The sequence below is a fragment of the Tachysurus vachellii genome, chromosome 15 (assembly GCF_030014155.1).
Source record: "Tachysurus vachellii isolate PV-2020 chromosome 15, HZAU_Pvac_v1, whole genome shotgun sequence".
Lineage (NCBI taxonomy): Eukaryota > Metazoa > Chordata > Actinopteri > Siluriformes > Bagridae > Tachysurus > Tachysurus vachellii.
Window position 1 is genome coordinate 17,694,246 of NC_083474.1, and position 144,179 is coordinate 17,838,424.

The window sequence follows — 144,179 nt, forward strand, 5'->3', positions numbered from 1 at the left end:
ATTTTTTTTTTCAAAACAGGAAATATGTTAAATACATTAAAATGCCCACGCACCAACTAAAATACCATCATCACCACCAGAATCACAAAGTCATCAAAATATTATAAATAATAATTCTCACAATGAAGACATGAATCATTAAATCACATGCACTGTATATCATTGTTATATGCTTAAATAATATTACAAGTGCCAATTTAAAGCCTTGATGTCTGCCTACAAATTAAAAAAATACAAATAAATAAATAAATAAATAAATAAATAAATAAATAAATGTTTATTTATAAACATTTATTTATTATTGTAGAAGCAGGAATGTGAGTGAAAAATTGGAGGGCTGGTCTTAATTTTACAGCAAATTCATGTAATTTCTGTGAAAAGATTATGAAAGAAAAGCATTTTAGCAAAACTGGAGTTCATACAAATACATAGTTTTCTAACTACAATTGTCTTAATTAAATTAAGGTTTTTAATTTCAAACAAATTGAGCCCACATCTCAGTCATTTACATATCAGATACAAATCACTTTGTTATAGTGTGCACGTGGGGAATTATATTGGTTTTCTTTTTAAGCATTTTCACTATAAAGACTTTGAAATCCTTTGTGTTCAAGACATATATGATGGGATTTAACATGGGTGGAATAGTCCTTGATAGCGAAGTATTGATTATCCTAGCATTAGGATGGATAGAGAAAGTTACTGCAGCAAGGTATGTGCTCAATATAGGTAAGAAAAATACTCCTACTATCAACAGATGAGAGACACAAGTTTTGAGTGCTTTAAGACGACTCTCCCATGTTGTAATCTTAGTCAAAGCCAACAGGATGCCTATGTATGATAAAACTATAGCAGTCAATGGTGCATAGAGGTATACTACAGTACAAAATTTTGCCATGAAGGAATTTATACTATTGTCATTACATGCAATTGTATAAATTGGCCCATGGTCACAAAAAAAACTCTTTACCTCATTTGATTTACAGAATGAAAGTCGTGTAACCAAAACCACAGTTGTGCCAATTATAATAAAATTAAATAACCATATTGCTGTTAAAGTCACAAACATGAAGGAGTTATTTACAATAGCATGGTATCTCAGAGGTAAGCAAATAGCAATAAAGCGATCATAAGCCAGGGCAACAAGAGTTAAAGACTGTCCACCAGAGAAGAAAAAAGTAAAAAACATATTAGTTAAACAAGCATCATAGGATATGTACTGTGAATCAAAAAGGAAAGTCTTCATAAGGTTAGGAATAAGTGCATTTGTTTCACCAAAATCTGACAGAGCTAAATTAAAGATCCCCATGTATTTAGGAATATGCAAACTTCGATCAACTAATATCATATATAGGACAATTAAGTTTCCACACAGTGAAACAATATAGACAAAAAATAAAAATATATAATAGTATTGGCTTAATGGAAGCCCAGAAAATCCACTAATGAAAAAATATTCTGGACGCACAAATGATGAATTTTGTAATAAACTGAAGTTCAAAGCACTCATGATGATGGAGATTTTGTTCACATCCTCTCTAACCTAAAACTACAGACATAAGAAATTAAGCACCAAAAATAAGCACACAGATTCATCATAGATTAGATTTAAAGTATACTGTGCATATCACTAGATCTGTAGCAATAAAAATGATATAATTAGTCATTAAAATTATTATATTAGAATTGCGCTTTTTTGCTTTACTTTGTACCTTGTTTTAATGTTGTGTGAACTTGTGTACATGCATTATATGTAGAGATGGTGGAACTAAATTTTCACGTGATTTCTCAGACAGTGATGTAAATATGACCCTTATGGTATAATTTCTCTTTTGGGAATCAAAACATGGCAACATACCATACAGTATATGCAAATTTATTTTCTACATTACAGGAATTGCAAACATGTAAGCACTGAAAAAAAAGTGAAAAGATCTTTAATGAAGGATAGGTTACTCAATATATCAAGATAATTATATTACAAACATAAGACTAGTAAGAGTATTTTTGTACATATATGTATCTAATATCATTAGTTAATAAGTAGTAATTATAATTAACAAATAAAATAATAATTAATTATATTATTATTATTATTATTTTTATTATTATTATTATTATTATTATTATTATTATTATTATTATTATTATATACTGCAGTGAGGTGTCAGTAAAGTAAGATCTGCAAAAGTTATAAGATCTGAAGCTTTTACATGAAATCTAACACAAACACTGAAACACTGGAAATCATCTTCATACTAATCAAAATCATTTTCTTCATAATTAAATGCATATGTTAATATCGTAGCTGATTTGCAGAGCTCAAATGATGAGTAAATAGCAAAAAAATAAATAAATAAATAAATAAACTAAGGTAATATTGAAAGCTAATTTGACTCACATCAATGAGGAGAATCAGTGAGGAGGTCTCTGAAAAATGGAAACTGTCTGCATGGAGATGGAAAGCTGCATGAATTTAGGTAGCAGTCATAAAGCTTAGAGCAGACAATGCTAACCTTTTCATGAGAGCAATCTAAGATAAGCTTAGCAACAGCATGTGCAATCACCTCCAGGAGCACTTCAAACGCCACAGAATGTGATAGAAATTTGACTGCTGCTTGCTTCTCATTGTCCACATCGAGCTTCTCAGTGTCAGATGCAGACATTATATACTGATCCAGGTCGGGAGAGAGGTCACAAGGCCAAAGAGGAGGCATTAGAGTCAGCTGAGAGGATGAGAGAAAGGCATTCATTCATTCATCTCATTCTCCATTCGACTTCCGCTAACTCAACCTGCGACCACCAAATCAGAAACCGGCACGCTGCTTTGACAGACGAGTGACCTGAGCCATAGGCCGTTCAATGGCTGCGCTAGTTGCCACGGAGAGGCACCTGTGGCTTAATTTAACCGGCATAAAGGAAAAGGATAAGTCCTTTCTCCTGTACGCCCCGGTGTCGCCCCTGGGTTTGTTCGGCGACGCAGTGAATACTGTCGTCGACAGACACCAGGAGGTGAAACGCCAATCGGTGGCATTCAGGGAGTTTCTCCCTCACCGCTGCGAGCAGCCTGGGCCTTCATCTAGCCACTCCCTGCCCCCTTCTAGTTCGCTTACGGCAGTGAAAAAGGTTAGTGTAGCGGCCCGTGCCCCCCCCGTCTAGGACTAGGGAGGCCGGTCAGCGTACCCGGGCCCAGACCCGTCAGGGGAGAGGGGACCTTAGGTCCATTATTTCAGCCAGGCGAGCTACAAAGGAGTCCTGATGCCCGAGGGCGGGGGCTCCTGGGGGCGTCCTATTCAGGAACACCCCCCCTACTGCCTGCCCGCCGTCTTTGTCGTTTAGGGGGCAGTGGGGCCTGTCTCGGCTCCCCGTTTGTGTACGGATCTTCCTGGGTTAGAGCCTGCCAGTACGCTGTTTCAGGGCACCCGGGAGGTCTGCGCGAGGCTGTCGCCTCTGTCAGGCAGCCTGGCAGCGTGGAAACTTCTGCCAGGGGTGTCGCAGTGGGTCCTGGACACTGTAGAAAGAGGGTACAGGATCCAGTTTTCCTCCCGTCCCCCGGGTTTTCAGGGCATGTTGCCCACGATCGGCTGAACCCAGGAAAATGTGTGCTTGCTCCCTCTCAGAGAACCACCTTTCTGGGGGTAGTTTGGGATTCCACCACGATGCAGGCACATCTGTCTCCCGCTCGGGTGGCCTCCATCTTGGCAGCAGTGAAAGCTATTCGGCTAGGCCGCGGCCTCTCTGTCGCCGAGGCACAGAGGGTGCTCGGCCTCATGTCAGCAGCAGCCAACGTTATCCCTTTGGGTCTGCTTCACATGAGGCCGTTCCAGTTCTGGCTCAGGGGTGCGGGCTTTCATCCTCGCAGACATCCCCTCAGTGTTATACGGGTTACGCGCCCTGGGCTTCGTACCCTTCTTCTCTGGAAAAGTCCCCGGTTCTTGCACTTGGGTCCCATTCTAGGGGCGTGTCACCGTCGCAGGACTCTTTCGACGGACGCCCCGCTCTCGGGCTGGGGCACGGCTTTAGATGGCCGCCCGGCCCAGGGTCTATGGGAGGGCCCCTGTCTCTCGTGGCACATAAATTGCCTGGAGATGAGGGCTGTGTTTCTAGCGTTGAAACACTTTCTCCCACACCTCAAGGGCTGCCATGTCCTGGTGCGGACAGACAGCACCACGGTGGTGTCCTATATCAATCATCAGGGCGGTCTGTGTTCACGCCCCCTGTTCAGGTTGGTGCGGCAGATTCTGCTCTGGGCAGAGACCAGGTTTCTTTCGCTGAGAGTGGTTTTTATCCCAGGGCGTGTAAATCGGGAGGCAGACTTCCTGTCGAGGCAGGTGCTGAGGCCCGGGGAGTGGCGGCTCCACCCCCACGTGGTGGAGCGAATCTGGCAGATTTTCGGCCGGGCGGAAGTGGATTTGTTCGCCTCCGAGGAGTCGACCCACTGTCCCACTGTTTCCAAACAGCGCCTGGTGCACTGGGTAGTGGAGGCCATTACTCAGGCCTATGAGGTGCGCGGTCAGGCCTCACCTCTCGGCATCAGGGCCCACTCCACTAGGGGTATCGCCTCATCCAGTGCCTTGGCAAGGGGTGTCCCCATTGAAGATATTTGTGCTGCGGCAGGATGGTCCTCTCCGCACACCTTTATCAGATTCTATGACCTGGACTTGGACCCCACTCCAGGGTCCCAGGTACTGCGGGGCCTGTAATGTGCTGTTCGCAGTTTGCTCGAGCTCTTTCACGGCCTCTGGCACAGTCATCGACCGGTGCGTAGCGGCATGGGTATTGGCGTTCCCATAGCGTCAGCACTGACGCAGCGTCGAGTTCCCTCGAAAGGGAACTACACCAGGTTACATATGTAACCCGGTTCCCTGAGAAGGGAATGAGACGCTGCGTTGCTGGCCACGCCTCGGCGTCCGTTCGCGCTTCCTTCCGACAAATAGAAGCTGGAGCAGTGTGACGTAGATGCCCTTATATGGACTTACTGGCGAGTTATTACTCCGTCACGTGTCCTTTCCGAGCCATTAAAATGGCGTGTGTGCACACATAGCTTCAGACACAACTTCCTCAAAGAAGTATTCCCATAGCGTCAGCACTGACGCAGCGTCGAGTTCCCTTCTCAGGGAACCGGGTTACATACGTAACCTGGTGTAGATTTATTGTGTGATATACTGTGTGTATATATAGTGATATTATTTTTGATAACTCTGAATTTGGTAATGTGGAATGTCATTTTTCTGCCAAAGGGCCTGGGATAATAGTGAGAATAAATTGGTTAGAGGCACTGTAGGTAAAGAAGGGCTTGTCAAAGCTGTCAACTTGGTTAGAAGTGTACCAGCCAGAAGCCAGTTTTTCTGCCTAATGTTTTACTAAATGTTTTTATTATTGTCACATATACATTACAGCACAGTGAAATTCTTTCTTCACATATCCCAATGTTGGAGGTTGGGGTCAGAGGACAGGGTTAGCCATGATACAACAACCCTGGAGCAGAGAGGGTTAAGGGCCTTCTCAAAGACCCAACAGTGGCAGCATGGTGGTGCAAGGAATTGAAACCCAATCTTCTAAACATCAATACTGAGTGCTAACCACTTAACAACATTTGCCAAGATTTTATGAAGAGATTTTGGGCCTCATTTATCAATCTTTTAGTAAGGTTGTAAAGATTTTGGAAACGCTGTTTTTTTTTTTTTTTTTACTCAATTGCATATACAGGTGGATGCAAATCACTAATACAGTCTATGGGTTCTATGCACAACACATATTTACATCATTTATGTTTTATGTCATAAAGAAAATCCTGTGAACTGTGAAAACAAAACTCCTCTTTTAGACATGAAGAGTTTTGGCAAAAATTTTCTACAAATCCACATAGCTGGAAATACAGTAGTAAACCATCTTGGTAACATTGGCATACTCATATCAACATATTATTTAGGACGGATAATAGGCAGTGTGTATTTTTGTCATTTTAATTCTTTGCTAAAAATAATGCAACCTAGTCATCATTACATTAAAGGAATTAGATATCTCAAAAAATTATTGATGGCTTTTAGAAGGAAAATTCAGAGTTGGAAATATCCTAACTGGTATCAGATATTTGAGCATGCTTACAGATAGCTCCAAACATTTTCCAGACAATTAATGTGCATTGCATTAGGTGCTTCAGCTCAAACAGATGTTAATAAATAGTTGGTACAAAATTACTCAGAAATGAGTAATTCATTAAACACTGAAGACAAATTCTGAGCAAGCTGTTTAAGACCTTTTGCAGCATAATAGAATATTAGGATCAACCATATGTATACAAACATACACATCATGTACTGTACTCTGTTTAAAATAGTATTACTAATAGTTTGAGTTGTACTTTTGCATCTAAGTGAGTTGAGCTAAATCTTATTTTATATTGTATAATGATCATTTATAATGATCACATTTTCACACAACTTCTAAATTCTCCAGGGATTTAAGTTTCATAGAAGTTCTATGAAAGGAAACCACTGTTTTGGCTCTTATGCAACAATTGTATAGGATTATACAATAAGAATGAATGAATGGAAATGTTGAAAGAAGTGGTTTACAGAATTAATTTATACTCATTTAAGGGGATATGATAAATTAGGGTTTTCAGTCTTATCGAAACTTGGTCAGTCTGAGTGCTTACTTACACCTAACAGTTTGTTTCAGGTCTGGCTAGTACTTGTCTAAAGTAAAATAAAATAATAAACAAATACATTTAATTTTTAACATTCATGCTTTTATGTTTTATTTTTAACATTCATGCTTTTATGTTTTTTTTTTTTTTTTTTTGCTAAGCAGCGGTTTTCGTCTTGGAACTCTGCCATGCAGGCCATTTTGCCCAGTCTCTTTCTTAAGGTGGAGTTATGAACACTGGCCTTAACTGTGGCAAGTGAGGCCTGCAGTTCATTGGATGTTATTGCGGGGTCTTTTGTGACATTTTTTGATTCCTTGATTCTGAACAGGTGTGGCAGAAATCAGGCTTTGGTGTGGCTAGAGAAATTCAACTCAGGTGTGATAAATCACAGTTATGTTTTAACAGGGGGAGGCAAACATTTTTTCACACAGGGCCATGTGGGTTTGGATTTTGTTTTCCCTTATTATAAACCTTTTAAAAACTTTCAAAACTGCATGTTGTGTTTACTTGTCTTATCTGTCATGGAAGTTTGAGTTTTGAGAGATTTCTGACACAAGTATGAAGTATCACACTGGTAGGCACGGGCAAGAGTAAAAAGGTTTTATTGTGTTCTGCTGCGCAGCAGGACCCCACACTCCTCGTGTAGCATGAGAGAGGAAGGGCCCCGATCATTGATTACATCAAGATTTTATAGACAGGATTCAAACAAAGAAGACATGTACAAGCAAAACATAATCACTAATTGGCTCAAATGCACAACGCCTGCTCATCTCCTGTCTTACCAAGGTCTGCTAGAAGCTGTTTATGAGCCTACAGTAAGTACTGCCAACTGCTCTCCATTCCCCTCTGTCCTTGTCATAATCTAAGAAAACAACTGCTGGCAATGACTATTTCTAGTCACATTAACTACCAGACATGAGCATAGAAGGACAAGGCCTTACAAACATCTCTAAAGAAAAAATTTCCACCACAGTTCCCTCCTTTTGTTCCTGGGACAATACATAAAATTTTACTGATCAATAACAAAGATCTAAACTCTAAACGATATGTACAAGTATTATTAATCAACCACTTAATCCACAGTATTGTTAATCAATTTCTTAATCAGTATCAATTAATCAGTTACGAATATATTCACGTATGCCTTAAGCTAAGCTTAATCATGTACAATCTCACATCAGCGTACTTCATAAAATACATGACCTTTAGTGGACAGTATGTTGTTTTGTGGGGACAGGACCCTTACATAAGAAATGCAGTTAAAGGCAAAGCATTGATCTAGTTGTAACTTTGTTGCAAGTCACACTCTTTACTGTCTGTATTCACCTTTGTCTGGTTCTGGATCAGAGTCCCTAGGGCTCCTCATCCTAACAGGATTTTAACTTGTCTATGAAGTTAGATCTGTGTGTGTAAGAGACTGGGTGTCATAGTCAGTATGTAATACTGTATAGTCTTCTGCTGTCATAAATGTCTGTCACATTTACCTCTTTCATTTAGTTTACTTATTTCATTCACATTTGTGTTCCCCTATCATTGTTGCTCTTTCAGTGTGTGAGGTGTGTATGTCCTCATCCTGCGGGTTCGGATGAAGCTGCTTTTTCTCTCAGCATCAAGCTGTGATATATCAGGGTTTTCTTCTGACTCATTCACTTTACGCATTGTAGAGGGTCAGTTGGAGCTCACGGGAGAGGTTACTAGCACGTCACCGTGGGCCCTGATGTTCTTTCTTGCTCCTTTTGGCAGCTGTAGTTCGCTGTTTTTTCTCCTGGCTCTGGGATCCGCTTACAATGGCTAACGTGAAACCACGTCACTCTCTCTGCAACCAACAGTTGTGATGATGTTTGTCAATGGGACTGTGATTTGGAAAAGAGGTTGTATGTGCAAAAACTGTTAACATTTTTACATATTAAAATTTTACAGTAGTATAAAATTTATGTTTTATTTATAAGTAATTATAATGAGTAAAAATGCAGTTATTTCTGACAGAAAATTCATAAATATCCATAAAATATTGATTATCTGGTTAAATGTAATAGTTATTTTATATATTTTTTACTTTTGCTTACTATATGATGATTAGTAGTTTTTTGGAAATGCTGGAATTATTCCCCAAAAATTATTTATGACTATTGTTATATGTAAAAATTAGACTACTAAATGGACAATTAATGTTTTCATATTTATGGTAAACAGAAATCCTTTATTCTCTAATTAGGTGCTCAAAAGAAATGTGTGGTATAATTAGATGAACTACTTCAAAGCTTATTGTTTTTTTGTTTGTACACACAGTGACTAATTAATCCCAAATCACCATTTACAACTCTATAAATTAGTTTCTTTAGCTAGGTATAGTGGACTAATTTTAATTGGATTGTAAGGCAGGCTTTTATCATGAACTGCATGTACATAATACATCATTACAGTAAGCATTATATAATTTTGCTTTCCCTAACTTTGTAAATATTGTATGTATGTCATGTACACTACATTTAATTTAATGGATGAATGCAATATTATTCCACGTGTAAAGAAGTAGTTTAAATGAATAGTACAAATGGGACAGATTAAATCTTATAAAGGATTTTATCCAGTGTAAGGGATTCATCAGCAATCCCCCCACCCGAGTTCTGAATGCTCCCGGTTACTCGTTCACTTCCTGTATGATGGACATATGACCAAATGCCTTTATGACTCTTACACGAAGTTGTTAGCTTGCCTACTTTACTCAACTGTAGCACTGATTTTCTTACCATTGTTTCTTTGTAAATAACCCATTGCTCTGTCTCTTATTTTGCCTCTTGGTTGGATTGTGATTCGGGTTTGTTTGTATAGCTGACTGATTTCTATGGCTTTCAGACTGTGATTGTTTTGCTCTCCCTGGACTTAGCCTATTGTTACATTATTTACATTTACATAATTTCCTGTCCTGTGTCACCCAAACGAGGATGGGTTCCCTTCTGAGCCCGGTTCCTCTCAAGGTTTCTTCCTCATAACATCTCAGGGAGTTTATCTTTCCACTGTCAACTCTGGCTTGCTCATACCTGATTTTGGTATCAGGAATTATTACCTGATCACTCTGCTATGCAATTTTACATTTCTGGTAATAATCATGATGAACTGTTTACAGAACCAAAAGTTTCTTGCAGTTTGTAACCTTGCGTAATTGACATTTCTATAAACAATGTTATTAATCACAAATTATTCTGTCTTTGTGATTTCCTGTCTTTAATCACATCAGTTCTGAAGCCCGCTTCTCCCAAATTGAGCATTACCCTGTAAGTACTGCCAGCCATTTTAAACCCTATAATGTATATTTTCAACACTGAGCACTAGGATATTTTAACTTACAGCAAACATTTAAATGGAATTGTACTATTACATTAACTGTTGTTGCATGAAACACTGTATGGAAATTAGATTCTTATTAGGAATTTAAATTATATACATTTGATATCTAATTATTATTATTATTATTATTATTATTATTATTATTATTATTATTATTATTATTATTATTGTTGTTGGTGGTGGTGGTGGTGGTGGTGGTGGTGGTGTATAGGCAGAATTAAATAATAACCACAAGATGGCAGCAAATAGCTCAGAGTAGAAGTTTAACACAAAGCTTAAAAATATGGACAGGTTATTGGTTAGAAAATGTATGAAGAATGGCAAGAATAGATTTCTGGTTCATTTATGATGAGAGCATTTGCATTTGTATTTACCCTGCTTTATATGATTTAAAATGGGGTGGGGGTAAGCTACAGGATGGGAGGGAAAAATAAAATCTGAAAAAAAAAATTTGTTAAATTTTTTTTTTTTATCACTAAACTACTGTCATCAAAATTTATTGTTTTGTATATACATAACTCCTGAATAAAAATTAAAATGTGTTTGGACTGGTTTGTCGATAGTGAGCTTGGAAATACAGGTTTTATTAAGCGAGTCATTGAGTCGTTCATTCAAACGATTCATTCAAACGGCCGATTAATCAAGAATGAGACAGATGTTTCTGAATGGGTCATTGAATCCTGAACTCTGTGACATCGCCTTGAAGATTCTCCTTCCTTTCACGTCAACATATTTGTGTGAGGCAGGATTCTCAAAAATGACTGTAATTAACACGAGATACCACAATCGTGCACAAAAAATGATTTGAGGCTAAGTTTATCAAACATTGAGCCAAGAATTGAGGATCTTTGCAAGGGAAAGCACTCTCAGGTCTCACATTAACATCACCTACCTGCGAGCTTCTGTAAAAAATGCAGATGATATGCCTACTATTAGGCCTAGTAATAATAACAATAATAAAGCAATTATAGCAATAGCCTAGTAATGATAATAGGCCTTCTGATAATAATAATAATAACAACAACAATAAAGCATGTAACCTCATATAATGATATAGCAATTGCCTTGTAATGATGATAGGCCTACTGCTACTCATAATAATGATAATATCTATCTATCTATCTATCTATCTATCTATCTATCTATCTATCTATCTATCTATCTATCTATCTATCTATCTATCTATCTATCTATCTATCTATCTATCTATCTATCTATGCAAGGTGGTGTGGGGGGGCCCAACTGCAATGAACCTGCTTTGGGGGGGGCCCAGCTTGCAAAAGGTTGAGAACCCCTGGGCTAGACTATGGGACCCTTGAGCTATAATCTGGCAGTGCTAATTATATAATATATACTAGCAATTTTAACCAATATTCAAATTTATCCAGCAAAAATAGTAAAATAAGCAAGTAGCATATATAAAACTAAACAGATAAGTATACATGATTAAACTATAATAATAATGCTATTTTCACTTTTCTTTTTTCTGTGCTGATCCTCTGTGGTTAGTTATGACCTCTGTTATGTAAGGAGAAAATGACAAGCTCTGAATTATTCTAGTGTTTTCCCTGAGGGTCATATCAGTGAGTTCTGTAACTGGTTGGAAATGCTAACATTAATAACTACTAAATAGACGATTTAGAGACTCTAATTAGATACTTGGAAGAAAGCTTTGGTATAATTAGTTGAACTGCAAAGCTAATTGTTTCTTTGTTGGTACACACAATTACTAATTATTCCCAATTCACCATTTTACATATTTTTTTTTCCTCTTTATATTTGTGATATTCACTCTGCTATCAGAGTGGAGTCTGGTCCTGGTTTGTAAGTCAAGCCTCTAATATGCATTTAATATAATTGAGCATTATATTGCGAATGAACTCTAAATTTAATTTAGATTTTACTAGCTTTAAAAAATAAATATATTTCATATATTTGTGTAGTTGTTATTTAAACTTACAAAGTATTATTTCCTTTTTCCAGGTGTGACAAAGCTATTCAAATGACTTTAAGCTCTAATTCCACTAATGGAACAGTTACATTTGGTGATGGATTTTATCTCATTGCTTTCAATTCTTTGGGAAATAAGAACTACCTGATGTTGGCACTGGGGATTATATACCTGATCACTCTGCTATGTAATTGTATACTTCTCTCTGTAATCTTGATGAACTCCAGTTTACAGAACCCCAAGTTTCTTGCAGTCTGTAACCTTGCTGTAGTTGACATTTCTATAAACAGTGTTATTATTCCACAAATGGTTCCTGTGTTTGTATTTAATCTTAATCACATCAGTTTTGAAACCTGTTTCTCCCAAATGTTTTTCATGCACTTTTTTGGTGACATGGAATCCTTTTCACTGGCTCTATTGGCTTATGATCGCCTAATTGCTATCTGCTTTCCTTTGCGCTACCCTACTATCAATACTAATTTAAGGATGTTGTTCATTATAACTGGGATTTGGATTTTGGTATTTCTGATTGAACTTTACCCTGTAGTTCTAGCCAGTCGTCTGTCCTATTGTAGGACAACTGTGGTGCAAAGCTGTTGCTGTGAGCATGGCCAAGTATACAAGTTAGCTTGTGGTGATATTTCTTATAACAGAAATCTGGCTACTGCCAAGACGTTAGCTTTTTTGCTTGGCCCTCTTACTTTTATCATTTTGTCATATGTCATAGTGGTCGTGGCAGTGTTACGAATTGCATCTAAAAATCAATGCTGGAAGGCCTTCAACACCTGTCTTACTCACATGGTCCTTGTCCTCATTTATTATATGCCAGTGATTTTGGCTTACATACTAGGGAACTTGCAATTAGTGAAATCACTTGATCAGTTCACAGCAGTCCTTACAGTGTCCACTACACTGCCAGCCATGTTAAACCCTATCATATATAGTCTAAAGACTGAAGAACTGCAAGAAAAGTTACTGAAATTTTTTAAGCCACAAAAAGTGTCACCGCATTTAATGTAAAAGTGTTAATTATTAACAAAGAGTTTTGAAAGCAGATCAATTAAATTACCTGTAATTCTTGTAATAATTACATGTACCTCTGAGATGTAAAACAGGACAACAAAATTACATATTTAGCGTATTGTATTAATTGTTGGTTGAACGTACTTTTGAGTGCAAATTATTATTCTTTTTTTTTTACATTTATTAATATATATTTTAATTGAATATGTGGACTTAATATGAATACAAATAAAATAGCAATAACTCAGTTTATTTCCTATATGTATTTGTCTGAACATTCAACCCTCACAATTGTCCGAGGAACAAAAGCAAAAAGAAAAATGTGTAGCTGTTAAAATTACAGCTGAAATGTTTCTTTTTTTGAGAGTTAAATGACCTTGTTTTTTTAAACTTCAGTGTTTTTTTTGTTTTGTTTTGTTTTTAAACTCATGTTTTTTATAATTATTTTTAGGGAATAACATGCAACAGAGTAACCTACTATTAGAAAATAATAAATAACTGAATGCAAATACATTTTTTTATTAGATTTATGATGTTTTTGATGATTTAGGTGTATAGAATCTATTTCTGTAAATGAATGTACAGTTGTGATGGCAGTTGTTTATTAATTCAGCAACAGATATTTAGCACTCAACAGCTGTACTGTGTATTTAGTTACATCACACCCCCAGAATTCAAGAGAAGCCAGTACAGTATAAGGAGTTAGCATTAACATCTGTTAAAGCACTACAATGAAAGGCATGTACAGTACAACATGATAAAACAACAGCACAGTTACCCCCTACCATGCCTAATTACCAACTTCACTATATCATTTACTTTAACAGGTAAATAAATCGAAATTATGTATATGCACCATACACATTTATATAAGCAATTGTGGGTGTAAAAAAGAAAGCACTAATGATAAATACAAATGATAAAAAGTTTATATTTGTGATGACCTGGAAAAAGGCAATAAATTCTGAGGTGTAAGATCAAAAGTTTCAAATGTCAAATTAATTCATGGATTCACTGAGAACTACGTTTTACAGAAGACACACAGTCTACTAAAATGCCAATCCGAGACTTTAATTTTCAAAAGTCACATTCACCATCAATAGACTTTTACCTACAAAAACCTGTTCATATTTACATCTGCTACATAAATGCACATGAACACTAGACCAACCTGACATTACAAGGCTACATATAGTGTGTTTATCTGGTTTCTCTGATCTTGTTCTCTTCTTGGTTTTTGGATTTTTGATTTGGACTTTTGAGTGTTTTTTACATTGTTTGTACTGTTCTTTGCCTGTTCTTTGAATACAACTTTGCCTTACAATTTAGATCTTTTCCTGTGTTTCAGAAATAAACTCTCACTGCCGTTGTACCTGTTTTTGCCCACTTTGCATGACAACAAAAATCAAGAACCTTTTTTTTCCTGGCTATAAAAATGTACCTTAAGCAAAACATTAAAATATTTGTCAAAAATATGTAGAAATTGTACTCATTTTCAATACCCTAAGCTTTCTGAAAATCACAGTTATTGGATGTTAAAATGCTGTATACAGGGAGGAAAAAAATTTCCTATTAAAAACAAATGAGAGATATTAATTCTTTAAGGCAACCCCTCAGATTTATTCCATGAATATCAAAATCCATCCATACATACAATAAGTAAAGTAAAAAACGATAATTTAAATTGATTTTGTTGTTGTTGCTATTATTTTTAGGTGTATAGTAAAGGCCTCCCTCAAATTAATTTATTTTTATAATTGGCTTTATCTTGAGTAGTAATGGAAAAAGTGGAACTGCCACAAGATGGGCGCAATAGACCAAAAGTAAAATTCTTGCACACTCTCTTGCATACTCTTGTATATGCATTTCCCAAACATAACATGTTTGTTGAACATCCCTTTCCAGATTTAGCCTCTGCTTTGTTGTTATAATCCCCTCCACATTGCTGAGGAGGCTGTCAGGATTTGAAAATTCACTGGGGTCAAGTTCAGGGTACTGTGAAGACACCTCAAGTTCATCCATTCCAACCTACACATCATTGTCATGTTGGATCATCTTGGATCATCTTTCTACACAATTGTACAAATGTGTGGTTCCAACGTTTTGCCTGTAGTTTAAGAAAGGCTCACATGTAGGTGTAAGTGTCAGATGTCCACAAATCTTTGCAATAGTGTACATGCATGTTTATCCTGTACATTAGGATCTATTTAATATAATTAAGCGCACATACAAATTAAGATAACAGATTTAGATTTTTTTTTTCAAAACAGGAAATATATTAAATACATTAAAATGCCCACGCACCAACTAAAATACCATCATCACCACCAGAATCACAAAGTCATCAAAATATTATAAATAATAATTCTCACAATGAAGACATGAATCATTAAATCACATGCACTGTATATCATTGTTATATGCTTAAATAATATTACAAGTGCCAATTTAAAGCATTGATGTCTGCCTACAAATTAAAAAAATATACAAATAAATAAATAAATAAATAAATAAATAAATAAATAAATGTTTATTTATAAACATTTATTTATTATTGTAGAAGCAGGAATGTGAGTGAAAAATTGGAGGGCTAGTCTTAATTTTACAGCAAATTCATGTAATTTCTGTGAAAAGATTATGAAAGAAAAGCATTTTAGCAAAACTGGAGTTCATACAAATACATAGTTTTCTAACTACAATTTTCTTAATTAATTTAAGGTTTTAATTTCAAACAAATTGAGCCCACATCTCAGTCATTTACATATCAGATACAAATCACTTTGTTATAGTGTGCACGTGGGGAATTATATTGGTTTTCTTTTTAAGCATTTTCACTATAAAGACTCTGAAATCCTTTGTGTTCAAGACATATATGATGGGATTTAACATGGGTGGAATAGTCCTTGATAGCGAAGTATTAATTATCCTAGCATTAGGATGGATAGAGAAAGTTACTGCAGCAAGGTATGTGCTTAGTATAGGTAAGAAAAATACTCCTACTATCAACAGATGAGAGACACAAGTTTTGAGTGCTTTAAGACGACTCTCCCATGTTGTAATCTTAGTCAAAGCCAACAGGATGCCTATGTATGATAAAACTATAGCAGTCAATGGTGCATAGAGGTATACTACAGTACAAAATTTTGCCATGAAGGAATTTATACTGTTGTCATTACATGCAATTGTATAAATTGGCCCATGGTCACAAAAAAAACTCTTTACCTCATTTGATTTACAGAATGAAAGTCGTGTAACCAAAACCACAGTTGTACCATTTATAACAAAACTAAATAACCATATTGCTGTTAAAGTCACAAACATGAAGGAGTTATTTACAATAGCATGGTATCTCAGAGGTAAGCAAATAGCAATAAAGCGATCATAAGCCAGGGCAACAAGAGTTAAAGACTGTCCACCAGAGAAGAAAAAAGTAAAAAACATGTTACTTAAACAAGCATCATAGGATATGTACTGTGAATCAAAAAGGAAAGTCTTCATAAGGTTAGGAATAAGTGCATTTGTTTCACCAAAATCTGACAGAGCTAAATTAAAGATCCCCATGTATTTAGGAATATGCAAACTTCGATCAACTAATATCATATATAGGACAATTAAGTTTCCACACAGTGAAACAATATAGACAAAAAATAAAAATATATAATAGTATTGGCTTAATGGAAGCCCAGAAAATCCACTAATGAAAAAATATTCTGGACGCACAAATGATGAATTTTGTAATAAACTGAAGTTCAAAGCACTCATGATGATGGAGATTTTGTTCACATCCTCTCTAACCTAAAACTACAGACATAAGAAATTAAACCAAAAATAAGCACACAGATTGATCATAGATTAGATTTAAAGTATACAGTGCATATCAATAGATCTGTAGCAATAAAAATGATATAATTAGTCATGAAAATTATTATATTAGAATTGCGCTTTTTTGCTTTACTTTGTACCTTGTTTTAATGTTGTGTGAACTTGTGTACATGCATTATATGTAGAAATGGTGGACCTTAATTTTCACGTGATTTCTCAGACAGTGATGTAAATATAACCCTTATGGTATAATTTCTCTTTTGGGAATCAAAACCTGGCAACATACCATATATGCAAATTTATTTTCTACATTACAGGAATTGCAAACATGTAAGCACTGAAAAAACTGATATATTAGCAAGTGAAAAGATATTTAATGAAGGATAGGTTACTCAATATATCAAGATAATTATATTACAAACATAAGACTAGTAAGAGTATTTTTGTACATATATTTATCTAATATCATTAGTTAATAAGTAGTAATTATAATTAACAAACATAATAATAATTTATTATTATTATTATTATTATTATTATTATTATTATTATATACTGCAGTGAGGTGTCAGTAAAGTAAGATCTGCAAAAGTTATAAGATCTGAAGCTTTTACATGAAATCTAACACAAACACTGAAACACTGGAAATCATCTTCATACTAATCAAAATCATTGATGATGAGTAAATAGCAAAAAATAAATAAATAAATAAACTAAGGTAATATTGAAAGCTAATTTGACTCACATCACTGAGGAGAATCAGTGTGGAGGTCTCTGAAAAATGGAAACTGTCTGCATGGAGATGGAAAGCTGCATGAATTTAGGTAGCAGTCATAAAGCTTAGAGCAGACAATACTAACCTTTTCATGAGAGCAATCTAAGATAAGCTTAGCAACAGCATGTGCAATCACCTCCAGGAGCACTTCAAACGCCACAGAATGTGATAGAAATTTGACTGCTACTTGCTTCTCATTGTCCACATCGAGCTTCTCAGTGTCAGATGCAGACATTATATACTGATCCAGGTCGGGAGAGAGGTCACAAGGCCAAAGAGGAGGCATTAGAGTCAGCTGAGAGGATGAGAGAAAGAGATTCATTCATTCATCTCATTCTCCATTCGACTTCTGCTAACTCAACCTGCGACCACCAAGTCAGAAACCGGCACGCTGCTTTGACAGACGAGTGACCTGAGCCATGACGCACATGGAGACGAAAAGTACTGCAATGCAAACTGTATGTATACGTTCCTCTATCAAACAAAAAAGGAGTTGCCCCACGTAATGCAACTGGACCTAAATGCATGCAGTTTCTGAACTGTTTGCTCGCCATCCTTCCTAACACGCTTTGTTTTGTCACCTAACAAAACACGCTTTGTTTATGACCTAACTGAGTAATTTTACAGAGTTTCAGACACAACTTGAAGCATTCCTATAGCATCAGCCATGATGCAGCAGCCAGTTCCTTCAAAAGGGAACATAAATTATGGGATTTAACATGGATGAAAATGGTTGTAAATGAACTGTAAAGACAATAATATAAAAAGAATAAGTAAAAAATAAAAATGTACAAGAACTGCCCAGCATTACTCTTGGTTGTTGATGAAACCCCATGATTTAAGCATAATAGTTTAGTTATTCCACTACTGATTATATTTAAGTTCCCATATAATATAATAAGTAGCCAAATCTTCAACCACATAATTACTGTATGTTCAATAGGCAAGAAGTCCTTGCCTATTGTAAAATGTATACAGAATAAAGAAACTGATTTTAAAGAAACTAAAGAAAACATGATTTTACCATATTTGTCCAAAAGGTGTTCACCCTGATCATGCTTTCTTCTAAGGCTTAGAGCGAACAGTGCCAGTAGTGTAAAATATATAATATTCATTATTATTTTATAACCTGATTTACTATATGTCTATTTTTTCCAACGTAAATTTGTTTTAACCCAGATTACTTTTAAAAGTCCTTCAGTTAATACTAAAAGAACCACTGAGTAAATTAATTTTATGAAAGAGCTGGGAGTGAATTTGATGAGCAAAAGATATATGCAATGACCTGCTGAATGAGAAAAGGAAAATCTTGGTCACCTGAACTGTGGTTGTAAGAATTTACTGACTAAAGAGGGAATAATTAGGTTCATTATACATACAACCACAACTACAAATGATATAATTTAATAATGTTGCAACATTTAAGAAATTGATGTTGATCTTCTGTGATATGTTAACAGTCATAATGTGTCAACAAAGTGCAGAGTTTAAATATTGCAAGCAAATGTGTTGTGACCTACCAGGTATCAAGCAGCATTCTAATATTTTTAATGAAATAAAAGTGCAAATGCTTAGTGAGTTTATAGTTCCCTTTAGAGGGAACTCGACGCTGCGTCAGTGCTGACGCTATGGGAATGCTTCTTTGAGGAAGTTGTGTCTGAAGCTCTGTGTGCACACACGGCATTTTAATGGCTCGGAAAGGACACGTGACGGAGTAATTACTCGCCAGTAAGTCCATATAAGGGCATCTACGTCACACTGCTCCAGCTTTCTTTGTCTTCAGGAAGCGCTCTGTGTATGTGTGTCGTTTGTCACTGTCTGTCAAGTGCAGGGAAAGAAAAAAAATAGGGAAAGCTAGGTGAGGGACATAAATATGTTACAGTCCAAGCACTTTAAGCAATGCATGCATCCGTGCCCCCGCTTTATCACGGGGGACGACTCGCATTCTCTTTGTGTTGTGTGTTTGGGAGAGGAGCATGCGCGGTCGGCTCTCGAGGGAGCCGGCTGCGTGCATTGTGAGGTTTTCCCTCTGCGCACTCTCCGATCCCGCCTGATGTGTTTTCCAAGCAATCAGCTGCGCCTCGTGGTTCGGGTCCTGCTTCCGCCGAGGCGGCGCGGCGGCTCCGATCATGGGGTTCGCAGGTCGAGTTAGCGGAGGTGGAGCAAGAGACGGGTGTTACCCGTGCCCTGCTTTCCACGTCGGGCTCTGAGGAGCTCGATGTGGGCGGGGACGTGCTTTCCCCCTCGGTAAAGCCGAATGAGAGAGAGCAGTCAGTCGCGTTCGAGGAGCTCCTCGAAGTGGTGTCACACGCCGTGGGTAGGCTGAATTTGGATTGGCCTGAAGAGGAAGTTAGTGTCGCCCGCTCTAAGTTAGACGACCGCTTTCTGACTTCAGGCCGCAGGCCATCTGCACGCAGGCGCCTGCCTTTTTTTCCTGACCTCCATGCTGAGGTGTCGAGGTCCTGGAAGAATCCATTTGCAGCGCGTGTTTTTTCTCCGGCCATGTCTGATTATTCAGCCATCATAGGGCTTGAAAGCCATGGCTATGGGGCGATGCCTAGGGTTGAAGAGACGCTCGCGGGCTATCTCTCGCCTGCATCGCCTGCATGGAGGAGACCTTCCCTTCCCTCCAAGCCCTGTAGGACCACCTCAGCCCTTGTAGGTAAGGCTTATACGGCGGCAGGCCAGGCAGGTGCGGCTCTGCACACCATGGCCGTTTTGCAGGCCTACCAGGCTGACCTGCTGGCAGAGCTTGATGGGAGGGAAGAATTGGGACCTCAGGCGATATCTGAGCTCCGCCGGGCCACTGACCTTGCACTCCGTGCCACGAAGCAGATGGCCCGCTCCATAGGCCGTTCAATGGCTGCACTAATTGCCACGGAGAGGCACCTGTGGCTTAATTTAACCGGCATAAAGGAAAAGGATTTCTCCTGGACGCCCCGGTGTCGCCCCTGGGTTTGTTCGGCGACGCAGTGAATACTGTCGTCGACAGACACCAGGAGGTGAAACGCCAATCGGTGGCATTCAGGGAGTTTCTCCCTCGCCGCGGCGAGCAGCCTGGGCCTTCATCTAGCCACTCCCTGCCATCTTCTAGTTCGCTTAGGGCAGTGAAAAAGGTTAGTGTAGCGGCCCGTGCCGCCCCCCCGTCTAGGACTAGGGAGGCCGGTCAGTGTACCCAGGCCCAGACCCGTCAGGGGAGAGGGGACCTTAGGTCCGTTATTTCAGCCAGGCGAGCCACAAAGGAGTCCTGATGCCCGAGGGCGGGGGCTCCTGGGGGCGTCCTATTCAGGAACACCCCCCCCTACTGCCTGCCCCGCCGTCTTTGTCGTTTCGGGGGGCAGTGGGGCCTGTCTCGGCTCCCCGTTTGTGTACGGATCTTCCCGGGTTGGAGCCTGCCAGTACGCTGTTTCAGGGCACCCGGGAGGTCTGCGCGAGGCTGTCGCCTCTGTCAGGCAGCCTGGCAGCGTGGAAACTTCTGCCAGGGGTGTCACAGTGGGTCCTGGACACTGTAGAAAGAGGGTACAGGATCCAGTTTTCCTCCCATCCCCCGGGCTTTCAGGGCATGTTGCCCACGATCGTGGGCGGGCACCAGGCGGTGTTCCTCCAAGGGGAACTCTGCTCGCTTCTGGAGAATGGGGCCATAGAGCATGTTCCCCTCCCAGAGCGGGACTCCGGCTTTTACAGCCGATATTTTGTTGTTCCCAAGAAGGACGGGGGGCTGCGTCCAATTTTGGACCTGTGGGCTCTGAACTGTACTCTGAAGACCTACAAGTTCAAGATGCTCACGCTCAAGGTGATCGTGTCCCAGATCCGAGCACTGGTTTGTGACGATCGACCTCAAAGATGCTTATTTTCACATAAGCATTCTGCCAGAACACAGGAAGTTCCTCAGGTTCGCTTTCGGGGGCGAAGCGTACCAGTATCGTGTCCTTCCTTTTGGTCTAGCCCTTTCACACCGTACGTTTACGAAGTGCATGGATGCTGCCCTGGCACCGTTGCGTCTCCAGGGCATCCGTGTACTGAATTACCTCGACGACTGGCTCATTCTGGCCCAGTTGGAGGCTATGGCAGCCAGTCATCAAGATGCTGTGCTTGCCCACATGAGGTCCTTAGGCCTCAGGCTGAACCCAGGAAAGTGTGTGCTTGCTCCCTCTCAGAGAACCACCTTTCTGGGGATAGTTTGGGATTCCACCACGATGCGGGCACATCTGTCTCCCGCTCGGGTGGCCTCCATCTTGGCAGCAGTGAAAGCTATTCGGCTAGGCCGCTGCCTCTCTGTCGCCGAGGCACAGAGGGTGCTCGGCCTCATGTCAGCAGCAGCCAACGTTATCCCTTTGGGTCTGCTTCACATGAGGCCGTTCCAGTTCTGGCTCAGGGGTGCGGGCTTTCATCCTCGCAGACATCCCCTCAGGGTTATACGGGTTATGCGCCCTGGGCTTCGTACCCTTCTTCTATGGAAAAGACCCCGGTTCTTGGCCTTGGGTCCCATTCTAGGGGCGTGTCACCGTCGCAGGACTCTTTCGACGGACGCCCCGCTCTCGGGCTGGGGCGCGGCTTTAGATGGCCGCTCGGCCGAGGGTCTATGGGAGGGCCCCTGTCTCTCGTGGCACATAAATTGCCTGGAGATGAGGGCTGTGTTCCTAGCATTGAAACACTTTCTACCACACCTCAAGGGCTGCCATGTCCTGGTGCGGACAGACAGCAACATGGTGGTGTCCTATATCAATCATCAGGGCGGTCTGCGTCCACGCCCCCTGTTCAGGTTGGTGCGGCAGATTCTGCTCTGCGCAGAGACCAGGTTTCTTTCACTGAGAGCGGTTTTATCCCAGGGCGTGTAAATCGGGAGGCAGACTTCCTGTCGAGGCAGGTGCTGAGGCCCGGGGAGTGGTGGCTTCACCCCCACGTGGTGGAGTGAATTTTCGGCCAAGTGGAAGTGGATTTGTTCGCCTCCGAGGAGTCGACCCACTGTCCGCTGTGGTTCTCCCTCTCTCATCCGGCCCCGTTGGGCCTGGCATGGACGTGGCCGAGGCTCCGTCTGTACGCCTTTCCCCCGGTAGCTCTGCTCCCGCAAGTCCTAGCCAGAGTGCGCCACGACCAGGTCAACCTTCTCCTAGTTGCCCCTCGTTGGCCCCCTCGAGTATGGTTCACGGACCTAGTCTCCCTCCTGAACGGCACTCCATGGGAGGTTCCCGTCAGGAGGGATCTCCTCTCTCAGGCGCAGGGGGCAATTCTTCACCCCCGCCCCGAGATATGGAAGCTTTGGGTCTGGCCCCTGAGGGGGACCAGCTCCTAGACACAGGCCTCTCAACTGAGGTGACAGAGACTCTGCTGAATGCTAGGGCTCCCTCCACTAGGAGGCTGTATGCTCTGAAGTGGAGGCTTTTTCGCCTCTGGTGTGACGAGCACTCTCAGGATCCAGTTCACTGCCCGGTTGATACAGTGCTGGAGTTCCTGCAGTCTTGCTTTTCTCGGGGCCTGTCCCCGTCTACTCTAAAGGTGTACGCTGCGAACCACGAACCTGTCCTTGGGGCCTCCTTGGGTAGGCACCCTTTAGCTCTAGCCCAGGCCATCTTCTAAACATCAATACTGAGTGCTAACCACTTAACAACATTTGCCAAGATTTTATGAAGAGATTTTGGGCCTCATTTATCAATCTTTTAGTAAGGTTGTAAAGATTTTGGAAACGCTGTTTTTTTTTTTTTTTTTTTTTGCTAAGCAGCGGTTTTCTTCTTGGAACTCTGCCATGCAGGCCATTTTGCCCAGTCTCTTTCTTAAGGTGGAGTTATGAACACTGGCCTTAACTGTGGCAAGTGAGGCCTGCAGTTCTTTGGATGTTATTGCGGGGTCTTTTGTGACATTTTTTGATTCCTTGGTTCTGAACAGGTGTGGCAGCAGGCTTTGTCGATTTGCAGGCTTTGTCGATCGCCCCCACCTGCCTAGAATTTTCCCCCGGCATGTCCAAGGCTATCCTGCACCACATTCCAGGTTATGTCCCTAAGGTGCCCAGGATGGTGGGTTGTTCAATCATCCTGCAGGCCTACCGTCCCCCGCCCCATGAGTCGGCGGAACAGGGGAGGCTGCATTTGCTTTGCCCGATAAGGGCCCTGAGGACTTACGTCCACCGCTCTAGCTCGTGGCATAACTCCTCCGCCCCTTTTGTCTGTTTTCGGGGCAGGAATGGGGTAATCCGGTTTCCAAACAGTGCCTGGTGCACTGGGTGGTGGAGGCCTTACTCAGGCCTACGAGGTGCGCAGTCAGGCCTCACCTCTCGGCATCAGGGCCCACTCCACTAGGGGTATCGCCTCATCCAGTGCCTTGGCCAGGGGTGTCCGCATTGAAGATATTTGTGCTGCGGCAGGATGGTCCTCTCCGCACACCTTTATCAGATTCTATGACCTGGATTGGACCCCACTCCAGGGTCCCAGGTACTGCGGGGCCTGTGATGTGCTGTTCGCAGTTTGCTTGTGCTCTTTCACGGCCTCTGGCACAGTCATCGACCGGTGCGTGGCGGCGTGGGTATTGGCGTTCCCATAGCGTCAGCACTGACGCAGCGTCGAGTTCCCTCGAAAGGGAACTACACCAGGTTACATATGTAACCCGGTTCCCTGAGAAGGGAATGAGACGCTGCGTTGCTGGCCACGCCCCGGCGTCCGTTCGCGCTTCCTTCCGACAAATGGAAGCTGGAGCAGTGTGACGTAGATGCCCTTATATGGACTTACTGGCGAGTAATTACTCCGTCACGTGTCCTTTCCAAGCCATTAAAATGGCGTGTGTGCACACAGAGCTTCAGACACAACTTCCTCAAAGAAGCATTCCCATAGCGTCAGCACTGACGCAGCGTCGAGTTCCCTTCTCAGGGAACCGGGTTACATACGTAACCTGGTGTAGATTTATTGTGTGATATACTGTGTGTATATATAGTGATATTATTTTTGATAACTCTGAATTTGGTAATGTGGAATGTCATTTTTCTGCCAAAGGGCCTGGGATAATAGTGAGAATAAATTGGTTAGAGGCACTGTAGGTAAAGAAGGGCTTGTCAAAGCTGTCAACTTGGTTAGAAGTGTACCAGCCAGAAGCCAGTTTTTCTGCCTAATGTTTTACTAAATATTTTTATTATTGTCACATATACATTACAGCGCAGTGAAATTCTTTCTTCACATATCCCAATGTTGGAGGTTGGGGTCAGAGGACAGGGTTAGCCATGATACAACAACCCTGGATCAGAGAGGGTTAAGGGCCTTCTCAAAGACCCAACAGTGGCAGCATGGTGGTGCAAGGAATTGAAACCCAATCTTCTAAACATCAATACTGAGTGCTAACCACTTAACAACATTTGCCAAGATTTTATGAAGAGATTTTGGGCCTCATTTATCAATCTTTTAGTAAGGTTGTAAAGATTTTGGAAACGCTGTTTTTTTTTGTTTTTTTTTTACAAAATTGCATATACAGGTGGATGCAAATCACTAATACAGTCTATGGGTTCTATGCACAACACATATTTACATCATTTATGTTTTATGTCATAAAGAAAATCCTGTGAACTGTGAAAACAAAACTCCTCTTTTAGACATGAAGAGTTTTGGCAAAAACTTTCTACAAATCCACACAGCTGGAAATACAGTAGTAAACCATCTTGGTAACATTGGCATACTCATATCAACATATTATTTAGGACGGATAATAGGCAGTGTGTATTTTTGTCATTTTAATTCTTTGCTAAAAATAATGCAACCTAGTCATCATTACATTAAAGGAATTAGATATCTCAAAAAGTTATTGATGGCTTTTAGAAGGAAAATTCAGAGTTGGAAATATCCTAACTGGTATCAGATATTTGAGCATGCTTACAGATAGCTCCAAACATTTTCCAGACAATTAATGTGCATTGCATTAGGTGCTTCAGCTCAAACAGATGTTAATAAATAGTTGGTACAAAATTACTCAGAAATGAGTAATTCATTAAACACTGAAGACAAATTCTGAGCAAGCTGTTTAAGACCTTTTGCAGCATAATAGAATATTAGGATCAACCATATGTATACAATCATACACATCATGTACTGTACTCTGTTTAAAATAGTATTACTAGTAGTTTGAGTTGTACTTTTGCATCTAAGTGAGTTGAGCTAAATCTTATTTTATATTGTATAATGATCATTTATAATGATCACATTTTCACACAACTTCTAAATTCTCCAGGGATTTAAGTTTCATAGAAGTTCTATGAAAGGAAACCACTGTTTTGGCTCTTATGGAACAATTGTATAGGATTATACTATAAGAATGAATGAATGGAAATGTTGAAAGAAGTGGTTTACAGGGCCCCGATCATTGATTACATCAAGATTTTATAGACAGGATTCAAACAAAGAAGACATGTAAAAGCAAAACATAATCACTAATTGGCTCAAATGCACAACGCCTGCTCATCTCCTGTCTTACCAAGGTCTGCTAGAAGCTGTTTATGAGCCTACAGTAAGTACTGCCAACTGCTCTCCATTCCCCTCTGTCCTTGTCATAATCTAAGAAAACAACTGCTGGCAATGACTATTTCTAGTCACATTAACTACCAGACATGAGCATAGAAGGACAAGGCCTTACAAACATCTCTAAAGAAAAAATTTCCACCACAGTTCCCTCCTTTTGTTCCTGGGACAATACATAAAATTTTACTGATCAATAACAAAGATCTAAACTCTAAACGATATGTACAAGTATTATTAATCAACCACTTAATCCACAGTATTGTTAATCAATTTCTTAATCAGTATCAATTAATCAGTTACGAATATATTCACGTATGCCTTAAGCTAAGCTTAATCATGTACAATCTCACATCAGCGTACTTCATAAAATACATGACCTTTAGTGGACAGTATGTTGTTTTGTGGGGACAGGACCCTTACATAAGAAATGCAGTTAAAGGCAAAGCATTGATCTAGTTGTAACTTTGTTGCAAGTCACACTCTTTACTGTCTGTATTCACCTTTGTCTGGTTCTGGATCAGAGTCCCTAGGGCTCCTCATCCTAACAGGATTTTAACTTGTCTATGAAGTTAGATCTGTGTGTGTAAGAGACTGGGTGTCATAGTCAGTATGTAATACTGTATAGTCTTCTGCTGTCATAAATGTCTGTCACATTTACCTCTTTCATTTAGTTTACTTATTTCATTCACATTTGTGTTCCCCTATCATTGTTGCTCTTTCAGTGTGTGAGGTGTGTATGTCCTCATCCTGCGGGTTCGGATGGAGCTGCTTTTTCTCTCAGCATCAAGCTGTGATATATCAGGGTTTTCTTCTGACTCATTCACTTTACGCATCGTAGAGGGTCAGTTGGAGCTCACGGGAGAGGTTACTAGCACGTCACCGTGGGCCCTGATGTTCTTTCTTGCTCCTTTTGGCAGCTGTAGTTCGCTGTTTTTTCTCCTGGCTCTGGGATCCGCTTACAATGGCTAACGTGAAACCACGTCACTCTCTCTGCAACCATCAGTTGTGATGATGTTTGTCAATGGGACTGTGATTTGGAAAAGAGGTTGTATGTGCAAAAACTGTTAACATTTTTACATATTAAAATTTTACAGTAGTATAAAATTTATGTTTTAGTTATAAGTAATTATAATGAGTAAAAATGCAGTTATTTCTGACAGAAAATTCATAAATATCCATGAAATATTGATTATCTGGTTAAATGTAATAGTTATTTTATATATTTTTTGCATTTGCTTACTATATGATGATTAGTAGTTTTTTGGAAATGCTGGAATTATTCCCCAAAAAGTATTTATGACTATTGTTATATGTAAAAATTAGACTACTAAATGGACAATGTTTTCATATTTATGGTAAACAGAAATCCTTTATTCTCTAATTAGGTGCTCAAAAGAAATGTGTGGTATAATTAGGTGAACTACTTCAAAGCTTATTGTTTTTTTGTTGTACACACAGTGACTAATTAATCCCAAATCACCATTTACAACTCTATACATTAGTTTCTTTAGCTAGGTATAGTGGACTAATTTTAATTGGATTGTAAGGCAGGCTTTTATCATGAACTGCATGTACATAATACATCATTACAGTTAGCATTATATAATTTTGCTTTCCCTAACTTTGTAAATATTGTATGTATGTCATGTACACTACATTTAATTTAATGGATGAATGCAATATTATTCCACGTGTAAAGAAGTAGTTTAAATGAATAGTAGAAATGGGACAGATTAAATCTTATAAAGGATTTTATCCAGTGTAAGGGATTCATCAGCAATCCCCCCACCCGAGTTCTGAATGCTCCCGGTTACTCGTTCACTTCCTGTATGATGGACATATGACCAAATGCCTTTATGACTCTTACACGAAGTTGTTAGCTTGCCTACTTTACTCAGCTGTAGGACTGATTTTCTTACCATTGTTTCTTTGTAAATAACCCATTGCTCTGTCTCTTATTTTGCCTCTTGGTTGGATTGTGATTCGGGTTTGTTTGTATAGCTGACTGATTTCTATGGCTTTCAGACTGTGATTGTTTTGCTCTCCCTGGACTTAGCCTATTGTTACATTATTTACATTTACATAATTTCCTGTCCTGTGTCACCCAAACGAGGATGGGTTCCCTTCTGAGCCCGGTTCCTCTCAAGGTTTCTTCCTCATAACATCTCAGGGAGTTTATCTTTCCACTGTCAACTCTGGCTTGCTCATACCTGATTTTGGTATCAGGAATTATTACCTGATCACTCTGCTATGCAATTTTACATTTCTGGTAATAATCATGATGAACTGTTTACAGAACCAAAAGTTTCTTGCAGTTTGTAACCTTGCGTAATTGACATTTCTATAAACAATGTTATTAATCACAAATTATTCTGTCTTTGTGATTTCCTGTCTTTAATCACATCAGTTCTGAAGCCTGCTTCTCCCAAATTGAGCATTACCCTGTAAGTACTGCCAGCCATTTTAAACCCTATAATGTATATTTTCAACACTGAGCACTAGGATATTTTAACTTACAGCAAACATTTAAATGGAATTGTACTATTACATTAACTGTTGTTGCATGAAACACTGTATGGAAATTAGATTCTTATTAGGAATTTAAATTATTTACATTTGATATCTAATTATTATTATTATTGTTGTTGTTGTTGTTGTTGTTGTTGGTGGTGGTGGTGGTGGTGTATAGGCAGAATTAAATAACCACAAGATGGCAGCAAATAGCTCAGAGTAGAAGTTTAACACAAAGCTTGAAAATATGGATAGGTTATTGGTTAGAAAATGTATGAAGAATGGCAAGAATAGATTTCTGGTTCATTTATGATGAGAGCATTTGCATTTGTATTTACCCTGCTTTATATGATTTAAAATGGGGTGGGGGTAAGCTACAGGATGGGAGGGAAAAAATAAAATCTGAAAAAAAAAATTTGTTCAATTTTTTTTTTATCACTAAACTACTGTCATCAAAATTTATCGTTTTGTATATACATAACTCCTGAATAAAAATTAAAATGTGTTTGGACTGGTTTGTCGATAGTGAGCTTGGAAATACAGGTTTTATTAAGCGAGTCATTGAGTCGTTCATTCAAACGATTCATTCAAACGGCCGATTCATCAAGAATGAGACAGATGTTTCTGAATGGGTCATTGAATCCTGAACTCTGTGAAATCGCCTTGAAGATTCTCCTTCCTTTCACGTCAACATATTTGTATGAGGCAGGATTCTCAAAAATGACTAATTAACACGAGATACCACAATCGTGCACAAAAAAAATGATTTGAGGCTAAGTTTATCAAACATTGAGCCAAGAATTGAGGATCTTTGCAAGGGAAAGCACTCTCAGGTCTCACATTAACATCACCTACCTGCGAGCTTCTGTAAAAAATGCAGATGATATGCCTACTATTAGGCCTAGTAATAATAACAATAATAAAGCAATTATAGCAATAGCCTAGTAATGATAATAGGCCTTCTGATGATAATAATAATAATAATAATAATAATAATAACAACAACAATAAAGCATGTAACCTCATATAATGATATAGCAATTGCCTTGTAATGATGATAGGCCTACTGCTACTCATAATAATGATAATATCTATCTATCTATCTATCTATCTATCTATCTATCTATCTATCTATCTATCTATCTATCTATCTATCCATCTATCTATCTATCTATCTATGCAAGGTGGTGTGGGGGGCCCCAACTGCAATGAACCTGCTTTGGGGGCAGCTTGCAAAAGGCTGAGAACCCCTGGGCTAGACTATGGGACCCTGGAGCTAGAATCTGGCAGTGCTAATTATATAATATATACTAGCAATTTTAACCAATATTCAAATTTATCCAGCAATAATAGTAAAATAAGCAAGTAGCATATATAAAACTAAACAGATAAGTATACATGATTAAACTATAATAATAATGCTATTTTCACTTTTCTTTTTTCTGTGCTGATCCTCTGTGGTTAGTTATGACCTCTGTTGTGTAAGGAGAAAATGACAAGCTCTGAATTATTCTAGTGTTTTCCCTGAGGGTCATATCCGTGAGTTCTGTAACTGGTTGGAAATGCTAACATTAATAACTACTAAATAGACGATTTAGAGACTCTAATTAGATACTTGGAAGAAAGCTTTGGTATAATTAGTTGAACTGCAAAGCTAATTGTTTCTTTGTTGGTACACACAATTACTAATTATTCCCAATTCACCATTTTACATATTTTTTTTTCCTCTTTATATTTGTGATATTCACTCTGCTATCAGAGTGGAGTCTGGACCTGGTTTGTAAGTCAAGCTTCTAATATGCATTTAATATAATTGAGCATTATATTGCGAATATGACTGAACTCTAAATTTAATTTAGATTTTACTAGCTTTAAAAAATAAATATATTTCATATATTTGTGTAGTTGTTATTTAAACTTACAAAGTATTATTTCCTTTTTCCAGGTGTGACAAAGCTATTCAAATGACTTTAAGCTCTAATTCCACTAATGGAACAGTTACATTTGCTGATGGATTTTATCTCATTGCTTTCAATTCTTTGGGAAATAAGAACTACCTGATGTTGGCACTGGGGATTATATACCTGATCACTCTGCTATGTAATTGTATACTTCTCTCTGTAATCTTGATGAACTCCAGTTTACAGAACCCCAAGTTTCTTGCAGTCTGTAACCTTGCTGTAGTTGACATTTCTATAAACAGTGTTATTATTCCACAAATGGTTCCTGTGTTTGTATTTAATCTTAATCACATCAGTTTTGAAACCTGTTTCTCCCAAATGTTTTTCATGCACTTTTTTGGTGACATGGAATCCTTTTCACTGGCTCTATTGGCTTATGATCGCCTAATTGCTATCTGCTTTCCTTTGCGCTACCCTACTATCAATACTAATTTAAGGATGTTGTTCATTATAACTGGGATTTGGATTTTGGTATTTCTGATTGAACTTTACCCTGTAGTTCTAGCCAGTCGTCTGTCCTATTGTAGGACAACTGTGGTGCAAAGCTGTTGCTGTGAGCATGGCCAAGTATACAAGTTAGCTTGTGGTGATATTTCTTATAACAGAAATCTGGCTACTGCCAAGACGTTAGCTTTTTTGCTTGGCCCTCTTACTTTTATCATTTTGTCATATGTCATAGTGGTCGTGGCAGTGTTACGAATTGCATCTAAAAATCAATGCTGGAAGGCCTTCAACACCTGTCTTACTCACATGGTCCTTGTCCTCATTTATTATATGCCAGTGATTTTGGCTTACATACTAGGGAACTTGCAATTAGTGAAATCACTTGATCAGTTCACAGCAGTCCTTACAGTGTCCACTACACTGCCAGCCATGTTAAACCCTATCATATATAGTCTAAAGACTGAAGAACTGCAAGAAAAGTTACTGAAATTTTTTAAGCCACAAAAAGTGTCACCACATTTAATGTAAAAGTGTTAATTATTAACAAAGAGTTTTGAAAGCAGATCAATTGAATTACCTGTAATTCTTGTAATAATTACATGTACCTCTGAGATGTAAAACAGGACAACAAAATTACATATTTAGCGTATTGTATTAATTGTTGGTTGAACGTACCTTTGAGTGCAAATTATTTATTTTTTTTAACATTTATTAATATATATTTTAATTGAATATGTGGACTTAATATGAACACAAATAAAATAGCAATAACTCAGTTTATTTCCTGTATGTATTTGTCTGAACATTCAACCCTCACAATTGTCCGAGGAACAAAAGCAAAAAGAAAAATGTGTAGCTGTTAAAATTACAGCTGAAATGTTTATTTTTTTGTGAGTTAAATGAGCTTGTTTTTTTAAACTTCAGTTTTTTTTCTTTTGTTTTGTTTTTAAACTCATGTTTTTTATAATTCCTTTAGGGAATAACATGCAACAGAGTAACCTATTATTAGAACATAATAAATAACTGAATAAAAATAGATTTTTTTATTAGATTTATGAAGTTTTTGATGATTTAGGTGTATAGAATCTATTTCTGTAAATGAATGTACAGTTGTGATGGCAGTTGTTTATTAATTCAGCAACAGATATTTAGCACTCCACAGCTGCACTGTGTTTTTAGTTACATCACACCCCCAGAATTCAAGAGAAGCCAGTACAGTATAAGAAGTTAGCATCTGTTAAAGCACTACAATGAAAGGCATGTACAGTACAACATGATAAAACAACAGCACAGTTACCCCCTACCATGCCTAATTACCAACTTCACTATATCATTTACTTTAACAGGTAAATAAATCGAAATTAAGTATATGCACCATACACATTTATATAAGCAATTGTGGGTGTAAAAAATAAAGCACTAATGATAAATACAAATGATAAATAGTTTATATTTGTGATGACCTGGAAAAAGCCAATAAATTCTGAGGCATAAGATCAAAATTTTCAAATGTCAATTTAATTCATGGATTCACTGAGAACTACGTTTTACAGAAGACACAGTCTACTAAAATGCCAATCCGAGACTTTAATTTTCAAAAGTCACATTCACCATCAATAGACTTTTATCTACAAAAACCTGTTCATATTTACATCTGCTACATAAACGCACATGAACACTAGACCAACCTGACATTACAAGGCTACATATAGTGTGTTTATCTGATTTCTCTGATCTTTTTCTCTTCTTGGTTTTTGGATTTTTGATTTGGACTTTTGAGTGTTTTTTACATTGTTTGTACTGTTCTTTGCCTGTTCTTTGAATACAACTTTGCCTTACAATTTAGATCTTTTCCTGTGTTTCAGAAATAAACTCTCACTGCCGTTTTACCTGTTTTTGCCCACTTTGCATGACAACAAAAATCAGGAACCTTTTTTTTCCTGGCTATAAAAATGTACCTTAAGCAAAACATTAAAATATTTGTCAAAAATATGTAGAAATTGTACTCATTTTCAATACCCTAAGCTTTCTGAAAATCACAGTTATTGGATGTTAAAATGCTGTATACAGGGAGGAAAAAAATTTCCTATTAAAAGCAAATGAGAGATATTAATTCTTTAAGGCAACCCCTCAGATTTATTCCATGAATAGCAAAATCCATCCATACATACAATAAGTAAAGTAAAAAACGATAATTTAAATTGATTTTGTTGTTGTTGCTATTATTTTTAGGTGTATAGTAAAGGCCTCCCTCAAATTAATTTATTTTTATAATTGGCTTTATCTTGAGTAGTAATGGAAAAAGTGGAACTGCCACAAGATGGGCGCAATAGACCAAAAGTAAAATTCTTGCACACTCTCTTGCATACTCTTGTATATGCATTTCCCAAACATAACATGTTTGTTGAACATCCCTTTCCAGATTTAGCCTCTGCTTTGTTGTTATAATCCCCTCCACATTGCTGAGGAGGCTGTCGGGATTTGAAAATTCACTGGGGTCAAGGTCAGGGTACTGTGAAGACACCTCAAGTTCATCCATTCCAACCTACACATCATTGTCATGTTGGATCATCTTGGGGCTAGGTCACTTACTGTAGTTCCAGTGAAAGGGAAATTTTGACTCCACAGCCTTTCTACACAATTGTACAAATGTGTGGTTCCAATGTTTTGCCTGTAGTTTAAGAAAGGCTCACATGTAGGTGTCAGATGTCCACAAATCTTTGCAATAGTGTACATGCATGTGTATCCTGTACATTAGGATCTATTTAATATAATTAAGCGCACATACAAATTAAGATAAAAGATTTGGATTTTTTTTTCAAAACAGGAAATATGTTAAATACATTAAAATGCCCACGCACCAACTAAAATACCATCATCACCACCAGAATCACAAAGTCATCAAAATATTATAAATAATAATTCTCACAATGAAGACATGAATCATTAAATCACATGCACTGTATATCATTGTTATATGCTTAAATAATATTACAAGTGCCAATTTAAAGCCTTGATGTCTGCCTACAAATTAAAAAAATACAAATAAATAAATAAATAAATAAATGTTTATTTATAAACATTTATTTATTATTGTAGAAGCAGGAATGTGAGTGAAAAATTGGAGGGCTGGTCTTAATTTTACAGCAAATTCATGTAATTTCTGTGAAAAGATTATGAAAGAAAAGCATTTTAGCAAAACTGGAGTTCATACAAATACATAGTTTTCGAACTACAATTTTCTTAATTAATTTAAGGTTTTAATTTCAAACAAATTGAGCCCACATCTCAGTCATTTACATATCAGATACAAATCACTTTGTTATAGTGTGCACGTGGGGAATTATATTGGTTTTCTTTTTAAGCATTTTCACTATAAAGACTTTGAAATCCTTTGTGTTCAAGACATATATGATGGGATTTAACATGGGTGGAATAGTCCTTGATAGCGAAGTATTAATTATCCTAGCATTAGGATGGATAGAGAAAGCTACTGCAGCAAGGTATGTGCTCAATATAGGTAAGAAAAATACTCCTACTATCAACAGATGAGAGACACAAGTTTTGAGTGCTTTAAGACGACTCTCCCATGTTGTAATCTTAGTCAAAGCCAACAGGATGCCTATGTATGATAAAACTATAGCAGTCAATGGTGCATAGAGGTATACTACAGTACAAAATTTTGCCATGAAGGAATTTATACTGTTGTCATTACATGCAATTGTATAAATTGGCCCATGGTCACAAAAAAAACTCTTTACCTCATTTGATTTACAGAATGAAAGTCGTGTAACCAAAACCACCATTGTACCAATTGTAACAAGATTAAATAACCATATTGCTGTTAAAGTCACAAACATGAAGGAGTTATTTACAATAGCATGGTATCTCAGAGGTAAGCAAATAGCAATAAAGCGATCATAAGCCAGGGCAACAAGAGTTAAAGACTGCCCACCAAAGAAGAAAAAATTAAAAAACATGTTACTTAAACAAGCATCATAGGATATGTACTGTGAATCAAAAAGGAAAGTCTTCATAAGGTTAGGAATAAGTGCATTTGTTTCACCAAAATCTGACAGAGCTAAATTAAAGATCCCCATGTATTTAGGAATATGCAAACTTCGATCAACTAATATCATATATAGGACAATTAAGTTTCCACACAGTGAAACAATATAGACAAAAAATAAAAAAATATAATAGTATTGGCTTAATGGAAGCCCAGAAAATCCACTAATGAAAAAATATTCTGGACGCACAAATGATGAATTTTGTAATAAACTGAAGTTCAAAGCACTCATGATGATGGAGATTTTGTTCACATCCTCTCTAACCTAAAACTAGACATAAGAAATTATACCAAAAATAAGCACACAGATTCATCATAGATTAGATTTAAAGTATACAGTGCATACCAATAGATCTGTAGCAATAAAAATGATATAATTAGTCATGAAAATTATTATATTAGAATTGCGCTTTTTTGCTTTACTTTGTACTGTACCTTGTTTTAATGTTGTGTGAACTTGTGTACATGCATTATATGTAGAGATGGTGGACCTTAATTTTCACGTGATTTCTCAGACAGTGATGTAAATATAACCCTTATGGTATAATTTCTCTTTTGGGAATCAAAACCTGGCAACATACCATATATGCAAATTTATTTTCTACATTACAGGAATTGCAAACATGTAAGCACTGAAAAAACTGATATATTAGCAAGTGAAAAGATCTTTAATGAAGGATAGGTTACTCAATATATCAAGATAATTATATTACAAACATAAGACTAGTAAGAGTATTTTTGTACATATATTTATCTAATATCATTAGTTAATAAGTAGTAATTATAATTAACAAATATAATAATAATTAATTATATTATTATTATTATTATTATTATTATTATTATTATTATTATTATTATTATTATTATTATATACTGCAGTGAGGTGTCAGTAAAGTAAGATCTGCAAAAGTTATAAGATCTGAAGCTTTTACATGAATTCTAACACAAACACTGAAACACTGGAAATCATCTTTGTACTAATCAAAATCATTTTCTTCATACTTAAATGCATATGTTAATATCATAGCTGATTTGCAGAGCTCAAATGATGAGTAAATAGCAAAAAATAAATAAATAAATAAACTAAGGTAATATTGAAAGCCATTTTTCAGAGACTCACATCAATGAGGAGAATCAGGAGAATGTGGAGGTCTCTGAAAAATGGAAACTGTCTGCATGGAGATTGAAAGCTGCATGAATTTAGGTAGCAGTCATAAAGCTTAGAGCAGACAATGCTAACCTTTTCATGAGAGCAATCTAAGATAAGCTTAGCAACAGCATGTGCAATCACCTCCAGGAGCACTTCAAACTCCACAGAATGTGATAGAAATTTGACTGCTGCTTGCTTCTCATTGTCCACATCGAGCTTCTCAGTGTCAGATGCAGACATTATATACTGATCCAGGTCGGGAGAGGGGTCCCAAGGCCAAAGAGGAGGCATTAGAGTCAGCTGAGAGGATGAGAGAAAGGGATTCATTCGTTCATCTCATTCTCCATTCGACTTCCGCTAACTCAACCTGCGACCACCAAGTCAGAAACCGGCACGCTGCTTTGACAGACGAGTGACCTGAGCCATGACGCACATGGAGACAAAAAGTACTGCAATGCAAACTGTATGTATACGTTCCTCTATCAAACAAAAAAGGAGTTGCCCCACGTAATGCAACTGGACCTAAATGCATGCAGTTTCTGAACTGTTTGCTCGCCATCCTTCCTAACGCGCTTTGTTTTGTCACATGACCTAACTGAGTAATTTTACACAGAGTTTCAGACACAACTTGAAGCATTCCTATAGCATCAGCCATGATGCAGCAGCCAGTTCCTTCAAAAGGGAACATAAATTATGGGATTTAACATGGATGAAAATGGTTGTAAATGTAAACTTGTAAATGAACTGTAAAGACAATAATATAAAAAGAGTAAGTAAAAAATAAAAATGTACAAGAACTGCCCAGCATTACTCTTGGTTGTTGATGAAACCCCATGATTTAAGCATAATAGTTTAGTTATTCCACTACTGATTAGATTTAAGTTCCCATATAATATAATAAGTAGCCAAACCTTCAACCACATAATTATGTTCAATATGCAAGAAGTCCTTTGTAATAAAATGTATACAGAATAAAGAAACTGATTTTAAAGAAACTAAAGAAAACATGATTTTACCATATTTGCCCAATAAGGTGTTCACCCTGATCATGCTTTCTTCTAAGGCTTAGAGCGAACAGTGCCAGTAGTGTAAAATATATAATATTCATTATTATTTTATAACCTGATTTACTATATGTCTATTTTTTCCAACGTAAATTTGTTTTAACCCAGATTACTTTTAAAGGTCCTTCAGTTAATACTAAAAGAACCACTGAGTAAATTCATTTTATGAAAGAGCTGGGAGTGAATTTGATGAGCAAAAGATATATGCAATGACCTGCTGAATGAGAGAAGGAAAATCTTGGTCTCCTGAACTGTGGTTGTAAGAATTTACTGACTAAAGAGGGAATAATTAGGTTCATTATACATACAACCAGGGGGCATGGTGGCTTAGTGGTTAGCATGTTCGCCTCACACCTCCAGGGTCGGGGTTCGATTCCCACCTCCACCTTGTGTGTGTGGAGTTTGCATGTTCTCCCCGTGCCTCGGGGGTTTCCTCCGGGTACTCCGGTTTCCTCCCCCGGTCCAAAGACATGCATGGTAGGTTGATTGGCATCTCTGGAAAATTGTCCCTAGTGTGTGAATGAGAGTGTGTGTGTGTGCCCTGCGATGGGTTGGCACTCCGTCCAGGGTGTATCCTGCCTTGATGCCCGATGACGCCTGAGATAGGCACAGGCTCCCCGTGACCCGAGGTAGTTCGGATAAGCGGTAGAAAATTAATGAATGAATACATCCAACCACAACTACAAATGATATAATTTAATAATGTTGCAACATTTAAGAAATTGATGTTGATCTTCTGTGATATGTTAACAGTCATAATGTGTCATCAAAGTGCAGAGTTTAAATATACTACCAGGTATCAAGCAGCATTCTAATATTTTTAATGAAATGAAAGTGCAAATGCTGAGTGAGTTTATAGATTTATTGTGTGATATATATATATATATATATATATATATATATATATATATATATATATATATATATATATATATATATATATATAGTGATATTATCTTTGATAACTCTGAATTTGGTAATGTGGAATGTCATTTTTCTGCCAAAGGGCCTGACATAATAGTGAGAATAAATTGTTTAGAGGTAGGTAAAGAAGGGCTTACACAAACCCACACAAACTTTACAGTACCTTGGGCAGAGTTTGATTTATTTTGTGTTTATATTGTTATAATGAGGCAATATATTGTCAGTCCAGTGTCAAAGCTGTCAACTTGGTTAGAAGTGTACCAGCCAGAAGCCAGTTTTTCTGCCATATACTAAATGTTTTTATTATTGTCACATATACATTACAGCACAGTGAAATTCTTTCTTCACATATCCCAACTTTGGAGGTTGGGGTCAGAGGACAGGGTTAGCCATGATACAACAACCCTGGATCAGAGAGGGTTAAGGGCCTTCTCAAAGACCCAACAGTGGCAGCATGGTGGTGCAAGGAATTGAAACCCAATCTTCTAAACATCAATACTGAGTGCTAACCACTTAACAACATTTAACAAGATTTTATGAAGAGATTTTGGGCCTCATTTATCAATCTTTTAGTAAGGTTGTAAAGATTTTGGAAACGCTGTTTTTTTTTTACTCAATTGCATATACAGGTGGATGCAAATCACTAATACAGTCTACGGGTTCTATGCACAACACATATTTTACATCAATTATGTTTTATGTCATAAAGAAAATCCTGTGAACTGTGAAAACAAAACTCCTCCTTTAGACATGAAGAGTTTTGGCAAAAATTGTCCACAAATCCACACAGCTGGAAATACAGTAGTAAGCCATCTTGGTAACATTGGCATACTCATATCAACATATTATTTAGGACGGATAATAGGCAGTGTGTATTTTTGTCATTTTAATTCCTTGCTAAAAATAATGCAACCTTGTCATCTTTACATTAAAGGAATTAGATATCTCAAAAAATTATTGATGTCTTTAGAAGGAAAATTCAGAGTTGGAAATATCCTAACAACTGGTATCAGATATTTGAGCATGCTTGCAGATAGCTCCAAACATTTTCCAGACAATTAATGTGCATTGCATTAGGTGCTTCAGCTCATACAGATGTTAATAAATAGTTGGTACAAAATTACTCAGAAATGAGTAATTCATTAAACACTGAAGACAAATTCTGAGCAAGCTGTTTAAGACCTTTTGCAGCATAATAGAATATTAGGATCAACCATATGTATACAATCATACACATCATGTACTGTACTCTATTTAAAATAGTATTACTAGTAGTTTGAGTTGTACTTTTGCATCTAAGTGAGTTGAGCTAAATCTTATTTTATATTGTATAATGATCATTTATAATGATCACATTTTCACACAACTTCTAAATTCTCCAGGAATTTAAGTTTCATAGAAGTTCTATGAAAGGAAACCACTGTTTTGGCTCTTATGCAACACTTGTATAGGAATATACAATAAGAATTAATGAATGGAAATGTTGTAAGAAGTGGTTTACAGAATTAATTTATACTCATTTAAGGGGATATGATAAATTAGGGTTTTCAGTCTTATCGAAACTTGGTCAGTCTGAGTGCTTACTTACACCTAACAGTTTGTTTCAGGTCTGGCTAGTACTTGTCTAAAGTAAAATAAAATAATAAACAAATACATTTAAAAACAAAAAACAAAAAGACAGACACTGGCCTTACTGGATAAGAAGACCCCTGCATTATACGGTCCTGTGATATCACTTTTCTAATCCCTGCACCTGAGGAACTGTGATGTTTTTCTTTTTAAGAATCTTCATTATAAATTCCCTGAATTCCTTTGTGTTCAAGACATAAATGATGGGATTTAACATGGGTGGAATTGTTGCTGATAGTGAAGTATTGATTATCCTTGCATTGGGATGGAGATAGGATATTGTAGCGGCAAGGTATGTACTCACTACAGGTAGGAAAAATACTCCTACTATCAACAGATGAGAGACACAAGTTTTGAGTGCTTTAAGACGACCCTCCCATGTTGTAATCTTAGTCAAGGCCAACAGGATGCCTATGTATGATAAAACTATGGCAGTCAATGGTGCATAGAGGTATATTGCAATACAAACATTTGCCATTAAGGAATTTATCCAGGTGTCATTACAAGCAATTTTATAAATTGGCCCATGGTCACAAAAAAAACTCTTTACCTCAATGGTTTTACAAAATGAAAGTTGTGTAACCAAAACCACCATTGTACCAATTGTAACAAGATTAAATAACCATATTGCTGTTAAAGTCACAAACATGAAGGAGTTATTTACAATAGCATGGTATCTCAGGGGTAAACAAATAGCTATAAAGCGGTCATATGCCATGGCAGCAAGAGTTAAAGACTGTCCACCAGCAAAGAAAAAAATAAAAAACATGTTAGCTAAACAAGCATCATAGGATATGTATTGTGAATCAAAAAGGAAAGTCTTCACAAGGTTAGGAATAAGTGCATTTGTTTCGCCAAAATCTGACAGAGCTAAATTAAAGATCCCCATGTATTTAGGAATATGCAAACTTCGATTACTTAATATCATGTATAGGACAAATGAGTTCCCACACACTGAGACAATGTAGACAAAAAGTAAAAAAACAAAGTAATATTTGCTGTAAGGTATTCCAGAAAATCCACTGATGAAAAAGTACTCTGGGCGCACAAATGATACATTTTGTAGTAAACTGGAGTTCACAACACTCATGATGAAGTAGATTTTAATGCTGTTGATGTTCTTTTCTGAATAGAGAGACATACACAGTATACAGTAAGTTATCATATAACATGAATGAGCCATTTACATTTACAAGACTCATAGCCAAAGAGTTGTAGAAATGATAATGTAATTTAAGATGAGTTTTAATCATTTTTTATTAAAATTATACATTTTTTATAAGTATTTTTATTAATTCCTTAAATACTCCTTTTAACCCTATCCAATACCTTATTAGCTTATTTTGGTTCAGGTTTCGAATATGCCTTCTATGTAGAGACATGGAACTATAATTTCTCGTGTACTAAATCAGACAGTAATGTAAATACAACCCACCTTCTAGTATTGCATGGATGTTTGTGCCGTCTTCTTTTTAAGGTTTGATTCCCCTCTTTTGGGAGACAGGGGATGGGCATACATGTGATATAGATACGTTGGACACGTGTTCGGGCCCAGCAGACTCAGCCTCTCGATCAGGTGCTGAGGGATGATTGTGTTGAATGCTGAACTGAAGTCTATGAACAGCATTCACACATATTTATCTTTACTGTGCAGATGGGTATGGGCCAGATGAAGGGTCATTGCAATGACATTGTCCGTGGAGCAGTTTGGACGATATGGAAATTGCAGGGGGTCCAGTGAAGGTGGTAACTGGTCCTCTCGACAAGATTTTCAAAGCACTTCGTCACAAAGGTATGAGAGCGACAGGACAATAGTCATTGTCTTGAGGCACATAGGAACAATGGTACTGCTCATGGAAATGTTTAACATGTTAGAGAATACATCCGCTAGCTGTTCTGCCCATTCCCTGAGCACTCTGCATGGCATGTTGTCTGGTCCAGCACCCTTTCATGGGTTAGCTCTGCATAGAATTCTCCTCACATCAGCCATGGTTAGAGTACCTGTTTGTTGGTGGGAGAGATGGTCTTTATTGCCTCTACATTGTTTTGCATCTCAAAACAACAGTAGAAGTAGTTTGTGATTGCTTTGTTCGTGTGCTGTTCAGGTTTCTCTGCCATCCAGGAAGTGGTTGTGGATTTTCTAGGCATGTGTGAGCTTTGCCTCTCTTATGGCTTAGTACAGTGTGGCCATTGCTGTTCTTAAAGCCATGTTGTCCCCTGTTCTAAGGTGGAATCTCTAGACTTCAGCAGTGGTTTGCAGTCAATCACAGCTTCTGAATGGTGAGTGTGGTGATGGTCTTGTAGACGGTCATGTCATCTTGCCAATGTAGCTGGTCACCAACCCAAGACCATCACCACATGCTCCAACCAGAAGGATGATTGCTAAAGTGCTTGCGCTGCTGAAGACTAGAGACTTAGCACAGAACAGGGGATATGGCGGCCCTAAGAACAGCAAGGGCCAAACTGTCCCGAGCCATCAGAGAAGCAAAGCGCGAACATGCCCAGACAATCCACAGCCACTTGTAGAACAGCAGAGACACCCAGCAGATGTGGCATGTCATACAGGTGATCAGGAACTACAAGACTGCTTCACCTGCCTGTGATAGTGATGCCTCCCTCCCAGATGCGCTGAATGTCTTCTACGTGCAGTTTGAGGTGCTTGAACTTAGCGGCAAGAAAGACCATCCCTCCCCCCAACAATCAGGTACTCTGTCTATCCACGGCTGATGTGAGGAGAACACTACTCGGAGTTAACCCAACGAAGGCTGTTGGACCAGTCAACATTCCTACCAAGGTGCTCAGGGAATGTGCAGAACAGCTAGCGGATATATTCACTGACATCTTCAACATTTCATTGAGCAACACTGTTGTTCCTACATGCCTTAAGACAACCACCATCATCCCTGTCCCAAAGAAGTCCTGCCTCCATGGCTGTCATCCCATCGCACTTACACCCATTGTAATGAAGTGCTTCGAGAAGCTTGTCATAAGGCACATCAAGACTCAGTTACCACCCTCACTGGACCCCCTACAGTTTGCATATCATCCAAACCGCTCCATGGATGATGCCATTGCCACAGCCCTTCATTTAGTTCTCACCCACCTGGACAATAAGGACATTTATGTACGATTGCTGTTCATAGACTTTAGTTCAGCATTCAACACAATCATCCCTCAGCACCTGATTGGGAAGCTAAGACTGCTGGGACTAAAAGCCTCACTTTCCAACTGGATCTTGTACTTCCTGACTGGGAGACCTCAGTCAGTCCAGATAGGGAACAGCATCTCCAGCACCACCACACTAAGTACTGGAGCCTGTCAGGGCTACGTGCTCAGACCACTGCTGTTCACCTTGCTGACTCATGACTGTGCAGCAATGCACAGATCAAACCATATCATCAAGTTCACAGATGACACAACCATGGTGGGTCTCATCAGCAAGAACGATGAGTCAGCATTCAGAGAGGAGGTGCAACAGCTAACTGTCTGGTGTAGAGCCAACAACCTGTCTCTAAATGTTGATAAAACTAAAGAGATGGTTGTTGACTGTGGAGAGCACAGATTGACCACTCTCTGCTGAACACTGACAGATCTCCTGTAGAGATCGTCAAAAGCACCAAATTTCTTTGTGTTCGTCTAGACGGAGAGCATCACCTGGTCACTCAACACCAGCTCCATCACCAAAAAATCCAAGCAGCATCCCTACTTCTTACAAAGTTTGAGAAAAGCCCATCTCCCTTCCCCCATCTTGACTATATTCTACAGATGGACCATTAAGAGCATTCTGAGCAGCTGCATCACTGTCTGGTTTGGGAACTGCACCGTCCTGGATCGCAGGTCCCTGCAGTGGATAGTGAGGACTCTTCACTCTCCTGCCATCTGGAAAAATTTACAATGTGCACACTGTTTTTGCTCTTTGCACATGCTGTCTCACATTTCAGTTACATTTCATTGATGTTTTGCACAATATTTTACAATACCTCATGCAACTGCTTCTATAATACTAATGTGTTCATTCCAGTATTTCCTGACATGTAATATTGATTGAACATACAGTATTTACACTGGTTGGCACTGTTTTTGTATATTGTCTTTTGTGAATTGTCTTTTGTGTATTGTTTTGTCTTTGCACCAGGTTGCACAGATGCACTTTATGTGGCTAAGACTACTTACTAATTCCTTAGCTCTGTCTTTGTTTTATGTAGCACCATAAATCTCTAGAAACTTTGTCACATTTCACTGTGTACTGCAACAGCTTTGTATGGTTGAAATGACAATAAAAGCTTCTTGACTCTTGAATTCTTGACTTGACTTCATTGTACCAGCCAGAAGCCAGTTTTCTGCCATATACTGAGGGAGGTCAGGGGCATTGAAAAGAAGCAGTTTTTATTATTGTCACATATACATTACAGCACAGTGAAATTCTTTCTTTACATATCCCAACTTTGGAGGTTGAGGTCAGTGGACAGGGTTAGCCATGATACAACAATCCTGGAGCAGAGAGGGATAAGGGCCTTCTCAAGGACCCAGCAGTGGCAGATTGCTGGTGCAAGGGCTTGAATCCATATCTTTTGATCATCAACACAGAGTGCTAACCACATAACATATTTTATCAAGATTTCAGAAAGAGATTATGGGCCTCATTTATCAATCTTTTAGTAAGGTTGTGAAGATTTCCAGTAGATTTCCAGAGGTTTTGGAAATTATGTTTTTCTTTATATTCGAGTGCATATACAGATTGATGCAAATCTCTTATACATTACCAGGTCTATGCACGGCACATGGTTTATGTCATTCATGTTATATGTCATAAAGAAAAACCTGTGAACTGTTACACCAATTGCTGAATTTGTTGAATTCAATAAAATTGTCCACAAATCCACACAGCTGGAAATAGTAAACCATCTTGGTAACATTCTCATTTCAACATACTATGGTTTGGTGCATAGTAATTATAATATTGGATTTTATTTAGAATGGATAATAGGCCAATTGTGAGGCAGTGTGAATTTTTGTCATTATAATTCCTTGCCTAAAAAAAATTCAACCTTGTCTAACCAGCTACCAGATGCTATAAAACAACACATTATTAAAGGAATTAAATATCTCAAAAAAATATTGATGACGTTGAGTTGGAAATAACCTAACAACTGGTATCAGATATTTCAGTGTGGATGCTTACAGGTTTTCAAACATTTTACAGACAATTAATGTGCATTGCATTAGGTGCTTCAGCTCATACAAATGTTAATAAATAGTTGGTAAAAAATAAAAATTAAAAAACTGCATTAAAAAACACTGAAGACTGATCAGTTGTTCACAATACAATATACAGTATTATACAATTCTGAGAACTTAGAATAATAAAATATTAGAATCAACTATATGGATACAATCATTTACATCATGTACTCTGTTTAAAATAATATTACTAGTACTTTGAGTTGTACTATTTGCATCTTAGTGAGGTGAGCTAAATCTTATTTTTTTATATTAATAATGATCACATTCTTCTAAATTCTCCAGGAATTGAAGTTTTATAGAAGGAAACCACTCTTTTGGGTCTTCTGCAACAATTGTATAGGAGTATACAATAAGAATGAATTAATGGAAATGCTGAAAGGACTAGTTCACATTATTACTTTATACTCATGGAAGAACAAAAAGGGAAAAGATGAATTATGGTTTTCAGTCTTATCCAAACCTGGTCAGTCTGAGTGTTTACATTCACCTAAAAGTTTGTTTCAATTCTGGCTAGTACTTGTCTAAAATAATAATAATAATAATAATAATAATAATAATAATAATAATAATTATTATTATTATTATTATTATTATTATAATAATATATATAAATAAATAAATAAATAAATACGCAGACATACTGGTCTTAGTGGATAAGAAGACCCCTGCATTATACAGTCCTGTGGTATCACTTTTCTAAAGCCTGTACCTGAGGAACTGTGGTGTTTTTGTTTTTAAGAATCTTCATTATAAATTCCCTGAATTCCTTTGTGTTCAAGACATAAATGATGGGATTTAACATGGGTGGAATTGTAAATGATAGTGAAGTATTGATTATCCTTGCATTAGGATGGAGATAGGATATTGTAGCGGCAAGGTATGTACTCACTACAGGTAGGAAATATACTCCTACTATCAACAGATGAGAGACACAAGTTTTGAGTGCTTTTAGACGACCCTCCCATGTTGTAATCTTAGTCAAGGCCAACAGAATGCCTATGTATGATAAAACTATGGCAGTCAATGGTGCATAGAGGTATATTGCAATACAAATATTTGCCATTAAGGAATTTATCCAGGTGTCATTACAAGCAAGTTTATAAACTGGCCCATGGTCACAAAAAAAGCTCTTTACCTCAATGGTTTTACAAAATGAAAGTTGTGTAACCAAAACCACCATTGTACCAATTGTAACAAGATTAAATAACCATATTGCTGTTAAAGTCACAAACATAAAGGAGTTATTTACGATAGCATGGTATCTCAGAGGTAAACAAATAGCTATAAAGCGGTCATATGCCATGGCAACAAGAGTTAAACACTGTCCACCAGCAAAGAAAAAAATAAAAAACATGTTAGCTAAACAAGCATCATATGTTATGTACTGTGAATCAAAAAGGAAAGTCTTCACAAGGTTAGGAATAAGTGCATTTGTTTCACCAAAATCTGCCAGAGCTAAATTAAAGATCCCCATGTATTTAGGAATATGCAGACTTCGATTGCTTAATATCATAAATAGGACAAATGAGTTCCCACACACTGAGACAATGTAGACAATAAGTAAAAAAACAAAGTAATATTTGCTGTAAGGTATTCCAGAAAATCCACTGATGAAAAAGTACTCTGGGCGCACAAATGATACATTTTGTAGTAAACTGGAGTTCACAACACTCATGATGAAGTAGATTTTAATGCTGTTCAAATCCTTTCCAGTCTGAAATTATGGACATAATAAAATGTATTAAAAATAATAATGCAACTAATATACAAATAAGCATTAACAACATGAAGAAGCCTTTACATTAATAGTGTGAATGGACCATTTAAAGTTACATTTTTAACAATTAAGCTTTAACGGTGAAAATTATTTGCAAATTGCATTACATCAATACAAAGAGCAACCATAAATGTAACGATGCAATGTAATTATTTACAAATTACATTGCATCGTTACATTTATGGTTGCTCTTTATTTTGTCCTACCTTATACCTTGTTGGACTGTGGCTTCCACTTGTGTGCATGTGTTATATGTAGAGATGTTGAACCATATTTTCTCAAATGATAGCTCAGGCAGAGATGTACAGTAAATATAACCCCATTCCTTTGTTTACATGGCAGGAGGTACAATTGCCTCAATTGTTTGTTTTAGCCAATCACTGGCATGATCCACTATATAAAAAACAAAAATGTGCATGCCACCTGGGATACGTCACTTTCAGTGGACTACCGTGTTGTTAACACGACCGAGGGTAGAAGACTTCCCTCCTGAGTGGTGGTGTCTTCCTCATTATGTATTGCACTCTTCACCTTCACAAGTCGTTGTGTGTGAAAGGAAGGTATGGTTTGACAGTTTAGCTTGAACCTTTTCCCTACCTTAAATTTGTTTTCGACTCTTAGTGGTTGGCTTGGAGAGGAACAAGTGTTTGTTTTTACCAGAGAATTGTCAATAAACAATCTATTTTGTATGTGTGCCCCATTGCTGGTGGTTTGTAATGTTAACTCCTTGGGTGAAATTCCCAGGGTGGTGTAGCCAAATAGTGTGAAGGTTGTTATTTTGATCAGTTTTCTTTGTAATTTGTTAATATAGCTTTCCTCCACCTGACCTTGTGTTCATTCTCAGAACATTTAGTTTTGATGCTACACTTTTGGGAACCAGAGAAAAAATTGTGGAGCCAGGAATCAGGATTGAATTCCTACAAATGTATGTTAGACGAGCTCACCACCATGTTTACGCCTGAGGCACAGTAGTCCCCTTTTTCCACTGAGGCAGTTTGAGTGCTGGTTCGGAGGCAGAGCCTAATTTAGAACCAGTTCTTTCTTTTTTGACAACCAAAGCACCGGCTCTGAACCAGGAAAAGTGGTTCTTAAGTAGCACCAAAATGTTGCTGGTCTAGACTTAAGAACCTCTTGTGTCAGGGGCTGTGGGCGGGGCTACTGTTAGCGCATTTGATCGATGTACCGATGTTTAATACACTTTTACTTTACCGCAATATGATCAATTATTTAGCACACATAATAGTAGGTAGCTACATGCTAAGGCTAACTTTTTTCTGTTTTAATGATAAAACAATGTTATGTACTTTCTCGATTACAACCTCCGTTTATACCAATTACATGGAGCTGCATGTACACATTGGATTCACCGCGTTTGGATGCTAATGTAGTTACACAAAGCCATGAGCATTAACAGTAAAGCAACATTCGCCATTGTTGATGTTGTGTTTGTGTTTGCCACTGCTGCGCTAAAGTTGCTGGGAAACGTGACACGTATACAGTGAAGTCAGACTCGGCTCTGTGATGGTTCTCTAACCGATGGAAAGGCAAACCAGTTCTTAGAAGGTTCGCCAGTGGAACCAACTTTGAACCAGCACTAGCTATGAACCAGCACCCGGTTCTTTTTGGTGGAAAAGGGGTATAAGTGTTAATTTTCTTCCAAAAGGTGTTCAGCACATTTAAAGTCAGGGCTTTGTACAGGCTACTCATTTTTCCGCATGTTCTGCAGGAAAATCTCAGCAGCCGAGAACCATGCAGAAAGCTAGAGACCAGAGGACCTACGCAAGGAGGTCTCAACAAAAGGTAGTAATGGCTGACATGTGTAGAGGGTGATAGGCCCTCAAAGAGTTGTGGCTGAAGGAATGCTAACACTGTACCAACAGGGCAGTTAATTAGATCCTGATGATGCCATTTACACCAGAGGTGAAAGAGCTTCCATTTCAAGGCATAAAATCTTATGGTGAAGGGAGCACTAGCATTCAGTATAGTCTCCTCAACATCATTTGAGAGACCTAGGGAAGAATCTAGGACCTGGTCCTCAGGGGTCAGACCCAGAGGTTACAAATCTTGGGGTAAGGGTGGAGAATCATCTCCGGAGGCTAAGAGACAAGTAAAGTCAAGAAACTTTTATTGTCATTTCAACCATATATAGCTGACACAGTACATGAGACTATGTTTCTACATGTTTCGACCATTCTGCTACGTAGAACAAAATGGAGCTACAAGGAACATCACAGAGCTAACGACTTAAAGTAAGTTGTTCTAAGTGTGGTGTGAGACAAAAGACAGTGCAAACAAACAATGCAAAGCACTACAAGACAATACACAAAACAGCACCTACAAGTGTACATACTGTAAATTATACAGTGTCTATCGTATACAGTACATACTGTATATTATACATTATGTTGTGAAAAATATAGAAATGTGAAAAAGAGGGTTCTATTTAAACATATTTACACATATGTAATAGCAGCAGTTTCATGACATATTGAAATGTGGTGTGCAAAACACCAACAGACTAAATGTGCAAAGGCAGCGAACACAGCATGTACTGTAACCACTTTGATATACAGTAGGCGGTGCTGTAAACATGGATGTATATTGAATCAATGTGTTTTTTATCTGGTGCAGATCAGTGCAGTCCACACAGTTGTGTGTGTGTGTGTGTGTGTGTGTGTGTGTGTGTGTGTGTACAGTTCAGTTCGGTTTTTGAGGAATCTGATGGCTTGCAGAAAAAACTTGCACAGTCTGGCTGAGGGGGTACAAATGTTGTGGTACCTTTTTTCAGATGGCAGAAGGGAGAAGGGTTTATGTGAGCAGTGTGTGGGCTCACCCACAACAGTGTTAGCTTTGCAGATGCAGCGTATGGTGCAAATGTCTGTGACAGAGGAAAGAGAGACTCCAATGATGAAGCCGTCTTTACTATCCGCTGCAGGGTCTTGCAATCAGAGATTATGCTGTTCCTAAATCAGACAGTGATGCAGCTGTACAGGATGCTCTCGATGGTCTCTTGATGATCTCCACAAGGGATCCATCAATGTTCAGTGGAGAGTGGTCTCTATGTGCTCTCCAGAAGTCAACAACCATCTCTTTAGTTTTATCAACATTCAGCGTTCCTGGTCATAACTGATTGAGGTTTCTCACTAAGGAAGTCCAGGATTCAGATTCAGAGGGATGTGTTCAGGCCCAGCAGACTCAACCTCTTGATCAGGTGCTGAGGGATGATTGTGTTGAATGCTGCACTGAAGTCTATGAACAGCATTTACACATATGTATCTTTATTGTGCAGGTGGGTGAGGGCCAAATAAAGGGTCATTGCAATGGCATTGTCCGTGGAGCGGTTTGAATGATATGGAAACTGCAGGGGGTCCAGTGAAGGTGGTAACTGGGCCTCATTACAAGATTCTCAAAGCACTTCATCACAAAGGTGTGAGAGCTACAGGACAATAGTAATTGAGGCAGGACCCTGAAGACTAATTTGGCACAGGGACAATGGTGGTTGTTTTGAGGCACATAGGAACAATGGTACTGCTCAGGGAAAAGTTGAAGACGTTAGAAAAGACATCCGCTACCTGTTCTGCCCATTCCCTGAGCACTCTGCCTGGAATGTTATCATTTATTTCATGAAAGGACAGACATACTCAAGTGACATGATTTAGATTTGAGTTTTAATTTATTGCTCGTTATTTTGCTCATGTCATTACCTGTAGAGATTGTCGCATCGGGAGGATGAAGACAGACCCATATGAAGGATAGCTTCAAATAAATAGGTTTAATAACTTAAAACACACTAAACAGGAACATAGACGAACTAGACTGGACAAAGGACGAGGGTACATTGACGATGATTCCGTGCTGCCATCGGCAACGCAGCACAGTTAAATAGACATAACGATTAACAATAGGGAACAGGTGTGCAGAAACGGGGAGGAGTAAACAAGGGTGGGGCAGACACGTGACATGGAACATAAACAGAAGCACATGGCCAAAAGTCCAGGCTGAGACCTGACAGAGATGAATGGGTTGATATTTTCTCACAGAACATAAATACATCCCACCTAGAGACAAGCTGGGGATTGTTGTTGTACAGCATTTCACAAAAGTGAGTTTTTGTAAAACATTTTAGCTTATCTTCTCAAGGGACAATACTATATAAATGAAATTTGGATATATTTTAGAGTAGTCAATGTGCTGCTTGTATAGCAATATAGATTTAATGTCCTCTAAAAATAACTAAACATACAGCCATTATTGTCAAAATACCTGCCAACAAAAGTGAGTACCCCCTAAGTGATAACAGCTGTATGTCATTTAACCATGCAAAGCCACATGTCCATCATGTTCCATTTGTGTATCTTGTATTAGAGCAGCTGAAATTTGCTGCTTTGCGTACAGTTCTCTCATACTGACCACTGCCTCATGTCGAAGAACTCTCTGAGGATTTGAGAATTGTTTCTCTCCACAAAGATGGCCTAGGCTATAAGAAGATGTGTAACACCCTGAAACTGAGTTACAGTACAGTGGCCAGGGTATACAGAGTTAATAATATTGAGAAGAGTCCCTCCAGCTGTATGTAACACTTCTCTCAGTAATTTAGTTGGAATGGGATCTAACAAACATGCTGATTAAGCTGTAGTAATTAGTTTATGTAGCTCCTCCTGTCCTAAATGTAAATCTGTTTAGTTGTAAGTGTAAAGTTTTAGGCAAGACTGAGTCACAAGATGCTGTCAAGGGTTGAACATCTGTGATGGAAGGTGAGGGTTCCCTTTTGAGGGAACTCAACGCTGCGTCAGGGCTGATGCTATGGGAAAGCTTCTGTGAGGAAGTTGTGTCTGAAGCTCTATGTGGACACGGAAGGACACGTGGACACAGGAAGGACACGTGACGAAGTGAGTAAGTCCATATAAGGGCATCTACGTCACATTACTCCAGCTTCTTTCTCTTCAGGAAGTGCTCTGTGTATGTGTGTCAATTGTCTGTCTTATCTGTCCAGTGCAGGGAAAGAAATATCTATATTTTAGGGAAAGCTAGGCAGGAAGAAAAAACATGATATGATATGAACATTTTAAGAAATGCGTGCATCCCTGCCCCCCCATATCATGGTGGAGGACATGCACTCTCTTTTTGTTGTGTGTTTGGGAGAGGAGCATGCCCGGTAGGCTCTCGAGGGAGCCGGCTGAATTATGAGGGATTCCTTCTACATATTCTCCGATCCCACTTGGCTGTATTTTCAGCTTTGGCTGCGACTTGTGGTTAGGGTCCTGCGTCTCTTCATGCAGGTGGCTGCTGTTTTTCTCAGATCTCCATGCTGAGGTGTTGAGGTCTTGGGGAAATCCATTTTCAGCTCGTCTTTATCCCCCTGCCATGTCTGACTATTCAGCCATTATAGGGCTTGAAAGTCATGGGTATGGGGTGATGCCTGGGATTGAAGAGACTCTTGCGGGCTATCTCTCACCATCACCCGCATGGAGGAACTCTGCCCGTCCAACCAAGCCTTGTAGGACTACTTCAGCCCTTGTGGGCAAGGCCTACATGGCAGCAGGTCAAGCGAGTGTGGCCCTGCACACCATGGCAGTGTTGCAGGCCTACCAAGCTAACCTGCTAACAGAGCTCGACGGTGGCAAGGGGTTGGGACCTCAGGTGGTAGCTGAGCTCTGCTGAGCCACGGACATTGTGCTCTGTGCCACACAGCAGGGAGTTTCTCCCTCGTCATGGCAAGCAGCCCGGGCTACCTTCCAGCCGCACCCACCCCCTCCTAGCTCACTCAGGCTAGTAAAAAGGGTTAATGTGAGCTCACGCTCAAGGTTATTGTGTCCCAGATCAGGTGCATGAACTGTTTTGTGACAATCGACCTCAAAGACACTTATTTTTACATAGGCATTCTGCCATATCACAGGAAGTTCCTCAGGTTCGCTTTTGGGGCAAAGTGTACCAGGCATCCGTATGCTAAATTACCTGGATGACTAGCTTATTCTGGCCCAGTTGAAAGCTATGACGGCCAGTCATCAAGATGCTGTGCTTGCCCATATGAGGTCTCTAGGCCTCAGGTTGAACCCAGAAAATGTTGTGCTTTCTCGTTCTCAGAGAACAACCTTTCTTGGGGTAGTTTGGGACTCCACCAGGATGCGGGCACATCAGTCTCCTGCTCAGGTGGCTAGGCCAAGGCCTCTCTGTCACCGAGGAACAGAGGGTGCTCGGCCTCATCTCGGCAGTAGCCAACTTTATCCCATTGGGTCTGCTTCACATGAGGCCATTCCAGCTCTGGATCAAGGGTGCAGGCTTTCATCCTAGCAGACATCCCCTCAGTGTTATAAGGGTTACACGCCATGTGCCATACCCTTTTTATGCGGAAAAGACCCTGGGTCCTGGCCTTGGGTACCACTCTAGGGGTGAGTCTCGCAGGACTCTTTTGATGGATGCCTTGCTTTTGGGCTGGGAAGCGGCCTTAGATGGCTGCCCTGCCCAGGGTCTATGGGAGGGCCCTTATCTCTCATGGCACATAAATTGCCTGGAGATGAGGGCTGTGTTTTTGGCATTGAAACGCTTTCTCCCACACCTCAGGTGCTGACATGTCTTAGTACGGACAGACAGCACTGCGGTGGTGTTCTATATGAATCATCAGGGCAGTCTGTGTTCACACCCCTGTTCAGGTTGGCACAGCAGATTCTGCTCTGGGCAGAGACCAGGTTCCTTTCACTGAGAGCATTTTTAATTCCAGGGAATGTAAATCAGGAGGCAGACTTCCCATCAAGGCAGGTGCTGAGGCCTGGGGAGTGTTGTCTCCACCCACGTGGAGCAAATTTGGCAGATTTTCAGCTGGGTGGAAGTGGATCTGTTCACCTCCAAGGAATCGACCCACTGTCTGCTATGATTGTCCCTCTCTCTTTCAGGGCCTTTGGGCCTGGATGCCTTGGTATGTATGTGGCCAAAGCTCCATCTGTACACCTTCCCCCTGGTAGCTCTGCTCCCGAAAGTCCTAGCCAGAATGCACCACGGCCGAGTCAACCTTCTTCTAGTTGCTCCTCGTTGGCCCTCTCGAATTTGGTTGACAGACCTAGTCTCCCTCCTGAACGGCACTCCATGGGAGGTTCTCTCAGGTGCAGGGGGCAATCCTACACCCCCGCCCAGAGATGTGGAAGCTTTGGGTTTGGCCCCTGAGGGGGACCATTTCCTAGAGGCAGGCCTCTCATCTGAGGTGACAGAGATTCTACTGAATGCTAGGGCTCCTTCTTGTAGGAAGCTGTATGCTCTGAAGTGTTGCCTCTGGTGCAATGAACACTGTCAAGATCCAGTTCACGGTACAGTGCTGGAGTTCCTGCAGTCTTGCTTTTCTCAGGGCATGTCCTCATCTACATTAATGGTGTATGTGGCTGTCATCACTGCGAACCATGAACCTGTACTCGGGGCCTCCGTCCGTAGGCACTCTCTGGTCTCTTGCTTTCTGCATGGTGTCAGGTGCCTGAGGCCTTCATGTAGACCCCGCCTTCCTTCCTGGGACCTCTCTGTGGTCCTGGAAAGGCTGCTGTAGGCCCCCTTTGAGCCCATGGAGTCAGCCTCTAAGAAGTTTCTGAACCTGAAGTTGGATCTGCTCCTAGCCTTGGCCTCTCCCAAAAGAATGGGTGATTTGCAGGCCCTGATGATCGCCCTTGCCTGCCTAGAATTTGCCCCTGGCATGTCAAAGGCTATTCTGCACCCCAAGGCAGGATATATCCCTAAGGTGCCCAGGATGGCGGGTTGTCCAGTCATACTGTAGGTCTACTGTCCCCCGCCCCATAAGCTGGCAGAACAGGAGAGGCTGCATTTGCTTTGCCTACTAAGGGCCTTGAGGACTTATGTCCACCGCTCTAGCTCATGGCGTAACTCCTCCGGCCTTTTTTCTGTTTTGGTGGTTGGAACAGGGGTGATCCGGTTTCCAAACAGTGATTGGTGCACTGGGTAGTGGAGGCCATTACTCAGGCTCATAAAGTATGCGGTCTTGCCTCGCCTCTCATCATCAGTGCTCACTCTACAAGGGGGAGCCTTGAAGATATTCGTGCTGCAGCAGGTTGGTCCTCTCCGCACACCTTTATCAGGTTCTATAAACTAGACTTGGATCCCACTCCAGGGTCCCAGGTCCTGCAGGGCCATTGATGTTCTGTTCCCAGTCTGCTCATTCTCTCTCACAGCCTCTGGTTGACCGGTGCGTGGCAGTGTGGGCATTGGTGTCCCAGCGTTGCAACGTCAAGTGTTCTCGAAACGGAACTACAACAGGTTATGTATGTAACCCAGTTCCCTGAGAAGGGAACGAGAGGCTGCGTCGCTGGCGTCCTCTCAGGCTTCTTTCAGACAAATAGAAGCTGGAGTAATGTGACAGAGATGCCCTTATATGGACTTACTGGTGCTTAATCACTTTGTCACGTGTCCTTCCCAAGCTATTGAATCGGCATGTGTGCACACAGAGCTTCAGATACAGCTTCCCTTCTCACGAAACCGGGTTACATATGTAACCTGGTGTAGTTTTCAGATATCTTTTTTGTTAATTGAGCCACTGTGCAAAATAAGAACTTGGGATAGTTTTGATTATTTTATAGGAGTTTGCCTTAGCAGCTTTTAGAGCCCGTTTATAGCTCGACATACTGTCATTTTATGCAGTTATGAAAACCTCTAATTTAGTTTTTCTTCACTTTCGCTTGAGGTAACGGGCTCTCTTAAACCATGGTGCACATATGTGACCCTTTACCCAGAAGGGAGCAACAGTGTCTAATGTGCAAGTAAAGATAAATTGAATTGAATTGAATTAAATTAAATTGAAAAACTATTTGAACTTGTATTTAATCCTTAGTCCACAATCCCCAGTGTAAAGAATGGTGGTGGATCTTTTATGTTTTGGGGCTGTTCCAGTGGCACAGGGAAGTTATTAAAAACTGACATCAAGATAAATGCAGTATGTTACCAGAAAAAATACTGGCAGACAATTTTCATTCTACAGCACAATTATTACAAAGACTGAATGCCATCATTGATGCAATTTTGTAGGTTAAGATTGAAAGTAAAAACAATAAAAGTAAAAGGACTTTGCTTTGCAATTTTTGGAACCATCTTTTAAACTGCTGACTCCAATTTGTCCAAAGTATCTATATCATATGTAAGCCCATCCCCTGGTTCCCAAAATCAGAGTGGAATCAAGACTTAAAAAGAAGCTGGCACAAAGGTCCATGCAACACTAGCAGGTGGGTTGTATTTACATTACTGTCTGAGTAACACACGAGAAAATATAGTTCCATGTCTGTACATAGAAGGCATATTTGAAACCTGAACCAAAATAAGCTAATAAGGTATTGGATAGGGTTAAAAGAAGTATTTAAGCAATTAATAAAATTAATTTGATTAAAACTTGTGTGTGTGCCCTGCGATGGGTTGGCACTCCGTCCAGGGTGTATCCTGCCTTGATGCCCAATGACTCCTGAGATAGGCACAGGCTCCCCGTGACACGAGATAGTTCGGATAAGCGGTAGAAAATGAGTGAGTGAGTGAGTGAGTGAGTGAGTGAGTGAGTGAGTGATTAAAACTCATCTTAAATTACATTATCATTTCTACATCTCTATGGTTATGAGTCTTGTAAATAGCCCATTCATGTGATATGATAACTTACTGTATACTGTAAATTTGAACATAATAAGCTATGCTCAATTCCTGGATAAATTCCTTCATGGCAAATGTTTCTATTGCAATATACCACTATGCACCATTGATTGCCATAGTTGTATCATACATAGGCATTCTGTTGGCCTTGACTAAGTGCTGTCTAAAAGCACTCAAAACTTGTGTCTCTCATCTGTTGATAGTAGGAGTATATTTCCTACCTCTAGTGAGTACATACCCAGACAGAATGGTAACATTGATACAATGTTGAGTTTTGATCCAAACCATCATTTTGGTTGAGATTGACATTTCAATGTTTAAAGTGTATAGGATCAGCATTGAAATGTGACCATGCTATCTGGGTAAATAAGGTCCTTCCTAGAACAGTTTGTAGTTGAGAAGAATTAAGCAACCAAGAGCTCCTAAGGATCTAATGGGTCAGTGCAAATTTGAAGTCTAACACAGACTGCCACTAATTTCTTCCTGCCAAAGTCTTTAAATGATCGCCGATGAAGACCTGACCATAAAGCTGGCTGATGCATTAGTGGTTTAAAGAAGGTGTGACAGTCTCCGGGTGGCCCCTTTTTTTGGCTGTCCCATGAGTCACTGGCTGTCCATGCAGATCTACCCGCAGCAAAGTGCACAGACTCCAAGCAGGGGTAAGGTGTCAGGATTAGGATTTACACTATACATGCTGAATGATGAGCAATACCTTCTTTCTGTCTATTTTCCTTATGACAGATATTAGATATTAGGTTTGTGCATAGTTACACAAAAATCTGCATTAAGATATTTTATTTTTTCTAACCATCTAACAATTTTTTCATTCCATTTACAAACCAAGAAACAAACCAACATATAAACAAAATACAAGGAGAGTTATTCTAATCATCTATTAATAATGCATTTTTTTCTGTTTCCTCTTTTCTCAACTCTTTGCTGCCTATATTCGTAGCCCTATTACACAGTCACCCTTTAGATATGCTAAAATAGCTTAGCCAGACATCAATCAAAAAGAGATGCACAGCACCACAGGAAACTTAATCAGCATCTAATGGCAATAAATAAATTCATTAAATTACATTTGCAGTGTTCTTGGACATGGGATTTGACCAGAGGTGCACAACATCTGAGCCAAACAAGTTAAGCTTAGTCTCATCAGACCACAGAACCTGGTTTGAGTAATCCATGCTCTTGGACAGGTTGTCGCTTTGGCACTGCCGTTTCTGACAGTAGGACTCTGGAAATTACAAACCCAGTGGGATAACTCCAAGCTCACTTGACCTGATGGCTTCAGGAGTAGACTTTTTTCTCTGGTTTTTGTTCTTCGTTCATTGTCTTTTGTTTTGATTCTGTCAGGCCTGTTCCGAGTGTAACCCATCTTGGAAAAACTCCTTGTTATCTTTAGGACACATCCCTAAATCCTAAAGATATAAAAGATTGGATGACCTGTAATTTTTTATTGTTAAATTCTGATAAGAAAGAAATATTACTGATTGGTCTGAATTTAGAGGCATGTACTGTCCATACTCGTTTGACAGTGAAAAAACTGGGTGTCATATTAGACAGCAACTTGTCTTTTGAAAATCATATCGCCCATATTATAAAAAAGCCTTCTTCCACCTTAAATATATTGCCAAACTAAGAAAACATCCTATCTGTATCTGATGCTGAAAAGCTAGATCCAGCATTCATGACCTCCAGACTATTGTAATGCAATACTAGGTGGTTTTCCTGCATCTTCAAGAAATACACTACAGTTAGTCCAAAATGCAGCTGCCAGAGTTCTTATCAGGAACAAGAAAATATGATTACATAACCCCAATTTTATCTTATCTACGCTGGTTACCTGTTAAGTTTAGAATTTTTTTACAAACTGCTGCTACTTATGTACAAGTCTCTAAATGGTTTACCTCCTGTGTTTCTAATCAGTCTTATAAAACACTATATTCCGTCAGCATTCTATGAGATACACAAAACTCAGGACTTCTGGTAGTTTCCCAGAATATCAAAATTTACTAAAGGTGATATAGCATTTTTGTATTTAGCTCCTAGACTTTGGAATAGCCTTCCTGACAGTGTTCAGGGCTCAGACTCATTTTCCCAATTTAAATATAGATTAAAGACATTTTTAATGTCTTAGACTTTTTAACCATCTGCCAAATGATGTATGCACATGAAAGGATGTCCCAGCACTATCAATAAATTTAGGCCTGTGCCCTATTTGTCACATGTAAAAAAGTTCATTGAGAGGCTGGATCTGCAGCACCTCAGCTACCTGGAATATGTTGAAATTTGCATACCATATTTTAGCATGGAGAATATCATGGTGGACCAGAATATTCTTCATGCTAAAACAGGCCACAGTATGCAAGGCTGCAAGGCTCCTTGCCAGATGTAGTGATGAGAAACAACATGATTTGATTTCCCAGGGAATTTTACTGTTACAACACTAGTCCCTCAATAAATTCTACTTGAGTTTTTATTGGCAAAAATATACACACATACATTTAATTAATTTAATATATTAACTGTTTAGGAAGAATGAGTTATATTATATATCTACTCAGACTACTTTACTGCTTTATATTACATATAAATAGCTAAAATAATTTTTAGTCTAAAAGCATAGCATTTTTGAATTCATGTGTGCCTTTGGACATGATCACAAAACCTGTAAAAGATTTAACAGAAATAGTAGACCATACTGTATGGGCATCTTGGGATACCCATTTCAACATTCTATCATTGGGGACACACAAATTCAAATCGTAGGCAGCAACAGTCTTATTTTTCCAATGGCATTGTTTAATTGCTTACAGGCTGTACTTCCTAGGCTCACTTGCTCAAAGATCCAATTTTTCACTAGTTTCACTAGCTACTAGATGCCAAATTACCAGCCAAGCTGGAAATTGTTTGTGCATGATTGTTATTAGTGAATCTAGACATAAACTGTAATAATAATATAAACTGAAAATAATACAGCAGTAAATGTACTGGATTATCTCTTTTTCATTCATTGATCCCGTCAGACAAGACATTTAGGGAAGGAAAATTATCTTAACAGACGGTAGCATATTTTTCAAAATGAATGCTTACAGGAATTGAGCAATTGCTTTGTTTTCTGTTAAAGATCTATAAAAGTAAACCACACTTCTGGTTCTAACTCATAAACCATATAGGATTATGCAATATGAAGTACTCTAATAAATGGAAATTCTGAAAATACTAGTACTCAGCTTTTACATTATACTCCTCAAAAGAAAAAAAAAGTACTTTTTTTTATATCTAACTGTCCTGATTTAGTTCAGTAAATCATTATTTATCACTTCACTGAGTGAATGTATGTGCTTAGACAGGAGAAAGATAAATCTAGGATATACTTAAAAAAGAACGAAAGAAAAAATATATTATAATTATACAATAAAACTATAAGAATATTTGTATAATAATAAGAATAAGAAGAAGAAAAAGAAGAATCATCATCTTCATCATCATACAGAAAGTTTTAAACTGTGTAGTTTCACTTTTCGAAAGCCTGCACCTTGGGAACTGTGGTGTTTTTCTTTTTAAACATCTTCATTATAAACCCGCTGAATTCTTTTGTGTTTAAGACATAAATTATGGGATTTACCATGGGTGGAATTGTAAATGATAGTGAAGTATTGATTATCCTAGCATTAGGATGGACAGAGGATACTGCCACAGCAATGTATGTACTCACTACAGGTAGGAAAAATACTCCTACTATCAACAGATGAGAGACACAAGTTTTGAGTGCTTTAAGACGACTCTCCCATGTTGTAATCTTAGTCAAGGCCAACAGGATGCCTATGTATGATAAAACTATGGCAGTCAATGGTGCATAGATGTATATTGCAATACAAACATTTGCCATTAAGTAATTTTTCCTGTTGTCATTACATGCAATTCTAAAAATTGGCCCATGGTCACAAAAAAAGCTCTTTACCTCATTGGTTTTACAAAATGAAAGTTGTGTAACCAAAACCACCATTGTACCAAATGTAACAAGATTAAATAACCATATTGCTGTTAAAGTCACAAACATGAAGGAGTTATTTACAATAGCATGGTATCTCAGAGGTAAGCAAATAGCTATAAAGCGGTCATATGACATGGCAGCAAGAGTTAAAGACTGTCCACCAGCAAAGAAAAAAATAAAAAACATGTTAGCTAAACAAGCATCATAGGATATGTACTGTGAATCAAAAAGGAAAGTCTTCACAAGGTTAGGAATAAGTGAATTTGTTTCACCAAAATCTGACAGAGCTAAATTAAAGATCCCCATGTATTTAGGAATATGCAGACTTCGATTACTTAATATCATAAATAGGACAAATGAGTTCCCACACACTGAGACAATGTAGACAAAAAGTAAAAAAATAAAATAATATTTGCTATAAGGTATTCCAGAAAATCCACTGATGAAAAAGTACTCTGGGCGCACAAATGATATATTTTGTAGTAAACTGGAGTTCAGGTCACTCATGATGAAGTAGATTTTAATGCTATCCAAGTCCTTTCCAGTCTGAAATTATGGACATAATGAAATGTATTAAAAACAATAATGCAACTAATATACAAATAAGCATTGACAACATGAAGAAGCCTTTACATTAGTAGTGTGAATGGACCATTTAAAGTAATATTTTTAACAATAAAGCTTCAGCAGTGAAAATTATTTACAAATTACACTATTTACATCGTTCCATTTACTGTATGGTTGCTCTTTATTTTTTCTTACCTTATACAGTACCTTGTTGGACTGTGGCTTCCACTTGTGTGCATGTGTTATATGTAGAGATAATGAACCATATTTTCTCACATGAAAGCTCAGACAGTGATGTAAATATAACCCCATTCCTTTGATTACGTAGCAGGAGGTACAATTGCCTCAATTGTTTGTTTTAACCAATCAGTGGCATGCTCCAGTATACAAAAACAAAAACGTGCATGCCACCAGGGATAAGCCACTTTCAGTGGACTACCGTGTTCTTAACACGACCGAGGGTAGAAGACTGTTCCCTCCTGGCTGATGGTGTCTTCCTCACCATGTATTGTGCTCTTCACCTTTACAAGTTGTTGTTCGACTCTCAGTGGTTGGCTGGGAGAGGAACAAGTGTTTTTATTTATTTTAATGTTTTTACCAGAGAATTGTCAACTAACAATCTATTTTGTATGTGTGCACCATTGCTGGTGATATGTAATGTTAACTCTTTGGGTGAAATTATAAGGGTGGCGTAGCCAGATAGTGTGAAGGTTGTTATTTTGATCAGTTTCCTTTGTAATTTGTTAATGTATACATTCCCTCCACATTTAGTTTTGATTCTACACTTGAATCATAGAGTTCGAACTACAAAAGCATGTTAGACAAGCTCACCACCATGCTTAGGCCTGGGGCACGGTACAGTAGGTGTTATTTTTCATCCAAAAGGTGTTCAGCGCATTTGAGGTCAGGGCTTTGTACAGGCTACTCATTTTTCCACTCCAACTTTGGAAACGTACACCAGGTTATGTATATAATCAGGTTCCCTGAGAAGGGAATGAGACGCTGTGTCATTGCTGATGCTATGGGAATAGTTCTTTGTGGGGACGCTTTTTCTGCATGTCTCATAGGCCTGGGTAGTAGTCTCCAATATTTAATGTGCAATGTGCTGCTTGGAGAACCTTTATTGTAGACACCAAAGTAGAGAAAAAGAAAAGAGGATGCACACTATGCACAGCAGGTGCAGTAATTCCTGCTCCGCAAACTCATAGGCTGGAGGAAAGTAAACCTGCAGAATGACCAGATGACTGGCCATCATGGGCACTTTGGGAACCTTTCCCACCCTAAAATGCAATTTTTTAGTCAATAAATCCAGTTTATTATCCTGCATTTGGGTCTGTTTTTATCCCTGCGTTAGACATGATGATGTTGATATTGATGTAGTTCACATCATTTCTTTCATGAAAGGACAGACATACTGAAGTGACATGATTTGGATTTGAGTTTCAATTTATTGCTTGTTATTTTGCTCATGTCATTACTTGTAGAGATGATTGGCTTGATATTTTCTCACAGAACATAAATTCATCCCACCTAGAGACAAGCTGGGGGTTGTTGTTGTACAGCATTTAACAAAAGTGAGTTTTTTAAAACATTTTAGTATATCTTCTCAAGGGACAATACTATAGAAATTAAATTTGGATATATTTTAGTAGTCAATGTAGTCAATGTGCTGCTTATATAGCATTATAGATTTAATGTCTCTAAAAATAACTCAACATACAGCCATTATTGTCAAAATACCTCTCAACAAAAGTGAGTACCCCCTAAGTGTTAACAGCTGTACGTCATTTAACCATGCAAAGCCACATGTCCATCGTGTTCCATTTATGTATCTTGTATTAGAGCAGTTGAAATTTGGTGCTTTGCGTACAATTCTCTCATACTGACCACTGCCTGTTGAACATGGCGCCTCATGTCGAAGAACTCTCTGAGGATTTGAGAATTGTTTCACATACTGTAGATAGCCTAGGCTATAAGATGTGTAACACCCTGAAACTGAGTTACTGTACAGAGGTTTTCCAAGATGGGTTACACTCGGAACAGGCCTGACAGAATCAAAACAAAAAAAATGAACGAAGAACAAAAACCAGAGAAAAAGGCAGCAAAGAGGGAAGAGAAAAGAGGAAAGAGAAAAGAAATGCATTATTAATAGATGAATAGAATAACTCTCCTTGTATTTTGTTTATATATTTGTTTGTTTGTTTGTTATTGGAAAGGAAAATAAACACAATGTAAATGGAATGAAAAAATTGTTAGATGGTTAGAAAAAAAAATCAAATATCTTAATGCAGATTTTTTATGCAAAAACCTAATATCTAATATCTGTCATAAGGAAAATAGACAGAAAGAAGGTGTTGCTCATCATTTAGCATGTATGGTGCACTTTGCTGCAGGTAGATCTGCATGGACAGACAGTGACTCATGGGACAGCTGTAAATGGGGCCACCCGGAGACTGTCACACCTTCTTTAAACCACTAATGCGTCAGCCAGCTTTATGGTCAGGTCTTCATCGGCGATAATTTAAAGACTTTGGCAGGAAGAAATTAGTGGCAGTCTATGTTGAACTTCAAAATTGCACTGACCCATTAGGAGATCCTCAGGAGCTCTTGGTTGCTTAATTCTTCTCAACTACAAACTGTTGTAGGAAGGACATTATTTATGTCTCAGTGTCACCCAAATGATTGTGTTTCCTTCTGAGGTTGGTTCCTCTCAAGCTTTCTTCCTCATATAATTTCACAAACTTTTTCCTTGCCAAGTAGAGAACCTAGCATGTAATCATGAGTTAAAAAGGTAACATGTTAGGACACTGAAAAGTGTCCTATATGTTTCATTACAACAAATTAAAAACAAGGTGAACTTACTTACCTTACATACTCATTTGTAGGGATGAGCGAGTACAGCATTATCTGTATCTGTATCGGTATCTGTTAACCATATGAACTATCTATATCTGTATCCGTACTCGGAGTGGGTGGGGCCTAACCCGGAAGTAGGCAGGGCTGTTGTCTTGAAAGGGGCGGGGCTTTAACCGGTAATAATTAATTTGTAATATTTATAACACTAGCTTACTACCTTTATGTTTTTATGAAATACAGCAAAAACGTGTCAGACACTCAGTGTCTGGTTACTGGTTAGAGACAGCTGAAGGTTTAAAAAAGAAAAAAAATCTCCGACAGGCAGAGACGCAATGCGAGTCGCATTCTACCAAGCAAGCACCACGTCTGAACGAACCCACGTTTACCAGAACTCTACTGGTACAACCCGAAGTAAAAAGCTGAAGAAACCCAAAACATTAACGGAAAAGACCCGCGAACCCGAGTGACTGAGGGAGAGACAGAGAGCTGTTGTGTGTGACTGTGAGTGAGCAGAGCGAGACACAGCAACACAATACATCTGTATGTGTGTAGGGGAGGGGCGCTGTGACTAGCCTATCACAGAACGCTGACACAATCAGCTACCCAATGATGATTTTCATTCAATTCGAGCACAGATATTGACTCGTATTACTCGTATAATACTCGTACTCGGCAGAAGTGCTTTATCCGTACCGGATACTCGTTTCAGCCGAGTATCCGGCTCATCTCTACTCATTTGTTCATAAGAGATTGCTTACAAAGAATTAGCACCATAGAGAATGTAACCTACATTGATATTTCTCATATTTATTTGTTTAATGTACATAGCCAGTATGCTTGCAGGCCATTTTACTATCCACATATTAATAATTGCTTGACATTACTTATTGACATTTGACATTTTTAGCTTACAAATATTTTGAATACAAGCAGAGTTAAAATAGCCTAATAAAACATTTAAATTACTGTCTAAATAGATCATTCATGAAGGCTACTGAATGATCTTTTTAAGAGCCCTACACAAAAATCTCACACCCTTGCTTTTTCATTCTGAATGCTTTGTGGGCCGATTATTATTTATACATTATGCAAATTAAATCATGTAACATAATGTAAACAACATATTTATCCCCAGATTATTCATTAGTTGGTCCTATTTTAGACATGATTCTCAATATTTTGTTTCTGATCTCTTTGGTTCTAAAAGAATATATGAAAGGATTCATTAAGGATGGGCCAAGAATTGTGGCAAGTCTGAACCCATTTCGCTCCTCTAATGTGAGAACCATACCTGCTCTAGTTAAAATATTTATAATAAAAGTTGGGCCATAACAGCACACCACAACTATCAAATGACTAAAGCATGTATTAAACACTTTTCTCTTACTACCCATTGAGTTCATTTTTATAACAACAATAACTATCATTACATAAGAGCCACAGATGAAACTGAATGTTCCAAAGAGCAGAAAGAAAGTTACAATTGCCATCATATCAAAATATGGGTTAGGATCCACACAACTGGCTCTGATAAGAGATCCATAGTCACAAAACAAGAATGCAAGTGTTGTGTAACAAAAGGGTAGTGAAAGAACAATTCCAGGCACAACAGACATTGTAGCAGAACCCAGAATCCATAGCAAAAATGTCAAAATAACACAACGCACATTTGTCAGAATTGAATGGTAGCGCAGTGGCTTGATTATGGCAATTAATCGGTCAAAAGCCATGACAGAAATAGTAAACACTTCCATCACAAAGCCTAAACCAAAAACAAACATCTGAATAATGCATGGCACATAAGATATGGTTTTTAAACCAACTATAAGGTTCCCTATCATTGTTGGACATGAACATGTACAGTAGAGCATGTCTACAATTGCTAAATTGCAAATAAAGAGATACATTGGCTGGTGTAGACGTTTGTCCATGACAATAAAGCATATGTTTGCCAAGTTCCCAAGCATTACAAGCAAGTATACTGTAAGTATGACAATTCCAATAATCATTGGTTTTTCGTACTTGTCAAATCCTATGATGATAAATTCGTTAATTCTTCTGGAAACATTTGCAGCCATGTTTACCTTTGCTTAGTAATTTAATGTATATTATTTTAAATGAAGAATGATCAATATGTCCAGTAGTCTTGCAGGTTATTAGGTTAGTAACTGTCTTTGTTATTTAAAAATATTTAAAATGGCTCTATAGACTGGTTGAGTTCAGATTCTAATCCTTTATACACTTATGCTGAAAGTATAAAAACTGGACTGGGGAAATGTGTCACATTGTTTATATAGCATTGTGACTTTGAGCTCATTGGTCTAGGCAAAAAATATGATGTTTTTTCTGAACTATTCCCAATGCACTAAGCAATTCCCAACCTGACCACATTATTGCAGTCATGCAACAGTAGACTTGGTATAACTTTTTTGCATTGCATGCATTCATCATTTCTATGCATCAGTTTAATTTTTTATATATATATATATAAGTTTTACTGATAAGGTAGAAATGCACTAAAATTTAAGCATGTAAATTTTTGTTCAAGCTTAAGTAATCAGAACACATTTGTTGAATGTCTTTCTATTGTGTAACCATACAGGATTCTAAAATATGAATTACTGTGGTGAATGGAAATTATAGAATTTTATTCTAGTACACAGTATTTCCCAGAGGAATTCAGAAGAATTTAAGTTATAAAATGATAAATATAATTATACACAGAGTAGCCAACAAAGCACAGATCTTTAGTCAAATCACGAAATAGTTGATGTTGGTGCAGGTTTTCATTCCATCCCAATCTTACATATAAATACAGATTAAAAAGTCATTTGGGTTCAATATATAAAAAACGGTTGTCTACTTGCAGCTTCAAATTTTGTATTTTCCTCATACAGGGGTATGACAAGTGTCTACGTACAGTGGTGTGATAAAACGTCCTGTCTTTAATCATTAATATTATATCTTTGTATGCTATTAAACATTTTGTACTATGTTCTGTAAAGCTGCTTTGAGACAATGTCCTTTGTTTAAAGCGCTATACAATTATGGATTGGCATAATATTATAATTAACACAGATGTTAATTTTTAGCTCTGTCTTCAGTGTTAATTTAACACTAGGCAAATGTATTATCATTTTAATCTTTAATCTAAGTTATAATACCATATAGTCCCTAAATGTTTACATAGTCTGCAGAAGTAGTTAGCTCTGAATCTCGTTTTAAAAGACGAGCCCTTTTTTTTTCGCTGACATCGCTCCGCATTTTATTCGGTGGGAGACATCGTCCCGTTTCCGGTTCACTGAGGAGGACGTCGCCTCACTTTTGTGCCATGGAGGGTGTCACCGTCCCGGTTTTGCCCCCTTTTTTGGTGCCCTGCGGCGTAGCCCCACACCTATTCCGCCTCTTAGCTCTGGTCGTGGGTCTGGCCGCTGAGCGTTAGGGGATGTGCCCGGCCCTTCAGCTCGGCTGTGGACATCGCTCAGCCCTTCAGCTTGGCTGTGGACATCACTCGGCCCTCTCTGGCTGCGCCGCCATGTCCTTTGCTCCCCCCACCTGCCTCACCGTGTGCATTGCTCCCCCCACCGGTCTCGCCAAATTAGCAGTAAACATTTACCATCCTAGAGCTATGGTATGTTAAGTATGAGGTAGATGTGAGGTATAAGGTCAATGTAGTAATAATGTAGTTTTTGAATTATAATTATATTATTTATGTGGGTTTAAGTAGTTTGTTTATATACAAAGGAGGCAAATTAAAATATCCACTTTATTTTAGTATTAGTTTTACAGTGACTTTTCAGTAAACATTCTAAACTGTGAGACACTTAATGAGTGTTTATAAAAAGAACCTGTTAGCTATCTGTCATGCTAGAAGCAAGCCCACCCAAATAAACTCAAGGTGTAGGAAACAATGAATTTGAGCATGTCACAGCCGGGGACTGGATGGAGACAGACCCGTAGGCAGGATAGCTTCGAATGCAAAGGGGTTTAATACATAATGAAGACAGGTACAAAAACATGACGAGAACTGAAATAAAACAGAAGACGACACTTAAAATAGACTAGACATGACACCGGGTATAACGCAACTAATGATTCCGTGCTGCCTTCAGCAACGCGGCTCACTTAAATACTATACAGATAATGACAACATTAGGAACAGGTGATGAAACAGGGAGGAGCAGACGAAGGCGGGGCAGACACGTGACAACAACAATAGCACATGGCCAAAAGTCCGGGCTGAGTCATGACAGAGCAGGACAGTTAAAACGTGTAGTAATTTATATATTTATTTATATGCCCCTAGGTGCTGGCCAGCTGCCCAGATTTTACACGGAGGGCTTGAACTGCAACACTAGCCTTCTTTTCCTGCCTCATCAGGCCAGACTGGGGCTGGTGGCTACTGGTTAGCATCCCTAGTTCTTTGCTACAGCAAGAGAAAAACAGCCCTTACTAAAAATTGTAGTGTCTAAATGAAAGTCTTTGTCTTAATCTTTTATCTGTGGTAGACTGCAAAATACTTTCAATTTGGTATATTTGTCCTTATATATGGACTTTAAAACAAACCTTAACCAAACCTTTTTGAGCAAGTAGTGAGAAAATGGAAATTGTCCAGGGACCCCACTTGGTCAATCTCAGGTACAGCAAGGCTAATAAAATGTGATTTTACAAAGTCCAAAAAATATTTTACTTAGTTGGTTCAACTTTTGACACAATTCCTAATATTTTATTTCGAATCTCTTTAGTTCTAAAACAATATATAAAGGGATTTACTAAAGAAGGACCAAGAATTGTCCCAACCCTCAGACCATTTCTTTCATCAATTGATAAGGCTACCCCAAACCTGGTCAGAACTAATACAATAACTGTAGGTACATAATAGCAGATTATCACAAATAAATGACTTAAGCAAGTATGAAATACTTTTTTCTTGCTACCTTTGGTCATTTTGACAACAATAATAACTATCTTAAGATAGGTAAAACAAATTAAACTGAAAGTTCCAAACATCAGGAAAAAGGTGAAACTTGACATTAAATTAAAATACGGGTTTGGATCTACACAAGTCGTTCTGACAACAGCTGCATAATCACAAAAAACATACTTTATAGTTGAGGAGCATAATGGTAAAGGAACCGCAGTACCAGGCACAATTGCTGTTGCAATAGATCCCAGAATCCAGAGCAAAAAAGTGAGAACAACAGAACGTGCATTTGTCAGAATGGAATGGTAGTGCAGTGGCTTGATTATGGCAAATAATCGGTCAATGGCCATGACAGAAATAGTGAACACTTCCATGACATAACCCAAACCAAAACCATACATCTGAATAATGCATGGTACATAAGAAATGGTTTTAAAGCCAACGATAAGGATGGCTATCATAGTTGGACATGAACTTGTACAGAAGAGCATGTCTACAATTGCTAAATTGCAGATGAAGACATACATTGGCTGGTGTAGACGTTTATCAATGACAATAACATATATGTTTGCAAGGTTAGCAAGCATTACAAGAATGTATACAGCAAGTATGGCAATACCAACAGAAACCGGCTTTTCTAACGTGTCAAATCCTGTAAATACAAATTCATTGATGTTTTTTCCTGAAGCATTTTGAGCCATTACCTACTGTGCCTGAACTCAAAACAAGAAACTTTGATGTAGAAATATTTAATAGCTGTAGAGGACTCTATGTTATTATTTTAAAAAAAAAAAAAAAACTCCTCCCTGCTTTCTTATGGAGTTCTTTAAAAACTTGTCAAGTGTCAAGTGAGGTCCTCAGAGTCCAAGAAGTAAAAACAGGCAACAGAACACATCAGTCCAAAACAGACTGCATAAGGCTCTCTATATAATTCAGCTGCAACCCAATGATTGGTTGATATAATGATATATGTTTTTTTTCTTTCCCCAATGCATAGTTTGTCATAGCAAAACAACAGGTGCAGGAGGGGAAGAGTGAGTGGAGATTATACACTAGTTATTCAATCAAATATGTTGTTATTTCTGACGGATACTAAAAATAAATTTTATGCAAAAATGAGTCTGGGCAGCCCTCCCTAGTAAAGTCAAACTGTGGGGAGTTTGTTCACATCCATTTCAACAAAAATAGAAAGAAGGTGAAAGAGAGCATTTCAAAAGTGCCATGTTAATTACGACAAACTTTGTTAAGACAAAAATTATATTCAATTCATTTCAATTTAATTCAATTTTATTTTTAATAGCACTTTTAACAATGGACATTGTCTCAAAGCAACTTTACAGAACATAAAAAAAATACAAAATGTTTATTATTATACAAAGATTATTATAATACAAAGGTTCAAGATTAAAATAAGACATATTTGAATGTGTTTGTATTCATCGCCAATTAGCAAGACTGAGGTGACTGTTGCAAGATTAAACTCCCTTAGATAGAAGAAGAAGAACCCGTCAGAAAAACCAGACTCAATAGGGAACCTTATCTTCATTTGGTTGATTTTGGTTAATTATGTGTTGTGACTTGTATGCCTTATGAGTGATGGCTGTTATTTATTATTGTAGCATTGACAACCACTTCATCTGTGTTGGAAAAATATTTAAATATAAAATGTGGCATCAGATTTTCTTGTATATGTTAAGGGATGTATTATGAAAATAGATAATAAATTCACTCACTCTCACTCACTCATTTTCTACCGCTTATCCGAACTACCTCGGGTCACGGGGAGCCTGTGCCTATCTCAGGCGTCATTGGGCATCAAGGCAGGATACACCCTGGACTGAGTACCAACCCATCACAGGACACACACACTCTCATTCACTCACGCAATCACACACTACAGACAATTTTTCCAGAGATGCCAATCAACCTACCATGCATGTCTTTGGACCGGGGAGGAAACCGAAGTACCCGGAGGACTCCCCCGAGGCACGGGGAGAACATGCAAACTCCACACACACAAGGCGGAGGCGGGAATCGAACCCCCAACCCTAGAGGTGTGAGGCGTACGTGCTAACCACTAAGCCACTGTGCCCCCATGATAAATTCACATATTACTTATTTGTTTTTAATAATTTAAAATTACCACATTATTCTCAGTTATTACTAAAAATCTTACAAAGAATGTTTTTAAACTACTGGGGTCTCATTTATAAAACTGTGTGTAGGATCCCTACTAAAAGTTTACGTGCGCCCAAAAGACAAAAAATTTGTTTTTGCCGTACGGCAAAAAATATTCCGATTTATAAAACCGTGCGTACGCACACCTGTAAGCAATGTTCCCGCAGATGTGCGCACATGAACCAGCCTCATATCCCGCCCTGTACACGCCCATTACACGCTCCACAACTGCGCGGGCACGAGAGTGGACCTCGTTATAATGAGTTTCCTCTGCGCTCTGCGGGTTTAAAAATGGGGTGAGGAGTCAGCGTCTCAGGGGATAGCCACTGTCGCCTGCAGGTTATAATCATATTAAAAGCAACATTGTTATAATTATATTAAAAACAAAATTGTTACAATTTCTACTTTTTAATATTGTTAAACATAAGCAAATTAATTTTCAGATGGTGCCCTTATAGCAACACGACTGTAGTCAATTACGCTGATTACATTTGGGAAACCAGACATTGCTGCAAATTGCATTTTAAGCAAACTTTGAGCTGTGCGTATGCACATTCTGGAGACAAAGTGAATTGGCGACACAGATGGTGAGGTCGTGAACTGAGGTTAGATTGTAGAAAATAAATGTGGGAAGAACGATTATAAGAAGTAATAACATTTAATTTTCACTCCATTTCATACGTTATATCCACATTATCATGAAGATTAAATCCAACAGTGTTATTTGTGCCAATTGTTTTAGGCTATATACATCAAGTAAAATCCAAACGTAATTCAAAATGTATTAAAAAAATAATAATAATAATCAGTGCTGCCTTAAAGTCATCTTGTCCACAACGGGAGCGCGGGAGGAGATGGCGCGACTACATGTGATACAGAATAGCATGAAACACCCTTTTATTAGAGAACTGCAGAACACAGTGTAAAAACTAAATATTTTCCTTAATGTACATATATCATAAAATGTCAAAGTCTGCAAATACAGTCATGAAGCACAATCGGTACTCATCATTGGTCCTAACTATTACGGTGTTCATTACAAAATCTGCTTCATGATGGCACTGCTGGCACTGTTGGAGGATTACGCCAATGGCAGAATAAGGAGAGAACGAGTTTTCAGGGACTATGATGATTTCCTGGCTAATAAGCCGATTTAGATTCCCTAGAGCTGTTCTCTTGGATCTATGTGCTGAATTGGGTCCAGTATTAGAGAGGGCAACACGCCAGAACCATGCCATCCCAGTCCAAATACAAGTCCTCACCACTCTGGGGTTCTTGGCAACCGGCTGTTTCCAGCGGGAATTGGCAGACAGGTAAATTATTTATATAAAAAAACTATAAGTAATCCTCAACTTTGACTCTAAGACCTTTTCGTATATGAAATAATTCTATTGGAATCTATCATCTCACCCTATAGGTCTGGTATATCACAGCCGTCCCTGAGTGCCATAATATCTGTCGTTTTGAATGGTATACTTAATATGGGTAGTCGATACATCAGGTTCCCCCACACTGTGCGAGAACAGGCCGAAATTAAAGGTGCGCACATTCTCCCGTCAACCTTTGCGTGGGAACTGACGTACATACGTTTCCAGCCCCGTTTTGTACGTACGCACGCTTTATAAATGAGACCCCTGGACTAGGAAACATATAAGGTATCAATAAGATACATACAAGATTATTGGCTAAGGTTTTGTATTCCTATAAAAGCTTTCTTTGGAGCTCCAGTAGGACTTGGTGAATATTAAACAAACAGAGTAACACATGTGTAAGGACCTCAATGTAGTCTTTAATTTGTACAATGACTTATAAAATCAATAGATTTCAGTTGTATATGAAAAATGTAATTATTTGATGACATTCCAGAAATTTGTAGTGCCAAATGTGCAACACAACTGCAAATACGATGTAGACAGTTTATGAATGTTATTTGTTTGTGAAACACATCTATAAATGTAAATAATCTGTCTCTTGACTTACAGCTCCTTTGTTGTTTAGATAATCATATTTATGTCATACATATACCCAAAACGTTTAAGGTTAATTATAGCTAGTTATTGTGTTGTGACCTAATAGGGAGAATATTTACATTTTTATATCATATTTATTTAAAAGCTGTTCACTTATATTAGCTTTGTTTCAATAAGTCTCTCATTTAATATTTAACTAAAATTTCATCTTTTTTTTAAATAAATGTATTCAGATTTAATATTTAACTGAAATTCAGATTTAGTATTTAACTGAAATTCATATATATTTAACTGAAATGTATTCAGTTTATTCATTTGTAATTAAATAAGGCACATGCTAAGACACTAACTTGTTTACATACTCATCTATCTTTCCTTACATACTCATCTGTTCATTAGAGATTGCTTAGTAGAAAAAAGCACCCTAGAAAACAAAATATACAGCTTGAATATATGAGTTAAATATCTGTACAGTTTTGAGGTAGAAACTATATATTTGTTTAATGAACACAGCCTGGTCAGGGTCTCCTGGCCTGGCCTGTTCACCAGTAAAGAGGAAATAGAAACACTGAGATGACAAGTGATTAATGTTTATATAATAGTTACACATTCATAGCATTTGGCAGAAACAATTTCCAAGCAAAAAGAGAACTGGCAAATATTTTCAATTTGGTGTATTTAAACAAACCTTAGGTGAACCTTTTTGAGCATGAATTGAGAAAATGGAAATGTCCTGCAGCCCAGTTTGGTCAATCTCAAGGACTGAAAAGCTAATAAAAAGTCATTTTACATATATTATACATAAAAATTAAAATGTTTTTATTTAGTTGGTTCAACTTTTGATACAATTCCTAATATTCTATTTCGAATCTCTTTAGTTCTAAAACAATATACAAAAGGATTAAATAAAGAAGGACCAAGAATTGTCCCAACCCTCAGACCATTTCTTTCATTAAGTGATAAGACTACCCCAAACCTGGTCAGAACTACCACAATAACTGTAGGTACATAATAGCAGATTATCACAAATAAATGACTTAAGCAAGTATGAAATACTTTTTTCTTGCTGCTTTTAAAGGTCATTTTAACAACAACAATAACTATCTTAAGATAGGTTAAACAAATGAAACTGAATGTTCCACACATCAAGACAAAGGTAAAACTTGATAGCAAATCAAAATATGGGTTTGGGTCTACACAAGTTAGAGTAACAAAAGCTGCATAATCACAAAAAACATACTTTATAGTTGAGGAGCATAATGGTAACGGAACCGCAGTGCCAGGTACAATTGCTATTGAAGCAGATCCCAGAATCCACAGCAGGAAAGTGAGAACAACAGAACGTGCATTTGTCAGAATGGAATGGTAGTGCAGTGGCTTGATTATGGCAAATAATCGGTCAATGGCCATGACAGAAATAGTGAACACTTCCATGACATAACCCAAACCAAATCCATACATCTGAATAATGCATGGTACATAAGAAATGGTTTTAAAGCCAACTATAAGGATGGCTATCATAGTTGGACATGAACATGTACAGTAGAGCATATCTACAATTGCTAAATTGCAAATGAAGACATACATTGGCTGGTGTAGACGTTTATCGGTGACAATAAAAACTATGTTTGCAAGGTTAGCAAGCATTACAAGAATGTATATAGTTAGTATGGCAATACCAACAGATAATGGCTTTTCTAAAGCATCAAATCCTGTAAATACAAATTCGTTGATGTTTTTTCCTGAAACATTTTTAACCATGACCTACTGTGCTCTTTAGAAGTGATCACAACATACAGGACATTTAATATAAAAGCATTAAACAGAAGTTGACTGCTGTAGAGGACTCTGTGTTATTTCAAACTATCCAAAGTTTAGGTGTCAAGTATGAGTTTCTCTGTGTCCAAGCAGTAGAAACAGACAAAAGACCACACTGTGCATCAATTCAAAACGGACTGCAGAAGGCTCTCTATATAATTCAGGTGCAACCCACTAATTGGTTGATCATTTGTTGCATGTTTTTTCCCCAATGCTATGGGCTAGTCTAAAATTAGTCACCAGTATTCCTCCAGGGTTGTCCATGAGTGAAAAGAGTGAAGTAGGTTCAGTGTTTCTAACAGGTCTAAAATATAATTGGGGTGGTATCTAGTGGAAGAGCCTGGCATCACTTATTAGCACAAAAAATGCTCTAGACCCACTTTAGGTGACAATAAAATATCGTGTGACCTTTAACACAATATCATATTTACTGCATATTTCTATTAAATTTACATATTGTATTTCACAGATCCAGACCTTTAACCATCCTTTCTTTAGTGTGGCTATGATGGCACTGTCTGAGAGACCATTTACAACATCTCTGTGAATGCGAAGCTCTGAACTATGCTGCTCTGCAACTGTGCCACATGCTGCTGCCTCTCCTTCAGCACTCTTAGTACTTAAATTTTCACTGACTGACCAAAATTAAGAACGCGATTGAATCGTAGTTTTGATCTCTGCATTATGTTACATCGTCGAGTGCAATTTTAATTTCATGTCAAATGAAATGACACACCTTGGGATTCCCTCTGCTGCCATACGACCAACATATTTAAATGTTAATCCAGCATTCAACTGTGTGAAATGTACATGCAATGCTAAACAAAATTAATTTATTAGTAAATCAGTTAACTAATTGCTCAAAATAGAGAATAATTCTAAAATCTTACTTAAGCTATTTTAGCATGCCTAAATAGTGTGCTGTATAATAGGGCTGTGTACTACTTTTTTTTTTTTTCTTTTATCATACAGCCCAAAAATTAATGGAAAACTATTTAATAATTTCATATACTTATTAATAAATCTTATTAGAAATGAAATTACTTAAAGTTGCATGGACTGTTTTATTTGGCCCATACTTATAAAATAAGCTAGCCATGGTGTATACTTCTTCTAAAATAATCTGTCTCTCTCTTTCTCTCTGTCATAGCAGAACACACAGGTACAGGAGGGGTAGAACATAGGTAGATGTTCCACTAGGTAATTGATTTTATATGGCGTTATTGTTTTGGAGGGAAATAAAAATAATAAATTATGCAAAATGAGTCTGGCAAGCCAAAGTCAAAGTGTGAGAAACACTGAGTTTGTTCACTAACCTTCAACAATAATAGAAAAAGGGTGAAAGCGAGCACTGTTAATAAGACAAGCAAGTGTTGTGACTTGTATGTCTTATGACTGAGGCCTATATATATTTTTTATTATTGTTGTTGTAGCAATAATAATGGATTGACAAAACTAAAAATTATATTTAATTTAAAATGTGGCATAAGACACTTTCTGTATATGTTAAGTGAAGTATTGTAAAAAAAAAAAAAAAAGTCACTTTGTTCAAACAATGTTTCAGATAGTTTGTTTTTGATTATTATAATAAACAAATTATGCTCAGTTATTACTAAAAACCTTATATTACAAATAAATAATATATTTGGTATTTTAAAAATATATTCAAAATATATTCCATTTGACATTTTTTATATTTTTAAAAAATATTTTTAAATATGAAGATCTTAACTATTTTATGACATTCCAGAAATTTAAAGGGCCAAATGTGTAATTAAATGGGAAAAAATAAGGTCCTCAATTAATGCTTTAAATATTCAGTGTGAACAATATTATAACTGTTCCTAAGTCTTCTTCGGTATCCTAAGTCAGTTACCTAGTGAACCAGTGTTAATGTATTTATTAATAAAGAACTTTTGTATGTCACTCTGGATAAGGGTGTCTGCCATATCCCAAAAATATAAATGCGAATGTGGATGTAACTGTGACCAGTTTAAATTATCTACAACAAGGGATAGTATTTTAACCAGTGCTTCTGCTTAAACATATGTTTTGTTAAACTTTTAATGTTTCCAAAGCTGCATAAACCATCTGTTACATTGTTTGGGTTACATTGACCAAGTAGCATTAGGTTACATTGACCAAGCAGCATCATATATACTTTTTGTTGGCTGCTACCACATACAGTTGACTGGTGTAAATCTGATAGAAAACCCAGCACCACCTGATATTCAAAGACAAAAAAGACATTAGTATAAGATTTAATTTTTGGCACCCACATCAGATTATTTAATAGATATCTTATATTTTTGTATAACAAAAAACAAACCCAATACCAATTTTGATCAGAAAAATATACAGAAAGAAAGCGAGGCTCATGGTTCATGTTGTATAATGCAACATAATTCATAACAGTTGGTATGTTCATATACTCATGTTTAGAGTAATTATTTTCCACACAGCCCAGCACTGATTATTATTGTATTCTTTGAAACACTTGACATACAATATTTGTCTCAGAGCAGATAAACGACTGTCTAAACTAATTCACTGAACAAGAGAGTAGTGAATTTCAGCACTCAAAATAAAATTGGATCATAAAGGAACGCAGACCAGTTTCAGCATTAACACAACTGCAAATATGATTTAGACAGTTGATGAATGTTATTCTGTTTGAGAAATACATCTATAAATGTAAATAATCTTACAGCTCCTGTTTAGATAATCGTATTTATGTCATACATATACCCACAATGTTTAAGGTTAATTATAGCTAGTTATTGTGTTGTGACCTAATAGGGAGTATTATTACATAATAGGGAATATTTACATTTTTATCTCACATTGATTTAAAAGCTGTTCATTTATATTAACTTTGTCTCAATTAAATCTAAGCAGAGATCCTAGATAATATCTTTGAATTAAAAAGGGCACGTGCTAGGACACCGAAAACGTAAGAGTGCACTTACTTGCTTTGTGGGCCTATGAGCCTTCACTCTATCATTACATGAATGTTATTATGCACACGTATTTATCCACACATTATTCATTGGTTGGTCCTACTTTAAAGAAAATTCTCAATATTTTGTTTCTGATCTCTTTGGTTCTAAAAGAATATATGAAAGGATTCACTAATGATGGACCAAGAATTGTGCCAATTCTGAACCCATTTCGCTCCTCTAATGTGAGAACCATACCTGCTCTAGTTAAAATATTTATAATAAAAGTTGGGCCATAACAGCACACCACAACTATCAAATGACTAAAGCATGTGTTAAACACTTTTCTCTTACTACCCTTTGAGTTCATTTTTACTACAACAATAACTATCATTACATAAGAGCCACAGATGAAACTAAATGTTCCAAAAAGCAGGAAGAAGGTAAAACTTGCCATCATATCAAAATATGGGTTAGGATCCACACAACTGGCTCTGATAAGAGAGCCATAGTCACAAAACAGGAATGCAAGTGTTGTATAACATAATGGAAGTGAAAGAACAGTTGCAGGCACAACAGATATTGTAGCAGAACCCAGAATCCATAGCAAAAAATTCAAAATAACACAACGCACATTTGTCAGAATTGAATGGTAACGCAGTGGCTTGATGATGGCAATTAATCTGTCAAAAGCCATAACAGTAATAGTAAACGCCTCCATCACAAAGCCTAAACCAAAAAAAAACATCTGAATAATGCATGGCACATAAGATATGGTTTTAACTCCAGATAAAAGGTTCCCTATCATTGTTGGACATGAACATGTACAGTAGAGCATGTCTACAATTGCTAAATTGCAAATAAAGAGATACATTGGCTGGTGTAGACGTTTGTCCATGACAATAAAGCATATGTTTGTCAAGTTCCCAAGGATTACAAGCAAGTATACTGAAAGTATGACAATTCCATGTATCATTGGTTTTTCATACTTGTCAAATCCTACGATGACAAATTCGCTAATTCTTCTTCTGGAAACATTTTCAGCCATGTTTATACTGCTTAATATATCAAAAGTTATTTCAAAATATTATCTTAAATAAAGAATAATCAATCTGTCCAGCAGTCTTTCAAGTTATTATATAACTGTCTCCGTTATTCCAAGATAATTAAAGTGACACTATAATGGTATTCAATGTGAGTTCTTCTGTTATAATCCTTTATTTTAAGACACTTCTGCCAAAGTGTAAAACCAGGTCTGGAGAAAAGTGTTGTGTTGTTTATATAATTCTGTGTGTTTAAGCTCATTGGACTCTCCAAATAGCCACTCCTAAACTATTCCCATGGAGTATCATCCCAGTGTGCTATACTGTGATTGACAAAAAATAAATAAATATTTACATGACCCTATTATTGCAGTTATGAGGCAGTAGACTATGTATCAATATTTACATCCTCAATATTTACGTTCTGTACAGTAAATTATGTTTACAAAATTTACAAATATGTATATATATATATATATATATATATATATATATATATATATATATATATATATATATATATATATATATATATATAGATCAACCCATTTCTTTCCTTCAGTGTTAAAACTACACCAATTCTAGTGAGTACTACTCGTGTCAAAATGGGTACGTAGTAGCAGACTATGACTATAATGTGACTTAGAAAAGTATGTATGGCTTTTTTCTTGTCAGTGTTCGAGGACATTTTTGAAACAACAATAAATATATTTAAATAAATAAGACAAGCAGATGAAACCGAATGTTAGAAAAATTAGACAACTTGTTAAAACAGGTGCATCATTAAAATATGGCTCTGGGTCTACACAAGTTGCCCTTGTAACAGAAGCATAGTCACAAAACATGTACTTTACAGTAGAATAACAAACAGGTAGAGGTGCAACAGAAGCAGGTAACATGGAAAGTATGGAAGCGCATCCCAACCAGACTAAAATATTGATTAAAAGACGTCTGAAATTTGTTATAATTGAAGTGTAGCGTAATGGCATGCTTATAGCAACAAAACGGTCAAATGCCATGCCAACAATAGCAAACATCTCCAGTGAAACACTAAAGTGGAAGAAAAACATCTGAACAATGCATGGTTTGTGTGATATAGTTTTATAGCCAACAAGAAGAATACTTATCATAGTTGGACATGAACTTGTACAGTAGACCGTGTCTATTATTGCTAAATTGCAGATAAAAAAATACATTGTCTGGTGCAGACATTTATGCATACAGATAATGCCTACAGTATGTTTGCAGTGTTAGCAATCAAATTAAGTATGTATAATATCAGTATAACCACACCAACAGCCAGTCGACCTACAGGGTGCTGGCAGAATTTGGACTAATGTTGGTCGAGAAAGGAGAGGACGGAGAAGGGTTCCTAGGCTGTGAGAGATGAGGAAATGCACTAGTACAGGTCTGAAAATAGGGACTCTTAACGTTGGTACAATGACAAGGAAAGGTAGAGAGCTGTCAGACATGATGGAGAGAAGGAAGGTAGATATAATTTGGGTGCAGCAGACCAGGTGTAAGGGGAGCAAAGTACATAGTATCGAATACAAACTGTTTTATTATGGTGTGGCTAGGAAGAGAAATGGGGTAGGAGTTATCTTGAAGGATGAGTTTTTGAGGAATGTTTTAGAGGTGAAAAGAGTGTTAGACAGGATAATCATCAGTTTCAAGTTAGAATTTAAAGGGGTGATGTTGAATGTCATCAGTGGTTATCCTCAACAAGTAGGCTGTGAGTTAGAAGAGAAGTAGTGATTCTGGTGTGAGTTAGATGAGGTGATAGAGAGTATTTCCAGATGGGAGAGAGTAGTGATTGGAGCAAACTTCAACAGGCATGTTGGTGAAAGGAACAGAGGTGATGAGGAGGTGATGGGCAGGTTTGGTGTTAAGAAAATGAACCTAGAAGGTTTATGGTGTATGATTCCTCTGAGGGTCAGGAAGAAGAGGAGATGAAAGATAGAAAAAAGACAGAGTGGTGGAAGTTAAAAAAGGAAGAATCTTGTGAGGAATTCAGACAGATGCTGAAACAAGCTTTGGGTGGTCAAGAAGAGCTTCCAGATGACTGGGAAACTACAGAAGTGATCACTGAGACAGGCAAGAGGGTGCTAGGTGTATCATCTGGAAGGAGAAAAGAAGATAAGGAAACATGGTGGTGGAAGGAGGAAGTTCATACAGAAGAGCATTCAGAAGAAAAGGCTAGCTAAAAAGAAGTGGGACATAGAAAGTACAGAAGAAAATAGACAGGATTACAAGAAATCTTAGTGCAGAGTGAAGAGGGATGCGGCAAAGGCCAAATAGAATGCATACGATGAGTTGTATGCCAGGTTAGACACGAGGGAAGGCGAGAAGGACTTAGATCAGCGAGACAGAGAGCTAGATATAGGAAGGATGTGCAACAGATAAGGGTGATTACAGTTTGATGGAAAGGTACTAATAGGCAAGGAGAGTGTGTAGAGAAGATGGAAGGAATATTTTGAAGAGCTGATGAATGAAGAACATTAAAAGGAAAGATGGGAGGAACTGGTGAAAAGGTGTACAAGACAGTAGTGAGAGCAGCTCTGCTGTATGGGTTAGAAACTGTAGCAGTAAGAAAAAGACATGAGGCAGAGATGGAGGTAGCAGAGATGAGGATGTTGAGGTTTTCTTTAGAAGTGACAAGGATTGACAGGATTAGGAACCAGCACATCAGAGGGACAGCTCAGGTTGTCTGTTTGGAGAACAAGGTCAGAGAGGATAGATTGAGATGGTTTGGACATGTACAGAGGAGGGAGATGGTTATATTTGTAGAAGGATGTGGGAGATGGAGCTGCCAGGTAAGAGGTCAAGAGGAAGGCCATAGAGGGGATGCATAGATGTGTTAAATGAGGACAAGAAGTTAATTGGTGTGAGACTAGAGGATGCTGAGGATAGAGTTAGGTGGAAACAGATGATTTGATTTTGTGACCCCTAACAAGAAAACCCAAAAGTAGAAGAAGATATTATAATAATAAAAAAGAGAGAATCTGTAGAGATTCACAAAGTTGCATAGGAATCACTGTAGTTCATTAAGGGTGCCAGCCACTGTACAGATGTCAATCTCCACCTCCTGACAAATGATGTCATACTGGAGAAAGTGTTGTGTTCAATGTGTTCTGGTGAAACTCACATTTTCTGCCTTGTTGATGAGCTGGTGCTGCAGCAGTTGAGTTATTATGGTGCAAACATGGCATTCTTAGTAAATCAATACATCATCTATGTAGACTACAGTATGTACACATGCTTAGTTTTGTAACATGTTCACTTTCCTGTAAAGTTGCTGACTGTCATTGACATAACAATGCACCTTGGAGAAAAAAGCGGTTCAGGCCTTCCTTTTATTAATTATTATTATTATTATTATTATTATTATTATTATTATTATTATAACTAAAACTAGGTATAGCATCTAGGTTATACAATTTATAACATATAACATCTAAGTTAGTGTCAGCAATACAAAGCCATTTAGGCCCTGCAGTTTGTTGTTTGTTTTTTCCCTTTCACATTGCCAGAAAAATAATGAGGTCTGTTTCTGAGCATGTGTGTGTGTGTGTGTGTGTGTGTAGCTCTGTTATGCTTTCTCCAAAGAGAAAAGTGTACTGTCTTTCTCAAGGGCATATAATGAATGGTAAACATGTGGCTAATGAAGACTCGAGGGAAAGGGACTAATTAGTAAATGTTTCTGTTTGTGTCATAGTGTCTCTAAGTTGGTTTATTTTCAAATTAAATCCCTTGTTTCACATCAGCTAAAAGGATGAATGTATTGCATCACATGGGGTCAAATTCTGTCAAACCACAGTTCAAAGTTCAAACTAAAACTTTTTCAAATAATAGTGCAGATTTTATTATTATTATTATTATTATTATTATTAGTAGTAGTAGTAGTAGTAGTAGTAGTCAATAATAATAATAATAATAATAATAATAATAATAATAATAATAATAATAATAATAATAATAATAATAATAATTGATTTAACAGGCTTGATAGTTGAACAAATTGATTATGACTAAAAATTATTTAATTGACAGGATTACCATTCAGTACCATTAACAGCTGGTACTATATTTTTACACTGTAGATAAATGTCAGACTGTTGAGCCAACATCAATTATTTTTTCAGACCCCATAGCAAGAGTCTCAGGGAGTCTCATTCTATTGTTAAAAGAAAGAAACCAAGCTTTTGTAATTCAAGTACAGGGAATACATTTAATTTAATTTGACTATTAGCAGAGTCATCCGATGGGGAATAATAAGGGAAATTACTCAAAATCCCAATAGATAATAGCCACATTAGTGTTGACTGGGAATTCGTCCATTTTAAGGACTGTTTAAAGACAGTTCTTTGTCATTGAACATTTCTAAGGTTATTATTAATTTCATGGCAACACAAACACACAAGACATGTTTCTTTTATATACATTTATGTTGTATGTTTTTTAACAACTTATTTGTTTTAACAGCAGACCATCCTAGTTATTTGCAGTACCCTTGGGCAATACCAACGCATTGCATTTTCACTGAATCTTAGGCTTACTTCTTTGATCTGTCAGAAAAAGCAGGTGGCTTAACAGATAAAATACAGACCCAAGTGCAGGGATAACATAAAAATCTGCTTTAATGAGGGAAAACAACAAAGGCTACAAACATTATAAACAGGGAAACAGAATAAACCAACAAACCGAAGACAGCAAACCGAAGACAAGGAACAAGAGACAAGGACTCAGCAAACAACAGGCACAAGAAAATAGAATTAAGTAGGGGAGGAAATCATAGAAACACAAGGAACAGGTGTGCAGAGGCAGGAATGAATTAAGGATATAGCAGAGCTAATACACATAAACACAATTCACATGGTACAAGACACACAAAAACTGCCAGAATGTCCCCCAATGTCCAGGCAGTGAATAGTCCCAGCCATTCCTGACATGATCAGTTCTCAACAAGTCATGGATAGTCTTACATTAATCCTCACAAGGATCAAACTCAAGCACAAATCTTAACTTCAAATAACTTAATCTCCCATGAATTTAACTTTTAAGAACTGAGCTGAGTTTGTGTAAAGTATAATAGTAACAGTGCAGTAACTGCACAAATATTTTTTTATACTATCTTAATTGATCAGTGTTCATTACTGCTCTTGTTAAGTTTATTTGGCGTATTTTACATTTTTGTCCTTTTACTCATCCATACAGTATTTTGATCCACTGTAACCAACCAAGCAGGTTATTGTTTTATGTATTTGATTTGCCTATTTTTAAAATGCTCTTTATGCACTAAAATTTGTTTTGTGGAAAAGTAGGAATAGCTCCAAGTGATTTTCCATTCTCAAGCAAGTTTTTAAGGTGTATTCGCCCCATCTTCTCCCTGAAATGATGCTACTCTTTTAGCAGGGCAGCGTAACCCCCTCAGAAGAAAATGCTATCTGTATTATACTAATAAACTGAAAAATAAATATATGAATCTTAAAAAAACACTGCATAATTCTGTAGTTCTCAAATGGAAAAAGAAGTCCTACTAGTGTCTAGTGTCTATTGTGAAGTCCTATTAGTGTCTAGTGTCTATCTATTGTCTAGTGTCACTTGTGCAAATGTAGAAATCTACGTAGTGGAAGTCATAGCTCTTAATAAGATTGTCGTTTATACACAGTTTAATGAAAAATCATGAATAAATGTCCCTCCATCACAATAAGTGACACCATGAGGCATCATATCTCATGGCCATTCCAGACATGTTCCTACAGCTCACATGGATTCTTACTGTGTATGCAATACTATGCAGTACTAGATCACAGATCACATGATAAGGTCAGCACAGGATAGCCTGTATATAAAGTTATGCTACTACATGAGCTGGCAGAACAAAGACTGGATAAGCTCATGTCTTTGCCCGCAGAATGCACACTAAAATTGTGAACTAGCTTGAAGAGGTAAAAATTACATTGATTATATATATATATATATATATATATATATATATATATATATATATATATATATATATATATATATATATATAAACTAATTAATTACTTTCTAGTTGAAGAACTAATTACATATGGTGCATTTTATGCACAAGATCTATCCACGTTTGAGCTTAGTAAAAATGTTTCTGTGTACTAGGCAACATCAACCCTGACCGTCCATCTGACACCTGACTAGCAAAAGCATCATGCCTGAAGACAACATTACCTATGTGAAAAATTTTGTCATTTTTTGTTTTCCAGGACTTCCCCCTAATTACTATGGTCTTACCTCAGTGGCTATGTTTTGTGCTTATGTATGCACCTTAATAGGAAATGGAATATTTATTACATTATTTTTTAAAGAAAAAAGCCTTCAAAAACCTATGTATTATATCATGTTAAATCTTGCTGCAGCAGATGTACTGTTTAGCACAACAACTTTACCCAAGATTATTGCTAGATACTGGTTTGATGATGGCTCCATTTCATATGCAGGCTGTTTTATTCAGATGCAATTTGTGCACTATTTTAGTTCAGTTAATGCATTGGTCCTTGCAGTCATGGCCTTTGATAGATATGTGGCAGTCTGTAATCCTCTCAGATACGTTTCTATTGTCAAAGAATCAACTATTTTAGGATTATGTGTTGCATGTTGGCTGTTAGCTGAACCCACAGTCTTAACTATGGTAATTAGGGCAACTTCTCTTCCTTATTGTGCTTCCAACACAATCATCCAATGTTACTGTGACCATGTGTCTGTCACTAAGCTTGCATGCACTGACAGAACACCTTATGCATTTTCAGCTTTAATTTCAGCTATGATTATTTTGATCACACCACTAGCATTTATTTTGTTCTCTTATGGTTCCATTATTGTCACAGTGTTTCAAACTTCATCCACACAAGGACGGTTAAAAACTCTCTCCACATGCAGTTCTCAGCTTATAATTATCACCCTCTTTTTTTTACCAAGGTGTTTGAATTATTTATCCTCAAGTTTAGGTATCCAATTCAGTGCTGACATACAAATACTTGTAATTATGTTGTACAGCCAGCTGCCCCCTATGATCAATCCATTCATTTACTGTTTAAGGACTAAAGAAGCAAAAGTATGCTTAAAGAAGCATTTAAACAGGTCACCATTTGGACATTTTATGAAAAAGGCCCAGGTTTCTTCTCTATCTAACTGATTTATTCAACAGATGTCAGATACAGGATTAAGGTTTTAAACTTTTAGCAAAGGTTTTGAAATGAATTACTATAAATACAAAGAATATTATGAAGAAGTGAGGCTGGGGCTGGATTCCTGTATGATTTAGATTCAGGCATTAGTGACAGACATGTCAGTTAACTATGCTCATACATCAGTCATCCATCAACAGTGCTTGAGAAGGCACTAGTGAAATAGAGGTGTGATAGATTTTGGCCTTCCATCTAATATCACAGACAGCAATAGCTGTGATAAACATATTTATGAGAGTATTTTGTAGTTTGTGTGGTCCATTATCTTGAATTTCGTAATATAGAACATCTAGGTTAATCATGTTTTTTAAGTAATCCACAGCATAGTGTTTGTCTGCTGGGCTCATTAATGCTCTAATTTACATAAAAGAATTTTCTAGTCATGTGACATGTACACATGTGTTATATAAACAAATGGCCCTGGAAAAAAGACACGTTTACTGATGTGCAATAACAGTTAGCAACCCCCTGCAATGCTATGAATAGAACATAATTTCTGAATGTCTTTTGGTAATTTATATAATTTTAATTTAATTTAGAAATTACTGCTAATATAATAAAATCTATATAAAATATAGTCAAAATATTTAAATATTGGTATATTTAATTTTTCTTTATTAAAGATAGATTTTTTTATTATTTAACTACATATATATAATTTATTAGGCAATTCCATTCATATACACTGAGTACATTACATACAGTACATACATTACGGTATGATGGCATTTTTCTGTATATTTTTTTCTTTAAGAACAATAGAGCATGATGCCAGATGGAAACAAGACCTTTGTGAAGGACTTTTTCATTGTTGGATTTCCTGGACTTCATCCTAACTACTATGCCCTTGTGTCTGCAGTTATGTTCATAGTTTATGTCTGCATCTTGATAGGGAATGGATTTTTTCTTCTTTTATTTGCAACAAACAAAAATCTCCATAAACCCATGTATTTTATTTATATGTCTTGTGCTGTCTGAATTATTATTTAGTACATGCACATTACCAAAGATCATTGCTAGATACTGGTTCCAAGATGGGACCATTTCATTTGCAGCTTGTTTTTTCAGATATACTTAGTGCATTATTTTGGTGTGGTCAGTTCATACACAATAGCCATAATGGCCATAGATCGGTACATAGCAGTTTGCTACCCATTCCATTATCACACTGCGTATATCACAAAGGATTGAATTTCAGAGGTTGAATCTATTTCATTTACAGAAAACAGGGCCTCATATTTTCTATGCTTTAAAATACCAAATTCAGTTTTCTAAAAGCTTGAACATAAACCTGGTGTTAGGAATTAATCAAGTATAATTGCATTCTTAATTTGGTGTAGTGTAATAATTATATTACTGAACAGGCATTTAATACAAACTTTGAGACACCTTCCCAATTCTTTTTTTTTTAAGTGTCATTTTGAAGTTTTTAGAACTCTTAATGTACTTGGGGAGGTGCTTCAGATTGAATTGTATCTCTTGACAAATATAGAAAAACCATTAACCAATTGTTAGGAAAGAAAAATATCTCTTGTCAGCCCAATACCTGAGGGAAATGGGGTGAGGATTATTGATGCAAATCATTTGGCACATATCATTTGGATAACACAAAATGCAAATTAATTAATGCAATAATGTTTTCAGGGCTGTTGATTCACATAGCTGATCACCAGATAGCAATGTCAGATTGACACACCCTTAGTGGGTTTCCAGTTTTATCAACTAGATTTTCCTTCCCTGCATACATGGCTGCACACACTGTGAACTGTGCAAAGTTCCTGTTCTCTAGGTTGGTATGATTTAAAATTATTGGGACTCACCACTGAGAAGCAAGATGGGATGGTGGCTTATGTATGCTGCTGGAGGGGATAGATTTTTGTAATGTGAGATGAGAGGACACTGCAGTGTGGTGGGTCAGGTTTCCACCAACACATCACTTGCCACAATGACCAACACAAAATTTCCACAAGCACATCACATACTGTACACTGAGTGGTATTCAACCTCTCTCTGGCAGTAATTTTCATGTGCTTTAAACAGTCTTAATACTAATACTATTCGGTCATAAAAATTCCTGTGCTGAAGAAAGCCCAAATGACCTGTCTCAGAGACAGTGGCCAAGTAGAACAAACCTCAGCTGTGATGACGTGAAAGGATTTTAAAATGCTGGAAAGAGACTGCATCACCTCTTCATTACCTAACACCATTGACCTATTACCATTCCCATTTTGTACCAGTTGCTCAACAGATTATGACATTGTGCACCTAGTACACTTGAGCCTTGAGCCATACTGTACAGTAAGGGGAGTCTACACTCAAAGGGAAAGGCATGTATAATGCCTACATTACAATGTGGCATTCCATCCACATACTGTATCATATAATGGACCCACAAAATCTATTAGTATGACCAGTGGGTCAGCATGGATGCAGGAGGCAGAGCCATTTAGTGCTTTTTTATCCAAGATCATCACAGGAGTATAAATTCTCCTTTTGTTAGATAACCAATCAATGCCATGGTTTATGATATCCCTGGCAATGTACCAATTAACACAGTGCAAATTTCAGCTTCAATAAGGAATCACAACTTGCAATAATTTTTATTAACTGTATAGCTATTTTAATAGTAACTCATCAAGCAGTGAAAACAATGAGTGATAGAAATAAACACAAACGGAATAAAGATGTGTAGGAACAGATGTGATGCATATTTCCTTGACGGTATTACTATTATTACTATTATACAATTATTAACTGATATAGCAGAAAGTACATCTCAGCATCTTTTTTTTCTTGCTAGTCATGTGACATATAGGCCATGTGACATATACAGTGTGTTTGGGTTGACAAATAAATTGCCCTCTAACACAGAAACTTCTCAATATTAAAAGAAACTTTATAACGGTATGGACAGAATGCATAACATAACAATATCTTGTGCCATTAATCTATCTACAATGAAAACCTAATTATATTTAAACAATTTTAACCATTAATTTTTAAAGCAATTTATTCACATACACATTGTACATCATGCTTTATGATGCTGGAATATATAAAAATTAAATCTGATTTTTTTCTCTTTAAGGACATCTGATAATGTCAGGCAAAAACGAGACCTTTGTGAAGGACTTTTTCATTGTTGGATTTCCTGGACTTCATCCTAACTACTATGCTCTTGTGTCTGTAGTTATGTTCTTAGTTTATCTGTGCATCTTGTTAGGGAATGGATTTTTTCTTCTTTTGTTTGCAAAAAACAAAAATCTCCATAAACCTATGTATTTTATTTATATAAGTCTTGTGCTTTCTGATGTATTGTTTAGTACATGCACATTACCAAAGATCATTGCTAGATACTGGTTCCAAGATGGGACAATTTCATTTGCAGCTTGTTTTTTTCAGATCTACTTAGTGCATTATTTTGGTGTGGTCAGTTCATACACTCTAGCTGTAATGGCCATAGATCGATATATTGCAGTCTGCTTCCCTTTTCATTATCATGCTCTTTTGTCAAGCAGGAATATATTAATTCTCAGCATTTTGGTCTGGGTTTTCGCTCATCCTTGCAGTATAATGATGGTTGTTCGAGCTTTCCCCCTCCCTTACTGTGGTGCCAACACCATTGTACACTGCTATTGTGATCATGTATCTATTACTCGACTTGCATGCGCTGACAGGACTCTATATAGCTATCCAGCTTTTGTTTATGCCATGGTAGTATTGCTGGGATCTCTTGCCATTATTGTGTTCTCCTACTCTTGCATTATTTTAGCTGTCCTAAAAATATCAAGTGCACGTGGGCGGCTAAAGACTTTTTCTACATGTAGTTCTCAACTCATTATAATTGCGCTCTTTTTCTTACCAAGGTGTTTTAATTACTTGGCTGCCTATGCAGGTATAATATTTAATGCTGATTTGCAAATAACCATTATTATGTTGTATAGCCTTCTACCTCCAATGATCAATCCTTTAATATATAGTCTAAAAACAGAAGAAGTTAGGAAAATCTTGATAAGGAAATTTTAATAAAGGCCAAAGTAGCCTTAGCTGATTTGTCAGATCTTGAAATATATTATGGTATATATATATATATCTGACTTCAGCAGCTAGTAATCAAACCGTTTTATTGGTACTGTGGAAAAAATGTAAAAAAATATTATTAGGTATATATGGCTACTTTGAAATGGGCAGGTAAATATAGACAGTATCTTTTGAGGATCAACCACAAATGAATGTAATAGGATTAATTTATTTTACACAAACTCGAGTCTGTTGATTACTGAGACCTGACAATATAAGGAATGATAAGTTAAGCTAAGATAAGATAAGCTAAGCTACAATAAGCTAAGCTAAGATAAAAGCCCAAAGAACATTTTTTGCCAGAGACTGCTTCAGATTACAAGAAAAATAAATATAATGAAATATAAATGATATATGTATAAAATATTCTATATATATATATACAGAATGTATAAAAAAGTACAAAAAATGTACAACAAGGTGTTAGGGAACTAAGAGCATACTGCACATACTGTGATATGCACATGATGTGATATTGCACATGGTATGATGGTAACATATTAATATTGTAATTATTGTGAAATTTGGATAGTGCATATAATGGTACAGTGATACAGTCAGTGTTTATGTGGAGCTCACAAAGCAGCTTATGGAACATGAAAGGTTTGCTAGATTAAATACCAAAACTAGAATAAATAACATCATAAAAAGTTAGCCCAAAATATCTGGACATTATAAAAGGTATATGTATTGTGCAAATCCCTGTCCATTATTACATGGGAAACAGGTTTTAATTTGTGCCTATTTCTGAACTGCAGTATATATCTGCAATATGTGAATACTCTGTGCAAAACCTGTCAGCCTTGCTCACAGAACAAATATAAAGTTAATGAGCGTTATATGAATGGGAGTTTCACTGTTCGAATATAAGCCAGCCTAAACATTAACTTTCTTATCTCTGAAATAAAATATTTTTTGGAAACCTCTGTAGGTAAAAGACAGAAGGCTTCCCGGGAAAGCTTCACATTGTGTCCGTTTAAGAAGTTGAGTAAAGTCCTAGCAGAAGCCTGTTGGTTGAGTCAGTATCAAAAAGTCCATAGACATACTATGAAGCTGGCTTGAGTTAATAAGTTGGAATAAAGGTGGTTTACAATCAGGCATCATGAGTCTGACCAAATCCTGAGTTAAAATCCTACTGTAGGTCCTTGTGGCCAGCTTCTTAATGGTAGGCCTCAAAAGTGGTTTAGTCTGATTTGATATATGGTTTCCTTTTCCAAATGATTTTTTATGGCATGGCAAAAAATATATTCTTTTAATTATCATAATCTATGATAATAATCTGCAGATACTTGAAAGACATGCCTATTAAAAGATATTAGATTTTGGTCCACTCAGCAAACATCAAAACTATCCATCACTGTGTTTGACCTTTTCTTTTCAAAATGAAGTATATAGTATATAACAATTTACTCTATCCAGTGCTTCAATAATGCTCTAATTCATAGGTCACAAAATGCCTAGTCATCATTTTATTAATTGGCAGGAGTACAACAACTGTCCATAGGGATGTCTTGAATAACATAGTGAGCTCATTTACACTATTTTTAGACATTAAAATTTAGTTTCTTACACAAATCTCAGGAGCTTCATGAAAATCTCACTGTACAATTTGTTCTTGGTAGTCATGTGACAACTACACTGTGTTAAGATAAATAAAGAGCCCTGGAGCATGGACAAAGTACCTGATGTGCTATGATTCTGTAAAGGTACAGTATAAAAAGAAGGTGTAATGCCATAATGTCTTTTTGCAATTTATATCGCTTGCATTTAATTAAGAATAACATCACATTCTATAAAAAATGAACAGAAATGCGATAATAATAATACAGCAATAATAATAATATTGAAACATTGAATTTTAGAATAATTTTAATTTTAAAGGCAATTTTATTCATATACAAAGTGTACAACATGCTTTATGGTAGTGGAATAGAGTATATCTGCATTAAATCTGAATTTTTCTCCTTAAGGACATCTGATAATGTCAGGCAAAAACGAGACCTTTGTGAAGGACTTTTTCATTGTTGGATTTCCTGGACTTCATCCTAACTACTATGCCTTTGTGTCTGCAGTTATGTTCTTTGTTTATGTGTGCATCTTAATAGGGAATGGATTTTTTCTTCTTTTATTTGCAACAAACAAAAATCTCCAGAAACCCATGTATTTTATTTATATAAGTCTTGTGCTTTCTGATGTATTGTTTAGTACAAGCACATTACCAAAGATCATTGCTAGATACTGGTTCCAAGATGGGACAATTTCATTTGCAGCTTGTTTTTTTCAGATGTACTTAGTGCATTATTTTGGTGTAGTCAATTCATACACATTAGCCGTAATGGCCATAGATCGATATATTGCAGTTTGCTACCCCTTTCGTTACCATACTATAATGTCAAATAGAAATATATTAATTCTGTCTATCGTAGTCTGGGTTTTTGCTCATATTAGTATTATAATGATGGTTGTTCGAGCTTTCCCCCTCCCTTACTGTGGTGCCAACACCATTGTACACTGCTATTGTGATCATGTATCTATTACTCGACTTGCATGCACTGACAGGACTCTATATAGCTTTCCAGCTTTTGTTTATGCCATGGTAGTATTGCTGGGATCTCTTGCCATTATTGTGTTCTCCTACTCTTGCATTATTTTAGCTGTCCTAAAAATATCAAGTGCACGTGGGCGGCTAAAGACTTTTTCTACATGTAGTTCTCAACTCATTATAATTGCGCTCTTTTTCTTACCAAGGTGTTTTAATTACTTGGCTGCCTATGCAGGTATAATATTTAATGCTGATTTGCAAATAGCCATTATTATGTTGTATAGTCTTCTACCTCCAATGATCAATCCTTTAATATATAGTCTAAAAACAGAAGAAGTTAGGAAAATCTTGGTAAGGAAATTTTAATAAAGAACAAGGTAGCCTTAGCTAATTTATCAGATCTTAAAATATATTATGGTATATGTAGATTGTGCTGCTGTGTTTCTGTGTATTGTAATTCTATCTACATGTAATATTTGACTTCAGCAGTAGATAGTAATCAAACATTTTAATGATTTGGGTACTATGGGAAAAAATCTAAATCTATCAACATCAATGGCTACTTTGAAAAAAGGTAAATATTAGAGATGAGCCGGATACTCGGCTGAAACGAGTATCCGGTACGGATAAAGCACTTCTGCCGAGTACGAGTATTATACGAGTAATACGAGTCAATATCGGTGCTCGGATTGAATGAAAATCATCATTGGGTATCTGATTGTGTCAGCGTTCTGTGATAGGCTAGTCACAGCGCTCCTCCCCTACACACATACAGATGTATTGTGTTGCTGTGTCTCGCTCTGCTCACTCACAGTCACACACAGAACAGCTCTCTGTCTCTCCCTCAGTCACTCGGGTTCGCGGGTCTTTTCCGTTAACGTTTAGGGTTTCTTCAGCTTTTTACTTCAGGTTGTAACGTTAATAATACGTACTTACTAACCAGTAGAGTTCTGGTAAACGTGGGTTCGTTCAAACGTGGTGCTTGCTTGGTAGAATGCGACTCGCATTGCGTCTCTGCCTGTCGGAGATTTTTTTTCTTTTTTAAACCTTCAGCTGTCTCGAACCAGTAACCAGACACTGAGTGTCTGACACGTTTTTGCTGTATTTCATAAAAACATAAAGGTAGTAAGCTAGTGTTATAAATATTACAGATTAATTATTACCGGTTAAAGCCCAGCCCATTTCAAGACAAGCCCCGCCTATTTCCGGGTTAGGCCCCACCCACTCCGAGTACGGATACAGATACAGATAATTCATATGGTTAACAGATACAGATAATGCTGTACCCGCTCATCCCTAGTAAATATACACATTATGCTGCTAGCAACAAACTATGAAGGACTGTCTCAAAGTTTGAATTTATTTTGCACAGGATGGACAAGCCCTGCTATTTTCCATGCCTTAACATACCCAATTCTATTCACATAATGCTTCAAAAATATACAAATTTATAAAATCAATTGTACATAAATCCATGTCAATTTGTCTGTATATCATTTCAAAATAAATTATACAATAATATACTATAATTCTAGAATATTGTCAGAACACACAGTTCATCACAGCTTGCCTGCATATGGGGATATATAGTGACCTTTTTCCACCACCAGAACTGGTTTTCTGTTACATTATGAGCTGGGTGTGTACATTGCTTACCTGGTTAAAAAATGGCACCAGGGTACATTATGAAAAAAAGGCAAGCTGGCAGAGGCAATGTGATGCTCTGGGCATTCTGCTGTGAAAACCTGGGGACTGGCATTTATATGGAAGTTACATTGACATGTACCTAAAAAATTGTTGCAGACCAAGTACAGAGCTTTGTAGCAAAAATTCGTGAATCACAGTGCAATTTTTAAGTATGATAATAAAAAAAAACAAAAAACAGGAATACGTTGAAAAACATGACAAGGTTTTGAGTTGGCCTCTAAAGCAACTTGCAGGTCTTAAAGTATCTGCTGCTAATGTTTTGGTTCCAGATAATATAGCATACATCCACATGTGTATAGCATAGGTTAAAGTATCTGCTGCTAATGTTTTGGTTCGTGTCGTTGTTTTTGTCTTCGTGTTCTCTGTTTGGTGTCTCTGTCTGGTGTTTCTGTCTTGTTTGTTTTTAGTTCCCCAAGATGCCCACCTTTTTTCTGGTTTTTGTGTTATGTTTTATGTAATAAATCGTGTTTTTCTGACACAAATATAGGTATCAAATAAATTATTTTGCAAATAACCATCATTATGTTGTATAGCCTTCTACCTTCAATGACTAATCTTTACACTACAGCCTAAAAACAGAAGTTAAGAAAATCTTGATAAGACGTTAAAAACAACAAGTAACCAAACGTGAGACTTTATGATCTAATTAGTAGTATATTATGATGCATGTGATTTGGGTTATTGTGTTCCTGTGGATCCAATCATCATGCTTGACATTATCTACTGCTGATGTAAATATTGTGCAGAAAATTTAAAATCTGTCTACTTTGAAACGAACATTTAAAGAAACACAGTACCTGATTTTCAAATTTGGATTTATGTTGCACAGAGAGGGCAGGGCCTAGTATATTACATGCTAGTACCTTACAGTACATAATTCAAGTAACTTAAATTCTGACCATTTGATGTACTTTATTGTAAATTACCGTAAGTCCTGCAATTAAATAGATGGTTGAGACTCCATGTGCAGCACGTGTATTACAAAACAAAAAGTGCCCTAACAAAAACCTGGCTCAAAAAATAATACTGACAAATAGTCAGAACACAATCAGTGCAAAACTGTAAAAAGGGCTAACCACAGAGAGAAGTCACAAAGGTTATAGGCAAGAAAATCAAATTTTTTTAATCTGATTTTCCCTTGACAGGGAAATCAAATTAAACTATGTCTTATAAAGATTGTTATCTGGACCACCAATTTAGTTTAAAATCAGTGTTTTAAATTCCAAATTAGGAAAAAGTCTGAGAACTTGCACAAATAATTGTGGCAAGTCTCAATATGTGTGTATATCAGCAAACAGAGGAGGGTGCTACGGAGGAGAACCCAAACACAGGCCAATGTCCAAAAAAGAGAATTTATTGGAATGACAAAAGGTGTATATATATATATATATATATATATATATATATATATATATATATATATATGCACAGAAGATGTAGCTGGGAAAAGTCTAGGGGTGAACCTCCTACAGAACACAGTAGCAGAGGGACTAGTCTGACGCCATGGGCGTAACAGTCTCGAAAACGGAAGTTCGATTCACGAAAAGTAATCCACACAGAATAAAGGAAGTAATCCACGCATGGGCAAAAGTAATCCAAACAGAAAAAGGAAGTAATCCACACAGGAAAAGGTAATCCTAACGGCAAAAGGCCGGACCGCAAAAACCGGAAAAACACCCGGCAGCAATGAATGAAAAAAAACCTCACGATGTAAATCCCGGGGGAAAAGTAATCCGAGATGGGGAAATCCACACGGATACAAATAGCAGCGAGGCGCAGATAACACTCGGACCGGAGGATGGCAGGAGTGACTCACAAATCGCGACGTAGTGACGAGAGATCATCTGGCGACGATCCAGCACGAATGGCGTGCTTAAATAGCACTGCCGAGTATAAAAGTCACGCGACAGGGGAATGACATGAATTGTGCGCCGCGAAGGTGAGCTCAGGTGAGCGCACAGGCCTGGACAGGTTTCAGCCTGGAAACGTGAAAAGTGGGGTGGATGCGCAACACACTGGGCAGCTTGAGCCGGACCGCAGCCGGATTGATAACCTTAGATATCGGGAACGGGCCAACAAAACGGGGAGCCAGCTTTGGTGGAAAGCCACACCCACTCCCCGACACAGTAAGGAGGAGCGGGGCGGCATGTGCGGTTGGCCCAGCGAGCATAGCTCTGTGAAGATCTCAGCAAGGCAAGGCGGGCTCTTCTCCAGACTCGACGACAGCGTCTCACGAGGGCCAAGGCCGAGGGAACTGAGGCTTCTAGCTCCTGTGTGGAGAATAATGGGGGTTGATAGCCATAGGCAGCCTGAAAAGGGGACAGACCCATGGCAGCAGAGGGCAGAGAGTTATGGGCATACTCGACCCATACAAGGTTGGAGGCCCAAGATGAATGATCCTTGGCACAGAGGAGGCAGAGACCCATCTCCAGCTCCTGGTTGAGCCGTTCCGTCTGCCCATTGGACTGGGGGTGAAACCCAGAGGAGAGGCTAATGGAGACGCCTAAGAGCTGGCAGAATTCCTTCCAAAAATTGGAGGTAAACTGGGGTCCTCTGTCAGAGACTGTTCCGGGGAATGCCGTGGAGCCGGAAAATGTGTTGGATGAGGAGTAACGCCGTTTCCTTGGCCGAAGGGAGTTTGGTGAGGCGGACAAAATGGATGAGCTTAGAGAAGCGATCGACCACAGAGAGGATAGTGGAGTAGCCATCAGAAAGAGGGAGACCGGTGACGAAATCAAGTGAAATGTGAGACCAAGGTCTGTAAGGGATCGGCAGGGGACGCAGGAGGCCGGCTGGGCGATATCGGGAACTCGTGTTGCGCACATACTGGACAGGCCGTGACAAAGTCCCATGCGTCACGTCTGAGTGAGGGCCACCAGAAACGTCGCTGGAGAACCGATAGGGTCAGAGGGAAACCGGGGTGACAGAAAAGCCGGAAGTTGTGACACCACTGAAGAACTTGGGAACGGAGCTGGTCAGGGACAAGTTTGCCTTCAGGACAGTCAGTAGGAACTGGCAGGTTAGACACGGCTTGCTGAACCCTTTACTCTATCCCGAGTCGGAGCGCCCGAACAGTGACGGAGTGGGGAAGAATGTGTTCAACGATGGCCTCAATGGGATCGGGGGAGAACTGACGAGAGAGAGCATCTGGCTTCCCGTTCTTCGTTCCTGGCCGATAAGACAGCACAAAGTTAAACCTGCCAAAGAAGAGTGCCCAACGAGCCTGTCTGGGTTTCAGTCTCTTGGCAGTCCGGAGATACTTAAGATTTTTATGGTCAGACCAGAAACGGTTGTTCCGCACCCTCCAACCAGTGCCGCCATTCCTCCAGGGCGAGTTTGACTGCCAGTAACTCACGTTCGCCAATAGTGTAGTTCCGTTCGGACGAGGAGAGACGGCAGGAAAAGAAAGCACACGGGTGAAGTTTATTGTCTTTGATGCCCCAACACCGGTATCAGATGCATCAACTTCAATCACAAATTGTCGCGTGGAATCCGGCAAGGAGAGGATGGGGCAGAGGTAAAAAGCTGCTTCAGCTTCTTGAAGGCTTGCTCGGCTTAAGGCCCCCAAGAGTAGGGTTGAAGGGGAGAAGTTAGCTGGTGCAAGGGTGCAGCAACCGAGCTGTAGCACCGGATGAATCGCCGATAGAAGTTGGCAAATCCCAAGAACTGCTGGAGCTGCTTACATGTTCCAGGGCAGGGCCAATCCCTAACAGCCTTGATTCTGTCAGGATCCATCCGAACACTCCCTGCTGCCAGAATGAAGCCCAAGAAGGTGGTTTTCGTGACAGAGAAATCACATTTCTCTGCCTTCACGTATAACTGGTTCTGCAAAAGCCTCTGGAGCACTGCACGGACGTGACGGGTGTGTTCCTCAGGTGTGCGGGAGAAAATGAGGATGCCGTCCAGGTAAACAAACATGAATAGGTTTAACATGTCCCATAAAACGTCATTAACCAGTGCTTGGAACACTGCTGGGGCATTAGTGAGGCCGAACGGCATCACCAGGTACTTGTAATGCCCAGTGGGAGTGTTGAATGCAGTCTTTCATTCATCACCCTCCCAGATGCGGACTAGGTGATAGGCGTTCCGAAGGTCCAGCTTGGAGAAAATGGTGGCTGCTGGGAGGAGCTCAAAAGCGGAGGCCATGAGTGGCAATGGGTAGCGATTCTTGATGGTGACTTCATTAAGGCCCTGATAGTCGATACAGGGCCGTAGAGTCCCATCCTTCTTCTCCACAAAGAAAAACCCTGCACCGGCTGGGGATGATGACGGGCGAATAATACCTGACTCCAAGGACTCCTGTATATACTGGGTCATGGCTTCCCTTTCAGGCTTGGATAGGTGGTACAGGCACCCCCTGTGCCCGGCAGGAGGTCGATAGCACAGTCATAAGGTCTATGCGGTGGCAGGGAAGTGGCACGAGCTCTACTGAACACTTGTCCCAGATCATGGTATTCAGCAGGCACCAGAGAGAGGTTGGATGGCAGGTCCTCCTTGACTGATAACGAGCGGGGTGTCAAGGTGGTCAGGCAATGAGCCTGGCAGTAGATCCCCCAACCAAGGACCCGGCCGCTGGACCAATCCAGGTGAGGGTTATGTTTCTGAAGCCAAGGTAATCCAAACATGACTGGGGCGTGGGGCGAAGGGATAACCAGGAAGGAGATCCACTCTGTGTGTTCATTGGTGATGGACACCAGCAGGGGCTTGGTGCGGTAGCGAGCTCGGTGAAGGATATGGCCATCCAGGGCCTGTACCTGGAGATTGGTGGGTAGAGGTTCAGTCTCAATCTCCAGCTGATGCACTAACTCCTCATCAAGGAACTCCACATCAGCTCCAGAGTCAACGAAGACCGCTAGATCATGTTCTCGGCTCTTGATCTGGAAACGTGCTCGGAGAAGTGGCTTGGGGGAGGCTAGACACCAGAGGCTCGCCGCGGGCTCCTCCTTCAACGGCGAGCCCTGTCTTTTGCTGGGCATGCGAAGGCAAAGTGTCCTGCCTTGCCACAGTAAAGACAGAGGTCATGGGCCTGGCGCCGCTTCTTCTCTGCTGAGGACAGGAGACGCCATCCTATCTCCATGGGCTGGGGAGGTGGAGACGAGTGCGATCTGTTAGATTCCGAGCGGAGCTTGACATATGGGTTTCTGGGAGGCAAGTATGATCTGCCTGGTTCGACATGAGGCTTGGCATATGGGATTCTGGGAGGCCAGGAACAGGTTGGGCGTCCCTCCTCTCTTCGTTCCTGGATACGGCGATCGATCCTGGTTGCCAGACAAACCAGGTCGTCAAGCTCGTCGGGGAGTTCTTGGGCCACGAGTTCATCCTTCACCTGGGGGGCCAAGCCGTGGTAGAATGCGTCATAGAGCGCCATGGGGTTCCACCCACTGTCCCCAGCTGCCATGCGGAAATCCACAGCATACTCAGCCACAGAGCGGGACCCCTGAGATGATTCGAACAAGGCTCGAGTGGCGTCCATCTTAGGCAGAGTGGAGTCGAAAACCTTGCGCAGCTCAGCCGAAAAGGCATCGAACGAGAAGCAGATGACTGACTGACGTTCCCACTCTGCTGTTGCCCAGATCTTGGCCTTCCCAGATAACAAAGAGATAATGTGCGCTACCTTGGACCGATCCGAAGGGAAGGAAGAGGGTTGGAGCTCGAAGATCACCGAGCACTGCATCAAAAATGCACGGCAAAGTCCCGCCTTGCCAGAGAAACGCTCAGGATGGGGCAGATGTGGCTCCCGAATGGGGTTTATGTTCTGCTCGACCACAGGTAGGGGGGCTTGGCAGGTGACCTCGTAAAAGGCAAGGAGGCCAGTCTCGAAACCGGAAGATCGGTTCACGAAAAGTAATCCACACAGAAAAAAGGAAGTAATCTAAGCATGGGCAAAAGTAATCCAAACAGAAAAAGGAAGTAATCCACACAGGAAAAGGTAATCCTAACGGCAAAATGCCGGAGCGCAAAAAACTAAAAAACACCCAGCAGCAATGAATGAAAAAAAACTCACGATGTAAATCCCGGGGGAAAAGTAATCCGAGATGGGGAAATCCACACGGATACAAACAGCAGCGAGGCGCAGATAACACTCGGACCGGAAGATGGCAGGAGTGACTCACAAATCGCGACGTAGTGACGAGAGATCATCTGGCGACAATCCAGCACGAACGGCACGCTTAAATAGCGCTGCCGAGTATAAAAGTCATGCGACAGGGGAATGATGTCACAAGTGTGCACCGTGAAGGTGAGCTTCGGAGGAGGACGCTGACAGTGTATAAATATTTTCTAGAAAAATGTAAAATTGAGGTCATACAGTCAAATGTAAACTGTTATCACATTGAACTAATGATAGCTGCCTCCTTTAATGCCATCACTTTGTACACTGTTTGTGATAATATCAGTAAAATGATTATTTATTTTTATGTCACTGAGAATTTGCTTGTATGGACCTGCAGGACCTGGGACCCTGGAGTAGGGTCCAAGACCAGGTTATAGAACCAGATAAAAGTGTGCAAAAGAGGATCAACCTGCCGCAACACAAACATCTTCAAAGGGAACACCCCTGGCCAAGGCACTGGATGAGGCAATACCCCTAGCGGAGTTAGCCCTGATGCCGAGAGGCGAGGCAAGACCGCGCACCTCATACTGTAGGCCTGAGGTAGTGGCCTCCACTACCCAGTACACCAGGCGCTGCTTGGAAACCGGATTACCCTTATTCCGGGCCAGGACAGACAAAAAGGGCGGAGAAGTTACTCCACGAGCTAAAGCGGTGGACATAAGTCCTCAAGGCCCTCAGTGGGCAAAGCAAATGCAGCCTCTCCTGTTCCACCGACTCATGGGGCGGGGGACAGTAGGCCAGCAGTATGACTGGACAGCCAGCCATCCTGGGCACCTTAGGGACATATCCTGCCCCAGGGTGCAGAATAGCCTTGGCCATGCCAGGGGAAATTCTAGGCAGACGCAGGGCGATCAACAAAGCCTGCGAATCCCCCACTCTCTCTCGAGAGGCCAAGGCTAGGAGCAGAGCCAACTTCAGGGTCAGAAACTTCTCAGAGGCTGACTCCATGGGTTCAAAGGGGGCTTCCAGCAGCCCCTCCATGACCACAGAGAGGTCCCAGGAAGAAAGGCGTGGTCTGAAGGAAGGCCTCAGCTGCCTGACACCACACAGAAAGCGAGAGACCAGAGGGTGCCTACCCAAGGAGGCCCCGAGGACAGGCTCGTGGTTCGCAGTGATGGCGGCCACGTACACCTTCAAAGTAGAGGGGGACAGGCCCCAAGAAAAGCAAGACTGCAGGAACTCCAGCACTGTACTGACCAGGCAGTGAACTGGATCCTGACAGTGTTCATCATCCCAGAGGCGAAAAAGCCTCCACTTCAGAGCATATAGTTTCCTAATGGAGGGAGCCCTAGCATTCAGTAGAGACTCGGTCACCTCAGATGAGAGGGCTGCCTCTAAGAACTGCTCCCCCTTGGGGGCCTGGCACATCTCGGGAGTGCATCTATGGAGTGCCATTCAGGAGGGAGGCTAGGACCGTGAATCAAACTGGATCAAACTGAACAGGGCCAACAAGAGGCAACTAGGAGTAGGTTGACCCGGTCGTGGCGCAAGCTGGCTAGGACATGCGGGAGCAGAGCTACTGGGGGGAAGGCGTATGGACGGAGCCTCGGCCACGTCCATACCAATTTCGCTCCACCGCGTGGGGGTGGAGACGTCACTCCCCGGGCCTCAGCACCTGCCTCGACAGGAAGTCTGCCTCCTGATTTACATGCCCTGGGATGAATCTGCTGTGCCAACCTGAAATGGGGGCACAAACGCAGACCACCCTGATGATTGATATGGGGAACCACCGCAGTGCTGTCTGTCTGTACTAAGACATGGCAGCCCCTGAGGTGTGGAAGGAAGTGTTAGAAACACAGCCCTCATCTCCAGGCAGTTTATGTGCCACGAGAGACAAGGGCCCTCCTATAGACCCTGTGCAGGACGGCCATCCTATGCCGCTCCCCAGCCCGAAAGCGAGGCGTCCATCGAAAGAGTCCTGCGACGGTGACACGCCCCTAGATTGGGACCCAAGGCCAGAAACCGGGGTCTTACCACATAAGAAGGGTATGAAGCCCACAGCGCGTAACTCTTATAACCCTCAGGGGATGTCTGTGAGGATGAAAGCCTGCACCCCTGAGCCAGAGCTGGAGTGGCCCCATGTGAAGCAGACCCAAAGGGGTAATGTTGGCTGCTTCCAACATGAGGCGGAGCATCCTCTGTGCCTTGGCAACAGAGAGGCCTTGGCCTAGCTAAATAGTTTTCACTGCTGGCAAGATGGAAGCCACCCAAGCGGAAGACAGATTTGGGGGAGTCCCAAACTAGCTCCAGACAGGTGGTTCTCTAAAAAGGAGAAAGCACACACATATCTGGGTCCAAACTGAGGCCTAGAGACCTCATATGGGCAAGCACAGCATCTCCATGACTGGCCGCCATAGCCTTCAACTGGGCCAGAATGAGCCAGTCATCCAGGTAATTCAGTACACGGATGCCCCGGAGACAAAACAGTGCCTGGGCAGCTTGTTAACGTGCGTGGTGGCTAGGCCAAAAGGAAGAACACAATACTGGTATACTTCGCCCCCCAAAAGTGAACCTGAGGAACTTCCTGTGCTCTGGCAGGACACCTATGAGGTGTCCACAAGGTCGATTGTCACCAATCAGTCTTCGGACCTGATCTGGGACATGATAACCTTGAGCGTGAGCATCCCGAACTTGTACGTCTTCAGAATACAGTTCAGAGCCCGGAGGTCCAAAATTGGACACAGCCCCCCGTCTTGGGGAGACAACAAAATATCGGCTGTAGAAGCCGGAGTCCCGCTCTAGGAGGGGAAAAAGCTTTAAGGCCCCTTTCCTCAGGAGTGAGAGATGTTCCTCTTGGAGGAACACTGCCTGGTGCCTGCCAATCGTGGGCAGCACACCTTGGAAGCGTGGAGGACGGGAGGAGATCTGGATGCTGTAGCCTTTTCCTACAGTATCCAGGACCCACTGAGACACACCAGGCAGAAGTTTCCATGCTGCCTGGCTGTCTGATAGTGATGTCAACCTCATGCAGACCTCCCAAGTGCCCTGAAACTGGCAGGTGCCAACTCAGGGAGCTCCGTGCAAGGAAGAGGAGCGGGCACAGACCCTACTGCTCCCCGAAACGCCGGAGGCGGCAGGGCAGGCAGTAGAGGGGGTCTTTCTGAATAGGATGCTCCTAGGAACCCCAGCGCTCGAGCATCAGGGCTCCTTTGTAGCCCACCTGGCCGAGATGACGGACCTAAGGTCCCCTCTCACCTAACGGGACTGGGCCCGGGTATGCCGACCGGCCTCCTTAGTCTTAGATGGGGGGGCACGGGCACCCACACTAACCCTTTTTACTGCCCTGAGTGGACTAGGAGAGGGTTGGGTGCGGCTGGAAGATGGCCCAGGCTGCTCGCAGCGGCGGGGGAGAAACTCTCTGAACGCCGCCGACTGGCGTTTTGCCTGCTGATGCTTGTCGACGAAAATACTCACCGCGTCGTCGAACAAGCCCTGAGATGAAACCGGGGCGTCCAGGAGAGCAGACTTATCCTCATCTTTGATGTCAGTTAAAGTGAGCCACAGGTGCCTCTCCGTGGCAACCAGCACAGCCATTGAACGGCCTAGGTGCGAGCCGTCTGCATTGTGGCACGGAGCGCAATGTCAGTGGCTCAGCGGAGCTCAGACACCACCTGAGGTTCCAATCCCTCGCCACCGTTGAGGTCTGTAAGCAGGTCAGCTTGGTAGGCCTGCAAAACCCCATGGTGTGCAGGGCCGCACATGCTTGGCCTGCCGCCGTGTAGGCCTTACCCACAAGGACTGAAGTGGCTCTACATGGCTTGGATGGAAGGGCAGGCTTCCTCCATGCGGTTGATGTAGGTGAGAGATAGCCCGTCTCTTCAATCCTAGGCATCTCTTCAATCCTAGGCATCACCCCATACCCCATGGCTTTCAAGCCCTATAATGGCCGAAAAGTCAGACATGGCAGGGGAAAAAACATGCACTGAAAATGGACTTTTCCACAACCTCGACACCTCAGCATGGAGGTCTTTGAAAAATGGCAGCTGCCTGCGTGAAGGTGGCCTGTGGCCTGAACTCAGAAAGTGGTCGTTTAGCTTAGAACGGACGACACTAACTTTCTCTTCCGGCCAATCTAATTTTAATCTAGACACAGCGCGCGTCACTGCCTCGAGGAGCTCCTCGAACGCCACTGATTTTGTCGGCTGTTCGGAGGGGGGGAAGCTCCTCCACGCCCACATCATGCTCGGCATGCTCACTTCCGGGTCGGGAGAAATCACAGCGCGAGCTCCCGAAACCAAAACCGAGTGAAGGGAGTTAGGGGAGAGGGAAAGAGAAAGGGAACCCGTCTCTTGCTCCGTTTCCGCTAACTTAGCTAGGCGGGATCGGAGAATACGCCGAGGGAATCCCTCACAATGCACGCAGCCGGCTCCCTTGAGAGCTGACCGCGCATGCTCCTCTCCCAAACAAACAATGCAAAGAGAGTGCATGTCGTCCCCCGTGATAAAGCGGGGGCACGGATGCACGCATCTCTTAAAATGCTTAGTTCGCAACATATTATTTTTCCTCACCTAGCTTTCCCTAAAATATATATTTTTCTCTCCCTGTGCTAGACAGACAGGACGAACAATTGACACACATATACAGAGCGCTTCCTGAAGACAAAGAAGCCGGAGTAGTGTGACATAGATGCCCTTATATGGACTTGCTGGCGCATAATCACTCCATCACGTGTCCTTCCCGAGCCATTAAAATGGCGTGTGTGCACACAGAGCTTCAGACACAACTTCCTCACAGAAGCGTTCCCATAGCGTCAGCACTGACGCAGCGTCGAGTTCCCTCGAAAGGGAAACCACTATATCTGTTTTCTCTGCAATTCAAGAGTCCAGCCTTAGGTTAGGTTGTAGTGGTTACTTTGTTGGGTCATCATTACAATGAATATGAATACAACAGAACAGCTTTCAATTCTAAAGTGCAGAATACAACATAACTGTCATGGTAAATCCAAAGACGTGCAATAGTTCTACTTTTCTAATTGTTGTTCTATGGACTTTATTGTTGTGCATGTCACAGTATCGTTTTTAGTCTGTACAGTATGTGTTTGCTTTGTATCCTTTGTTCATGCTCTTGGATCACGTTTTCACAGTTTTTGGTTATTTTTTGTGTTCCACTTAATAAACATCTGCACTTACACCCATCTTCACCTAAAATACATTACAGCCATAAACATTTACATTTACAGTACAGCATTTATCAGACGCCCTTATCCAGAGCAACGTACAAAAGTGCTTTTAAGTGTCTATCGATGAAAACAATGGTTCACTAGGTTACAGAATAAAACTAGACAACACAATAAACAAGACAGTCTAAAATGACTAACTTATAGAATTTGAGAAGATATGATTTGTAGTATTATTAGGACTGTGATTTTGCACCGATTTAGATTAGTCTGCAATACACTGTTGCAAGGCTCTAACCTATAATATTACCAGCATTTAGTTTTTGAGGTAATAGACTGATAAACAGTTTAAATCAATATGTCTAGTTTAAAAATCTATTTGTTTAGTCATATCTTATATTAAAAGCTTTTCTTTTTGGTAAATTGAGCTGTGGGGTTAATGGATATAGAACATAGTACACTTTGATGTTTGGATTGCTCCTATGCCATGACCATCATCATCAAAACAGAGAGTGCTTATGAAAGCATTACAGAAAATGACATACAAAGATTTTTATTCTACATAGAACAAAACTGACTGAATTGTCAATTATTACACCACATTTGTAATAAGGAAATTCCCCATTGTACTACATACGACTTTTTTAATGTGTCACGGGTTATTTTTCCATCACTAGATTAGGTTACAAGTGTTTGGGTTGGCTGTTAAAATGTTCTACAGTAAACAAACATGATGTCATTTTACACATGATAATAGTAAAAGGACCCTGGATGAGGCAAGACTGTATCAAGTAGCTGGTCTCTTGTGTGTTGGAATAGCATTTATAAAGATTTGATGGTCCCGCTTTCAATCAAGTACTGCCAATGTGCTGTAAGCTTCATCATACATGAAGGTCAGAAAAATTCATATTTGTAAGTCTATACTTGTATGTATACATAATGATTTACAAATACAATAGAAAGCATAATTTTCTGTTCTTATATTGCAGTGATTAGGCAATTATTTCCTGAGATAATTTTGTATTATTCCTGAAGCTATGCTGGACAATGGCAATTTCACACTTATTGAGGAATTCTTCCTTCTTGGATTTCCAGGACTTACATCTGAATACTATGTAACAGTGGGAACCATTTTTCTCTTAATTTATCTTCTACTTGCAGGGGGAAATATTTTAACTGTTGTCTTTATTTGTTATGAGAAGAACCTTAAAAAACCAACCTATTTCATTTTCTATAATCTTGCTATAGCGGACTTTGCTTTCGGAACCATCACAATGCCTAAAATCATTTCAAAGTACCTACTTAATGATGAAACTCTAACATTTCAGGGATGCTTTGTTCAGATGTTTTTTTTCCATTATTTTGGGGCTGTCACGTCTTTCATTTTACTATTAATGGCCATTGATCGGTTTATTGCTATATGTAACCCTCTTAGATATCCTACTCTTGTTACAAATCATTCTATGGCAATTACATGTTGCATATTTTGGGTGGCTCCAGTGTCATGGCTGACACTGATAATTCACCAGATTATAAGCATACCTTTCTGTGACTCCAATATAATAGCCCAGTTCTTTTGTGAACAAAATGTAGTAAGTTTATTAGCATGTGGTGATATAAGGACACCGAGGTTGCTGTTTCTTGTTATGACTATGATTGTGTTGTTGGGGCCCCTTGTTTTCATTATATTTTCTTACCTAGCAATCATTATAACTGTCTTAAAAATACGAGCTGTTAAAACAAAGTACAAAGTGTTCTCAACATGTAGCCCTCAGCTTTTTATAATATGCCTTTACTATTTGCCTCGATGTGTTGTCTATATTACAGACATAAAGTTCAGAATGAATGATAATACTCGTGTTATACTTGTCATGTGGTATAGTCTACTTCCCCCTCTTACTAACCCATTTATATTCTTCTTTCGATCTAAGAAAGTCCGACAAGCTATCATCATGCAATTCAGAAAGAAAATTAGTGATCTATTCAATTGAGTGCTTTAGACTGAAAAAAGTAACAATTGATTCAATACACTACTGTAGTAGTCAAATGCACGAGATGATGACAAGACTGCACCACTGTCCAAAAATGCTGACTAAGACTAAATTAACATGCATTATTGTTGACGAAAAAAGACGCGACGAAAATGTTTTGTATAAAATCTTCATTTTCGTCTACAATTGTCTTTGCTTTTTCATCAGCTGTTACGCCTTTAAAATATTCAGAACGAGTTCGTGGCTTCACGCTGTTGCTCAAGTCACAGGTCCGCGAAGCGGATCCCACTTATTACATTGCTACATACCAAATAAATCAATAATTTGACACAAAATGATGATTTACTGTAAAAAGGAGTTTATTGACTTAAAAACGATTGTATTGCTTCCTCTAAAGAAAATAGTGCGCTCCGTCTCTACGGTTAGAATCCTATGTGTCCATGGCAATGCTCTGTTTTTCATGGCAATGGTGTGTTATAGTTCGCAGCGGTCTGTTATCAAGAAACAAAATAGTGTGTGCGTAGAAAGAATTCGTCCACACACCGCTCAAAAAAAACATAAAAAAAAATAAAAAACCCTGAGTGCAAGTCCACCCTAGGTCTAGGCTTTTTGTGTTAAATTATATTTCCTGTCGCTGCACAGGCTCTTTTATTGTACATGACAGCTTATGTCCCGATGACCGGTCTTTGCATTACGATTAAAAGCAGTATCAATAAAGTAAAAAATGTGATGTGCAGTCAAGTTCGAGTGTATGCACTGTTTAAATGAGTGTTCTCAACTTCTCACTGATACTTTTGTGATTCGCGGAGTTTTGACAAGTTTTATAGCCTTGATATTGTTTGTTATTCAAAAGTGGTGACAGAAAAAACTCAGCACCCCCAACCTGAAACCTCTTCCCATGCCCCTGTCACAATCACATTATAATCAAAATTAATAATTAGGCTGTAATTTAACAATTACAAGTAATATTGCTCCAAATATCATCAATAATGGTGTGTGCAATACCATGTATAACTTGCATTAATTTGGTAATTTATATATATACCTACACTTTTGATCTTAGGCTTTTCATTAAGTTATTTATTTCCACTATAACACTTGTGTTCCTGATATTATTGCATTTAATGAGGCCTCGTTGTATTTATTCTTACAATAGATTCCAGAGGTGGTCAAGCTACAATCTTTTGACTAAAACTAGACTAAAATTAAGACTTTGTCCACTAAAACTTGACTAAGATACCTTGAGATTTCTTTTGACTAAAACTAGACTAAAATGATGAGACTTTTAGTCGACTAAAACTTGACTAACAAAAAAAGATATGTGAATGACTAAATATGACTAAAACTAACAAGGACATTTGGCACAAGACTAAGACTAAGAATTAAAAATAGGTGACGAAATTAACACTAGTGCACATCAAACTGTTGTAATTGTATACAATATAATTTATTGTTAGAATAAATTTATAATTTTAAAAATAATATTTAAAACTTCTAATAGTTAATTAATTAAAATATTCAACTGTAATATACAGGGGGCACGGTGGCTTAGTGGTTAGCACGTTCGCCTCACACCTCCAGGGTCGGGGTTCGATTCCCGCCTCCACCTTGTGTGTGTGGAGTTTGCATGTTCTCCCCGTGCCTCGGGGGTTTCCTCCGGGTACTCCTGTTTCCTCCCCTGGTCCAAAGACATGCATGGTAGGTTGATTGGCATCTCTGGAAAATTGTCCCTAGTGTGTGTGTGTGTGTGCCCTGCGATGGGTTGGCACTCCATCCAGGGTGTATCCTGCCTTGATGCCCGATGACGCCTGAGATAGGCACAGGCTCCCCATGACCCGAGGTAGTTCGGATAAGCCCCGAGGTAGTTCGGATAAGCGGTAGAAGATGAATGAATGAATGAACTGTAATATACAATCTTATGATATGTTTTTTCTTTTTCAAATGATGTATCTTATTGTCCAAACAAAAATATGAAATTTCCTTCTAGTTACTTAAGATTTATTTTAAAAAGTTAGTTAAATTAATCTTCCATTTAACCACTAATACCAATGTTACTGTTCTTACTATATTATTATTCAATGGATTTTAAAAACTAAATTTTCTTCATATTATATTCTAGTGTCTATTGTAACTGTTTTTCAACATTATCACAATTAAAATGATACTAAATCAATACGTAGTCCATAATATAAGTCATGAAGGTACTAGCTTTGGATAAGAGTTGTTTTGTTTCTTTCTTTTTTCTTTTCAGCACCATGCTGCAAGTGAAATCATTAAACAGAGAAAGGTTAATATGGGAAATTTTAAGAACTGAATTGAAAGAAGCAGATTTTTTGTACAATTATACAATTTCTGTGTATTGTTCAGTGTTCAAGTCATTATTATGCTTATGCCATATTTAACCAACCAGGATATCAAAGGAATACATACCTTGGTTTAATCACACTGCATTGGCTACCAGGTGCCATGAGGGATCAAACTCTTTGCAAGAAAATATCATATTGGCTATCTGCTGCTATGGCACAACCATTCTGAACATACAGTAGGTACAGTACAATAGCCGATGAAGTACTGGCACTGTTGCAGCAGGAGGAAAGGGAAAGGGAAGGTTATATCTGGATTTGTAATCTATTAAGTTATTTCCCACTACTGCAAGTTATTTTAAATATTTCAGTGTATCTATGGTCAATTTGTTTATATTAATGATTTCATTATATTAAAATTAATAATGAAATACTGTATATGACGCTTCTTTGTATCTGGTGTCCACCCAAAATGTAATACTATGTATGTACACATAATGCGTTGATTTAATTTTGCACATTTTCTCAACAGCATGACCAAAGATAATAGTAAAATAATTTTAGCATATTTCAAATCTAAATTAGTCTTTTTTAACTATCATCAGTCATTTATTTCAGGTTCTTTTTCTATTCCTATTTGAATTCCAGAAATAAAAATGTATAATATTACTTTATTATTTAACACAGTACCTAAATGAACAATTATTTGTATAATATTGAATAATTATTTAATTAATAAATAATAATTAACAATTCTGCCTCAGGGTATCCTGCCTTGATGCCCGATGACGCCTGAGATAGGCACAGGCTCCCCGTGACCCGAGGTAGTTCGGATAATGATCGGATAAGCGGTAGAAAATGAATGAATGAATTCTGCCTCAAATTCATCTATATTGTAAATGGTATGTCAGATATTTTAAATAATATAATAATAATTAGTCCATAAACAAATTTATCAGCAAACTGACAGAAATTCATTGTGTGTTCTATATATAACACAGGCTGTACATTTTAATTATATTTTGAGAAACAAACCATATACTGTACATACAAGAACCTTTAGAGGGGCACATGGATCACATTTTTAAAACACCAGCTTGCACTAGAATCTGTATTACATATATATTATAATGGATGACTTATATTACACTATATGCTAGATTGTGACAATATAACAATAAAACTTTTAAAACTGAATTGAATTAAAAAATTGGTTTCATTTTTAACATTGTTGGTCAGATTTCTATCTTCTGGAGTGTAAATACAGCTCACAAAACATTTTATGAGTGAAACTTCAAATAAATAATTCAATTTATATGTTTATCAGTAATGAAAATATAAATGTTTTGCCTTTTTTCATATAGTCTTATTTTTTTTCTTTTCTCACTAACTGTGAGAATAGTTCACATGGTTTAATTGACTACAAATGCAGTTTTCTTTTGAGGGAACTCGATGCTATGGGAAGCTCTGTGGGGAAGCAGTGTCTGAAGTTCTGTGTGAAATAATGGCAATCTGTTGGTTCAGGAGGTCCTGTGATGAAGCATTGTTTAGGCTTCTCTGTCTTCAGATAGTGCTCTGTATATGTTGCTCAATTGTCTGTCTTATTGACTAGGGCAAAAGAAGAATTATAAAGACTAGGGTATTTTCTTCTCTATCATATTAAGTGGTCAGCTCACAAGGGAGCCAATTGCGTCCATTATAAGAGATCCCTTTTCGCAAGCTCCATTCTCACTTGGATGCATTCAAAGTGCTGTGAAGGTGAAGGTATGTCTGTCACATGCTCAGGTAGACTCCATCCTTTCCGCTGTAAAGAACATCTGTCTAGGCCAATGCTTCTCTTATGGCAGTAGCAGCTAAAGCTATTCCTTTGGATCTGCTACACATGAGACACATTTTTTTTACACATGACAAGCTTTGTACACTTCTTATGTGGATAGACCCTGGTTTCTCACCTTGGGTCACCTTAGGGCAGGGGTTGGCAACTCGCGGCTCCAGAGCCGCAAGTGGCTCTTTCATACCACTGCTGTGGCTCCCTGTAGATTTGGAAAATAAATATTTAATTTAAATTTATTTTATTTTAGTTAGTTAGTTTAAAAAAAAAATGAAATTCTAAGATTGTGCTCTTGTAACATTAAAATAAACCGTGTTTAATTTTTTTGTCGCTCAAAATATGCGCCATATTTTGTTTTTCTCAAAATCAGCTTTCCTCCGCGGTGGACAAAATACACAAGTCTCTGTCGCTACTCGATCCGTACAGCAACACGATCGGTTCCGTACATGTGAGACAGATTCCAAGGGACCATCTGCAAAGTGCAAAACCCGAAAAGCGAATACAAAAAACAGTCAATAACTTCACTGTAATACACTGTACTGTCTCCAAATTCAGCTCACACAACACTGATGTCCTGATAGTTATACTACAACACTTATTTGGGAGAAATGTCTTTTTGTATAATTTTTATGATTTTTCATTATAAAAAAAATCAAAAACTTCACAGTACAGTGTATTACAGTGAAGTTATTGCCTTTTTTTTTTGTATTCGCTTTTCGGGTTTTTGCACTTTTCAGACGGTTCCTTGGAATCTGTTTCTCAGCCGTTTGCACATAGAGACTTGTGTATTTTGTCCAACACGGAGGAAAGATAATTTTGAGGAAAATTGGGTTGTAGTTGCCTCTCTACATTACTATGATAAAAAAAGAGGTGTTATTTGTGTAATAAGAGCATTTAGCTCAGAAGTTATTGACTCGGGAAACTCCAATCTGTGAATATGCTGCCAACTTTACTTAAGTGTTAAAATTTTGATGTCATGAATACGAAGAGGACTCAATTAGACATTGAACATTTTATGTGAAAGTAACCTTCGACCCAGCGTCTTTTTTGTTAAGGTTAGTTCAAACTGTTCAAAATATTTTTGTTTGCTTGCAGAAATAAAATTTAGTTTACTCCGTAGCAGTTCATTGATTTCATAAATGCAACACACTACAGTTTTTTCTATACTTTCCATAATGGTAAAAAACGATATATGCAGTGTTATCTTCATTTTAGATGTCAAATGGGTTTTGTGGCTCCCTGTGTTTTTTTTTTCTGTGGGAAACGGGTCCAAATGGCTCTTTGGGTGTTTAAGGTTGCCGACCCCTGCCTTAGGGTGTGTCATCATAGCAAGATTCTTTTAATGGATGCCTTCTTCTCAGGTTGGGGAGTAGACTTATATGGCTGCCCTGCCCATGGCATATGGCAGGGCTCCTGGTTCTTGTCTCAGACAGATTGCCTGAAAATTGCCTGCTGTTTCAGTACTGATTGCCTGCTGTTTTAGTACTATAAAGCTAAGGGGCAATCTTTGGTTTTCCCCAACATCAATCCAGCAATCCAGCATGCATGATCATGAAGCATGATCATGAAGGCTTCCTGTCGAGGCAGGGGCTGAGTCTCAGGGAATGGCATCTCCACTTGCAGGTGTTGTAAAACATATGGCAATTTTTGCCCAGGCTTATGTGTCTCTGTTTGCCCCTGAGCAGTCGACTGTGGCTTTCTCTTTTCAAAAATCCCTCTGGGGCAGGGCACTATTGTACAAATATAGCCAAGGATTCCTCTGTATGCTTTTCCTTAATAGTTCTGCATACAGCGGTCCTAGCCAGGGTGAGCCATGACAGAGTCTGCCTGGTACTGTAACTCCATGCTGGCCCACCCAAGTCTGGTTTGCAGACCTAATGTCCCTTCTAGGCAGTGCTCTTTGGGAGATTCCCATCAGAAGGAATCTACTTTCTCAGCTTATCCACCCCTGCTCCAAGATTTGGAAACCCATGCCTATTCTCAGGGCCTCTTTGGGGTGGCATCCTATGATTTCTTGCTTTCTGTGCATTGCTAGGCAGCTGAAGTGCTCCTGCAAACCACATCTCCCCTTTTGGGACCTCTCATTGGTCCTGGAGTGGATGCTCCAAGCCTGCTTTGAGCCAGTGGGGTCAGTCAATTTCTGACCCTGAAAACGGCTCTGCTCTTAGCCTTGGCCTCCCAAATAATGTTAGGACTGAACCTTTTCAGTCACTCCTATCCTGCATAGAGTTTGCTCCTGGTATATTCTAGGCTGCCCTGCATCTGAGGGTGTGATACATTCACAAGGCCCCATTACAGCTGGTTGTCCGGGCTGCTTGCAGGCCTCCAACTCACAAGTCAGCAGAGCAGGAGTGACTGCACCTGTTGTACCCAGTTCAGGCTCTCAGCACTAATGCTCACACACACATGGTGTATGTCCGCTTCCTAATTTTTCTGCTTTGGCAGCCACAAAAAAAGCAATATGGACACCAAGCAGAACCTAGCACTTCTCCCAGGCCTATGAGGTTTTATAACCTGGACCAAGACCCTACTCCTGGGATCTGGGTCTTACAGGGCTAGTGGTGTTCTGCTCCCAGCTTGTTTTGTTCTTTCATGGCCTTCAGGACAGACATCTCCTGGCATGTGGCAGCATTGGTATTGATGTTCCAAAAGCATCAACCATGAAGCAGTGTCAAAGGTAACTACACCAGGTTATATTTGTAACCCAGTTCTCTGACAAGGAAATGAGACACTGTGTCAGTTGCCACACTCCGGGCATCCACTCATGCTTCCTTCAAACAAGTATAAGTTAGGATAATGTGACATAGATCGACCCTTATCTGGTCTTGCTGGTGTGCTATGTTTTGTCAGATGACCTCCTTAGCCAATAGATTGACTTGATATATTAGGCAGCAAGTGAATAGTAAGCAGGAAAAATAGGCAGACGTAAGGATCTGAGAGATTTTGATTAAATTGGTGATAGCAAATTGGGTCAGAGCATCTCTTAGTGTCAGGTATAATAACACACCATCAGAGCTCACCATCAGAGTCTATAATGTTGTTTGTCAAGCTCTATAATCGACACAAGAGGTATAATTGACACAATATTAGGCAAGTGGTTTTAATGTCATGGCTGATCAGTTTATATGTGCATGGGGAGGATTGACACAATATTAGGCAAGTAGTTTTAATGTCATGGCTGATCAGTTTATATGTGCATATATGCAAAGAATAGCTGGACCTGCTCAAATTATTTTCAATTAAAATATAGATTGTCTCCTCTCCTATCTGTTCTAGTGGAGAAAGACACTGAAGTCTCTTTTGTTGTATTTGTGAGTGATAGCATTTACTAGCATACGCCAATGTTAAATTGCAGTGCTACTACATAAATACATAAAGGTTGAAATTACAAACATGAATCACACCACAGACAGCCATCAGTCAAAAATTATGTAAATGAATGATTACAAAAATGAATGATCCAGCAAGCTGTCACAATGCTAAGGTAAGCTTAACCATGTAACCCCTGTGTTTAAATTAAAATATTTATAATATTATAATATTAAAATAGTGGTTCCTAATCTTATGTGATTAGTGAAACTCTATCAATCATGAATTCTGAATTAAAAAACAACACAAAAAACAAAACAAGACTGCTCATCTGAGCTCTCTAGGGGTGTGATTGGATGAAAAAAAAAAGATATTCCTAACGTCAAACAATGCTCAAAGCCTCAACAGTAAGGGTTTAAAACCCTCAACAATAACTGTCCTCAGTTATTCTGTGGACAGCATTGTAAGAATCTGGATAAAAATTTGAGTGTTGTGGATTTAGTGCTGTTGCATTTTGTATAAATAGTTCTATATAAAGTTGATATAATTAATTTCATTTTTTATTTTATTTTTGGCCAGATGAATATCTATACTGAAACATTGTACAAAAACTTAACAAAAAATGTTCCTGAATTTGTCCTGCAAGGATTCCCAGGAATTCCTGCTGGGTATTATGGGTTGGTAGGAACATTTTTTTTATTTATTTATCTGATGCTGACATCTGGAAACATTTTCATCCTTGTATTTGTGGCATGTGAAAGAAGTCTTCAGAAGCCAACATACATCATCTTCTGTAATCTTGCAATATCAGATCTTGGATTTGGAACTACAACTCTGCCCAGAATCATTGCTAAGTATTGGATGTCCGATATCATCTCATTCAATAGTTGTATCACACAAATGTATTTTGTCCATTATTTTGGGGCTTGCAGCTCATTTCTTATGGCATTAATGGCTCTTGATCGATTTGTTGCAATTTGTAACCCACTGAGATATCCAGTTCTGATTAAGAACGCAAATATTGCGATTCTTTGTTCAGTGCTTTGGATAGGAAACCTCCTCCAGCTTGGTGCAATTACTTCATTAGCCCTTAGTGTGCCTTACTGTGGTCCAAATGTTATAGAACACTGCTACTGTGACTATATTTCAATAATTAATCTAGCATGTGCAGACATAACACCAACAAAACCAATTAGTACTTCCATTGCCATGACCGTACTATGGGGTCCTTTATTTTATATCATATTTTCTTATGTGGCCATTATTATTTCAGTCATGAAAATCTCAAGTAAAGAGGGACGACATAAAACTTTTTTAACATGTACTCCACAACTGTTAATTATATGTCTGTACTATCTCCCCAGAAGCTTTGTGTATATGGCATTTGCTGTTGGATATCATTTCGAAACAAACATCCGTATTGCACTGGTAATGATGTACAGTCTTTTCCCTGCCCTCATCAATCCACTCATTTACTGTTTTAGGACCAAAGAAATTAAGGACACATTAATGAGGAAATTTAAGCAAAGACAGTTGAGTGTAAATGGAAAAACCCTTTCACCTTAAAGAGAATCTTATTTAAATATATTATTCTACATATGTATAATATATTAGTCTCATGTTCTAGAAAATAAAATATATATGGTATTTGTTGAAACTAAGTAATTAGCTGTAAAGATTGTTAATCAATTATAACATATTCTCTATGAATTAAAATTAAATGCATCTATTACAAAAACTATTATTTATGTATGTAAGATTAATTTGGAAAGCCAAATTAAAAAAATAAGCAGATGCATTTTTGTGGCATTTTGTACCTGTTATGATTATTGCTATAATTTATTCAGTACTTTGGGGTGGAAAATATTATGCATTTGAAGTAGTAAATATAATATCTAAATATAATAGCTACAGCTATGACTGATTACAAGTTGATTGATTAAATATATACAACCATTGAATTTATCATTCTGATTTAACTTGATATCACTTAGTGGAATATTATTAATAAGTTTGTCATATTATTATTACCAGCTGTGCAATTGAAGATATTCTTTGTTGCAGTGCCTAGCCCAAACATTCAGCTGGATGTTGGGTTTGTATGTAAATAGGCATTAATGCACGTTAACCAGTCAAAATAAGTAAATAACTAACTAACTAACTAACTAAATAACTAACTAACTAACTAAATAAATAAATAAGCAAGCAAGCAAGCAAAAAAAAAAGTTTATGTAATTTTTAAAAATGATTCTCTGGTCTGATCTCTGGCCTTCTCTTGGGTTTGCTTCAACCAAATCACAGCATGGTCTTCATCAGTTGTGGATGTTCTGGTCTCTTACCAAATAATGTGATGGATTTAATTTTTCATGTTGCCTCCTGGTTTTACTTTCATGATTCTGTGGAAATGTTTATTATAGTTACTGATGTATAAAAGCAAACTTTTCTAGAACTTGACCATTGTAAATATCTGACATTTGTGGCAAGTGTGCTTATTTGATTGTATAGCACATTGAGTATCTATATAAAGAAAGTGCTCTATATTATGTACTTTATGTGAAAAAATAAATATAAATTAACCAGCAAAAATAAATAAATGAAAAAAAAAAAAAAGGAAAAAAATAAAAATAAAAATGGAATTGTTTAACTTGCATTGTGGTCATTCATCATCAACTACAAAACAGCATTGAACAATAGTAATGACCTTACAACGAAGTCAACATTTTCTTAGAATTAAGTGGTAGTCCCAGTTAATGATGGGAGAACTTTGCATAATTAAAAAAAGTACTGCTTGCTATTTCCTAGCAATCCTAGCAATCAGTTAGCTAGGAAATCACCAATACATAATTTGCTCTTGCTGAGTTAGGACAAGTACACCATCTCTATTACCAGATGGAGGGAGTCCTGGAGGTTATAGCATTAATGGCTTTTGATCAATTTGTTGCATTTGGAATTCCAATATTGCACTGTGATAACTCTTTTATGTCGACACTTGCACAATTGAGTGGCAGAGCTGTACAGACAGTGACTGAACACAGTATGGATTTATTTGGAGTGTCAAAAATTGAGGGTGTCTTCGTGATAAAATTCAGACCCAAACGAGAGGATAGCTAAAAACACGATTTATTAAACATAACATAACAACAGAAAAACCGGTAAACCACAACTGGTAATCAAACAGAGACCACAAAGATATCACAAAGATGAGGATTCCATGCTGCCGAAGGCAACCGTTACGGTTCAGCCTGGACCTTTGGCCATGTGCTTCTGTTTATGTTCCATGTCACGTGTCTGCCCCGGCCTTGTTTACTCCTCCCTGTCTATGCACACCTGTTCCCTATTGTTAATCGTCATGTCTATTTAACACTGCCGATGGCAGTGCGGAATCATTGTCAGTGTATGTTGTTCTTCCTTGACCTTTGTCCTGTTTAGATTTTGTCCATGTTCCTGTTCTATGTATTTTAGTTATTAAACCAATTTTTTTGAAGCTATCCAGCGTATGGGTCTGTCTCCCTTCTCCAGGTGTGACAGAATGATTCCACGCAAACTGTGACCCAGCAGGATAGTTTCTAGCCTGGACCGGCTTATTGGGAACATTTTTTTTTCCTCCTCCTGGACCGTTCTTCCAGTCTTCCTGTTTTTTTCTGTGACATTGCTCTGCATTTTATCTGGTGAGGGATGCCGCTCCACTTCCGGTTACCCAAGGAGGATGTCCCCTCACTTCTGTTCCGCGGACGATGTCACCATCCTGGTTTTGTCCTTTTTTTTGGGGGGAAGGGGTTCCTGCGGCATCGGTGGGGGACGTTGCGGTTCCGGTGGGGGACGTCTCTTCACTTCCTGGTTTTCCGTGGAGGATGCCATTTCACTTCTGTTTCACTGTGGGTGTTGCAGGTCCGTGACATAGGATCTTACACAGTTACAGTTCAGCCCGGACTTTTGGCCATGTGCTTCTGTTTATGTTCTGTGTCACGTGTCTTGTTTACTCCTTGTTTGCCCCGCTGTTGTTTACTCCTCCCCATCTCTGCACATCTGTTCCCTATTGTTAATCTACATGTCTATTTAACCGTGCCATGTTGGTCCTTTGTCCTGTTTAGTTTTTGTCCATGTTCCTGTTCTATGTATTTTAGTTATTAAACCAATTTATTTGAAGCTATTCAGCATATGGGTCTGTCTCCCAGTGTGACAGCAACACGGGCGGAATTCAAATGGAGAATGTCAGGATCCAGCCCGGACTTTGGCCGCGTGCTTTTGTTTGTTTGGTGTTCACATGTCTGGCTCGCCCTTGTCTCGTCCTCCCTGCCTCTGCACACCTGTTCCTCATGTGTCTAATTGTTGCTAGTATTTAGTCAAGCCACGTTGCCTTGAGCAGCGCAGAATCTTTGATGTTGTCATCTCTTGTCGTCTGTCATCTTGTGTCTAGTCTGCGTTCCTGTTTCGTGTTTTTTATTTAATAAATATAGCGTTCAGCGTCAGTTCAGGCAGGCCACATAGTCAAGCTCGGCTATCAGCTGATGTCAATTTTCTAACCCCGCCCATCAGCTGATCTGACTCCTAAGCGCGCTATTGGTCCCTTTCAAACAGGGCGCCCTATTTAAACGCATTTTCAGTCTGTCTGCTTGGCTGTTTCCTCTGCATTGCTGCAACTGCGATTTAAACTCGGTGGCTATTTGGAGTTTAAACCGCAAGCTATCTTCTTTTGTGGGGCTGCTTCCTCTGCTTTGCTGCTGCTGCGATTTAAACTCAGCGGCTGATTAGAGTTTAGAGTTTAAAGAAAAGTGTTCGCGATATGGAACTATAAGAGGTCGTGATTACTATTAGTACACTCAAGCTGAAGGGGAAGTTTTGAAGACGCTTTGAACTTACGGTAAATAGATACGGCACTCATGTTCGTGTATAATGGTGCGTTTGTTGAGCCAGAAGCGACCTTAGGGCTGGCGTGTTGTACAGTCTGTTATGCTACGCTACGTTAGGCTATGCTTCGCTATGCTATGTATGTTATGCTATGCTATGCTAGGTTATATTGTATGTTACTCTATGTTATAAGATAAGGTTATGCTATGCTTTTGCATTGCTCGTCATGATGGGTCATGCCATGCTTGCTATACTATGCTAGATTGCCTCATGCTAGGTAATGCATGCCTCGATAATGCTAAGCCAGCTCATTATGGTATGCTAGGTTATGCTATGTTATGTTATGTTAGCTAGGCTTACCTTGCTAGGCTATGGTACGTTATGCTAAGCCATGCTAGGCCAGGTTAGGTTACGTTATGCCATGCCCTGCTAGGCTATGTAAGGTTATGTTATGCTATGCCCTGCTAGCTATGTTAGGTTACGTTATTCCATGCCCTGCTAGGCTATGTAAGGTTACGTTATGCTATGCCCTGCTAGGCTATGTTACGTTACGTTATGCCATGTCTCGCCAGGCTGTTAGGTTACGTTATGCTATACCCTGCCCAGCTATGTTAGGTTACATTATGCTATGCCCTGCTAAGCTAGGATAGTTTACATTATGCTATGCCCTGCTAAGCTAGGTTAGGTTACGTTATGCTATGCCCTGCTAACCTAGGTTAGGTTACGTTATGCTATGGTTACGTTATGCTATGCCCTGCTAAGCTATGTTAGGTTATGTTATGCTATGCCCTGCTCAGCTAGGTTAGGTTACGTTATGCTATGCCCTGCTAAGATAGGTTAGGTTATGCTATGCCCTGCTAAGCTAGGTTAGGTTACGTTATGCTATGCCCTGCTCAGCTATGTTAGGTTACGTTATGCTATGCCCTGCTAAGATAGGTTAGGTTACGTTATGCTATGCCCTGCTAGCTATGTTAGGTTATGTTATGCTATGCCCTGCTAACCTAGGTTAGGTTACGTTATGCTATTGTTACGTTATGCTATGCCCTGCTAAGCTATGTTAGGTTATGTTATGCTATGCCCTGCTCAGCTAGGTTAGGTTACGTTATGCTATGCCCTGCTCAGCTATGTTAGGTTACGTTATGCTATGGCCAGCTAGGTATGCTAGGTTACGTTATGCTATGGTTACGTTATGCTATGCCCTGCTAGCTACATTAGGTTATGTCATGCCATGCCCTGCTCAGCTATGTTAGGTTACGTTATGCTTTGCCCTGCTAGGTATGCTAAGTTACGTTATGCTATGGTTACATTATGCTATGCCCTGCTAAGCTATGTTAGGTTACGTTATGCTATGCCCTGCTAAGCTAGGTTAGGTTACGTTATGCTATGCCCTGCTAGCTATGTTAGGTTACGTTATGCTATGCCCTGCTCAGCTATGTTAGGTTACGTTACGCTATTCCCTGCTAAGCTAGGTTAGGTTACGTTATGCTATGCCCTGATAGCTATGTTAGGTTATGTTATGCTATGCCCTGCTCAGCTATGTTAGGTTACATTATGCTATGCCCTGCTCAGCTATGTTAGGTTACGTTATGCTATGCCCTGCTCAGCTATGTTAGGTTACGTTATGCTATGCCCTGCTAAGCTAGGTCAGGTTACGTTATGCTATGCCCTGCTAAGCTAGGTTAGGTTACGTTATGCTATGCCCTGCTAAGCTAGGTTAGGTTATGCTATGCCCTGATCAGCTATGTTAGGTTACGTTATGCTATGCCCTGCTCAGCTAAGCTAGGTTAGGTTACGTTATGCTATGCCCTGCTAGCTATGTTAGGTTATGTTATGCTATGCCCTGCTCAGCTATGTTAGGTTACGTTATGCTATGCCCTGCTAAGCTATGTTAGGTTATGCTATGCCCTGATCAGCTATGTTAGGTTACGTTATGCTATGCCCTGCTCAGCTATGTTAGGTTACGTTATGCTATGCCCTGCTAGGTATGCTAGGTTACGTTATGCTATGGTTACATTATGCTATGCCCTGCTAGCTACGTTAGGTTACATTATGCTATGCCCTGCTCAGCTATGTTCGGTTACGTTATGCTTTGCCCTGCTAAGCTAGGTTAGGTTACGTTATGCTATGCCCTGCTAGCTACGTTAGGTTACGTTATGCTATGCCCTGCTCAGCTATGTTCGGTTACGTTATGCTTTGCCCTGCTAGCTAGGTTAGGTTACGTTAATGATGATACGGTATGCTATGCCTCGCTAGGCTGTGTTATGGTGCTTGGTGCTGTGCCTTGCTGGACTATGTTGTGTTGCGTTGCATTGTGCTGCGCCTTGCTAGGCCATGTTACAGTAGGTTACGTTACGCTACAGTATGTTGTGCCTCGCTCGGCTGTTGTGATACATTGTGCTGTGCCTTGCTAGGCTATGTTGTGTTGCATTATGCTATGCCTTGCTAGGCCATGGTAGGTTACGTTGCCCTATGTTATGCCTCGCTAGGCTGTGTTGGGCTGTGCCTTGCTGGGCTATGCTGTGTTGCGTTGCGTTGGGCTGTGCCTTGCTAGGCCGTGTTGGGTAACATTACGCTATGTTGTGCCTCAATAAGCTGTGGTGATGCGTTGTGCTATGCCTCGCTGGGCTGTGTTATGGTATGTTATGCTGTGCCTTGCTAGGCTATGTTGTGTTGCATTATGCTATGCCTTGCTAGGCCATGTAGGTTACATTGCACTATGTAACCTACATGGCCTTGCTAGGCCATGTAGGTTACATTGCACTATGTTGTACCTTGCTGGGCTGTTGTGATGCGTCGTGCTGTGCCTCGCTAGGCTGTTATGATACGTTAGGCCGTGCCTTGCTATGCGTTTTGTTACGTTATGCTGTGCCTCGTTTGGCTGTTATGATGCGTTGTGCCTTGCTGGGCATTATATTGAGTTGTGCTATGCCTCCCTAGGCTGTATGATATGTTATGCTGTGTCTCGATAAGCGTTTGTTGCATTATGCTGTGTCTCCATAGGCTGTAATGGTACGTTATGCCATGCCTTGCTGGGCTGTGTTGGGTTATGTTGTGCTATGCCTTGCTGGGCTATGTTGTGTTACGTTATGTTGTGCTGTGCCTTGCTGGGCTATGTTGTGTTGCGTTGCACTGTGTTTATGCCTCGTTGGCTGTTGTGATGCGTGGTGCTGTGCCTCGCTGGGCTGTAGTGATACGTGATGCGGTGCCTTGCTAAGCGTGATTTTGCGTTGTGCTGTGCCCTGCTGGGCTGTGTTGCTTTACGCTATGCGATGCCTTGCTGGGCTGTGTTGCGTTACGTTATGCTATGCCTTGCTGGGCTTGTCGGGTTGCGTTGTGCTGTGCCTTGCTGGCCTGTGTTGCTTTATGCTATGCGATGCCTTGCTGGGCTGTGTTGTGCTGCGTTACGCTGGGTTATGCCTTGCTGGGCTGTTGTGATGCGTCGTGCTATGCCTCGCTAGTAGGGATGAGCGAGTACAGCATTATCTGTATCTGTTAACCATATGAATTATCTGTATCTGTATCTGTACTCGAGTGGGTGGGGAAGTAGGCGGGGCTTGTCTTTAAATGGGCGGGGCTTTAACTGGTAATAATTCATTTGTAATATTTATAACACTAGCTTACTACCTTTATGTTTTTATGAAACACAGCAAAACGTGTCAGACACTCAGTGTCTGGTTACTGGTTAGAGACAGCTGAAGGTTTAAAAAAGAAAAAAATCTCCGACAGGCAGAGACGCAATGCGAGTCACATTCTACCAAGCAAGCACCACGTCTGAACGAACCCACGTTTACCAGAACTCTACTGATTAGTAAGTACGTATTATTCGGGTTGTAACGTTAATAATACGTATTAGGCAATAATAATAACGTTAACGTTAACGTAATAACGTTAAGGCATAGCGAACCCGAGTGACTGAGGGAGAGACAGAGAGCTGTTCTGTGTGTGACTGAGTGAGCAGAGTGAGACACAGCAACACAATACATCTGTATGTGTGTAGGGGAGGGGCGCTGTGACTAGCCTTTCATTCAATAGGAGCACAGATATTGACTCGTATTACTCGTATAACACTCGTACTCGGCAGAAGTGCTTTATCCGTACCGGATACTCGTTTCAGCCGAGTATCCGGCTCATCTCTACTTGCTAGGCTGTTGTGATACGTTGGGCTGTGCCTCTCTGGGCTTTTGTGAAACGTTGGGCTGTGCCTCGCTGGGCTGTTGTGATGTGTCGTGCTATGCCTCGCTAGACTGTTGTGATATGTTGGGCTGTGCCTCGCTGGGCTGTTGTGATACGTTATGCCATGCGCTGCTGGGCATTATGTTGCGTTGTGTTAGGACTCTCTGGTTATGCTTTGCCCTGCTAGGTGGTTATGATATGTTATGCCATGCCTTGCTAGGCATTATGATACGTTATGTTGGGACTCGCTAGGCTGTTATGATATGTTATGCAGGAAATATTTACTGACAAATGGTCTAACTTCTTAACTTGACAATGGTTAAATGCTAGCCAGCAATGAAATGAAAAGCTTCTCTCCTCCTTGTAGAAGCTCTGTAGCAGTGTCCAGCGAAAGATAATGACCTGGTGGATGATAATCGATGGCTACTGGCTCTGCTTGTATTGTGTTTCTGTTCTTAAAAAAAAAAAAGTTCCAAAGCTGGGAAAGGCACTGTGAAGCATCCTAACTGCTGCTTCTTCAATTATTTAATAGCTGGACTTATCCGAGGTTTGCGCAGGAGTGTCTTGGTTGACTACTCATTAGTTTGCCTATAATAATTTGCTTTCTGCTGTTAAAGAACCTGAAATTGTCGATTCTTTGTTGGGAAAGGAAGTTAAGACTGGATTTCTTGTTAGGCCTTTTGGAAGTCTCCTTTCTTGGGTTGTTGGATGGATCCTAGAGGGATGGCTACTCGGGGGATATTCAGGGAGGAGGTGCTTGGTTTCTCGTGTTCTGTTTGTGATTGAGCGTTATTGGTCCCTTTCAAACAGGGCGCCCCTATTTAAATGCATTTTCAGTCTGTCTGCTTGGCTGTTTCCTCTGCATTGCTGCAACCCACCTCCCCTAGCTCCTCCTTGAAAATTTGCATTAACTTAATCAGTGTCATTCTGTTGTCACTGATGCAGGCTCTGTTCTAAATGGGGGATTTTGTCTTCCTGCTTTCCCAGTTAAATGGGAGATTGTCCCCCCACGAAGCTACTGCTGTTCCCTGACTAGCTTTCATGGAGCACATGAAAAGGATGGGGAATTGAGAACAGAGCCATACCACCAAATGTAAATTTTATAAGCTTGCAAATGAAAAATTTAAATATGTCAAAGAATTGTCTTTATTTTGACTCAAGTGGTCCTGACTGAAATCTGTTTATTTTTACACTATCCTGCATTTGGGTCTGTTTTTACCCCTGCGTGTTTGGGTCTGTTTTTTTCCCCTGACAGCGGGAGTGTTGTGGCCCGAGCCACCCCGAAAAGGCTAGGGAGGCCAGGTGAGGCATGACCTTATGTCTGTCATCTCTGCCAGGTGGGCCAGGATGAAATCCTGATGCCCGAGGGCTAGGGTTCCAAAAACATTCTACGCAGCATACCTTCCCAATTTCCTGCCCTGCCACTTTTGGCATTTTGGGGATCAGTGGGGTCTGTGCCCACTTCTTTTCCTTGCGCAAATCTATACCCAGTGTCAGCACCTGCCAGTGTGCTGTTTCAGGGTTCCAGGGAGATCAGCGCAAGGTTGACAAATCTTTCACGGAATCTGGAAGTATCAGAACCTCTTCCAACTGTGTCTCAGTGGGTCCTGAGTACCATAGTAAAAGGGTACAGGATCCAGTTCACCTCCTGTCCACCTCCATTTCAGGGTGTGTTGCCCATGGTCATTGGCAAACACCAGGCCATGTTTTTCCAAGAGGAACTTTTTTCACTTCTGAGGAAAGGGGCTGTAGAACATTTTCCGCTCCCAGATCGAGACTCTGGCTTTTACAGCCAGTATTTTGTTTCTGACCTTGGGTCCCACTCTAGTGGCATGTCATCATTGCAAGGCTCTTTTAACGGATTCCTCAAATGTGCGCTGGGGAAAGGTCTTGGACGGCCACCCCTCCCAGGGTCTATGGAAGGGCTTTTATCTTTCATAGCACATAAATTGCTTGGAGATAAGGGTCATGTTTCTAGCATTGAAACAATTTCTCCCACGCCTCAGGGGCTACCATGTGCTAGTGCACACAGACACAGACTGCAGTGGTTTCCTATATCCATCATCAACGCGGTCTGCTTTCACACTTTCTGTTCAGGTTGCCACAGCAGATTCTGCTGTGGGCAGAGACCAGGTTTCTTTCCCTGAGGGTAATTTTCATCCCAGCACATTTTGGATGCATTTTTCCTGTCATGGCAGGTGCCGAGGCAGATTTTCAGCTGGGCAGAATTGGATATGTTTGCCTACAAGGAGGCAACCCACTGTTCACTATGGTAACACTGGCACCTTTGTCTCTCATTTTATGCATGGTGTCAGGTGGCTGAGGCCTTCCTTCCTGGAGCCTCTCAATGGTCCTGGAAGGGCTGCTGGAACCTCCATTTGAGCCAATGGGGTCAACCTCTGAAAAGTTTCTGACCCTGAAGATGGCTATGCTCTTAGCCTTGGTCTTCCTTAAAAGAGTGAGATCTGCAGACCCTGTCAAACTTCACTGATCAAACTCATGGCATAAGTTCTCCTTCCTGCTTGTCTGCTTTGGGAGCCAGAACAGGGACAATCCAGTCTCTAAACAGTGGTTGGTACACTGGGTAGTAGAGGCCATTACACAGACCTATGAGGCACCCTGCACACCCCGGGCATCCGCTCGCAATTCCTTCAGACAAATAGAAGCTTTAGTAATGCGATGTAGATGCCCTTATATGGACTTGCTGGCACATATTAGCGTACATGGACTTTCTGTTCCTAGCCATTAAATTGGCATGTGCACACAACTTCCTCAAAGAAGCATTCCCATAGCATTAGCCTTGATGCAGCATTTCATGTCCTTCTCAGGCAACCCGGTTACATATATAACCTGGTGTATATTACCCCTTTACCTTCACTGTTACATTTTTCAAATCTAGCAACAGAAGAGATAATAGAAATGCCATCTTTCCACCTGCTCACTGGATCCAGTACCTTCCACAATGTTCCAGGACATGTACAAACTACCTTCAACAGAGTAAGGTTTATTCTCATCCTGAAGAAACCTACTCTGGATCTTTCAGACATCAGTAACTACAGAATGTTATCACTTCTTTCTATTCTTTTTAAAATCCTTCTGGTCTGGTCTGGCTTCAAAGTAATGCATTCTACGGAGACTGCACTTTTTTGTCGTTTGTCAAGTACTATGGAGGGGATAATTATATGCAAGGCACAATCCCTCAATACTCCCTGTTCTCACTTTCAGTGTTTGTGAAATTTTGCTCTGAGTTTAAGCATGAACATAACAAGCCATTATATTTTATGCACATGCTTATCTTATCTAGTTTTTGAGACTGGTTTTGCCCCTTTTATATCTATTTGGAATACATTACATACAATTTATCTGCTAAAACATCATGAAATAATAGCTTAAATATGTCAAGCTGTCAAAAAAGCTGCATTAAAGAAATGTTTAAATTTACATTTTAAAGCAATGTTTATATAGATATATAAAAATTTATTGTTTTGTTAATAATAAGAATGCAGATTTTTTATGGAAATGTAGTAGTGATAAATCATTGGTCTGGATTGAATGTCATGCAGTCTGGAAAAGAGTATGAGTGTATACATTCTCTAAGGGCTTGATCAGATTTAAATGATTACGTCAAAACATGCTCAAAATCTTAACGGTGAGTCGTTAAAAGCCCAAGACAAGTCTTCATCCCTTAGACTATGTGCAGCTTTGTAAGAGCCTGGATCAAAATTTAGGGAAGGTATGATTCAAGTTCTGTGGATAGAGTGATTATTGCATTTTGTAACTTTTAAAAATACATATACTGTATGATTGAATGGAACATTTATTTTAAACCAAAAAAGATGTTTAATTTTATTCCTATGTAAAATACATTGTAAACAATTATGCTCTTTTTTGTCAGGTGATTACCTTTACTGAAACGATGTACAAAAACAGAACAACAAATATACCTGAGTTTATCCTACAAGGATTTACAGGAATTTCTGCTGAATATTATGGATTGTTAGGGACCTTTTTCCTTTTTATTTATCTGTTGCTGGCATCTGGGAACATTTTCATCCTTGTATTTGTGGCATGTGAAAGAAGTCTTCAGAAGCCAACATACATCATCTTTTGTAATCTTGCAATATCAGATCTTGGATTTGGAACTACAACTCTGCCCAGAATTATTGCTAAGTACTGGATGTCTGATATCATCTCATTCAATAGTTGTATCACTCAATTGTATCTTGTTCATTATTTTGGGACTTGCAGTTCATTTCTTATGGCACTAATGGCCCTTGATCGATTTGTTGCTATATGTAACCCATTGAGATATCCAGTTTTGATCAAGAACTCAAGTATTGTGTTTCTTTGTTCAGTGCTTTGGATAGTAAGTCTATTCATTCTTGGTGGGACTACTTCATTAGCGCTTAGTGTGCCTTACTGTGGCCCAAATATTATACGTCACTGCTACTGTGACTACATTTCAGTAATTAGCCTAGCATGTGCAGACATAACGCCGACAAAACCAATTAGCACTTCCATTGCCATGACCATACTATGGGGTCCTTTATTTTATATCATATTTTCTTATGTTGCCATTATTATTTCAGTCATGAAAATCTCAAGTAAAGAGGGACGATATAAAACTTTTTTAACTTGTGCTCCACAGCTGTTAATCATCTGTCTGTACTATCTCCCCAGAAGTATTGTATATATGGCATTTGCTGTTGGATATTATTTTGAAGCAAACCTCAATATTGCATTGGTAATGATGTACAGTCTTTTCCCTGCCCTCATCAATCCACTCATATACTGCTTTAGGACCAAAGAAATCAAGGACACATTAATGAGGAAATTAAAGCAAAGGCAGTTGAGGGTAAATGGAAAAACAATTTTAACTTAAATGAAATTTTTACTTATTTAGATATATGATGAATAGACTTCCTCTCCAAAACATTTCATGTATAATTGATTAATCATATGTAACATATAAATCCTAACCTGCCATTGCTATTAATGTTAGATTTCTTAAATACAATATACAAGAAAATGTTTTGGACATGGAATTGATTTATCATTCATAAAGATAATCATTTATGACATATTTTGTTTGAAATTGAATGGATATATTACAATATATTTTATGTATCAAAATTTGCACAAGCTGTTTAAGCTGAGCCTCACACCTTTGTGGCTCTTTTTATTTGTAAATGGGTCATGAGCAACTTATTCATTACTTCAGTGTTTTTTTTTTGTTTGTTTGTATTGCTATTTTTAATTAGTTTTAGGATGTTTATGAATATTTAGTTGCTAAATATTTAGTTTCCTTAAACAGCTTAAATTACATTTATGATTACAAGGTACAGAGGTGATTGGTTGAGTATATTTCATTATTAAATAATTTAATCATTTTATTTTTCTGTTTAATGAAATACTAATCAATGTGATATCATTAATGATGTTGCTTAATTTATTATTATTATTATTTTTATTATTATTATTATTATTACAAGCTGTGCATATTTTTTTCTTCCAGTGCCAAGCCCAAAAAACTTTTTTTTTTGTGAATAGGCATTAATGCACAGGAACCAGGAAAAAAAATAACATAAATAAATAAATAGCTGACGTAGTCCTTTTACAAAGAGATAACTAATGTCTACAATTATAAAAAATGTTCCAGAAATCTGATCACTGGTCCTCTCAAAAATCGATGTCCAAGGTTTGTTTTAATCAAATCAGGGCATGGTCCTTATTAAGTACGTTTGTTTTGGTCCCCTGACATGTATATGATTGGTTTTATTATTCAAGTTTTTACTTTCATTATTGCCTGAAAATGTTTATTACATTTGTAATGTATAAAAGCAGAATTTGTGAGAAAGGACAATTGTAAATATTTCACCTTTATTGTAAATTTAAAATGCTATATAGTTTTATAGTTTCTGATAGATTATAGGTGATTAGGTTCAGCTAAATAACATTAAACTGAAAATGTACACTTAATTTCATGTCATATAACATCATGTGAAACTATTTTCTTGCATGCATCTATTTGCTAAACCAATAAAAATAAAAATCCATGACTGGAAGCACTCATTTTCATTGTGGCCATTCAAGCCTTCACCAACTACAAAACAGTACAGAATAATTATAATGGCCTATTAAGGAAGTCATCTTGTTCTTTGAATTAAGTGGTACTCTGACCCCAGTTGGTGACAGAAGAACGGCAGTGTCATGGCCTCCAATTTTTTAATCAGTCAAAGTTTAAGTTTAACGATATAGTACTGCATGACCATTATCAATCAGTGAGGTAGGAAATCACCTATATGTGCTTTTATGCATCTTAATACTGAACCCTTTCTGTGTCAGGACCAGTACACAATCTCCACTACTATTATACTAAATGCATTCAATCCTCAGCACTGTACATTTTGTTTACTGTAAGTTACTTAAAGCTAGGGTCTCTGATTTTTGAGAAATGCTTCAGAAAACTGAGTCAGGATGAAAACTAAACTAAAATCAAAACAAACATGTAGCCAATGAGCAGTAAGGTGCGGGTGTTGTCAATATGGGTGGAGTGTTCAGTGCGCATGTGTGACATTAGCAGAAAGCGGTTTTAACATTGACATGGTGGATAAAAACAAAGAAAGAAAGCGAAGAAAGGCTTACGATAAGGCAAGAAGTAGGACCCATGTTAATATAGGATCAGCTTTCCAGCGCTGGAGAGAACTGAAGGAGCAGGAAGTTGGCCGAATATTCACAGATTGGAGATTCCCGAGTCAATGACTCCTGAGCTAAACGCTGTTACTACACAAATAACACCTCTTTTCTGTTGTAGCAATGTAGAGAGGCCGCTACAACCGCGTTGTGCTAGTAACAGCGTTTAGCTCACTAGTTATTGACTCGGGAAACTCCAATCTGTGAATATGCGGCCAACTTTACTTAAGACGCAGAGGTTACTTTTTCCTTCTCGATAGGTGAGTAACGTTGGTTTTGCTTTGTTTCACAGCACTAATATATGCTGTCCTTTGCATGATTATGCTTGTGTGTCATTTTCGCTTGTTTGTTTATCTGCAATCGTATTGTTCTTCCCTTCAGCTATGATAGACACATTTCTTTCCATTAGTTGACTGGGTTACGTATATATGTATGGGCAGAGCTATCAATACAGGGGTGGGACCCATTTGAGTTAGGGGCATGTTTGTTTTGGTGATTTTATATGTCAACATTGGCTTTCAAAAATCGGAGACCCTGCCTTTACCGGCAAAACCCGGAAGAATAGCACATGAGCACAAGAAAATAAACAAAGTGAATTCATTTTTATCTTCTCATCAAAGTAAGCAGTGCAATAGGTTAAAATTTACTTAAGGCATTTTTGGTGAGGCCTTCAGGCCTAAGGAAATGAGGCAGTCCAGCCAGCAGCGGTGGGGTTGAGTAGGTGGACCTTTTTCCCAGGAGCGTGGCTAGAGGGCAACAGCATCAAGATGATTCCTTTCTTCCTCACGAGGAATCTGAAAAAATAGCATAGAGAGACCAAATCGTCTGAAGTGCCTCAGCAGTGCTCCTGATTGGCCGCCGTCTTTTTGATGGGAGTATTTCCTCCCCGCTTTGCACTCTGATTCAGCTGACATTGGTGCTGAGCAATCTCTTCCGTTCATCACCTTCCTCTCACAGAGGGATTTCTATGGCAAAGAGCGGCTTTTATTTCATTTTGTGTACAATCCCCCATTAGCTCTGAGCCCCCACCTTGCAGTGGTAGGGCTGTGAGGAGCTGTCGGAATTTATATGTTGGCTGTGTGTTAAACCTGAAACAGAAAGTCTTGCAAAGAGAGAAACCATAAAGTTACCCAAGCGTTGGTGTCCTTTGCCTTGGCCATCCAGAGTAGTGGGGCATGATCCATCACTAGTGCGAAATGCCTCCCTGCCAGGTAGTAGCACAGGTCCTCAATGGCCCACTTTATTGCAAGAGCTTCCCATTTTACTGCCACATAGTTCTTCTCGGGGTCAGCTTCCTGAAGATGAAGAGGACCGTGTGCTTGTCCCATTTGAACTTTTTGAGAGCACAGTGCCCAGCCCGGTCTCCAAAGCATCAGTTTGTAGGATGAGAGGAAGGTCAAAGTCAGGGATCCTGAACATGGGGTGGGAGGTAAGGGCCTTTTTGAGGTGGAGGAATACCTGCTCAGTGTTGTCTGCCCACTGTACCTGTTCTGGCTGTCCCTTCTATGTCACATCTGCCATTAGCCCGGCCTTCCAGATGGCTCTCAGAACCTCCCCCAGATGGAACATGTGGTCTGACCACGTGAAAGAGTAAATGACGACATTGTCCAAGTAGCTTACTGCAAAGGTTTGAAAGGGTCGGAGGACAATGTCCATGAGGTGCTGAAAGGCGGCAGGCACCCCATGCAGGGCAAAAGGAAGAACCCAGTACTGCCAGTGACCATTGGACAGAAAGATGTCTGCAAATTGGTCCATGAATTCCATAAGGTCCTGCCGTTGGCCTGGGGTGAGATCATTTCCCCTCTCCACCAGGGCACCTTCTTCAATCAATCAATCAATCAATCAAATTTTATTTATAGAGCACCTTACAACAACCAAAAGGAGCACAAGGTGCTGTCCAGTAAAACAGTAAAACTTATATTTTATTGACAGGTGCTGTCAATAAAATATAAGAACACAATGAACATAAAATAGCAGTTGAATCAGGGGCTACATGTTAAAAGCTTCTATGAATAAATGAGTTTTCAACTACGATTTAAAAACACTCAGCACAGTGATGCATCGTATGTGTGCTGGAAGTGTGTTCCACAGCTTTGGTTCCTGGACAGCAAATGACCGGCCTCCAAACTTTTTGTATTTGTACTTGGGAATGACCAGAGAGGTATGTCCAGAGGAGCGGAGAGTTCTGGCTGGTTGGTAGATCGTTATTAAATCAGCGAGGTAGGCCGGGGCCAGACCATTGATGGCCTTGAATACAAATAACAGGACCTTATACTCCACCCTAAACCCCACCGGAAGCCAGTGCAGCGAGAGGAGGAGAGGGGTGATGTGTGAGCGTTTGGAAGTGTTAGAGAGAAGACGTGCTGCCGCGTTTTGTACCATTTGGAGCCGATTGAGAAGTGATTGATTAAGTCCAGTGTAGAGAGCATTACAGTAGTCAATCCTCGAGCTGATGAAGACATGTATAGCTTTTTCAAGGTCAGCTTGGGAAAAGAATGATTTGACCTTGCTGAGTAGTCTTAGCTGGTAACAGCTCGCCTTCACTACTGCACTGATCTGTTTATTGAAGTGCATGCTTTTGTCAAAAATAACACCCAGGTTACGCATGGTAGGTGCAAACTGAGGTGTTAGAAGACCAAAACTAAGAGAACTGCTGGGTGAATAAGGGCTAAACAGGATATACTCAGTCATTTCTTCATTCAGATGAAGGAAGTTCTGGTAAAGCCACTGTTTGATATCCTGAAGGCAATTATGGAAAGGGTCCAATGCAGAACGATTTAGAACCAATTTAGCACCGTACCCTGCAGACCAACAACATGAAGACGAGAGATGAGGATGGCATGATCCACGGTGTCAAATGCAGCGGTTAGGTCCAGTAACACCAAAACTCAAGAGCTTTTACCATCCAAGGCTCCAAGAATGTCATTATGGACCCTCAATAATGCTGATTCAGTGCTATGTCTCGATCTGAAACCAGACTGAAATGTATCACCAATGCCGTGCAGTTGAAGGTGAGACTGAAGCTGGGTGAAAACAAGCTTCTCCATCAACTTAGACAGAAATGACAGGTTCGATATAGGGCGGAAGTTGGATAGTATGGAGGGATCAAGGTTGGGTTTCTTGAGCAGCGGTCTAACAGCAGGAACAGTACCCACCCTAAAACAGCTGTTTATGAAGGAGAGAAGGACGGGACCTATGATGTCAACAGCCTCCTTCAAAATCCTGGCAGGAACAGCGTCTAGAGGGCAGGTGGTGGGCTTCAACTCGTGGACAGCTTTATTGAGGTCCGCCAGAGTAACTGCGTTAAAGTTCTCTAGCACACATTGTGCCGCACGAGTAGACATGGCAACAACAGTGTCTTATATAATGGTCTGCTTAACAGACAAAACCTTATTCAAAAAATGTTGTTTGAATGCATTGCATGTGTTTACAGAAACATCATTCAAGGTGACAGAGACCGGATTTATGACAGAATTGATAGTGCTGAATAAAATTCCAGGGCGGTGGCTATTGCTATTGATGAGAGCAGAAAGGTACTGTCCTTTAGCTTCCTTCAGTGCACACTGATAGGTGGCAAGAGTGTCTCTAAACATCTCCAGCGACACCTGCAACCTATCCTTCTTCCATTTTCACTCATCCTGTCTATACTGGCACCTGAAGGCCCGAGTTGTATCATTGAGCCAGGGGTCCAATGGACCATTGGTCGACTTTACCTTGTAGGGTGCAACAGAGTCCATAATCTGGGAGTAGATGGTATGGAAGGAGGCGAGGAAACGGTCCAGACAAAGAGGCAATGCCAATTCAGCAGTAGAGGCGAGATCAGAAACTGAGAAAGCAGCAACAAAATCATTGACTGTAGATGAGGTAATAATGTGAAAACGATGAGGGGCAGTAGATGTTGGTGCAGGTGAAACAGCACAAATATCAAAACGTATGAGAGAATGGTCAGAGATGGGAAAATCCATGACCTCACAAGTTGACACAATCACCCCACGAGAGATAACAAGGTCAAGAGTCTGACCTAACCTATGGGTGGGACAGGAAATGGACTGAACCAGATCTAATGAGTCTAAAAGCACCTTAAATTCATTAGCAGGTTTATCAGAGGGGCAGCAAACATAAATGTTAAAGTCACCACAGATTAGAATATTGTCAATCTTTGCTAGAAACTCTGTCAGAAAATCTGAGAACTCAATTAAAAAAATCCTTGTTTAATTTGGGTGGCCGGTAGATCACTGCACATAAAATCGGACAGGGTAGTGTAAGCACAAATACTTGTAACTCGAAGCTGGAATACCCTCTAGTGGACAGCTGGTGGCACTTCAGGGACTGTCTATGTATGGTGGCTATCCCCCCGCCCCTACCCATTTGCCGCGGCGTGTTTAGGTAAAGATAACCAGAGGGGAGGATTTCCGAAAAGGCACTGATGTCACCTGGGGGAAGCCAGGTTTTGGTGAGGATAAACAGATCCAAATTGTGAGAGGAGATGACATCATTGAGGACAAATGTTTTGTTATTGAGCGATCTGGTGTTACAAAGTGCCATGCGAAAGTGGACAAGTTGACAGGTGACAATGTCACACGAGGAAATGGACGGAGGTTCCCTTGGACACAACACCACGTGGATGTTTCAACGTGGCGGGGACACGGACATGGAACGCCAGTGTTGGATCCAACTGGCCAAAGCCATCGGTAGCATTCCCGCGATCTTCCAGCATTGCCAGATCCTGGTTGATCTTGAAGCCTCGGAGACGGAGAATCCAGGTAAGTCCTCAGCCTGACATGTAACCCGCCTCTCCGACCGCATCTTCTGCGGCGCTTCCTGCCTGGTAGCAGACAGAGAGGGCGTCTCAGGAAAGGAGGAATTAATGTCAGCAGTGGCGGGGGTGGTTTAAAGAACCAGGTATTTAAGAGGCGATTAGTTGTAAAACACAATTCCATCAGCATGGTGCGATCATACACAGTAAACGACGAGACGGTATCAAAAACCAACATGAAAAAACAGAAGAGCAAGTGGCAGGCCAAACACATGTTGAAAACTCTTGGGGATCTGTGACAGGAGAAGCAAACACAGACACAGCAGGTCCAGGGGCAGTCCACTTTTTCAAAATGTTAATGTGATAAGTTTGTGTGTATGCACATACCTGTTGATGCACGCCTGCATATCCTGGACAAAATCGATGGTCCCACAGCTTTTACACTGTGTTTTTCAAGCTTAGTTGTCCCCCCAGTGGGTGTATATTGGCCAGGTGCAGGAGAAGGGATGTGTGGTGTCGTGGAATGACCAGCAGGGCACAGGGCTGCATTCTGTGTGGTGATACAATAGGCCGTTCTTTACCAGGAAGTACATAGGCAGACGGTAGTGGATGAAGGGGGTCTGCCTTCTCCCCTTCTACCAGTAACACCTGACTCCAGCAGTGCTTCAGCCAGTCATCCAATTTATGTTCCCTCCCAAAGCTCCTCTCCTGAATAGCCTGTTGGAACACAGAAGACAATGGGTTATCTGGGGGTGGGGACTCACCTGGAGAGGAGCCATCAGTGTGGTGTACATCATTGTCCACAAATAAATTCCCTTTTCACATTCCAACCCAGGAAAGAAGTAGGCATCAGCTCCCTTCTTCATGTGCCTTTAAAGCCCTCTAAAGAGTCCTCTGTGAGCTTCTCTGCAAACTTTCAAACACTCTAGATTAACATCTTGCTATTGTACATCAAAAGGTGCATTTCTATATCAGAGAAACAACTTAAATGCAAAGTTCACTTAACTTCCAGAACACCATATGATTCCAGGCACGTTCCCCATCTCAACAAACTCCCTCACCATGCTTCCCCTCTCTCTTTCATCTATGCTGCCAGATACCTTAAAACCATTTCTCTCTTTCTTTCCCTTTATAGGACAAGATGGAAAATTACTTCCTTCTAACATAATAACTCTTACATACTTCCTTTCTCACTGGAAGAATTTTCCATACCAAAAGAAGGCTTTACATTTTGAACATGAATAATGTCAACCACCAAAGGGGTATCCAAAAATGAAATCAAATAATTTACAGAACCCTTACATTTACAAACATTAGCTGGACCTTCCAGCTTGCTGCCAGTTTTTCCACGTGACGTTCCTGACTTGGACAAAGGGTGAGCCCTAACCCAGGCCAGATCTACTTCTAGGAAATCCTCCACCTTCCTCTTTTGGTTATAGTTCCACTTCTGTTTGAGCTGAGCTCTTTCAACTTTTTCTCTCATGGTTTCCACAAGCTCTCATTGTCTCTCTAATAACTCATAGGTGGGGCTGTCTGGGTGAGGTGGTGTTGGTACAGTTCTTTCTAAAGGACCCTTAAGATGATGCCCAAGAGCAATCTCTGCTGGAGTATATCCTGTAATTTCTTGCCAGGCTGAATCTGATTTCTGGCAACCACCAGTCCCAATGTTGATGGTGATCTTTTACATAAGATGCCATCATCATCTTCAAAGTATGGTTTTATTCGCTTTGTCAAATTGGTCTGTGGGTGGTAAGCGGTGGTCAACTTTTGAACTACCACCCATTGTCGGACAGAAGATAGACAGGGATACCCCAGCAAGTAAAGATCTCCTCAACAAAGATTCTAGCCACTTGCGGGGCTTTAGCGGTCCGCATTGGGAACATTTCAACCCATTTGGAGCAATAATCCACCACAACAAGAAGATTCATGTTGCTTGGTACCCCATAATATCTACTCCCAGCATATGCCCAGGCTCCACCACTGGGTTTGACTGTAGCTTTCCAGACAATTTAGTGATGCGTGGTTTGTACTGTTGGCATACATCTTTCCAAATACTGGGCCAGTACGCAACTCCTAGCAGCCGCAGTAGAGTTTTCAACCATCGGAAATGTCCACTCAGAGGACTATCATGAACAAACTTTAAAAGTTTCTCCCGGAAACACATCAGAATGACTAACTGACATTTCTGTCCTTCCCTCTGGCTCAGCACACTATGGGATAAATATCCATTTTCAATGGTGTAATGGATTTTTCAGGGTCACAGTCAATTTGAAGGGTAACTTTGGCCATAATTTCCTTGACTTCATGGTCTTACTGTTGCTCTTCAGCTAACCCATCCCAGTCAATCTGAAGGCTTGCATGATTATCATACACTTTCTGAGCTCTGCATACAGCAAGCCTTGCTTGCCAAGTTACACCATCCTTACCTCTAGACAAGGTATCAGGTACAATATTACATTGCCCCTTACAGTACTTCACCTCAAAGTCAAAATCCTGGAGCCTGATGGTCCACCGTGTTAACCGGGAGAATGGTTTTGGATGATTGATGACCAAAGATAAAGCTGCATAGTCTGTGATAATCTGAAAGCGTTGTCCTTCAAGGTAAGGTCACCACTTTTCCACAGCCCAGATTACACCAAGACACTTCTTTTCAAACACTGAGTATGCTCTTTCAGCACTATGAAGTAATCTGGACGCATACACTACAACACATTCCTCTCCTTCATATTCCTGGGTCAAGACAGCTCCAAAACCCACTTAGCTAGCAAAAATTTCTGCCCTCCACTAGGTTTCCATTTCTGTTTAGATTCCAACTGCCTCCAACAAGATTCATGGATCAAAGAAAAGGTACTCCCAGTGTGGAGCATGGCATGGAAATATTTCAATGTTTCAATTTTTCATCATTCCTTGAAGCTGGCAAGCCTTGGGTTGCAGTTCCTTAGAATAGCATTTATCACTTACTTTTCAGGCATATAATTCCTTTATCTGAGGCACAAAGCACAGTACTAAAAGGCAAAGTCACGGATACTCTCTTGTACTCCTTGTCTCCTTTCCCTCAGCATTCTTGCAGCTTCTGCCTCGTAGTCCTCAGTCAAGAATGACCTGAAAAACTTCTTTAAACTGCTTTTATACACTTACATTTCTCTTCTGTGCTGTCCACCAGGCTTTTGCTGTACCTTTTACCACATAAGATATGGTGGCCAACAACTCTAGCTCACAAAGAGGACGTAGACCTAAATATTCTTCACATTTCTAAACATAGGATACAGGGTCATCAGCCCCACCTTTACCAGAACATGGGAACTCAATATCAAAAGGGGATGGTGTGAGGTGGATGTAGGTGTTCATGAAGGATGACTACCTTGCACAATAAAAGTTCTATTGGAAATATAAGAGTCTGCATGGGTGGAAAGTGAACTTGGTTTCTGATGCATTGGAGTAGATGCTGAGGGTATGCAAGTGTTGATTTCCATGTCCACCTGGACATCGCATCTAGCAAGGCGATCAACCATCGACTTAACCAGCTCTTGTATGTCTAACTCCAACTCCTTTTTGACCCACTTACATGCTCTCTCAATACAATAGAACATTTTATCCTCTTTATCCACATACTCTGCATCTACTTTCCAACTGGTCACTGCTAACAATCCCACTCACTGTCTGCATACAGTTTTTTAACTGCTCTTCCAAAGAAAAGACTCTTCTTGTAAGACCTTTCACCATGTCTTGAACATTTATCTAATTTTCTGGCGTCGGTGGAGGAGGAGGACGGTTGATGTCATCCTCATAAGCTTAACAGTTATCACCCTCTGCCTCATGTTCTTACTCAGAATCACCAATATAGGGGCTACTCAACATAGTAATGAGTTGTCCTACAGACTCTCTTCTGGTAACAAATGGTCCGGCAGTAAAATCTGGATGAAGCTCAGAAGCTCAGAACCCCACACCAGAACAGAGGTCAGCCATGGCAGCAAGGACTCTTTAATTAAACAACAATCCTACAAAGAAAATGCCCCATATGGGCCACCACTATGTAATGGTCTCACCTTCATTCCAGACAATATGCTACATAAATTGAGATTTGCTATTTCTAGTAGATTGTGTTGAAAATAACTATAAGAGTCCCCATAAGGAAGTGAAAACAATGAGTATATATTGAATCGCTGAATGATAACAGTAACAATTGTCACATTAAGGAAACTCAATGCAGTATTATGAATAACAAATCTAATTACTTGCAACAAAATTCAACAATTACAGACAGATTGTAGCATAAAAAGTATACGAAACCAGTCTTGAAAAAGTCCCAGCAAGCCATTACAGTTTGCTATAAATTGCTAAAACTCTAAACCCTATTGTCTGAACCAAATGCTCAGTTGCCTGAACCCACTGATTGAATCGATCACACTTTTGGCAAAACCATAAGCACTTTCCACCTCTTTAGACACAACTTGCCAACACATTTTCATTGTGATGCACCCGTGCTGCATAATGGTGAGCACAGGTGACAAAAGTCAAACACAATTAAAGCACAGGTGTCACCACTTGAACACAACAACTCAAAATTGATCACACTTGTGGCTAATAATGTGAGGGAACATATACAGCAAGCCAGTTCAGAGAGCACTGGTTTGCGAGACCCTACAATGGATAGAAGTCTGAGAGGAAGAGTTTGTGTGAGAGGAGGTCGAGGTGGTCAGCGAAGACAAAGAACAGTAATATCTGATGAAATCAGAGCTACTGTGATTGACCATGTTCTTGTCCATGGTATGAGCATGAGGGAGGCTGGACAAAGGGTACAACCAAACATCAGTAGATTCACTGTGTCCACCATAATCCGAATATTTAGAGAAGAGAACAGGTAATTACCTTTTTGACATTATAATACAGTATGTAAATGTTGACAGCAATTACTGTATGACATACTATATACTGTACCACAGTATACTGTAAGTAAATATATGTTTCAGTACATTACTGTACCAATGTACTGTAGTATTGTAATGGAGGGTTGGTCTAACTGTTTGTAGGCCTAGTATTCCATGTATATTTTTTGTAACTCCATGTTCTCTTTTTGTAGAATTGAAAGACTGCCACATGGGGGTGGGAAGACAGGTATGTTCTCCCCACACCAAGAGACCCTAATTGTTGATATGGTCCGTGAGAACAATGGCATTAAACTGAGTGAAATTCAGCAGAAGATCATTGAGGACCATGTAAATTTTGAGGGTATCAACAGTGTCAGCCTCTCTACTGTTGATCGTGTCCTCAAGCGCAACAGACTGCGCATGAAACAGCTATACAGAGTGCCCTTTGATCACAACTCAGTCAGAGTCAAAGAGCAAAGATTCCAGTATGTACAATTTGGTATATATCCAGACACATTCAATGTTGTTTACTGAAGTAGTGATTTACTGTAGTGGCCTAAATCAGCAATCATGGAGTTGTCCACCATCATGCCAACCTGGGGCCCTACAACACTCACCAGCTCCTCATTTTCCTCAATCACATGCGAGATGCTCTGTTAGGGCAGCAGGATGAGCATCCCATCTCTGTTGTTGTTTGGGACAATGTGAGTTTTCACAGAGCCCTCCAGGTTAGAGAGTGGTTCAATATGAACCAAGGTTTTATCACTCTTTGCCTTCCACCGTACTCCCCTTTCCTAAACCCCATTGAGGAATTCTTCTCCTCATGGCGGTGGAAGGTATATGAACGCCAACCTTACACCAGGGTACATCTCCTGCAAGCCATGGGACTTGCCTGTGGTGACATAGGTGTGGAGGCATGCCAAGCCTGGATACGGCATGCCAGGGGTTTTTTCCCCCGTTGCCTGGCCAGACAAAATGTGGCCTGTGATGTGGATGAAGTCCTGTGGCCTGACCCAGTACGGAGACACGATGCTGTGGCTGATTAATGCACTTATTTGTGTATTTTTGTACTTTATTTTTACATGGGCTTACTGTACACAAGTGGCAAATGCATAAGATTTCTGTTTGTTTTTACAAGTGCTACGTGTAAATGCAAAAGATTTCTGTGTTGTCTTTTTGTACAAGTGCTAAATGCAGTTTTTTTTGTTTTGCAACATGCATTTAGCCTACAGTGAACAATAAACATTTATTTATCCAGCTTCATGTTCTGAGCATTGTGTTTTCTACGTAGTGTTTAGTGACTGTTCTGTAGTGATTTTAATTTTGATTGACTTGGGGCACGATTTGACAACATAGTTCAGTTTTGAGCACAGATTGAACTGTTTTGAGGTGAAAGTTTGGTTTTGCAAGGAGAGTCTGAGGTTTTGTGAATGTAGCTTGAGAATTGGGTTTTGTGTTCACAGTTTAGAGAAAAGGAGAGCAGCTTTCAAGAAATGGGTCTTAGCAATCAAGAAAAACTGTAAGATCCCAGAACCACAAATACATTCCCTTTTCATATTGCAAACCAGGAAAGAAGTAGGCATCATCTTCCTTCTTCATGTGCCTTTAAAGCTCCATAACAGAGTCCTCTGTGAGCTTCTCTGCAAACTTTCAAACACTTGAGATTAACATCTTGCTAGGGTACATCAAAAAGGTGCTCACCATGCTCACCCCCTCTCTCCCTCATCTATGCTGCCAGATACCTTAAAACCATTTCTCTCTTTGTTGCCCTCTTTAGGACAGGATGGAAAATTCAAACCTTGTAACATTATAACTGTTACAACACAAGACCACACAATTACTGGAATTCCTGGAATCTAGGAGCAGACACAGTATGGCCACTGATCTCCACTTTGAGTGGCTGTATGCAACCCACCTCCAACAAGAAACTGTTTGTGGCCACTAGGTGGAAGCATGCGCTACAGCTTAGTGGGCATGGGATTGTTATTCGGTCCTGGGACAGGGCGGCTTTCCCGTTTCCTCCTCTCCCTGACCAGCTTGAATGTCTGTTGCGGTCAGGGGCAGCAGGAGCTTGGCTGGAAGTCCCGTCAGGCATCGCGGATGATCTCCAGGGTGGAGGTGGCACATTTATGAGCATTCAGGAACTCCTTAGGGTTGACCGGCCCTTTCCATCCAACTGATTTTTGCCCCTTGGATATCGGCACACACAGGAAACGAAATATAATCGTATTAGCCAAAAGGTGGTCATACTGGAACTATTGTCAAATGATTTGCAGCAGGTCATCTATTTGGCTCCAGGGACTGCTCGATGGGTGATACCGCCAGTTATGGAATTTGCCAGTAGCAGTGACAGAGACTGCAGCGGATGAGGATCTCATGCTTCACCATGTTTTACTCCTGAGCTTTCTATGGATGAGCAAAGAGGTGAGTACATTGGCCCAGTCCCTCCTGGGCCAGCCCAAGGGAAGTGTCCCTCGAAAGTGTCCAAATACACCTCCACATCATCCTCCGCCGGCAGTTTAAGGAGGTGGCATTAAGAGTCGCGGCCGGGATCAGGGAGAGGAACACGGAAGAATAGCGCAGACACTTTTATTTAACAGTTTTCTCAGCCAAAGAAGCAGTGCAATAGGTTGGAGTCTAGATTAGGCAGCCCAGCCAGCAGTGGTGGGGGTTAGTAGGTGGCCCTTTTTTCCCAGGAGCATGGCTAGAGCTCAGCAGCATCAATATGATTCCTTTCTTTCTCAATCAGAATCAGAAAAAAGAGGATAGAAAAACAATAGTTCCGCCCGAATCGTCTCCATTTTATTTCCATTCCACTGCTGAGCCTGGCTCCCTGCTGTGTGCTCTTGCTTGAGAGTCAGTGTCTTTTTGCTAACAAAATTCAAAAAGAAAGAAAGAACTTTTTTGTTCTCTCTTTACACATATAATGATTAGATATTACCTCACTTCCTGACAAAAAAACCATTTTAACATTAACTTTCAGTCTTGTTTATAAAAAAACTATGTCTACAAATGTGACCATGTTTCAGAAGGAATTCTTCTACACACACCCCATCAACACACAAGCCCAGTATAATTCCCGAAAATGTACACAAATTCTCAGACCAATTGTTTTTAAATTTGCCTTGAAGAAATCCCTCTTCAACATCAATGTTTAACATTTGATTATGTGCGTAACTTGAGTGATCTGTCGATAGTCTTAGAAAAAAAGGCTCCAAATATATTACATTCAACATATCTGTAGACCATCATAAAATTATAGCTTAAATATGTCAAGCTGTAAAAAATCTACATTAAAGGAACATTTTGATAAATGTACATTTAAAAGCAAAGTTGGCTGTAACTTACACTTCTACCGATTACTTGATCATGTCATGGAAACGGGGATAAAAACTTTCCCAAGTGCAGTATAGCGCAACAGAAACAGGGTTTAATAACTTAAAAAACATGAAACATGGACTGGACACAGACTAGCAACAGGACTCAACAGGAGACAACAGAGGATTCCGCGCTGCTCAAGGCAACGCGGCTCAAATAAATAGTACAAATAATTAATCAGACATGAGGGACAGGTGTGCAGAGACGGGGAGGAAAAGGGTGGGGCAGACACGTGAACACAGAACATAAACAAAAAGGCACATGGCCAAAGTCCGGGCAGAGTCCTGACAGATCAAAATAGTTGTTCTTTAATAGCAATAAGAATGCTGAATATGTATGGAAATGTTGTGGTTCCAACTCAAGCAGTCCTGCAGTCTGAATAAAGCAAGAATATAAACTCTTTTTTTCTTTTTTTTTGAATGAAAATGATTTATTGACAAGACAAATAAATGAAATGCGAAACAGAGTTAAATATTTTCACACAGTTGCAG

At 39.4% G+C, this 144,179-nt stretch overlaps 18 protein-coding genes and 2 pseudogenes across 18 annotated transcripts in view; 9 read left to right on the plus strand and 11 right to left on the minus strand.

Moving 5' to 3' along the window:
- Positions 1–523: 523 nt before the first annotated feature.
- On the minus strand, positions 524–1,531 carry LOC132858029 (olfactory receptor 1M1-like). The gene has a single exon (XM_060888195.1). It carries the CDS (start codon positions 1,508–1,510, stop codon positions 524–526), a length of 987 nt encoding a protein of 328 aa, XP_060744178.1. The 5' UTR covers positions 1,511–1,531.
- Positions 1,532–12,002: 10,471 nt separating this feature from the next.
- LOC132858568 (olfactory receptor 52K1-like) lies at positions 12,003–12,971 on the plus strand. The gene has a single exon (XM_060888952.1). It carries the CDS (start codon positions 12,003–12,005, stop codon positions 12,969–12,971), a length of 969 nt encoding a protein of 322 aa, XP_060744935.1.
- Positions 12,972–15,749: 2,778 nt separating this feature from the next.
- LOC132858105 (olfactory receptor 1M1-like) lies at positions 15,750–16,823 on the minus strand (annotated as a pseudogene).
- A 13,712-nt stretch (positions 16,824–30,535) lies between these two features.
- LOC132858569 (olfactory receptor 52K1-like) lies at positions 30,536–31,504 on the plus strand. The gene has a single exon (XM_060888953.1). The coding sequence runs from the start codon at positions 30,536–30,538 to the stop codon at positions 31,502–31,504; it is 969 nt and encodes a 322-aa protein (XP_060744936.1).
- A 2,786-nt stretch (positions 31,505–34,290) lies between these two features.
- On the minus strand, positions 34,291–35,362 carry LOC132857985 (olfactory receptor 1M1-like). The gene has a single exon (XM_060888139.1). It carries the CDS (start codon positions 35,275–35,277, stop codon positions 34,291–34,293), a length of 987 nt encoding a protein of 328 aa, XP_060744122.1. The 5' UTR covers positions 35,278–35,362.
- A 4,556-nt stretch (positions 35,363–39,918) lies between these two features.
- Positions 39,919–40,932, minus strand: LOC132858570 (putative gustatory receptor clone PTE01). The gene has a single exon (XM_060888954.1). It carries the CDS (start codon positions 40,903–40,905, stop codon positions 39,919–39,921), a length of 987 nt encoding a protein of 328 aa, XP_060744937.1. The 5' UTR covers positions 40,906–40,932.
- A 4,815-nt stretch (positions 40,933–45,747) lies between these two features.
- LOC132858092 (putative gustatory receptor clone PTE01) lies at positions 45,748–46,773 on the minus strand. The gene has a single exon (XM_060888294.1). It carries the CDS (start codon positions 46,732–46,734, stop codon positions 45,748–45,750), a length of 987 nt encoding a protein of 328 aa, XP_060744277.1. The 5' UTR covers positions 46,735–46,773.
- A 13,207-nt stretch (positions 46,774–59,980) lies between these two features.
- LOC132858045 (olfactory receptor 1M1-like) lies at positions 59,981–61,042 on the minus strand. Its single transcript, XM_060888216.1, has one exon. The coding sequence runs from the start codon at positions 60,965–60,967 to the stop codon at positions 59,981–59,983; it is 987 nt and encodes a 328-aa protein (XP_060744199.1). The 5' UTR covers positions 60,968–61,042.
- Positions 61,043–65,019: 3,977 nt separating this feature from the next.
- LOC132858241 (olfactory receptor 11H6-like) lies at positions 65,020–65,961 on the minus strand. Its single transcript, XM_060888485.1, has one exon. It carries the CDS (start codon positions 65,959–65,961, stop codon positions 65,020–65,022), a length of 942 nt encoding a protein of 313 aa, XP_060744468.1.
- A 2,608-nt stretch (positions 65,962–68,569) lies between these two features.
- LOC132858470 (olfactory receptor 10G4-like) lies at positions 68,570–69,508 on the minus strand. The gene has a single exon (XM_060888834.1). It carries the CDS (start codon positions 69,506–69,508, stop codon positions 68,570–68,572), a length of 939 nt encoding a protein of 312 aa, XP_060744817.1.
- Positions 69,509–73,774: 4,266 nt separating this feature from the next.
- LOC132858501 (olfactory receptor 6F1-like) lies at positions 73,775–74,716 on the minus strand. Its single transcript, XM_060888880.1, has one exon. It carries the CDS (start codon positions 74,714–74,716, stop codon positions 73,775–73,777), a length of 942 nt encoding a protein of 313 aa, XP_060744863.1.
- A 3,099-nt stretch (positions 74,717–77,815) lies between these two features.
- On the minus strand, positions 77,816–78,760 carry LOC132858571 (olfactory receptor 11H6-like). The gene has a single exon (XM_060888955.1). The coding sequence runs from the start codon at positions 78,758–78,760 to the stop codon at positions 77,816–77,818; it is 945 nt and encodes a 314-aa protein (XP_060744938.1).
- A 539-nt stretch (positions 78,761–79,299) lies between these two features.
- On the minus strand, positions 79,300–80,227 carry LOC132858572 (olfactory receptor 52I2-like; annotated as a pseudogene).
- A 4,718-nt stretch (positions 80,228–84,945) lies between these two features.
- Positions 84,946–85,929, plus strand: LOC132858033 (olfactory receptor 2AT4-like). The gene has a single exon (XM_060888201.1). The coding sequence runs from the start codon at positions 84,946–84,948 to the stop codon at positions 85,927–85,929; it is 984 nt and encodes a 327-aa protein (XP_060744184.1).
- A 3,151-nt stretch (positions 85,930–89,080) lies between these two features.
- LOC132858043 (olfactory receptor 2AT4-like) lies at positions 89,081–90,007 on the plus strand. The gene has a single exon (XM_060888215.1). It carries the CDS (start codon positions 89,081–89,083, stop codon positions 90,005–90,007), a length of 927 nt encoding a protein of 308 aa, XP_060744198.1.
- A 2,035-nt stretch (positions 90,008–92,042) lies between these two features.
- LOC132857987 (olfactory receptor 2AT4-like) lies at positions 92,043–92,969 on the plus strand. Its single transcript, XM_060888141.1, has one exon. The coding sequence runs from the start codon at positions 92,043–92,045 to the stop codon at positions 92,967–92,969; it is 927 nt and encodes a 308-aa protein (XP_060744124.1).
- Positions 92,970–106,575: 13,606 nt separating this feature from the next.
- On the plus strand, positions 106,576–107,529 carry or30bx1 (odorant receptor, family 30, subfamily BX, member 1). Its single transcript, XM_060888956.1, has one exon. It carries the CDS (start codon positions 106,576–106,578, stop codon positions 107,527–107,529), a length of 954 nt encoding a protein of 317 aa, XP_060744939.1.
- Positions 107,530–115,551: 8,022 nt separating this feature from the next.
- On the plus strand, positions 115,552–116,538 carry LOC132858574 (olfactory receptor 2AT4-like). Its single transcript, XM_060888957.1, has one exon. The coding sequence runs from the start codon at positions 115,552–115,554 to the stop codon at positions 116,536–116,538; it is 987 nt and encodes a 328-aa protein (XP_060744940.1).
- Positions 116,539–125,302: 8,764 nt separating this feature from the next.
- Positions 125,303–128,875, plus strand: LOC132858575 (olfactory receptor 2AT4-like). The gene is made up of 4 exons (XM_060888958.1): positions 125,303–125,330; positions 125,485–125,620; positions 126,000–126,126; positions 127,889–128,875. The coding sequence occupies exons 1-4, from the start codon at positions 125,303–125,305 to the stop codon at positions 128,873–128,875; spliced, it is 1,278 nt and encodes a 425-aa protein (XP_060744941.1).
- Positions 128,876–140,217: 11,342 nt separating this feature from the next.
- Positions 140,218–144,179, plus strand: part of LOC132858577 (olfactory receptor 2AT4-like) — a 6,273-nt gene continuing 2,311 nt past the window's right edge. The window contains exons 1-2 of the mRNA XM_060888959.1: positions 140,218–140,303; positions 140,523–140,769. Of these exons, the coding sequence (XP_060744942.1) occupies positions 140,218–140,303; positions 140,523–140,769 (333 nt within the window). The remainder of the gene's footprint in view (positions 140,304–140,522; positions 140,770–144,179) is intronic.

What these genes read in the sequence shown, in the direction of transcription:
- LOC132858029 (XM_060888195.1), bottom strand. Translation starts at nt 1,510, where the DNA reads ATGAGTGCTTTGAACTTCAGTTTATTACAAAATTCATCATTTGTGCGT.
- LOC132858568 (XM_060888952.1), top strand. Translation starts at nt 12,003, where the DNA reads ATGACTTTAAGCTCTAATTCCACTAATGGAACAGTTACATTTGGTGAT.
- LOC132858569 (XM_060888953.1), top strand. Translation starts at nt 30,536, where the DNA reads ATGACTTTAAGCTCTAATTCCACTAATGGAACAGTTACATTTGCTGAT.
- LOC132857985 (XM_060888139.1), bottom strand. Translation starts at nt 35,277, where the DNA reads ATGAGTGCTTTGAACTTCAGTTTATTACAAAATTCATCATTTGTGCGT.
- LOC132858570 (XM_060888954.1), bottom strand. Translation starts at nt 40,905, where the DNA reads ATGAGTGTTGTGAACTCCAGTTTACTACAAAATGTATCATTTGTGCGC.
- LOC132858092 (XM_060888294.1), bottom strand. Translation starts at nt 46,734, where the DNA reads ATGAGTGTTGTGAACTCCAGTTTACTACAAAATGTATCATTTGTGCGC.
- LOC132858045 (XM_060888216.1), bottom strand. Translation starts at nt 60,967, where the DNA reads ATGAGTGACCTGAACTCCAGTTTACTACAAAATATATCATTTGTGCGC.
- LOC132858241 (XM_060888485.1), bottom strand. Translation starts at nt 65,961, where the DNA reads ATGGCTGCAAATGTTTCCAGAAGAATTAACGAATTTATCATCATAGGA.
- LOC132858470 (XM_060888834.1), bottom strand. Translation starts at nt 69,508, where the DNA reads ATGGCTCAAAATGCTTCAGGAAAAAACATCAATGAATTTGTATTTACA.
- LOC132858501 (XM_060888880.1), bottom strand. Translation starts at nt 74,716, where the DNA reads ATGGTTAAAAATGTTTCAGGAAAAAACATCAACGAATTTGTATTTACA.
- LOC132858571 (XM_060888955.1), bottom strand. Translation starts at nt 78,760, where the DNA reads ATGGCTGAAAATGTTTCCAGAAGAAGAATTAGCGAATTTGTCATCGTA.
- LOC132858033 (XM_060888201.1), top strand. Translation starts at nt 84,946, where the DNA reads ATGCCTGAAGACAACATTACCTATGTGAAAAATTTTGTCATTTTTTGT.
- LOC132858043 (XM_060888215.1), top strand. Translation starts at nt 89,081, where the DNA reads ATGTCAGGCAAAAACGAGACCTTTGTGAAGGACTTTTTCATTGTTGGA.
- LOC132857987 (XM_060888141.1), top strand. Translation starts at nt 92,043, where the DNA reads ATGTCAGGCAAAAACGAGACCTTTGTGAAGGACTTTTTCATTGTTGGA.
- or30bx1 (XM_060888956.1), top strand. Translation starts at nt 106,576, where the DNA reads ATGCTGGACAATGGCAATTTCACACTTATTGAGGAATTCTTCCTTCTT.
- LOC132858574 (XM_060888957.1), top strand. Translation starts at nt 115,552, where the DNA reads ATGAATATCTATACTGAAACATTGTACAAAAACTTAACAAAAAATGTT.
- LOC132858575 (XM_060888958.1), top strand. Translation starts at nt 125,303, where the DNA reads ATGACCTTATGTCTGTCATCTCTGCCAG. An exon ending in CTGAGTACCATAGTAAAAGG is followed by an intron (nt 125,621 to 125,999) that starts GTACAGGATCCA and finishes CCCACGCCTCAG; the next exon opens with GGGCTACCATGTGCTAGTGC. An exon ending in CTGCTGTGGGCAGAGACCAG is followed by an intron (nt 126,127 to 127,888) that starts GTTTCTTTCCCT and finishes CTTTTTTGTCAG; the next exon opens with GTGATTACCTTTACTGAAAC.